The 114457-nt window shown below is 39.2% G+C and overlaps 4 protein-coding genes and 1 non-coding gene across 5 annotated transcripts; 2 read left to right on the forward strand and 3 right to left on the reverse strand.

Annotated features, from left to right (window-relative positions):
* Window positions 1-816: 816 nt before the first annotated feature.
* LOC127442391 (protein crumbs homolog 1-like) lies at window positions 817-42104 on the reverse strand. Its single transcript, XM_051700377.1, has 8 exons — window positions 41972-42104; window positions 26730-27677; window positions 23907-24457; window positions 20868-21033; window positions 4853-5759; window positions 4665-4706; window positions 4154-4276; window positions 817-2910 (listed from the first exon to the last, which is right to left on the reverse strand). The coding sequence occupies exons 1-8, from the start codon at window positions 42030-42032 to the stop codon at window positions 2658-2660; spliced, it is 3051 nt and encodes a 1016-aa protein (XP_051556337.1). The 5' UTR covers window positions 42033-42104; the 3' UTR covers window positions 817-2657.
* Window positions 42105-43798: 1694 nt separating this feature from the next.
* Window positions 43799-67229, forward strand: LOC127442197 (zinc finger and BTB domain-containing protein 41-like). The gene is made up of 11 exons (XM_051700047.1): window positions 43799-43926; window positions 47051-48261; window positions 53605-53812; window positions 55139-55208; window positions 55914-56061; window positions 56277-56406; window positions 64164-64259; window positions 64668-64774; window positions 64943-65048; window positions 65240-65328; window positions 65936-67229. Exons 2-11 carry the CDS (start codon window positions 47088-47090, stop codon window positions 66547-66549), a joined length of 2742 nt encoding a protein of 913 aa, XP_051556007.1. The 5' UTR covers window positions 43799-43926; window positions 47051-47087; the 3' UTR covers window positions 66550-67229.
* An 8176-nt stretch (window positions 67230-75405) lies between these two features.
* Window positions 75406-77763, forward strand: LOC127442490 (NLR family CARD domain-containing protein 3-like). Its single transcript, XM_051700562.1, has 2 exons — window positions 75406-75473; window positions 75759-77763. Exon 2 carries the CDS (start codon window positions 76906-76908, stop codon window positions 77662-77664), a length of 759 nt encoding a protein of 252 aa, XP_051556522.1. The 5' UTR covers window positions 75406-75473; window positions 75759-76905; the 3' UTR covers window positions 77665-77763.
* Window positions 77764-80023: 2260 nt separating this feature from the next.
* LOC127442472 (segment polarity protein dishevelled homolog DVL-3-like) lies at window positions 80024-106167 on the reverse strand. The gene is made up of 15 exons (XM_051700533.1): window positions 105375-106167; window positions 99819-99888; window positions 98773-98891; window positions 98503-98621; window positions 94846-94987; window positions 93217-93310; window positions 93060-93129; window positions 91423-91562; window positions 91236-91312; window positions 91059-91126; window positions 89631-89780; window positions 89354-89485; window positions 88993-89160; window positions 85681-85884; window positions 80024-82165 (listed from the first exon to the last, which is right to left on the reverse strand). Exons 1-15 carry the CDS (start codon window positions 105533-105535, stop codon window positions 81837-81839), a joined length of 2043 nt encoding a protein of 680 aa, XP_051556493.1. The 5' UTR covers window positions 105536-106167; the 3' UTR covers window positions 80024-81836.
* Window positions 106168-111736: 5569 nt separating this feature from the next.
* Window positions 111737-111869, reverse strand: LOC127443236 (small nucleolar RNA SNORA13). Its single transcript, XR_007897628.1, has one exon. It is a non-coding gene; the product is annotated as a small nucleolar RNA SNORA13 (small nucleolar RNA).
* Between the last annotated feature and the right edge of the window lie 2588 nt (window positions 111870-114457).

Here is a 114457-nt window from a genome sequence, read left to right on the forward strand (position 1 = left end):
TTTGTATGTAAGTAGAATGCATAGCTTTTAAGGCTGTCAGTTGTCTCGTGTTAGACAGGACATCCTGTAATTTGGCCCTCTACACCGGTAAAACGCTGAATCGATCGAGGGGAAATCGACCACACCCGGTGAACAATCCCAGATTTCCCAACACAGGATGTGTATTGAAGTGTTGAGACGAGACAGGGAAAACTGAGGGCAGACCATCCCTTATAACTCTCCCTACAGCTGGTTACAGATTTATTAACCCTTCACATTTGCAGTGTGTGTTAGGCTAGACTATTTTCGCTGTTTATATAGCATTATTTTATTATCACCAAATCTTGTATGCCTAATAATACAAGTATTGGGGAGCAATGGTGTGCAATGTTTTCGATTGTTATTTTAATCTAACAACTGTTGTAATTTGATTGTGTACTTCACATAAATTGGGACATACACAATGATTGCCTGGACTGAGTGCTTTTTGGTGATTTTGTCAGTCGCTTGCTTATTTTCATACTTTCTTTCTTGAAAAAACAAAAACAAAAAAAAAAACATTATCAACAGTAAAAGTGAAAAAAAAAAAAAAAGGAAAAAAAAGTGAAAAAATATGCATGACATGACCCTTTAATAATTCAACAAATCAGAACACCAGTTATGAAAAAAAGCATTTAATGATGGGCAAATAAAATAATAATACACTTTTTTTTATTTATTGATTTTTTTTTTACTATTACAGCAGTTTGGTAACAGTGGAGACACACAGTTGTCATACTGCATACTATGATTAACCAAAAATGTTGTTTATACTTTGAGAATTTAGGAGTGAACATTTTGAGAACATTTTCTAAAATAGCTATTTATTAGAAAACCAAGGCACAAAACAGGCCATTGTTAGACACTACAGATGTGTACAGACCTGTGTTGTTTTATAGAAGGTTTATTAAACCAATGGTTCTCAACTGGTTTTTCTTTGAGACCCAAATTTTACATTGCACATCACATGACGACCCAACACAGTGCCAAAATTGTTATTGTACAAAAATAAATAAAAATGTCCTCAAATTCAAACAATGACATTTATTAATATTACCATGAACTGCATATAGACCCCAAAATATGCGAAATTATTAACACTGTGATAGGCCTGTCTTTAAATTTGAGTGTTTTGTTTTCTAAATATCTCTTAATTTTTTATGATTTCATGCTGTTGGCAGCCAATAATTCACCACACAAAACACAATTTGGTTGCACAAACAGTGTTTATCTTCGCTGTAAGTGAAACCATATTTTGTTCATGGTTTTTGAAGAAAAGGGAATATCATGCAACCAGAGTTGCATTAAGGTACCATGGGGCCTGCAAATGGGGGGTCTCCTGGGAGTCTGGGGCACTAGGCTAAAGTCCAGATTAAAGGAATAGTTCACCCAAAAATGAAAATTTGCTGATAATACTCACCCTCAGGCCATCCAAGAGTTTCTTTCTTTATCAAAAGAAAGATTTTTAGGATTTCATTTCAGGCCTCCTCCTCTATACAATGCAAGTGAATGTACTCCATTTTTTGACAGTCCAAAATGCATATTTAGGGTGCATCAAAATAATCCACACGACTCCAGTCGATAAATACATTTCTTCTGAATGCCGTTGTGTTATCTACTTGTGCTTTTTCTTTAGCAGAAATGTATAGGCTATATGACTGTCAGGAATTCAAGCCACACAAGTTATAGTTAGTGAAACCAAGTGCGAGAGCATTTACTGAGATTCACAGGATTTACACAGTGAGATTAATGGTACAGAAGAGAAGCTTCACAAACTGAAGAAGAGGTAACAGGCGAAACAACAGGGTAAACACTAAACAGATATCGACAAAGATCAAGAGTAAATACAGACAGGTAAATAAACAAATCTACAGCAAAGACAATTAAACTTTTGTACAGCGCTCCTCTTGTAAACAATGACGCGCTTCCTGCCTCCTCCTCCATGTGACGCCTGACCTTACCAACGAGCTTACGTCATCCCTCTCATGAGCGTGCGTCACAAAGATGTATGGAAGTGAACATTTGTAGTTAAAAAGTATATAAGTATTGTTTTGTTTCTAAAAATAATCAATCGTTTGGGTCCTTAAAAATCTTAAATTCTGTTTTGATGAAGAAAGAAACTGGGTGAGTAAATTATCAGCAAATTTTCATTTTTGGGTGAACTACTCCTTTAATGTTTCCCCAATCTGTCTATATCTAAATTAGGCATAATTTGGTGATCTTAAACAAAGTGACTAAAATACAAAAAGTCTGCAAACAGTTTTATTAGACACCCAGCTTTTGACATCAACAACAAAGGATTAAAAAAAGCATTTGGAAGAATTTTAACCTCCCTTTTAAAAGTTGATATGCCTATTTATTTTGTGATCCTACACCAATGTACACTTATGTGGTTGGTGGCATTTAATTATTTTCATTTAGCATTGTTCTTTTTCCCTGCTGTCCTAGACCTTATCAGAACATACCTGTGACTCAAATTTGGGTTGCGAACCACCAGTTTTCCAGAACGCTCTAGAATAACACACAATTATGATCACCCATAATGACCTCTAATAAATGTTAAAGGCCTTTGTGTTTTGTGTCCATTGATCATTAACCCACATCTTACAGTGTCCAAGAAAAAGTTCTGTTTTTTAGTCCTAGTCATCATTGGCAGCATTCCATTCAATCTCTGGGTCATCATCTAAACGCAGGATGAGATATGACAACAGCTGGAAGATGTTCTGCCACAGCAGCAGGAACACATAGATGTAGAAATCACTGACGTCTATCTGACAGTGATCCCCTGCAAAGCTCATCTCACACACACAATGGAACCTGTTGATCAGGTTACGGCAGAAGCCTCCATTAAGGCAGGGGTCAGATGCACATTCGTCCACCTCCATCTCACACCTTAGAAAGAAAATCAGAAATGTATTATGCAAAGGAACATCGTCTTGTTTTTACTGTATTACATGTGTGTACTGTACAGTGTTGACTGTCTGGCTGCTAATGCACAAGCCATCCATCCATATATCCTTCCATCCGTCCATCCATCCAACAATCCAACCATCAATCGATCCATCCAACTGTCCATCCAATATATATCTTTCCATCCATCAAAAATCCATCCATACATCCATCAGTTCATCCATCCATCGATCCTTTCAACAAAAATCAAACTATCCATCCATCTATACATCCATCAATCTATTCATCTATAAATCCATCCATCTATCCTTCCATCCATCCATCTGTCCATCCGGCCATCCATCCATCCATCCATCCATCTATTGAGATTGACACAAGGAGAGGCAACACTATGAAGCTAAGGCAGGGTTGCTGGAGTTGTTTTAATAAAATGTAAGACCTTTTAAGACTTATTTTCAGTAATACTGAATGTCCATACCAGAAAAAACCCACACAATCTCAAAATAAATCATGGAAGAATTATATTTAATCATATAACATATTTAAATTGGTTTATGTACTAATATGTCAATACATCAGAGTTAGAGGTCAACCGATATTGGATTTTGCTGATACGATAATAATCTGTTGAAAGAAAGATGATAACCAATTATCGTATGCCTATATTTTCTAAAATTGATTTACTGTATATTAATAAATATTGTTAAAAAAATATTTTAGTATTTTTTTCCAGTGACAGGGCAGCCCAGACGAGGCTACAAGAGTCCACATTGAATGACATCCCATATCCAGTTTATTGTGCAACCAAAATGTGCTCAAAGAATATGCAGCAGTGTAACTTGAAGTGAATGTGCAACTTTGAAGTGAAGACACTAGTCCTCATGGGCTGCTGGTGTACCCATCAGGATTAACAAGCAAGACTTCCTTGGTCAACCAACATAACCTGCTTAACTATGCTGGTTGATCAGCATTTTTGATGGTGAACAGCATAGCTATACTGATCCACCAGCTAGACCAGCACAAAACCAGCAGTAACCAGCATAAAACAGCATGGGAATTCATGCTTGCCTAAGCTGGTCTTTCTTTTAGCAGGGTCACACAACTATGAGCTGGTATCTCACAACAGAACCTGGATGTAAATTTATCAGTTTACTAAGAAAAATAAACAGCTTTGGGATTTGAAAGGTATGTGGTGAGAAGTTCCTCTGTGGTTTAATATTCTTACCATTGTCCAGTAAATCCAGGTAGACAGTCACAATTATCCTGCACAGAAGAGCAATTCCCACCATTAAAGCAACTATATTTCCATTTCTCATTCCCACAGACTGACACAGGAAGTTTTGGGTATCTGGAAAAACAACATGATAAATGGATAAGGCTCAGTACAGATTCATTCTATTAAGACCAATTCACACTTGTAAAGCTATGATACATTAAGTAACAATTTTGAACAAAATACCTCACTGGGAACTTAGATACCATAAATAAGAAGGAAACAAATTGCAAAGAGCATATTTTAAAAGTGCTGTACGTTTTTTTTTTTTAATGCCACACAAGAAATGTCCCTATCACTGTAATCAGTGATGGGTGGTCAGAGTAGGGACTTGAACTTGCATCTCAGTGTTGACTGGTAAAATGTTATGATTATTCCACTGGGTCTTTCTTACAATCCCCTAACAGATATCACTGAAATAGGTGTATTGAGCACCATTGATATTGCAGAAAGTTCAACTCACAGAAACCTGTTGATATACCATGGAAGTTCTGGGACTCTCTCTCTGAAACAGAAATGGATTATTATACACAAATATCAAAATAACAATATTTTCTAAGAATATTTATACTGTTTCAGGATATTAAAAGATTTAAGATTTAAATATAAAGATACTTCAGTTTCATGAGTAAGCATTTGAAACAGATTCACCTGCAGTAAGGTCCTGTTGTGTCCCTTGGACAGAGGCACGCATAGCGTTTCAAACCTCTGAGACATGTTCCACCATTACTGCACTTGTGGTGGGCGCATACGTCAACCTCCAATTCACAGCGTTGGCCAGTGTAGCCCACATCACATGAGCACTCGTATCCTCCTGAGACAACTCTGCAGGTTCCATGAACACAAGGGTTAGAGGTGCAATAGTTGACACTGAACTCACACCTTTGACCATCCCAATCAGATGGGCAATGGCACTTGAAAAGTTTTAACAAATCTTCACATATCCCTCCGTTCTGGCAGGGGTCAGGCTCACAGACATTGGATCCCCAACAGCCAAGGTGGGGAGTGCCAGATGTTCGTAGAAACTGTTCTTCCTGTGGTCTGGGCAGGTTCATCTCTGTGTCACTGTAATATGGCAATGTAAGACCTCCAACTTCCACCAAACCCAGACAGCCAGCTAAGTTATCCCCAAAATCTGATCCTAAGACCCCCAAGAAGATGTCCACATCTTCTCGCAGGAAGTCCAGATCTCCTGAGTCCGAAAAGGAGATGGTGGGCTTGTCCCAGTGTTCATCCAAAACCATTCTCCATTGGGATGCCTCTAGAGCTGGGCTGTCCATGCTGAAGTCTGCTCTGTGCCACTGGCCATCACTAACCAGGTCTAGGCCTTGTACACTTGTGAAGGAGGTTGTTTTTTCCCCCTGCAGCTCTAAAAGCAGGTGTCCATTCTGGATTGAAATGGTAATGAACTTTGAATCCTGCTTTGCGTACAGCAGAGTAGCATTCTGCTGCCTGGTTTGGAAATTTATTGAAATTCTGCTGAGGTATCGCCGTATTTTTCCATTGCCACGATAGGTGATTAAGGGGCTGTCTCCTCCAAGGCTCACATTGGCCACACCTGCAAAACAGACAGGAAAGAGACATCAATGCTCAAGTATCTTTACTCTTTGCCCTAAGCAGAGTACATACTGTACTATTTTGGCCCCGATTTTGGTGTTTAAGAAAAAACTGGACCGTCAATTACTTCTCTTGTCATAGGGTAAAATCTGTAGTCTTTGATTGTTTATTGTGATATGTTTATTGATGGCCGATTAATTGCCTTTGCATTGAATCTTAAAGGGATAGTTCACCCAAAAATGAAAATTCTCTCATCATTTACTCACACTCATGCCATCCCATATGACTTCCTTTCTTCAACAGAACACATTTGAAGGGTCCCATGTGACGGCATGGGAAGGGCAGACATGTGAGCTAATTTTTTTAATTATTTTCATGATATAATCCGGTGAAATTCGATACACCCAGTTACACATTTGCTGTTTGAGGTAAACATGGCAAAGAAGTCAAAATCATCTGGCTCTGGAGACATTAAAAGACACTTACAGGTTCAAGATGAAAGCCCAGACAGGCTTGTGGACCGGAGACTCGATTTGGATGGCGTGGCGGGAGAAGAAATCCAGCGTCAACTGTCCAACATGTCGGTGATGTTGACGAAGGTACTTGCGGACTTGGAGGATCTCGCTGTAATACGTCGATCGATTACGGCAATGGAAAAAAATTCTCTGAATTAGTCACAAGAGTGACAGATGTTGAGAGACGAATCGATTATTTGGAGTCAGAGAGGGAATTATTGTGTTGGTCGGACCAATCAGACTCTATGCTACAAGACTGTTTTGATCACGTGGACTGGGAGATGTTCCGGTCCACCTCTGATGATGACATCGAGGTGTACGCTGATAGCGTAACATGTTTCATCATAAGGTGCATAGAGGATGTTGTTCCGTCCAAAACAATAAGGCAATAATACCTCCGCTTTTAATTCCGGGAGCGCAGACGAGCATAAACAAGCCAGTTATGCCCTCCGAAAAACTATCAGAGCAGCAAAACGCCAGTACAGGAACAAGATTGAAGGACAGTTTAACACCACCAACTCTAGAAGCATGTGGCAGGGAATTAATATCATCACAGACTTTAAAGGGAATAAAAACTCCGCCATGAACACCGCTGCCTCTCTACCGGATGAGCAAAATAATTTTTATGCACGGTTCGAGAGAAATAACACAGCCCTCGCAGAGAGAGCTCTCGCGGCCGAACCTACAGAGGTTAGTTCACTCTCCGTCTCTGCAGCGGATGTAACCCGATCCTTCTGACGGGTGAATATCCGTAAAGCCACGGGTCCAGATGGCATTCCGGGCCGCATCATCAGAGCGTGCGCGAACCAACTGGCTGGTGTTTTTACGGACATTTTCAACCTTTCCCTCTCTTTGTCTGTAGTCCCCACATGCTTTAAAACGTCCACCATTGTGCCTGTACCAAAGCAATCCAAAATCACTTGCTTAAATGACTGGCTCCCTGTTGCTCTGACCCCCATCATCAGCAAATGCTTTGAGAGACTAATCAGAGATTACATCTGCTCTGTGCTGCCTCCATCACTGGACCCATTGCAGTTTGCTTACCGCAACAACCGCTCCACTGATGTTGCCATTGCATCTACAATACACACTGCTCTCTCCCACATGGAAAAAAGAAACACTTATGTGAGAATGCTGTTTGTAGACTACAGTTAAGCATTCAACACCATAGTGCCCTCCAAGCTTGATGAGAAACTCCGGGCTCTGGGCTTAAACAGCTCGCTGTGCAGCTAGATCCTGGTCTTTCTGTCAAGCAGACGCCAGGTGGTTAGAATGGGCAGTAACATCACCTCATCACTGACCCTCAACACTGGAGCCCACTCTTAGCCCACTTCTGTATTCCCTGTACATGCATGACTGTGTGGCAACACATAGCTCCAATGCCATCATTAAGTTTGCTGATGATACGATGGTGGTAGGTCTGATCACTGACAATGATGAAACAGCCTACAGAGAGGAGGTGCACACTCTGACACGCTGGTGTCAGGAGCACAACCTCTCCCTCAATGTCAGTAAGACAAAGGAGCTTGTGGTGGACTTCAGGAGAAGAGAAAGAGAACACAGCCCCATCACCATCAATGGAGCACCAGTGGAGAGAGTCAGCAGCTTCAAGTTCCTGGGAGTCCACATCACTGAGGAACTCACATGGTCCGTCCACATTGAGGCCGTTGTGAAGAAGGCTCATCAGCACCTCTTCTTCCTGAGATGACTGAGGAAGTTTGGAATGAACCGCCACATCCTCACACGGTTCTACACCAGCACTGTAGAGAGCATTCTGACTGGCTGCATCTCCGCCTGGTATGGCAATAGCACTGCCCACAACCGCAAAGCCTTGCAAAGGGTGGGGCGAACTGCCAGACACATCATCGGAGGTGAGCTTCCCTCTCTCCAGGACATATACACCAGGCGGTGTGTGAAAAAATCTCGGAGGATCATCAGAGACTCCAGCCACCCGAGCCATGGGCTTCTCTCACTGCTACCATCAGGCAGGCGGTATCACAGCATCAGGACCCGCACCAGCCGACTTCATGACAGCTACTTCCCCCAAGCAATCAGACTTTTGAACTCTTGATCTCTCACGATCAATATACATCAGCACTGCACTTTATTAATCTTATTATCTCACACTGGACTGTCATAAATTATATTCTCTTAACAACACACTAGCAACTGACTATCAACCGACAGCCTGAATTTCAATACAGTACAATACAATTTACTGTACATTTTATATATGCTATATATACTATTCTTTATTGTATAATGTGTATTCTATATTGTGTGTATTGTATAATGTACATTGTATGTTATTATTTGTATATTGTGTTGTGTGTAATTATGTGTATATTAGATTTTAAATTGTGATGTGTAAATCTGTTTATTGTAAATTGGTATATGTCTCATCACTGTCACGACTGCTATGTTGCTCGGAACTGCACCCAAGAATTTCACACACTATTGCACTTGTGTATATTGTTGTGTGATAATAAAAGTGATTTGATTTGATTTGAATTAGCCGCTAATCCGCCCTCGACCAAAGTTGATTTGGAATGGGTTCTTGAAAAGCTTGAAGATTTTGAGAATAGAAGCTGCAGGAATAACATTCGAATTGTGGGAATTCCTGAGCATGAGGAGGGCAGAGATATGGTGAAATTCCTAGACAAGCTTTTCCCGAGTCTGCCCGACATAACAGGCCATAAACTTGAGGTCGAGCGAGCTCACAGAGTCCTGGCTCACAGATCCGCTGAGCAAGAAAGGCCCAGATCGATTCTGGCCAGATTTTTGAGATCATCCGATAAAGATCTCATGTTGCGCCAGGCGAGGAGCAAAGGAAAGCTTTCTTGGAAGAATCACAATATTTTCTTGTTTCCGGACTTTGCGAACTCGACAAGAGTGAAACGCGATCGGTTCAAGGAATGCAAGAAACTCTTACATCAGCGGAAGATAACTTTTGCTCTGATGTTCCCTGCCAAGCTGAGAATAAACACCAAGGATGTCCCAATCAGGCAATGTCTTTTATAGAAACAATGGTTGAGTAGGTTTCTCTTGTGAGTGGACATTGTACATACTCTGGCTTTCGGAGGAAGCTGGGCACCATTTTTGTTTCTTTTTGTGTTGGCTCCGCCGAGTGGCTGGAGTTTGTTTTGTTTTGTGGATTAACACTTTTCCTTAAAGAACTTTTGCATTGACGGAAGATCACTTTTACAAAGAAGTTCCCGGCCAGATTGAGAATAGACACTACGGATGACTGCAAAATATCTACATGCCCACACAAATGATATCTTTTATAAAGTTGACGGACTGTGTAAGTCGTGGGATATACTTTTATGCGGCCTCTGAGTGAATTGACTCTTGACCATCCGAGGAACCGGGATGCGTGTTTCGTTTCCTTTTGTGCTGGTTCTTACTAATTTGTGAGGCAAAATTGAGCAATCCAATGGCAAAGTTGTCGCTGGGGCTCTCATAGGCATACATGGACTCTTTGAGTTTAGAGGGATTGGCGCCGGTTGGCACTTTTGTGCACGTTTTTCTTTTTTCTGTTTGTTTTGTTCGGGGGGAAGTTCTGGGTTTTATTGTTGCATTCATGTTGAAATGTGGTCTTCATCATTTTGTTTTTGGCACACAATTTATTTTTTCTATTATATCAAAATGCCAAATGTTAAAATGAGTGTACTATCTCTCTCCACATGGAATGTGAATGGGTTGGGGCACCCCATAAAAAGAAGGAAGGTTATTTCTTTTCTTAAACGTAAGAAATATGATATAGTGTTTCTTCAAGAAACGCATCTTTCCCCGCAGGAAGCTGAAAAATTTGGGAAGATATGGGGTGGACATATTTTCTTTAGTGCGGGCTCAAGTAAGAGCAAGGGAGTCATTATATTGGTAAATAAACATTTACAATTCAAATGTCTCAAACAGATTAAAGATAAATTAGGGAGAGTCATTATTGTTTTAGCAGAAATTCAGGGGCAAAGTCTGATTTTGGCTAATATTTATGCACCTAACGCTGATGATCAGGGCTTTTTTATAGATCTTGAAGGGATGTTGCAAACCACTGGCACCCCTCAAGATATAATATTGGGAGGAGACTTTAATCTTTTGATGGACTCAGTCCTTGATCATAGTGAAGCAAAAATGTGTAAGCCCCCTACAGCTACATTGACGCTTCACAGAATGTGTAAAAATCTTGGTCTTACAGATATTTGGAGACTTTTGAACCCATCTGGTAGGGACTAAACATTTTTTTCATCAGTCCATAAGATTTATTCTAGAATAGATTTTTTTTATATCCAAATCCCTCATTTCATCTGTTGCTGAATGCTCAATTGGAAACATTTTAGTCTCGGATCATACCCTGGTGAGTTTAGAGGTGTTGCCACATATAGAGAAAAATAAATCATATAGTTGGCGCCTTAATGTATCTCTTTTGCAAAATCCTGATTTCCAACAAATGTTAAAGACTGAAATCAGTGTTTATATGGAGACCAACTGGTCCTCAGTATCCTCTGTGGGCGTGGCTTGGGAGGCACTTAAGGTGGTTCTTAGGGGCCAGATCATACAGTATGCCTCATTCATCAAAAAATCCAAAGCACGAGAACTCATGGAGTTGGAAGGAAATATTAAAAGTGCAGAGGCAGATCTGAAGCACCGTATGTCATCTGATGGCCTCAGAGAATTGACCCGATTGAAATATAGATATAATACTATTTTGTCACGGAAAGTGGAGTTTTGGTTATTCAGAGCAAGACAGTCATACTTTGAGTCGGGGGACAAAGCAGGGAAGCTTTTGGCTAGATATATAAAGCAGAGAGAGTCTCTTTCTACCATTCCCTCAGTGAAATTTGCTGGTGGTGAAATTTTTACCTCAGCCATTGATATTAATAATGCCTTTAAAGAGTTCTATCTTGATCTTTATAGTTCCATATCTTCATCTACTGATGAAGATATTAGAAACTTTGTGGAACCATTAGATCTTCCTAAACTGACGACTGAGTAAAAAAACTCTCTTGATTCTGAGATAACCTTGGAGGAGCTTGACGAGGTAATTAAGTCCCTACCTACTGGCAAGGCTCCAGGGCCAGATGGATTTGCCGCAGAATTTTTTAGATCTTATGCTACAGAACTGGCTCCACTTTTGTTAGAAGTTTATACTGAATCATTAAAGAATGGAAAGCTTCCTCCAACCATGACACAAGCCCGGATCAGTCTGATTTTTAAAAAGGACGAAGTTCCAAGCGAGTGTATAAGTTACCGTCCAATCTCCCTGATCCAACTAGATGTACAAATTTTGTCAAAACATTTTGACTAATCGATTAAGTAAGGTTATGACATCTCTTATTCATATAGATCAGGTGGGGTTTATTCGGGGCCACAGCTCTTCTGATAACATTAGGCGTCTCATCAATATCATGTGGTCAGTAGCGAATGATCAGTCTCCGGTCGCTGCCATCTCACTTGACGCCGAAAAGGCATTTGATATGGTAGAATGGGATTATCTTTTTGAGATTTTGGAAATGTATGGGTCTGGGAGTACATTTATTGGTTGGATTAAGTTACTTTATAGACACCCTGTAGCAGCGGTACAAACAAATAGATTAATTTCAGATTATTTTACTCTGAACAGGGGCACTCGGCAGGGTTGCCCTCTTTCCCCATTATTGTTCTTTCTTACCCTGGAACCATTAACAGCCACGATAAGAAAGGAGGAGGATTTTCCAGGGGTGGTGGCGGGAGGTGTGGCGCATAAGCTTCTGCTTTATGCAGATTATATTTTATTATTTGTTTCTGAACCTACTAGATCTATGCCTTGCCTCCACAGAATTATTAATTCCTTTTCCAAGTTCTCAGGATATAAAGTCAATTGGTCTAAATCCGAAGCTTTGGCTTTCCAGCCAGGCACCTTCCAGTGGCCCAAACAGGGCATTAAATATTTGGGGATTTTATTCCCAGCAAATTTGTCTGATTTAGTTAGTGTTAATTTTGACCCTTTAATAAAAAGGTTTTTGAGCAATGTGGACAGGTGGGCTTCATTACATTTATTGATGATTGGGAAGGTTAATGTTATTAAAATGAATTGTATTCCAAAATTCAACTACCTGCTACAGTCTCTCCCTGTAGATGTCCCCCTCTCTTATTTCAAGCAATTTGATAGCATAGCAAAGTCCTTCATTTGGAATGGTAAATGTCCCAGATTGCATTTTAATAAGTTACATAGGCTGATTGACAAAGATGGGCTAGGCCTACCCAAGATTTTGTTTTATTATTATGTGTTCGGTCTCAGACATTTGGCTCATTGGTCACTTCCACCTGAGAGAGCCCCTCCCTGGTTTGTTATTGAACAGGCAGTTCTTTCCCCTATTTCACCATTACAAAGCCTCTCTATCAAACTAATTGGAAAAGTTAAGTTACACCCTGTTATTTCTAATTTACACTCGGTATGGACTGAAGTGTCCAGATTGTTCAAATCATTTAAATGTTGCCTCGAGCATACGGCAGAACCCAAGATTGTGTATTGGCAATCTCCAGCATCCGAAAGGGGACGTTTCTGCTGGCCGGAATGGATTGTGAGGGGGGTTGCTACGCTTGGTGACCTATATGAGAGTGGAGTGTTGAGATCGTTTGAAAACTTGGTCCAACATTTTGGGATCCACAGACCTCAGTTTTATAGGTATTTACAACTGTGCCACCTGCTTTGTACTATTTTTGGGAGTAGCACACACCCCCCTAAGGAGGCAGATGCTTTGGGAGAGGTGATTGCGGCTTTTGGAAAAGGTCATGAGGCATCAGTGTACTACTCCCTGTTAATTCAGAGTCTGGGGGATGGAGCCTTAACTCCTCTCAAGAGAGTATGGGAGAAAGATTTCAACTTGGCATTGGAGGAAGGAGTGTGGGTAAGATTCTTTAAAACGTTAAGTCTGCATCTAGAGATAGAAGGGTACATCTTATACAATTCAAACATTTTTATAGAGTTTATTGGACCCCCTCTAGACTGTATAGGCTTGGTCTTAAAGACACACCCACCTGCTGGAGATGCCAATCGGAGAATGGAGACATGGCCCATGTTTTTTGGTGGTGTGTCGAGATCCAGAAATTCTGGTCGAAGGTTCAGAATTTTGTGTGGGACATGGTGGGCACTCGGGTTTCGTTTTACCCCAGACTTTGTGTTCTGGGTGATGGGGCGGTCATCGATTTGGGGGATGGCCATATAAAGAACTGGGGTCTGACCTGTGTGATGATCGCCAGGCAGGTTATTTTGAGGGGTTGGAGGTCAGCTGGTGTGCCCCCATATCCGGAGTGGTGTACGGAGGTGGGGAGGGTGGCAGCTTATGAAGAGGTGTCATCGGGAAGACGGGGTGGCTTGGATATGTTTATACGGAAATGGGGCAGGTATTTGGAGTTTTTGGAGGGCTCTCGGGTGGGGTGTGGAGAGTGAAATATATTTAGTATGATTATTATGTGTGTGTATGTATGTATGTATATATTTATGTGTATGTGTATATATGTGTTTGTATGTATGTTTGTATATGTATGTATATATATATATATATATATATATATATTTTTATTATATATATATATATATATATATATATATATATATATATATATATATATATATATATATATATATATATATGTATATATGTGTGTCTGTTTGATTTTTATTTCTATATATTTACTTATGTTTGACCACAGGGTTGTTTTTTAGGGGGGGTTGTGGGGTTTAAATGTTGATTTTTTATATATATATATTTGTTTTGCATTTCATTGTTATTGTATGATTTAATAAAAAATGTAAAAAAACACATTTGAAGAAAATTAGAGAAATATCTCAGCTCAGCAGGTCCTTATAATGCATGTGGATGGTAACACGATTTGCGATGCTCCAAAAAGCACAGACAATCAGCATAAACATCATCCATTTGACTCCAGTGGTTAAATGAATGCCTTATAAAGCGATATGATCACTTTTGGTGCGAAAAAGATCAATATTTAAGTACTTTTTAACTATAAATCATCGCGTCCGGTAAGCAGTAGTATGTGGGTTCACTAGAGGGCTGAGGTCAAGAGGTCTTTCCAGCGATGGCATAGCAAAGTTCCATTCGTTGCAGCAGATGCTCTCTACCTCTGTTGGCATTGCCTACATTTGCACCACCATGTCTCCTGAGCTTTCTGTCTCTCTGAGGCTTGTTGGTCCAGCCTCTTCCATCTGTCTGTGCTCACCTCAGCCCTCTCATGAATGCACATACCGCTGTTTAACAGAAGCAATTATTTATAGTTAAAAAATATTTATATATTGATATTGTTTGCACCAAAAGGGATCATATCACTTATAAGACATTCATTTAACCACTTGAGTCATATGGATGACGTTAATGCTGATTCTCTGTGCTTTTTAGAGCATCAAAAATCGTGTTACCATCCACATCCATTATAAGGACCTACTGAGCTGACATATTTTTCTATTTTTCTTCAAATGTGTTCTGCTGAAGAAATGAAGTCATATACATCTGAGATGGTGAGTAAATTATGAGAATTTTCATTTTTGGGTGAATTATACTTTTAAGCTCCGGCAAAGTTCTGGCAGTGTCAGAAATGTTGCATTGCAGTCACATCGTGCAGTGTGACTGCTCCTATTAAAAAAGCCAGATGACGTACAGACACCCAGTCAGTGCTGTCGGGGTGATTAGGGCCTACAGTGTCTATCGCACAGTCTGACATAATGTCGCACAGTGTGCCATGGCTTTTACTCAAGATCCTACTGGGATCATATCATACAGTCTGACAAGCAACAATCGTAAAGAACTGTAAAAAAGGGCCTGGGTAGCCAGGGTTGGGAGGGTTACTTTTGAAATGTATTCCACTACAGATTACAGAATACATGCTGTAAAATGTAATTTGTAATGTATTCCATTAGATTACTCAAGGTCAGTAACTTATTCTAAATACTTTAGATTACTTCAGCACTGGTAGATTTTTTCACTTGTTTTGACTATAAAAACTCTGCCAGTACAGTAAGACAAAATACACATGTTAAAACTACACTCTCTGAAAACCTAAATATCTTATGCAGTGTTGTTTCTAAAACAAAATAAATAAAATTGGTTTTGTTTTAAGGATTTTTTTGATATTTTTACAGGAAAAAAATAAAAAAAATTATTATCAAGAATACCATTTTTTGCCCTAATATCAAAGGTCTTACTAGAAAAAAAGAAAATATGATCCAACTTGAATTTTCTTGATAAAAAATATGATCGTGCCTGGTAATGTGCATGTAAAATGGCTAGAAATAGCATTTTAGCTTAATGTAAAGCTGACAGTTTACACAAGGTTTATTTCTATTTCTTGTGCTCCAAACTTACTTTAAACTTACTTCTCTGTCTGCTCGTATGAATGTAACACATCATAAGAAAGTGTTTCACCGCTGTTCAAATGCACTTTGGATTGTATCATTTATATGTATAAATGTTTACCATCTGAATGGACTAAATATTTAATTAAACAAATGACAATAAAATGCAAAGTAATCTGTTCAGTAATCAAAATACTTTTTGAATGTAACTGTATCTAAATACCAATGATTTAAATTGTAACTGTAGTGGAATACAGTTACTTATATTTTATATTTTAAATTTTTTTGTACAGTAACGAAATACTGTTACACGTATTTCGTTACTCCCCAACCCTGTGGGTAGCTCAGCAAGCAAAGACACTGACGTGATTGCTATAAGGTGGTTCTTGCTCTGGTGGGGCGCGTGGTGAGTTGTGCGTGGATGCCGCGGTGAACAGCGTGAGCCTCCACACGCGCAAGGTCTCTGCTGTAACGTGCTCAAGCCACGTGATAAGCCCCCCCCCCCCCAAAAAAAAGAAGCGTAAAAATCATATAGTGTGCATCCGACTTTAATTTCTTAAGAAAGCAGTTAACAGTTGCTGAAATGTACTTTTCATGTAATTTTCAATATTTCTGCTTCTATTTGCAACTATTTAACTTTTTTGACCTGCAAAAATATTCAAAATGTTTAATTATAGATAAAAGTTAACTTGTTTTGAATTTTATTTATTTATGTATTTATTTATTGCCATGGGTAGATCTAAACCAGGAGTCTTAGACAAGTTTTTTTTTTTTTTTTTTTTTTGGAGAAAAGTGATATAGGACAGGCCTACATAATAATGAACAATATATGCTGTATACATACACAGGACCACAAAAATAGTAAATGTGGCTAAATGTAAGACAAAAAAATACTTAGGCTGTTTCTCAATGTGTGTTCTTCTATGTTCTTATGTTCTGAAGGACTCATTCAATGTCATCATCCACTGCCGACATTAAAATCCAAATTCTCTAGGTATGATGGGGAGTGCCAGGGATTCCTCACACAATGCTCCTTGACCTTCAAGCTGCAGCCTACCACTTTCCAACAGACAGATCTAAGATTGTTTACCTCATCACCCTGCTGACTTTATCCTGGGCTATGTCAATCTGGCTACAGCAGACTCCACCATGCTTCAGCTACCAGCTCTTTACTGATGAGATGTGAAAGGTGTTCGAACTTAATCAGTGGAGGCAAAGCTGCCAAGCAACTCTTACAACTCCACTAAGGGAGCCTGAGCGTAGCTGAGTATGCCATAACCTTCCGTACTCTAGCTGCAGAGAGTAACTGGAACACGGAAGCACTGACAGCGACCTTTCAGCATGGTCTCTCCAACACTATCAAAGATGAACTAGCATCTTGAGAAAATTTGACAGATCTAGAGACACTCACTGACCTTTCTATCTGGATAGATCAGTGGTCCCCAACCCTATTCCTGGAGGCCCCCCAACACTGCACATTTTATATATCTCCCTTATCTGACATGCCCAATTCAGAGTGTAGAGTCTCTACTAATGAGCTAATGAGTTGAATCAGGCATGTTTGATTAGGTAGATATCCAAAATGTGTAGTGTTGGGGCCTCCAGGAACAGGGTTAGGAACCACTGGGACAGATAATCAGCTAAGGGAGAGAAGGAGGGAACATCACTCCACCACTTACCCATCCTCTGAAGTTCTGGTCCTGCTGTGATCCACTGATTTCTCCTCAAGCTTCTCTTCAGCCCATGCAGTTGGAGTGAACCCGACTCTCTCAGTCAGAGCGTGATGGAAGAATGAGGGAGTGATGCTGTCTCTATTACGGGAAACCGGGGCACTTCAGACCACCTTGCCCAGAGCTGGCGGGAATAGACAAGTCTCGTCCAGAGAAGGGAGGGCTGTGATGAGTCAGGCAGCAACTCCTGAGTCGAAGGCAATCAGAGTCCTTTTCACCATCTCACTTTATTGGGGAGTTAGAGGACATCCTTTGAAGGTTTTCATTCACTGGTAACTTCTTCAATGCCAATCTAGCCTCCCAACTCTAGATCCTGTTGGCCACTATCAATCCTCCTGTGACTATCACTGCCCTTGATGGACAACCCCTTGGTTCCAGCTAGATCCTTCATCTCACTGCTCCTTTACATCTGTGTGTGGGGGAACATCAGGAGACTCTTCAGTTTCATGTTATTTCCTCTCCAGAATTCCCATTGGTACTAGCATACCCCTGGTTGACTCAACATAACCCACATATTGACTGGACTTTTGGTTCGGTCATTGAATGGGGAACCACATATCGAGCTATCTTACTTTTTGCTAGACCCTCTACCTCTCTCGAGTCTCCAGTCTCCCCTAAACTATCATGAGTCCCTCAAGAATACTTGGATCTCAAGGAGGTTTTCTGTAAGACATGTGCTGCTCTGCTTCCCCCTCATTGACCCAATGATTGTGGCATTGAATTGTTGCCTGGGACCTGTCTCACTCATGGCCAGATTTATTCTCTCTCTGCCCCTGAAACAGCTGCCATGGAGGAGTATATCCGTGATGCATTGGCCTCTGATTTCATCGCCCCTCTTCCTTAACTGCAGACGCAGGTTTCTTTTTGTTGAGAAGAAGGATGGCAGGCTCCGTTCTGGCATAGATTATTGTGGACTGATTAAGATCACAGTAAAGAACCGCTACCCATTCCCTTTAGTGTCGTCTGCCTTTGAGTTACTTCAGAGTGCAACAGTATTCACTAAGTTGGACTTTCGAAACGTCTACAACCTTGTCCGCATTTGTGATGGTGATAAATGAAAAACCGCATTTAACACTCCTTGTGGTCATTATGAATATTTGGTCATGCCCTTTGGATTAATTAATGCCTCTGCTGTTTTCCAGGCTTTCATTGATGATGTCCTTAGAGATATGCTTAGCCAATCTGTTTTTGTTTACTTAGATGACATCTTCTCCAAGACCCTCCATGAACATGTACTGTACAACATGTCAAACAAGTCCCACATCGCCTCCTGAAGAACATTCTGTTTTTCAAGGTGGAAGTGAAGTGTGGGCTTCCCCTGTCCACAGTCTCATTGCTGGGATTTATCGTCTCTAATGGTCACATTCTGATGGACCCCTGCAAGGCAGTTACTGACTGGCCATGGCCCACCTCAGTTAAGGAGCTGCAGTGCTTTGCAAACATTTACAGATGCTTTATTAGGAATTTCAGCTCCATAACTGCACCTCTCACTGTTCTGATCAGGGGGCTCTCCAAGAAGTTATCCTGAACTCCAGAGGCAGACAAGGCATTAAAGGAATTGAAGAAGCATTTCACCACAGCTCCAGTGCTGACCCTGCCTGACCTGAACTCCCTTTTATCATTGAAGATAATGCCTCTAATGTGGGGGTGGGGATTTTAAAAGTAAAGTAATTAATGATGTGATTACTTTTTCAATGAAGTAATTAGTAAAGTAATCAATTTTAGATAAATCATTTGTAGTGGATTACTATTTTTAAGTAACTTACCCAACACTGGTTGCCTGTGCATTGATTCTCCCCACTATATTTTGAGGATTCTTGTGAACTTTTTCCACTCAGTTTATTAACCTAATTTAGTTCACCTGTGCCTAGTTTTGTCATCTGTATTTAAACCCAGTCTTTTCCGGTGTTACTTGCTAAGTCTTAAAGTTGATCTATGTAAGTCAGTCTTTGTTGCCGATGCCTTGATTCTCCCCTCTGTATTTTAAAATTTCTTGTGCTTTTGGATTTTGGATACTCTCCTGTTTTTCCTTACATTGTGGATTTTTCTATGCCTTTTTGGAGCCTGAAATTTGACTGCATTGCCTAAAACTTTTTATGTCTCACTGATATTTCCTTTTGGATGACCTTTTTTGTGTTCCTTAAAGGCTGACTATTTTTTGAACAACAAACTGCTTCCTGCCTCTTGTCTGCATTTAGGTCCAAACAATATTTTTCACACTAGAGACTATGTTTCAAGTCCAACCTGGCACCCCTTGTAACAGTTTCCTGCTACAAGCTTTGTTTTGTTGGGCATATTTTTAATAAAGTAATAAACACATGCAGGAAACAAGTGTTAACAGACTTTTTTTTTCTTTAAAAGTGTTTCACTAGTCCAGCAAAACCTCACTGGTGTGATGATTATAATGCTGTCACTGCTGTGTGATGATGCCAGTAGTTCTCTCAGCTGGTGTGTTGTAAATATGTATGTTGCTAATGAGTTGCTAGATAAGGACTACAGATATTAAAAGCATGTGAATGAACATGCCTGATGAAATGGAAAACTGTAGTAATTCTTATCCAAAGGTGGAACCCATGTCCCAAAAATCTTAATTCTCTTCCTGGTTTTTAGACTACAACCTGAAAAATTCACCAGTGATGATGATCATCTGCCTTCAATTCAGTCTAACAGACTCAACATAGTATATCAGCACATAAAGTTCTGGAAAATCCTTTATGCTCCCTAGATAAATTTGTGAAGGGAAATTTTCCACTGAGGTAAATGTCATAATAAGATGCAAGTCGCAACAAATGGGTTTATGTCATTTGATTTTATGTATAATTTAGGTTTTTGACAAACTAATAAAATAATAAACTAATATATATTTAGAAAGTTTAGAAATTTCTTTCAATGGCAAAAACTGCAATGTCTCATTTATAAAAGTATTTTAACTCTCCATTCAGTACTTTGTAGGAGTATTTTAGCACAATTCCTGTTGGTCCCAAAATTCTTCCATTACAGGATTGTACATTATATTAACAAACGAATACAGGATGTTGTTGTAAAAATTGCTGTAAAACAACTGCAATTTGTAATCAGGTATCAACTGCTATCTCAAAATAAATTGGATTTATTGGATTTAAAATCTGCATAGTTGAATCCCAAAAGCTGCCTACCATTCAGTATTTTTGTGTCAGAACACATTAATTACCAAACCACTTTCACACTTCAAAAATGCAACTAATGCTCTGAGAACCATATTAACCATTTCAAAGAGCCCTGCAACATATGTTTATGTCATTAGCAAGCTCCAATACACTGCCTCAGGGCAAAAACACATGTGGTGTGTGCTAAATCCAACAAAGGATAATCTTTCAAGGCTTTCATAAATCCCCTGCAGTAGTATAGCTACACATCACAATTATCAATTACACAACTTAACTGAACTGCTGTTCAAAAACACCAACCCCATTCATCCTCTGAAAAACGGTCATAGTTCAGACAAGGACAACTGCTCACTTAGTTTTACTTACATTCAAAACCCTGACTGTGTGCTTGACATATGGCAGTGGAGGGACATGGAGACAGCGCACACCACTTGACTTCCTCACATCGTTGTCCTGCTGTATTGGGTGGGCAGCTGCAGGTGAAATCATCCCACATGGAGTAGCACACACCGCCATTCAAACATGGATTGTTCTAGAAGAGATACTCACAATCATTATTACAGAATACAGTTGTCATTTAATTTTTTTTATTCATTTGTGAATTGTGAAATCTAGAAGTGGACACTGCTGCCCTTTAATTTCACATAATGTTTTTGGCATTTTAATCAGTTATAGCAGTGTTTCTCAAAACCTATTTTAAAAAGCCAAGGGGTCTGTGGAAAAGTCTGGAATTGTGAACATTGTGAATGATCAAATCAGTGACAATGACACAATCTAAAACTACTGACTATAAGGTCATGTCCACACTAATACGCTTTCATTTGAAAACGCATCTTTTTCTCTATATTTTGGCCTTCCATCCACACTCAGTGTTGAGAAGTAATGGAAAACATGTAACGGGATTACGTATTTAAAATACAAAATATAAGTAACTGTATACCACTACAGTTACAATTTAAATCATTGGTATTTAGAATACAGTTACATTCAAAAAGTATTTTGATTACTGAAGAGATTACTTTGCATTTTATTGTCATTTGTTTCATTTAATATTTAGTCCTTTCAGATGGAAAACATTTATACATATAAATGATGCGATCCAAAGTGCATTTGAACAGCAGTAAAACACTTTCTTATGATGTGTTGCATTCATACGAGCAGACAGAGAAGTAAGTTTGAAGTAAGTTTGGAGCAGAAGAAATAGAAATAAACCTTGTGTAAATTGTCAGCTTTACATTAAGCTAAAATGCTATTTCTAGCCATTTTACATGCACATGTTACCAGGCACGATCATATTTTTTATCAAGAAAATTCACGTTGGATCATAATTTATTTTTTCTTGTAAGACCTTTGATATTAGGGCAAAAATCATATTCTTGATAATAATTTTTGTATTGTTTTCCTGTAAAAATATCTAAAAATCCATAAAACAAGATCAGTTTGATTGATCTTGTTTTAGAAACAACACTGCATAAGATATTTAGGTTTTTCAGAGAATGTATTTTTAACATGTGTATTTTGTCTTACTGTTCTGGCAGAGTTTTTATAGTCAAAACAAGTGAAAAAATCTACCAGTGCTGAAGAAGTAATCCAAAGTATTTAGAATACATTACTGACCTTGAGAAATCTAACGAAATAAGTTACAAATGACATTTTACAGCATGTATTCTCTAATCTGTAGTGGAATACACTTCAAAAGTAACCCTCCCAACCAGGGGCGTTTCTAGGACTTAAGGAGGTTCAGGGCTTACCGGGGGGGGGGGCTCATGTAGCAATATTATTGCGTAGCCTGCATTTAAAATTACATTCAGGGCTACAGTCAAAACATTTGGGGCTGAAGCCCCAGAAAAATGACCTGGCAACGCCGATGCTCCCAACCCTGTCCACACTGAGATTTGTGTTGTAGTGTGCACAGGGAAAACAGAGATATCTAAAAATGATGATGTATTTGTTGTCATGTGATGCAGTCATGTGATCTATTCAACCAAAAACAATCAAGTTGGCAGCCCATGTAGTAGTGGCATTTTTTGTGCCTGACATTCACTTTGATAGCTTTGTTAAAGATAAATGTTACTTTGTACAACCTTCACATTGCATTCCTTTAAAGGCGATGGGAAGTTTACTCGAAATTGCTGTCCGGCGACAGAAAACGAGGACAATTTCGTTTCAGACCGTACATGGAATGCCAGTTTTTCGCATGTACAGTAATGGGAGTTAAGAGTTTTCATACGTTTCAGTGGGGATGGGAGAATTTTGAAAAAACGCTTGAAAACGGTAGTGTAGACGGAGCGTGTTTTGAAAATGCTGTTTACAAATGTATCCAGATTAATGTGGAAACAAGTATATAAGGCACATTCTTTCAGTATCAAAATACAATAAATGTGAAGTAACAAAATATTCAAATATCTACAAAAAATCTTCTTGATAATGCAACTGCAAAGTTCAGTGAGGGTGTGGGGAGGCCAGCAGCTTCTCTGATTAGTGAATCTTGCTCTGTGGTACTTTGCTAAGAATTCAACAATTAAACAAAACTTTTTCTCCACAGATACTGACACATATCATGACAACAATTCATTTGAGATGGTAAAATCGTAAAATGTCATACAACTTGGCTCCTGCGAAAAAGAGTGTGCTTTGTTTATTTTTCTCTATGGGAGTAAAAGTTGTATGTTTTTGTACGAGCCAACATGATTTCTTTCAATTTCACATCTCCAATTATTACTATGTCTTGTTTTTTTCTCACCGGTCTATTTTTCTTGTTCAAGCATTTCAGATAAACAGGACATCTTAAAACAAACTGTGGTTGGTCTCTTTACGTATTGGTCGAACAATCTTTTCCCTGTCTAAGTGGATGATTCTTGGCACAAATAAACAGTAAACTGGACCTGAGGCCTGTTGCAAAAAGCCAGTTTCAGTGGCTACTCAGGTCATTTTGAGATTAGTTTGAACAAATTCAGTTTTTTCACTCTAAAAAAGGCGGGTCAGTTTTACTGATGTTTTAATCACCAAAGCAACTTATGCTACATGGCTAACCTGCTCCGGAGCAGGTTTTATTCTGGGTTACATTTTGCATACTGATGCTCAACCAATCAGCTGTGAGTAAAGTGACATTTCAGACACTATAATGTCACTCCCCCTATATCCCACATTTCAGGGTTAAGCATGAACTCAGGATCAAACTCAAAGTTGACAGTGAACATTTATAGCAGTCATCTTGATATCACTGAACCCAATCTAAACAGGTATGGCTCTATCTGGTTTTTCAACCTGAAACTTACTCTGAAACTCTGAGTTTGTTTAACTAGCTTTGTGCAACAGGCCTTGGGCTTTATGCCATTAGTAAAAAGTCTGGCTACGCAAGACTATTGAATCTCATGCAATACAAATGTTGGCACTTTGTCTTACACTGCAGTAGTTGTCACCAGTACACCCGCGTGTGACATTTACTAAGCTCTCGAGCCTGTAGGAGCTCACTGGGACACTGATGGGGTAGAACTGCAGGCATCTGGAGTTTAAACGCAGGTCTTGGATGCAGCCCTTGAAGTAGCCCCCGAAGGCCAGTGATGCACGCCGGTCCGGTAAACCCCCAACATATACTGCATCTCCAGCCTGGACCAGGACACTGCGGGTGGAGATGCGACCTTGGCTCTTAGCAGACTGAAACAGGGTTAGGGATTCTGTTTCCACAAGCACAGTTATGAGATGAAAGTGACCATCGCTGACTGTTTCCTTTCCAAGCAGACTTTCAAAGTTGTTTATTTGAACTTTAACCTTTCCAGCATCTAGCCATACACGAAGATATTGACTGGTACTGTTGGAGAGGACCAGCAGAAGCCCCTGGGTTCGGCGTGTACGCACAAACATGGACACTGTAATACTGTCACCTGGGGTCTCTTCCACTGAGAACATAGCGTAGCTCTTCAAATCTTCATTTCCAAACCTTGCAGTGACATACTCTAAGATATGCAAAAATAACCCACAGTGTTAGAGAAAGGTGCAACAGAAAAGAACATTAGTATGAACAATTGTTGAAGGTACAAATGTAACAAATTGTGTTAAATGTAAAGCAGCTTAAAGCATTTACCCATATTTCCATATGTTTCCCTTCTACAAAGGGATGTAGAAAAGTATAAATATTACCAAAAAATACCAGTTAAACTGATTATCGGTCAATCTCCATTTAGTAGAGACCAGAGTTCAATAAACTTGTGAACACAGAGGTGAATTGTTTAGAAATCTTCTATGCACCTTTTCCTCACACTCAAATATTTTGCTTGCTCATGACACTGAGAGTAATATAAGACTCAAATCGATAATTAGTGCCTACTTTCTTGCCAGAGCCTGTCTTATTTAAAGTTAGAATGGATTAAATAGACCTCTTAACACCACGTTTCTTTAATCCACAGTGCAGGTGTGATTACTTTGAGTTTGCATTTGTGTGTGTGTGTGTGTGTGTGTGTGTGTGTGTGTGTGTGTGTATGTATGTGTGTGTGTGTGTGTGTATGTTTATGTCTGGGTGTGGTTTTGGTAACACTTTATTCTGATGGTCCCAAATAGTATTTAACTGACTATAAGTCACTTATCAACTGGCTTGCTATAGCTAGTAAACAGTGTTTCAACAAACATTCAGTAGACTTTCAGTAGCCTGTATATAGATCTCTATTAATAACTTACATTATTTTTGAAAACATCAGTTCATTAAAAGGTCATTAATAGAGATCTATATACAGGCTACTTAAAGTCTACTGAATGTTTGTTGAAACACTGTTTACTAGCTATAGCAAGCCAGTTGATAATCTGTTATTTTGCTGCTGTTATACAGGATATTGATAGTCTACTGAATGTTTGTTGAAACACTGTTTACTAGCTATAGCAAGCCAGTTGATAAGTCACTTATAGTCAGTTAAATATCTATTTGGGACCATCAAAATAGAGTGTTACTGTGTTTTTTTTTAGCAATGTAATCCCATTTTACATCTCTGCACTAAATTCGACCCTCTCAGTGGTGCTAAATTTAGATGCTTTGCCTAAGCAGTGTTATCAATGACGTTGTTTTAAAGATAAATGGTAACCAGGAAGATGAACGCACATTCTTAATGTTTACGGTTTATCTTGTTTTATCTAGGAGCACTTTAAATATGAATTTAAATAGCACAACCTACAGTGGCCCCACTTAAGCCTCACTTAAAAATGTGAGAACTTCAATGCAATAGATAACAAAATATCAAACCAAACAGCATGTATTTTAAATAAAGATACTGGAAGCACATATCTCAAGCAAAACATTTCATAAAAAAGTTTAATTGATAAAACAAAAGATATAGAGGATTTAATTTAGTATTCACTGGGATAGCTCACCCAAAAATTAAAAATCCTGTGATCATTTACTCCAAAGTGTCCTGCAACGCTGTTGCAGCGTCACTCTGCCATTACTGATTCTTCAGCGGCACACAAAGAAATGATATTTTACCCGAATTGTGAGCTTGCAGTCTGAAATGAATGTGATAAAAAGAGCGTGTACTTTCTATATAGTTGTGTTCGTTGGCTGCACTACAAACAAATTACTCTGATGATGACTTATTAGCCCTGCATTCCAAACGGCATAAATTATGTCTTTAGAGGGTACTTCGGAGGGATAACAATCATGATCATTCTGACAAATCCTTCACTAAATGAACGACTGAATCAGTCTGGGTTGCGTTTCCCAAAAGCATTGCAAGCTAAAGTTGATCGTAGAGACCACTGGCACCAGTGGTGTCTAGGACCTACTTAAGCTTACGATGCTTTTGGGAAACCCTGCCCAGGGCAGTTCCTGAATAATAATGTGATTTGCTTACAGAACCACAAGTCTTAACTTTCAGTCATGTCCAACTCCAAATGAGACAAAAAATTCACCTGCTGTTCATATCACAATGTAAATTTAAAGATAAATATTTGCAAAATGCTTTTATAATAACTTAAAATATTTATAATAAACTAAATAAAATATTAAAACATTACAATGTGTTACCAATATATAAAATAAATACCAATTTTATAAACTTTTGTTTTGATATATTGCCATTATAGTCAATGAATAAATTCAATTCTTAGAGTGGCTTTAGTCTCAAAATACTTTTTGGGGCCACACTGTATATGGTCCTGTTCATTCTAAATGCAATCTACCTCAGAACTCATTTAGGTATAGTACAGAAAAACTGAAGTATTGAAGTGAATAAATTATCATACCATCTAGACAGTGTTCACCCTCATAAGGCTGATGACATTCACAGCTGAAACTCCTCCATCCTGTCTTGACACATCTGCCTCTGTTCTGACATGGGTTTTCCTTGCAGCTGTCCCCTTCACTGCAGCCCTGTTTCACATTTAACTGCTTAATTGGAGCCCAGGGCCCTGAACCCGGCAATACCACATGTGAATCCAGCCACACGTCTCGCATACATCCCAGGAAGTGTGAAGCGTTCTCATGTTCTCCTGTTCCACCAATGTAGATATTCTGGATCACAGTCAACTCAGACAGACCTGAACCTAATTCTGGTTCTACTTTCTCTACCTGTACTTCCATGTCACATGTGTTCCCAGGGCAAGATGGGTCTTTAAGACTCAGTTGAAGCATGCTGTTGTACAGTGAGGCCTTCGCTGTGTGCCACTGGCCATCAGAAACCATCAATGGGAGCTTTAGTAGAATCACTTTAGTGTCCTGAACTCTCTGTAATGTATGCCATAGTTGCCCATCCACTAATTCCAGCACGAGAAGCTGATCTTCAACGTGGCATTGGAGCAATGTAGCTGCTGCCTGCAATGTGCGAAAACTCAGAGTTATATTCAAAGGTTCGAAAACATTTCTGAGGTTGGTCTGGATCTGCATAAACCCACTCTTCTCAAATGAGAAGGTGGTGGACATCTGGCACTTTGTTCCGATGAAACCCACAGGACAGATACAGCTGTATCTATGTCTTCCTTTACTCAAGTATGGATAACAAGTGCCACCATTCTGGCACCAGTGGAGTTCACAACCCATCAGCACTACCGTGCAGTTTGGCCCTCCATAGAGGGGACCTTTTTGGCTATCTCGGGAACAGTGGCATTTGTAATTTCCATTCTGGTCCTCACACACTCCACCATTCACGCATGGGTTCATATCACAGCCATTAATATTCTCCTCACTGCAAACTCCTAAAACAGAAACGAAACAAGATGTAATAGCTGCTTGGAAATTCAAGACTTGTTGACAGTCTTAGATTATACTATGGGTTTTCAAACTGGGGTCCTGTGAACACCAAGGGGACCGCAAGGGCCACTAAGCAGTCTGCAAAACAGTTTGGGCTGTTAGTTATTGGTGAGGTTAATTAAATATATATTTTTAACATACATACCCAACACATACAGAATACATATTTAGTTTTTTTCCCTTAATGGAATACTACAAAATCATCAAATTAATAACATTGTCTTTATAATATCAAAATTATTTTTCTTACACAGTACAAATGGTCTTTGTATATGAAACAATATAGCTGCCTTCACTGAAAAAAAGGGAAAACAGCTATACTGAAAATGACAAACTGGAACAGATCAACTTAATTCAATTATGTTTGACATGAGAACATAATTATATTGCATAAAGTCCAACAGATATTCAACACAGTCATCAAAAAATGATCTTCACCCAACATAATTTTTACAGCTTGCTCAATTAACTTATTTGGTCTCAACTTGATTTAATTGTTTACAATCCATTTTTTAATTTTTTTATTGATTTACATATTGAACACAGAAAAACAAAACATATATATACAGAATCAACATATAACCCCCACTATCACCCCTCCCCAACCCCACCCTGGCCCCCAACAACATCCCAGTGGTCATACATGATTATAGACACACATACAAAAAAATAAAAAATAAAAAAAATAATAACTCACATATCCAGCAACATCAGATATCCGCCCCATTTCTCCATAAACAAATTCAGTTTCCCTAGTCTTCTAAATGACCCTTCTTCAAAGGCCGCCACCCTCCCCATCTCCGAGCACCACTCCTGAAATGAGGGTGCTCCAGCCGACCTCCAACCACTTAAAAGAATCTGTTTGGCGATCATGACGCTGGTTAGGATCCAACTATTTATGTGTCTATTCTCAACATCGATGACGCCCCATCACCCAGAATACAGAGTCTGGGGCAAAATGAAACCTGAGTGCCCATTGCATCACAAACAAGACTCTGAACCTTCAACCAAAACTCCTGGATCTTAACACACCCCCAAAAGACATGGGTTATGACTCCATCCTCTGATTGGCATTGCCAGCAGGTGGATGTGTCTTTAAGACCAAGCCTATACAATCTAGAGGGGGCCCAATAGAATCTATGTAAAATCGTGAATTGCATAAGGTGCACCCTTGCACCTCTAGATGCAGACTTGACATTTTTTAGAATCCTAGCCCACTCTCCCTTCTCCAATACCAAGTTTAAATCTTTCTCCCATAATCAGAATCAGAATCAGCTTTATTGCCAAGTATGCTTACACATACAAGGAATTTGTCTTGGTGACAGGAGCTTCCAGTGTACAACAATACAAAAACAGCAGCAAGACATAGATATTAATAAAAAATAAAAAACTAATTATACACATATGTACAGACACACACATACATACATACATACACACATACACATGGGTAGTGCAAATCTAATATAATCTGTTATGTACAGTGCAAATACAAATCTGTTATATACAGTGCAAATGTTTTTTTGTTTTTTTAGAGGAATGAAATGGCAGAAGAGGTTGGATGTGTTGGATAAATATAAGAAAGACTAAACTGTGTATTGCACATAGTTATTGCTCAATGGGGCAATTTAACTGTTCATGAGATGGATAACCTGAGGGAAAAAACTTTTCCTGTGCCTGACGGTTCTGGTGCTCAGAGCTCTGAAGCGTCGGCCAGAAGGCAACAGTTCAATAAGGTAGTGGGCATGGTGAGTGGGGTCCAGAGTGATTTTTCCAGCCTTTATCCTCACTCTGGAAGTGTATAGTTCTTGAAGGGGGGGCAGGGGGCAACCAATAATCCTCTCAGCAGTCCGAACTGTCCTTTGTAGTCTTCTGATGTCTGATTTCTTAGCTGAACCAAACCAGACAGTTATTGAAGTGCAGAGGACAGACTCAGTGACTGCTGAGTAAAACTGTATCAGCAGCGCCTGTGGCAGGTTGAATTTCCTCAGCTGGCGAAGGAAGTACAACCTCAGCTGGGCCTTTTTCACAGTGGAGTCAATGTGGGTCTCCCACTTCAGGTCCTGTGAGATGGTAGTGCCCAGGAACCTGAATGTCTCCACTGCTGCCATAGTGCTGTTTAGAATGGTGAGGGGGGGTCAGTCTTGGGGTGTTTCTCCTAAAGTCCACAATGATCTCCACCGTTTTGAGCGTGTTCAGCTCAAGGTTGTTTTGACTGCACCAGACAGCCAGCTGTTCAACCTCCCTTCTGTATGCAGACTCATCGTCATCTCGGATGAGGCCAATGACGGTGGTGTTGTCTGCAAATTTTAGGAGCTTGACAGAGGGGTCCTTGGCGATGCAGTCATTGGTGTAGAGGGAGAAGAGTAGTGGGGAGACCACACATCCCTGGGGGGCACCAGTGCTGATTGTACAGGTGCTAGAAGTGAGTTTCCCCTGTCTCACAAGCTGCTGCCTCTCCGTCAGAAAGCTGGTAATCCACTGACAGATAGACATGGGAACAGAGAGTTGGTGTAATTTATTCTGGAGTATAGATGGGATGATGGTGTTGAAAGCTGAACTGAAGTCCACAAAAAGAATCCTTGCATATGTACCTGGTCTGTCCAGATGTTGCAGGATATGATGCAATCCTATGTTGACTGCATCATCTACAGACCTGTTTGATCAATAAGCAAATTGAAAGGGATGATTGATTGCATGACCACAGACGTCAGGGCGACAGGTCTGTGGTCATTAAGTCCTGTGATTTTTGGTTTCTTTGGGACAGGAATAATAATTGAGTATTTGAAGCAGCATGGGACTTCACACTGCTCCAGTGATCTATTGAAGATCTGTGTGAAGATGGGGGCCAGCTGGTTAGCACAGGATCGAAGACACGCTGGTGAGACGCCATCTGGGCCTGAAGCCTTCTTCGTCTTTTGTTTCTGAAAGACGTGGCTCACATCATCTTCACAGATCTTACTGCAAGTTGAGTAGCAGGAGGGGGGAGGAGGGGGGTTGCAGGAGATGTTGGTGTTTGTGTGAAGTGAAGGTCAGAGTGGGTGTGGGGTGTGAGATTGGGCCTTTCAAATCTGCAGTAGAATACATTCAGGTCGTCAGCCAGTTGTTGGTTCCCTACAGGGTTGGGGGTAGGAGTCCTGTAATTTGTAAGTTGTTTCATGCCACTCCACACTGATGCAGGGTCATTAGCTGAAAACTTGTTTTTCAGCTTCTCAGAGTATCTTCTTTTAACCACTCTGATTTCCCTGTTCAATGTGTTCCTGGCCTGATTGTACAAGACTTTATCTCCACCCCTTTAAGCATCCTCTTTGGCCTGACGAATCTCTTGAGAGAAGTTGAAGCTCCGTCCCCCAGACTCTGAATTAGCAGGGTGTAATACACTGATGCCTCATGACCTTTTTCAAAAGTAGTAATCACCACTCCCAAAGTATCTGCCGCTTTAGGGGGGTGTATTCTACTCCCAAAAATAGTACAGAGCAGGTGGCGCAGCTGTAAATATCTGAAGAACTGAGATCTGGGAATCTCAAAATGTTGAACCCAATTTTCAAAGGATCTCAACACTCCGCTCTCATATAGGTCACCGAGTGTATTAACCTCCCTCACAATTCACTCTGACCAGCAGAAAAGGGACTTATTAATACATAATTTGGGGTTCAGCCATAAGCTCGAGTCAACATTTAAATAAATGTCAGAATTAAACACTCTGGACACTTTTGTCCATACCGAGTGTAAATACGAGATAACAGGGTGTAATTTAACTTCTCCGGTTAGTTTGATAGAAAGGCTTTGCAATGGTGAAATAGGGGCAAGAACTTCCTGTTCAATACAAAACCAGGGAGGGGCTGTCTCAGGTGGAAGTGACCAATGAGCCAAATGTCTGAGACCGAACACATAATAATAAAACAAAATCTTGGGTAGGCCTAGCCCACCTTTGTCAATCGGCCTATGCAGCTTACTGAAATGTAATCTGGGATGTTTCCCATTCCAAATGAAGGACTTCACTATGCTATGAAATTGCTTGAAATAAGAGAGGGGGACATCTATAGGGAGTAGCTGTAGCAGGTAGTTGAATTTTGGAATACAATTTATTTTAATAACAATAACCTTCCCAATCATCGATAAATGTAATGAAGCCCACCTGCCCACATCGCTCAAAAACCTTTTTATTAAAGGGTCAAAATTAACTCTAACTAAATCACACAGATTTTCTGGGAATACAATACCCAAATACTTAATGCCCTGTTTGGGCCACTGAAAGGCACCCAGCTGAAAAGCCGTTATCGGGCAGTACGCTGTCAGAGACAAAGCTTCGGTTTTTGACCAATTAACTCTGTAACCTGAGAATTTAGAAAAGGAATTAATAATTCTGTGGAGGCAAGGCATAGATCTAGAAGGGTCAGAGACGAATAATAAAATATCATCTGCATAAAGCAGAAGCTTATGCGCCACACCTCCCGCCATCACCCTTGGAAAATCATCCTCCTTTCTTATCGTGGCTGCTAATGGTTCCAGGGCAAGACAGAACAATTATGGGGAAAGAGGGCAACCCTGCCGGGTGCCCATATCCAGAGTAAAATAATCTGAAATTAATAAATTTGTTTCTACTGCCACTACCAGGTGTCTATTAAATAACTTAATCCATCCAACAAAAGTATTCCCGAACCCATATATTTCCAAAATCTTAAAAAAATAATCTCATTCTACCATATCAAATGCCTTTTCGGCATCAAGTGAGATGGCCGCGACCGGAGTCTGATTATTCGGCACTGACCACATAATATTGATGAAACGCGTAATGTTATCAGAAGAGCTGTGGCCCCAAATAAACCCCACCTGATCTGTATGTATAAGAGATGTCATAACTTTACTTAATCGGTTATCCAAAATTTGACAATATAAAAAAGCCCTGATCATCAACGTTAGGTGCGTAAATATTAGCCAAAATCAACCTTTGCCCCTGAATTTCTGCTAAAACAATAATGACTCTTCCTAATTTATCATTAATCTGTTTGAGACATTTGAATTGTAGATGTTTACTTATCAATGTAATGACTCCACTGCTCTTACTTGAGCCAGCACTAAAGAAAACATGTCCACAACATATCTTCCCAAATTTTTCAGCTTCCTGTGGGGAAAGATGCGTTTCTTGAAGAAACATAATATCATATTTCTTACGTTTTTTATGGGGTGCCCCAACCCATTCACATTCCACATGGAGAGAGACAATCCACTCATATTAACATGTGACATTTTGACATATTAGAAAAAATAGATTGTGTGTCAAAAACAAGATTATAAAGACCACATTCCAACATTAGTGCAGCAATCAAACCCCAAACTTCCCCCCGAACAAACAAACAGAGAAAAGAAAATATGCGCATTAACCCGGCGCACGACAACACCAACCGGCGTCCATCCCTCTAAACTCAAACAGTCCATGTATGCCTACAAGAGTCCCTGCGACAACTTTGCCATCGGATTACTCAAGTCTGGTGCTTCTGTACAAATTTTGTGAGACAGAATTGCACAACATGTGTTTGATTGGACTCAAGATGGCACCGAGTATGGCTGCTGCGTTGCGAGCTCCGACACAACATAGTAATGTTTTGTTTGTTTTGTTCACAATTCTTATGTTTTTTGTCTTGGATGTTGTCTGCCTTATTGTCTACGACAGACAAACACTTTTGGACATTGGTTCAGCAATCTCACACCGTAAACCGGACTTCACATTCCTCAATGCCGACCCGCTGTTTACAAACACGCAAGCGGAGCCCTTTGTCTGGGCAGCACGGCCGCGGAAACGCAGGAGGAAAAGGGGAAACAGAGCCGGCGTTCTCATCAGAGTAAGACGCCACGCAAATCGACCCCCGCTACCCACTATTCTACTGGCAAATATTCAGTCTCTGGATAACAAGCTCTGCGAGCTGAAAGCGTGGATCTCTTTCCAACGAGATACAAGGGACTGCTGCATTATCTGCCTAACAGAAACTTGGATGTCTGCGGAGATTCCAGACTCAGCCATTGAACCCGCGGGGTTCTCCGTGCACCGAGCGGACAGAGCGAAAGACCTCTCAGGTAAAAGCAGAGGTGGTGGTGTATGTTTTATGATCAACAAATCCTGGTGTGATCAGAGGAACGTACATTCTATCAAGTCTTTCTGCTCTCCTGATCTGGAATTTCTTATGCTTCTGTGTCGACCATTCTGGCTACCGAGGGAATTCACAGCGGTCATTATCACTGCTGTGTACATCCCGCCACAAGCCGACACAGACCGGGCACTCAAGGAACTGTATGGGATTATAAGTGAGCAGGAAACCGCGCACCCTGAGGCTGCGTTCATTGTGACCGGGGACTTTAATAAAGCCAGTTTCAAATCAGTCGCACCAAAATATCACCAGCACATTAGTTTCAACACACGAGGGGACCGGGTTTTGGACCATTGCTACTTTCCGTTCCGGGATGGCTACAAATCCCTCCCCCGCCCACCATTTGGCAAATCGGACCACTCTTCCATTCTACTTCTGCCCGCTTACAGGCAGAAGTTGAAACAGGAAGCACCCACCCTCAGAATGATCCAGTGCTGGTCGGACCAATCAGATTCTACGCTACAAGACTGTTTTGATCACACGGACTGGGAGATGTTCCGGTCCGCCTCTGATGACGACATCGAGCTTTACACTGATAGCGTAATGTGTTTCATCAGAACATGCGTAGAGGATGTTGTTCCGACCAGAACTGTACGAATCTATCCGAATCAGAAACCATGGATCAATAGCGATGTTCGCGCGGCACTTAATCTTTGGACCTCCGCTTTCAATTCCGGGAACATGGAGGAGCATCAACAAGCCATCAGAACCGCAAAATGCCAGTACAGGAGTAAGTTTGAAGGACAGTTTAACACCACCAACTCTAGAAGCATGTGGCAGGGAATTAACATCATCACGGACTTTAAAGAGAATAAAAACTCCGCCATGAACACCACTGCCTCTCTACCGGATGAGCTAAATACTTTTTATGCTCGTTTCGAGGGAAATAGCACCGCCCTCGCGGAGAGAGCTCTCGCGGCTGAAGCTACAGAGGTTAGTTCACTCTCCGTCTCTGTAGCAGATGTAACCCGATCCTTCCGACGGGTGAATATCCGCAAAGCCGCGGGCCCAGATGGCATTCCGGGCCGCGTCATCAGAGCGTGTGCGAACCAGCTGGCTAGACATTTTGCCTGTTCCAAAACAATCAAAAATAACTTGTTTAAATGACTGGCGTCCTGTTGCTCTGACCCCCATCATCAGCAAATGTTTTGAGAGACTAATCAGAGATTACATCTGCTCTGTATTGCCACTCTCTCTTGACCCGCTGCAGTTTGCTTACCGCAACAACCGCTCCACTGATGATGCCATTGCATCTACAATACACACTGCTCTCTCCCACCTGGAAAAAAGGAACACTTATGTGAGAATGCTGTTTGTAGACTACAGCTCAGCATTCAACACCATAGTGCCCTCCAAGCTAGATGAGAAACTCCAGGTTCTGGGCTTAAACAGCTCGCTGTGCAGCTGGATCCTGGACTTCCTGTCAAGCAGACGCCAGGTGGTTAGAATAGGCAGCAACATCCCCTCATCACTGACCCTCAACACTGGAGCCCCGCAGGGCTGTGTTCTCAGCCCACTACTGTATTCCTTGTACACACATGGCTGTGTGGCAACACATACACTATATTGCCAAAAGTATTCGCTCACCCATCCAAATAATTGAATTCAGGTGTTCCAATCACTTCCATGGTCACAGGTGTATAAAATGAAGCACCTAGGCATGCAGACTGCTTCTACAAACATTTGTGAAAGAATGGGCCGCTCTCAGGAGCTCAGTGAATTCCAGCATGGTACTGTGATAGGATGCCACCTGTGCAACAAGTCCAGTCGTGAAATTTCCTCGCTACTAAATATTCCACAGTCAACTGTCAGTGGTATTATAACAAAGTGGAAGCGATTGGGAATGACAGCAACTCAGCCATGAAGTGGTAGGCCACGTAAAATGACAGAGCGGGGTCAGCGGATGCTGAGGCGCATAGTGCGCAGAGGTCGCCAACTTTCTGCAGAGTCAATCGCAACAGACCTCCAGAGTTCATGTGGCCTTCAGATTAGCTCAAGAACAGTGCGTAGAGAGCTTCATGGAATGGGTTTCCATGGCCGAGCAGCTGCATCCAAGCCATACATCACCAAGTGCAATGCAAAGCGTCGGATTCAGTGATGTAAAGCACACTGCCACTGGACTCTAGAGCAGTGGAGACGCATTCTCTTGAGTGACGAATCACACTTCTCCATCTGGCAATCTGATGGACGAGTCTGGGTTTGGCGGTTGCCAGGAGAACGGTACTTGTCTGACTGCATTGTGCCAACTGTGAAGTTTGGTGGAGGGGGAATTATGGTGTGGGGTTGTTTTTCAGGAGCTGGGCTTGGCCCCTTAGTTTCAGTGAAAGGAACTCTGAATGCTTCAGCATACCAAGAGATTTTGGACAATTCCATGCTCCCAACTTTGTGGGAACAGTTTGGGGATGGCCCCTTCCTGTTCCAACATGACTGCGCACCAGTGCACAAAGCAAGGTCCATAAAGACATGGATGAGCGAGTTTGGTGTGGAAGAACTTGACTGGCCTGCACAGAGTCCTGACCTCAACCCGATAGAGCACCTTTGGGATGAATTAGAGCGAAGACTGCGAGCCAGGCCTTCTCGTCCAACATCAGTGTCTGACCTCACAAATGCGCTTCTGGAAGAATGGTCACAAATTCCCATAAACACACTCCTAAACCTTGTGGAAAGCCTTCCCGGAAGAGTTGAAGCTGTTATAGCTGCAAAGGGTGGGCAGACGTCATATTAAACCCTATGGATTAAGAATGGGATGTCACTTAAGTTCATATGTGACTAAAGACAGATGAGCGAATACTTTTGGCAATATAGTGTAGCTCCAATGCCATCATTAAGTTTGCTGATGACACGATGGTGGTAGGTCTGATCACTGACAATGATGAAACAGCCTACAGAGAGGAGGTGCACACTCTGACACACTGGTGTCAGGAGCACAACCTCTCCCTCAATGTCAGTAAGACAAAGGAGCTTGTGATGGACTTCAGAAGAAAAGACAGAGAACACAGTCCCATCACCAGTGGAGAAAGTCAGCAGCTTCAAGTTCCTGGGTGTCCACATCACTGAGGAACTCACATGGTCCATCCACACTGAAGTCATTGTGAAGAAGGCTCATCAGCACCTCTTCTTCCTGAGACGGCTGAGGAAGTTTGGAATGAACCACCACATCTTCACACGGTTCTACACCTGCACTGTAGAGAGCATCCTGACTGGCTGCATCTCTGCCCGGTACGGCAATAGCACCACCCACAACCGCAAAGCACCTCAAAGGGTGGTGCGAACTGCCAGACACATCATCGGAGGTGAGCTTCCCTCCCTCCAGGACATATATACCAGACAGTGTGTGAAAAAAGCTCGGAGGATCATCAGAGACTCCAGCCACCCAGGCCATGGGCTGTTCTCACTGCTACCCTCAGGCAGGCGATATCGCAGCATCAGGACCCACACCAGCTGACTTCATGATAGCTTCTTCCCCCAAGCAATCAGACTTTTGAACTCTTGATCTCCCACGATCAAAATACATTAGCACTGCACTTTATTACTCTTACTCTTATATCTCACACCGGACTGTCATAAATTATAATACTATTATATTATATTCTCTCTTAACAACTTACTATCAACCGACAGCCTGAATGTCAATACAGTACAATACAACCTACTGTACATTCTATATATACTATATATACTTTGTTTTGTATTATTGAATAATGTGTATCTATATTGTGTGTATTGTATACTGTACAGTGTATATTATTATTTGTATATTGTGTTGTGTGTAATTATGTGTATATTAGACTTTAAATTGTGTTGTGTTAATCTGATGTTTATTGTAAATTAGTATATGTCTCATCACTGTCACGACTGCTATGTTGCTTGGAACTGCACCCAAGAATTTTTACACACCATTGCACTTGTGTATATGGCTGTGTGACAATAAAAGTGATTTGATTTGATTTGATTTGATTTGATGCTAGACAGTTGACGCTGAATCTCTCTCGCCGCATTGTCCAAACCGAGTCCCTGGTCTGCGGCTCTGTCTGCAGTATCAGCTTGAGCACCTAAGTGTCTTTTAATGTCTTCAGAGCCTGAGGATTCTGAATTTTTTTTACATGTTGTCTTCATAGAACATGGATCAGGGTGTATAGAACCTCACCGATTTATGACATTAAAAGTATTAAAAAATAGCAAAGTGCGCAGAGCTCACCGTTCACACGTCCAACCCTCGCATAGCGCCACGCGACTCCCTACAATCCATCTTTATTCACTTAATCCAATTGTGTTAGGAATATGTGAATAATATTTGTTGCATCAATGTATTGCTATAACCGGGCAGGGGATTTCCAGTTCCCAGCATGCTTTGCATGGGACTGGATTGGGAGTGTACATTTTAAAATTAAGTGTTATTTTTATGTATTTCTATGCATAAACAAGTAGGAGACTTGTTAGTGTTTAATGTTCTGTTATGCTGGGGTTTAGATGAGTTTCTATCATGTTGAATGTTTTTGTAGGTTGCCATTGTGGAGAAGAGTGGAGTTAATGGTTAGGTCGAGGTTGTGTACATTACTTCTGAAAAATCTGTGTGTATTGCTTTTCTCGTGAAGCAAATAGCCATCACTACAATGACTGATTGGAGATCTGTAAACTTACAGCAGCACCATACTTGTTAAGTTTTTGTCATGTGTTGTAGCTGAGATGAGACAGGAGGCGATGGATCTAATTGCAGTCTTTTAATAAAGATGATGATGGTGACACAAATAAACATGAGGATATACACAGAACAATCAACCATAAACTACAAACTAACACATGGTTTAAATGGACTAGAACTGACAAAGAGTGAACAAAACATGAGGGTATATATACAAACAAGTGTTGATGAGGGAATGGAGAACAGGTGAGGAAGATGGGGAACAGATGGCTGTGATGAGGGCAGTACATCGTGGGAAATGTAGTTCATGGTAAATTGATGACAAGACAAAATCTATATCAAAATAAGAGTCCTTGAGAACATAACGGTGACACACTGTGACAGTTATACAGTACAAAATGATATATAGAATATGCTAAAGTGTTTGTTGCTAGGTAGTAGCAACAAACTACCTAGCAACTACCCCCCCCCCCACCACCCAAAGGGCGAGTCCTGGCACCCACAGATGGAAGAGGAGGGCAGGAAGATGCAGATGATGAGGAAGGATCCAGGGGATGATTATGAGGTTCAGGAGGAATTGGTGGATGATCAGGTGGGCAGAAAGGAGTCTGGGGATGATCAGGAGGCCTGAGAGGCAGCCACAGAGCAGGGACAGGGTTGGGAGACCTGGGAGACGGCCTCAGGGACAGGGTCGGGAGGCTTGGGAGGCGGCCATGGAGCAGGGACAGGGTAAGGCAGCCTGGCCGCAGGAGGTGGAAACTTAGAGGGCGGATCCAGAGGCAGAGCAGCAGGAGTAGGGACTTGAGATCCTAATGGTGGAGCTGGAGATGGGTCCGGAGATGGAGCAGGCGGAGCTGTGGGAGGTGGAGGTCTCTGGTGGAGCCGAAGGATCGTAGAGCCGAGGCGTAGCCAGAGGATCAGAGAGCCAAGGTGGAGCCAGGTGACCGAGGGACCAAGGCGGAGCTAGGGGACGAGGGACCCTGGTGACACCGATAGGCTGGAGGACCACGGTGGAGACGAGGGGATGTAGAGCCAAGGTATTGATATTTATATTTGAGGGATCAGAGGGCCAAGATGGAGTCGGAGGGTCGACAGATCCCCTTGTCTGGGAAGTCACCAGGGGCGATGGTCTAGCCGGTGACTTGGGTAGAAACGGCTGATCAGAAGGAGGAGGGGGAGGAGCTAATGTCCTGTGTGGAGGCAATGGAGGAGAAGGGGCCATCGTACTAGATGGAACCAGCAGTGGAGGAAGGGCTTGGGTGCTGGACAGAACCAGCGAGTCCATGATACTGGACAGAACCAGCGGAGGAGGAAGGGCTAGGGTGCTGGATGGAACCAGCAAGTCTATAATGCTGGACGGAACCAATGGAGGAGGAAGGATACACAGGGTGGGCACATGGGCAGGAATTATCTCCAGGTCTATTAGCTTAGCGAGAGCTGGCTCTGGGATGGACGAGGCCTGCAACGCTGGCTCTGGGATGGTCGAGGCTACAGGCGTTGGCTCTGGGACGGTCGAGGCTAAAGGCGTTGGCTTTCGCTCGTTAACTGTGGCAGGCGTGGGCTCTGGCTCGTTGGCCGTGGCAGGCGTGGTGGGCACTGGCTCGTTGGCCATGGCAGGCTTGGACGAAGGAGCTGTGGAAGGCTTGGATAAAGGAGCCATGGAAGGCTTGGTCCAAGTGGCCATGGAAGGCTTGGACCAAGGGGCCATGGAAGACTTGGACTAAGGGGCCATGGAAGACTTGGACCAAGGGGCCTTGGAAGGCTTGGAGCAAGGGGCTATTGAAGGCTGAGGGGCATTTACTGTGGGAGGTGATTCAGTGTCCTCATCCGACTTACCCACAGTGAAAGGGGAGTTACAAAGTTTCAGAGCCACCACCACGTAGTAGCACAACATCCATTGAGGATCCGCCAGAGGAATCCATGCCCTTAGTGCACTATGAAGACCTGGAAGAAAACCACCAGAGAGTGGTCATTATAGTGCACCAAGTTAGCCAGTTCTAGAAACTCACGGACGTGATCCTCAACTGGACGGTCCCCTTACGTAAGGAGGAGAATTCTTACAGCTGCTAGATCCATATTGGGTCAGTTCTTCTGTCACGTGTTGTAGCTGAGATGAAACGGGAGGCAATGGATCTAATCGCAGGCTTTTAATAAAGATGATGATGGTGGTGACACAAATAAACATGAGGATATGCACAGAACACTCAACCATAAACTACAAACTAACACATGGTTTAAACAGACTAGAACTGACAAAGAGTGAACAAAACATGAGGGTATATATACAAACAGGTGTTGATGACGGAATGGAGAACAGGTGAGGAAGATGGGGAACAGATGGCTGTGATGAGGGCAGTGCATTTTGGGAAATGTAGTTCATGGTAAACTGATGACAGAAGACAAAAACTATATCAAAATAAGAGTCCTTGAGAACATAACAGTGACACACTGTGACAGTTATACAGTACAAAATGATATATAGAATATGCTAAAGAGTTTGTTGCTAGGTAGTAACAAGCTGCAAGGTTCAATAGAGTTATTAGAACAGATCAAGTTTAAGTTAGGTAACTCAATTAATTTAGGTTTTCCCTACACAATTAATTTAGGTTTTTGCTACACAAAGTATTTGAGTAGAGCCTACAGTTTAATTTAATATCATAGAAACTCATTTTCATTGTGTGGAACCAATGTCCACAGTTGAATTAAGTTAAACCAACAGGTTTTTTCCCCAGTTTTTTTATTACATTGCATGTGCTTTTGAATACAAAAAAGTTTGAAACCCCCGGATTATAAGACTATAATAACAATATAATTATAATAATAAAACTTGTTTTATTATTATTATTAATCTTTTAATTTAAACTGGTAAATGATTTTTTTTTTTTTTATAATTTTGGTAAAACAAAGGAATCTTCTGACATAAAGAAGAAATATTCAAGATTCTTTACTATATCTAGGTTTAAAATGTAAAGGTTGCTGAGCTTTTTGCAGAGTTCTACAATTTCTGTGTGGGCCTGTCCATATGGCATGTTCAATGTACAAGTATTATATTTGAATTATATTTTATATTTCAGAGTTTGTTCAAAACATTGCTGTATTGGTCAATCCATGTTGCCAATTTTATTTTTAAATTGTTCTTTGAAGAATACATAAAGACTCTCCAGGACTGGTAAATCACTTGTGTGAGGATTTATGGAATAGTAACACTGTATCTTGTTGAATAATTATGCTTAGGCTCAGCACTGTTACCACCATAGACATTTAACCCCATATTATTAGTGGTCAATCAATATGGGTTTGTCCTCTTGAACTTTTGAACTTTTAGTTACATCGTTGCTTAAATTACAATTATAGTTTCCATGAAAATCCTTAATGTTATTGATTCTAACAATAACATCTTACACACTACAAGCAAGTTTCTGCCATAAGATCTTGATGAAATCAATCTTACCTGCACATAGCAACAGTGTGATCCAGAGAGATATGCTCGATCTTGACATGATTTTAGTCATATGAGGCTATCAGGCAGGAGATATAGAACTGGCTTTGCAGTGGACTGGCTATTACCACCTGCAACTTCCTTGCTGCTTCCTCATTCATGTGTGTTTAAGGCTGACTGCCTTCACACTGGGTTCACTGCAAGCCTTGGGATTATGATAATGCACTTACAAGGTTCCTACAGCTAATCTGAGAAACCTCACGCATCCTCGCCTTATGGATTTATAATGCACCTCTGATATTACATAAAACAGATAAGATTCTTTTGTAATCTGAATGAAGCTACTATTAGAACTATATTATAAACGCATACTTCACTGTTTGGTTCTTGTTTTGTGTAAGATAACTGATTTAACAAATCATACATTCTTATTCTCATTCATTTTTATTACATATGTGTATATTTCTATACATTAATAAAACATATGCAGTGGGGTCCAAAAGCCTGAGATCACATAAAAAAATAAAATAAAATAAAAAAACAGATGTTTTTATTTAAACTGGGAAATAAACAAAGTTTTAGAACAAAGTTAAAAATTAAAAGAAAGAAATGTTCTGACAAAATGAATATTTTAATAGTATAAAATGGAGAATATTTTCACTTTTATTTAAAGGGATTTTTCACCCAAAAAAGAAAAATCTCTCATCACTGCCATCCCAGATGTGTATGACTTTCTTTCTTCTGCTGAACACAAATGAAGATTTTTAGAAGAATATCTCAGCTCTGTAGGTCCATACAATACAAGTGAATGATGGCCAGAACTTTGAAGCTCCAAAAAGCACATAAAGACAGCATAAAAGTAACCCATAAGACTCCAGTGGTTTAATCCATGTCTTCAAGCGATCCAGTCGGTTTTGGGTGAGATAAATCTTGACATCAGCTGTCTCTTTTGTGATCATGATTTCAAGCTCGATTACACTTCCTACAGCACCAAAATATAGCCTATACAAAAATATTACAGCACCATCTAGTACTCTGTGCATGCGTCAATCACTAGAAAGCGTAATCAAGCTTAAAATCATGATGGTGCCTAGAGATTGCAAATGACAAGATGAAAAAAGGAAAAACGTGTTATATTTTTTTCTGTTCTCACCCAAATCCAACTCGACTACTTCAGAAGACATTGATTAAACGACTGGAGTCTTATGGATTACTTTTATGCTGCCTTTATGTGTTTTTAAGAGCTTGAAAGTTTTGGTCACCATTAACTTGCATTGAATGGATCAACAGAGCTGAAATATTCTTCTAAAAATCTTAATTTGTGTTCAGCAGAAGAAAGAAAGTCATACACATCTGGGATGACATGAAGGGGAGGGAATGATGAGAGAATTTCATGATTTTTGGGTGAACTATTCCTTTAAATAATATTTTATTTAAATATATTACATAATTTATACACAATTATTGAATAATCAATTAAAAACATCATCATTAATAAATAAATGTAGTAATATTTTGAAAACAGTCATGTGCTGAAATGATTCACTGTTTATTTTTTCAACGATGCCAAATGGGCGACTACATTACCCATAACGCCACATTTCTACTGGCACTGACACAAATGTCTATTTTCGACACGTATTCCACTTTTATGTGTCCTAGCACGTTTATCATCGTTATTATTTGTACACTACCGACAATATTTATATTACTAACGTCCACTAAAGTTCAGGTTATAGACAGGTTATTTTAGGAGGACAAATAGACCACACATCATCTCTACCAATGGGAGAGGAAGGAGTTTCGCCTTCAGCCAATGACAAAACAGTTTATTGAGACGTATGAAGCCTCAACGATGGAAAAAGGGACATAATGCGTCTCATAATCGGGAAAAACACACATTTTGTTGTTTGTATTGTAAGGAAAAATAGGTAACCTCGTCAAACCACCACAGCACCTCTTTAAAGGTAAGACTGGGCGCGAGGAGAAAGTCGCTCATTGCAGATTCCAAAGGGACATTTTAGGGTCGTTTGTCAGCGCACTCCTGTTGTGGAGGGGGCCTGTGGGCGCTTCACATGACGGGGGCCCGTAAAGGGGTAGTGCAGTCAGATTTGCATTGTCCTCACATGCAGCACACGACAACAAGAGTCGTGTGTTACAATGTAACGAACGTTAAACATGAACGAATTGTTTCACTCGCCTCCGCCCAGAACGAGACTGAAAGCAGACCTCATAATACATCAGTTTATTTTTCTCTAAAGTCACAAACTGCACACAAACTCCTCATTTAAGTTCATTCCTGCGACATGTTTAAATTATTATGATTAAAGAAATTCAGTGCTGTAATAAATGCATAATCCGTATTAATTGTTTGATCTTATTTTGCAATTATTTGTTGCCTTCGTTTAGAAAACGTACTTTTTTCGCCTTGCAATTATTCAGAGATGATCACTGAAATGTTGTCACTAATGTTTCATTTTGCTGTATTTGCTCATTGTCAAAATTATATATAAACTGGCGACCAAAAGAATAATGTACAGATTTTGCTCTTATGGAAAGAAATTGGTACTTTTATTCACCAAAGTGGCATTCAGCTGATCACAATGTATAGTCAGGACATTAATAATGTGAAAAATTACTATTACAATATGAAAAAAAATGTTCAGAACTTCTTAAACTACTTCAAAGAGTTCTCATCAAAAAAATCCTCCATGTGCAGCAATGACAGCTTTGCAGATCCTTGGCATTCTAGCTGTCAGTTTGTCCAGATACTCAGGTGACATTTCACCCCACGCTTCCTGTAGCACTTGCCATAGATGTGGCTGTCTTGTCGGGCACTTCTCCTGCACCTTACAGTCTAGCTGATCCCACAAAAGCTCAATGGGGTTAAGATCCATAACACTCTTTTCCAATTATCTGTTGTCCAATGTCTGTGTTTCTTTGACCACTCTAACCTTTTCTTTTTGTTTTTCTGTTTCAAAAGTGGCTTTTTCCTTTGCAGTTCTTCCCATAAGGCCTGCACCCCTGAGTCTTCTCTTTACTGTTGTACATGAAACTGGTGTTGAGCGGGTAGAATTCAATGAAGCTGTCAGCTGAGGACATGTGAGGTGTCTATTTCTCAAACTAGAGACTCTGATGTACTTATCCTCTTGTTTAGTTGTACATCTGGCCTTCCACATCTCTTTCTGTCCTTGTTAGAGCCAGTTGTCCTTTGTCTTTGAAGACTGTAGTGTACACCTTTTGTATGAAATCTTTTTTCAAGCATTGTGTTGCCTTCATTCCTCAAAACAATGATTGACTGATGTGTTTCTAGAGAAAGCTGTTTCTTTTTTGCCATTTTTGACCTAATATTGACCTTAAGATATGCCAGTCTATTGCATACTGTGGCAACTCAAAGTAGTTAAGCTTCATTTAATGAACCAAATAGCTTTCAACTGTGTTTGATATAATGGCAAGTGATTTTCTAGTACCAAATTAGCAATTTATCTTGATTACTCAAGGATAAGGTGTTGGAGTGATGGCTGCTGGAAATGGGGCCTGTCTAGATTTGATCAAAAATGACTTTTTTCAAATAGTAATGGTGCTGTTTTTTTACATCAGTAATGTCCTGACTATACTTTGTGATCAGTTGAATGCCACTTTGGTGAATTAAAGTACTGATTTCCTTCCGAAACAGCAAAATCCTATAAAATTATTCCAAACTTTTATCCGCCAGTGTATATACAACAAAACTAGCATTAAAACCACTTGTCTTCAGAACATATCTCAATACTTCTTGTAGTTTATTTATTTTTTTAAGTCAAGCAAAACAGAAGTACAAAGAAACTTATTCACAGGTTTAAAAAAAAAAGAAAAATCTTTTTTATTTATTTATTTTTTTTTATTTTAAAATTAAGCTCATTTTAAACATAGACCTTTTGTCAACACTGTCAGAAATGTATGAAAATATTTATAAAATCAGGTTATATCAAAGTCAGCCCTCATCCTGAAGACTTTTTTTTGTTTGTTTTTTTCATATTTCACCTGCTATGAGTTCAACAAAACCACACATTTTAGGTAATATCACAACCATGATATCTCTGTCACACAAAGAGTATATAAATTGTTTATGATTTTTAGATAATTTCCCTCATTTTAAGAAGTTGCCTCAATGAAATATTCCAGGTTCAATACAAGTTAAGCTCAATCAACAGCATTTGTGGCATAATGTTGATTACTACTAAAAGACATTTTGACTCCTCCCTCCTTTTCTTTAAAAAAAGCACAAATCTGGGTTTCAATGAAGCACTTACAACGGTAGTGTATGGGGGGCAATTTTTGAATGTTAAAATACTCACTGTTTCAAAAGTATATCCACAAGATGTAAACAATATGTGTGTTAACATGATTTTAGTGTGATAAAATCACTTACAAACCTTTTCTGTGTAAAGTTATAGCCAATTTTACAAATTCATTGCCATGTAATGTAAACAAACCCTAAAACTACTGCTCAAATAATACACAAGTTTTAACAGAAGAATTAATGTAAGTGCTATAATTATAAGCATACTTTTCAGTGTTTAAACCTTCCAAAAATTGGCCATGTTCACTTTTATCGGCCCCATTCACTTCACTTGAATTCTGCTTTTTTTAAAGAAAAGGAGGAACGAGTCGAAATAAATTTTTGTGGTAATCAACATTATGCTGTTACAAATGCTGTCAATTTAGCTTAACTTGTATTGATGCCGGAACATTCCTTTAAGCAGTTTGTAACAATAGCTTGTAACTTTTCAACAAAAACAAAATCAGATTTTCTTCAATAGATTGAGCTGACAGTAAGTTTGAAACCATTCGGTATTCTCAGTTCATTATTAATCCAGAATGCTAGATTTGTCAATAGTTATAATAAACATTTGACATGACAAAGTCCACATTATTTTTTAAAACCGACAGTGTTGACCCATATTGAGTGATTTTGTAGCCTGCATTGTTCCAGTACTCAGGTTTGTGTAAGTGTAGTTTGTATAAAGGCTGGTCTTTAACAGTCAGAGAACCTGTATAAATGTAAATAACAGTATTTAGTAATAACATCTTTCATTGACCTCATTTCAGTTCTGAAAGTGGAAAGTTTTGGTTATAAACACTAAACATGAAGAAGAAAGTAAATCAACCCCTACAATCCAAAGTGAAGGATGTCAGTAGCACAGAAACACTAAAGACATCCAATCCAGCAGAGTTTGATGCAAGGAGCGATGCTGACCTGGCCATTAAAGATTCTTCTCAAGACAAGAGACATCTCAGAATATCACAAAGTGACAGCTGCTTCTTGAAGTTCTTGAATGAAGACCGGCAGAAAGTGCCATCATTTTGTGACATTACGGTCACGGTCTGTGGGAAGATGTATCATGCCCACAAGGTGGTTTTGGCATTTGGCAGTAACTTTTTTTATTCCAGATTCAGCGAAAATCCTGAATCACACCATGTGACCATTGATAACATAGAAAGCTCCACATTTGGACACTTGCTCAACTTTTTATACTCTTCTGAATTTGACGTTTTGGAAAACCAGATCCCTGGTTTGGCTGAGGCGGCCTGTTTTCTGGATATGATGGAAGCTGTAAATCTTTTAGCAAAGTGGGTGACACCGGCTCAAGCTGATGAAGAAAGTGATGTCCACCATATTCCTCAGAACATTGACACTGATGTCCAGTACGTTCAAACTTCAGTAGGAGTCCAGTGCTCATTTTGCAGTCGTACTTTCTGCTACAAAAAGTCTCTGGAGAATCACTTGGCCAAGACACACAGTTCTGGTTGCCACATTGAGGAAGATCAAAATATGGCGAGCACATCTGCTGTCACTACCCGAAGATCTGCCCGTCAAAGGAGGACTCCAGCTAAATTTGAGAACCAGGAAAGTGAAAATGGCCACATCTTGTCTGAAACACCCAGTCAGAAGACTCCAAAGGATGTCACAAATTATTTTGAAGATGAAGAAGATGATGACGAAAGTGAGGAACGGGAACAGAATGAGCATGGAGAAGAAAGTAGTAAGGAAGGACGAGAAGAAACATCAGCCACTTTTGAGGTTGAAGAGGCTGAGAAACAAGATGAGGAACATGTGTCTGAATGCACTAAGGTTGTAGACCAAGTTGAGGCCCAGAAGGAGATAGAACCGAGATCCAGCACTCATGTTGAGGAGCACAGTCAAGCGACAGAGGGCACCAGTCATGTCTTTCCAGAGGGGCTCGCTCCTGTCGTGATCCAGAGCACCAACAAAAAGACTCTTAAATGTCCCAAGTGTGACAAGATCTTTGATCGCATAGGTGAGAATTGAAATGGAAATCTCTTATCAATCATGATATGAATAATTTTAAATCAGAATCAAGGTATCTTTGCTGGAAATTCAACAAAAAATGGTTTACATAACCATAGACAGAATATTGTTTTTTGGTGTCTGCAATGTTGCTCCCAAAAGCTGCTAAAATTACTATGGAAACAATGAAAATGCTTTACAAAAAATTTTAACTAAGCTCAAAAATGTTTTTGCAACAAAATAGGCAAATTATACAATTATGAAATCTGAAATAAATGTGTTACATCAGATTGCAAATAACTGCATGTGTAATATGTCCGAACTGGTGAAAACTCAGCCTAACAAACAGATGTGTTTTACATTTCATACGCTTTCAATAATGTACATCACCTTTTCAATTACTGGCCAATTATTGGTTTATTGCGAAGTCCCGCCCATTTAAGATCAATCAACATCGATCTTTTGCACTGTAAATTTGAATAGTACAGATATCTGTCGTAGACTCCCATTGAAGCACTACTTAAGTAGTGCTGAATGGGCCGTGCGTCCAATGTCTTCTATGGACATATTCATGCAGAAATGTTTTGTTGTTTTATTTGAACAAGCAACCGCAAGCAGTAGTTTTCTCCTCTGCATTTTACATGGATTATTGCATCGATCTCAAACCACTGCTGATCAGCAACCACCACAACAACAAACAATTGCATGAGGGATGCACATCGATCTCAAACCCCCGCTGCTCCAGAACCACCACCACAACAACAACAAACAATTGCGGTAAGTCATGGCATCAGCACACGTTATTGCTACTTGCACTGCATGCCAAATGTTTATGATAGCTTCATCCGTCAGCAGTGAGGGATTTACATGTGATAAATGTAAGGAATTAGTTAGGTCGACAGAGAAGATTAATGGGTTAGAGACACACATCCGAATGCTAGTGGAGGTCAGTGAGAAAGAGAAGCCAGTAGATATTGTTTTGTATGTGGTAGTACAGCGGGCAATCACACACTTTGGTTCCAGCAGTAGAGCCCCCGCAGCAGGGCGTTTGGGTGATGTCTCGGCAGCATACTCTTAGGGTAAAGCGATACCACTCTCCCGTTCCTGTTTGGATTTCCAATAGATTCTCCCCACTCAGTGATGCATCCACTGAGAAGCCTGTTGGAAGCACCCTGGTTATAGAGCGCAGCAGTGCCCTCCTCAGCCGTCTGGTTTCCGGAGGTATTTCCCCCATTAATTTCTTCCATAGACTTTTTATAAAATCCTTCATAAAAGAGTTGTAAGCCATGAACCAAACCAACCATCTCCGAGGAGAATCACAACATTATGGACATAAAGACAAAGGTACAAGGCTGTGTACTTACGATCTTTCATGAGTGCACAGATCCCACAATCCCATGAAGCATTGTGAATGATGTCATTGAATACAAAACGATGGGAATATATGAAACTATTAATATTAGGTTGTTGATTATAAGTATAGAAACAATATATTTTACATTTATTGTAAAATATTCAGAGATGTACAAATATATAAGTAGTTTAAGGATGAAGGAAGACCGACTCGATTACGTCATTAACAGTGCGTCATGGGAATGCGCAGTCGCTCAGAGGCACGTTTCGCGGGTTTCTTTGTCCGTGGTTCTCTGATTGGTGGATCTTTCTCTGCTGTACCATGGGTAATGGAGTTGTTTACCATGAATTCTACTATCAAACAAAATTTTTAAACAGTGAAGTTGAAATAATGCAGACGGATGGCTTCAACAGAACCATATACCATCGATGAACAACCTCGTAGCTCACGGTAGGTCTGTCTTTAAAGGTTTATAAGTTATCGTTGAAAATCAATTAGTCTATGGGATAAATGAATGGGATTTTTACTTCCAAAACGAGACTGTTGCGCTCTATAGGCCCTAGGTGATTCTTTTTTAAGGAATGTGAATATAGAGACCAGTACTGTGGATAAATTGGTATGGAATAAAGCTTCGACTGAACCAGATATTCCATCACAGCACAGTAGTTATGAATTTATTTACTGATAAAATTGAAATCATCAGAAACAAAATTGGAATTATGCAACTGTCTGCCATTGCACCTCAGAAGACAATGCCTCATATTATTCCCTAAGAGCAACTTCAGTCCTTCGCTGTCATAGGTCAGGAAGAGCTAACAAAACATCAAAAGCAACAACATGAATGTTAGATCCAGTAATGACCAAGCTCTTAAAAGAGGTGTTTTCTGTAATCTCAGAACCTGTTCTTAATATTATTAACTCCTCATTATTTTAAGCTGGCAGTTATCAAACCGCTTATCAAGAAACCACAGCTTGATCCTGAAGGGTTGGCTTATTATAGACTGATCTCAAATCTCCCATTTATGTCGAAAATACTAGAAAAGGTAGTGTTCTCCCCACTATGTTAATTTATTAGAGAAATGGTATATATGAAGAATTTTAGTCAGGATTTAGGTCCCATCACAGTACAGAGACTGCATTTATCAGAGTTACAAATTACTTGCTCTTATCTGATCACAGCTGCATTTGTCTTCTAGTGCTTTTAGATCTTATTGCTGCCTTCGACACCATAGATCACGACATTCTCTTGGATAGGCTTGAGAATTATGTTGGCATTTGTGGATAGGCGTTAGCTTTGTTTAGGTCCTATTTATCTGACCGATACCACTTTATATGGAGTGTCACAGGGATCAGTCTTATGGCCTCTGCTTTTTTCTTATATATTCTTCCCCTGGGCGAAAATAACTTTTCCAGTATTTGTAGAACAGCATTCTTCTGTCTCAGAAATATTGCTAAGTTATGACATGCTCTCTGTTTCTGATGCCAGAAAACTAATTAATGCGTTCATGACTTCAAGACTAGATTATTGTAATGCATTACTGGGAGGATGTCTTGCAGGTTCAGTGAATAAACTTCAGCTGGTTCAAAATGCAGCAGCATTTTAGAACTAAGAAATATGACCATATTAGCCCAATTTTATGGTTTCCACAATGACTACCTGTTAAATTTCATATTAATTTTAAAATTATGTTATCTACATACAAAACTTTGAATGGTCTATGTTCTCAGTACCTAAGCGACCTTCTGTCATGTTGTATTCCAACACGTTCACTACAATCACAAAATTCTGGCCTGTTAATAATACCTAGAAATTTTAAAATCCACAAAAGGAGGTAGATCCTTTACCTGAACTTCCTAAACTATGGAATAATCTTTCTAGCATGGTTCGGGACACAGACACACTATCTTAGTTTAAGTCTAGACTAAATGCATCTAGTTTATCTATCAACTCATAGTTATGCCACATTAGTCGAGTCTGCCGGAACCGGAAACACTTCTTATATTCTATAATCATGTTTTAAAGTGAATGGCATCTATGCTAATATTATTCTATTTTTTTCCCCGTCTTAACCTCGGGATACATATCCTGAGGTTACCAGAGCCTTCCAGATCCAGCTCCGGTCCTGCCTGATGTCAGGCTCCCAGTACTATGTGTTGCTGAGTGAGGGTGACTAACTGCAACCTGTGCCAGTCATTCACAGAGGATGAACTGATACAATCTCCAACCGTAAGACATGGGATACTTCACTGGCCACTGCCTGAAATTTGGACTTAAGATGGACTTCACCAGAAATGAACTGCCAAAAGCTTCCAGTCGAGCTGCAATGCACGTCACTGACCTCTGCCTACATCACCTTGGTCAAAAGATGGACTACACTCTTTTAAAATGGAATACATAGATAATAAATTAATTACCAACTAATACTTTCGTCAGCCATTTAACAAAGGACAATGTGTCTGTTCTGCAGTTAATTCAGGATGTACTTCAAAGACTTTAGTCATTAATCTCACAGTTCACACAAAATGTTTTTGTTTAAACTTGGCCCCTAACACTTTACTTTTACTACACATAAAAAACTAATATTGGCATTATATTCATGTTGTTTAGCCAGAGGGGAACTGGCCCCCACAGTAAGCCTGGTTTCCCCCAAGGTTATTTTTCTCCATTAACCAACATCTTATGAAATTTTGTGTTCCTTGTCACAGTTGCCTTTAGTTTGCTCACTGGGAGTCTAAATACAAATATTATTTATTTAATTATTTATTTTAAGGCACAATTTACAATCATGTTTTTTATTAAACCACACTGTCTCTAAGACATTACGGATATTACAGCTTCTTTTTCTTTTAAAGCATCATTTTCTGTAAAGCTGTTTTGAAATGATATGTGTTGTGAAAAGCGCTACACAAATAAAAATTACTTGACTTGATGTGTGACATTTTACAATTTTATTTTCTAAAATATTGAAATCAATATATTGTAATAACAAAGAGTAATATGTCATTTGTATTGATTATTTTGCACATACACTACTGGTCAAAAGTTTTGAAACACTTATTCTTTATTATAATTTTTCTTCACATTTTAGAATAATAGTAAAGTCATCAAAACTATGGAATAACATAAATGGAACTATGGGAATTATGTTGTGACTAAACAAAATTCAAAATAAATCAAAACTGTGTTATATTTTAGCATCTTCAAAGTAGTCATCCTTGACTCTTGACATTTTCTCAACCAGCTTCTTGAGGTATCACCCTGGGATGCTTTTTAAACAGTATTGAAGGAGTTCCTATCTATGTTGGGCACTCATTGGCTGATTTTCTTTATTATTTGGTCCAAGTCATCAATTTCAAAACCTTTTTTTTTTTTTATTAAATTTTAGATTTATAATGAAATAAATTAATATGGTGGCACAAATATATTTTTGTCTACAAAACTAATTTCAAACATTTTAACATACGCCTTCAGATCAAAAGATTTTTAAGATCATGAGAAACTTTTCAGTCAAGTGTTTCAAAATGTTTGACCGATAGTGTATATTAAAGTTGTCATTGCCTCATTTCTTATGAAACTTTAGTCTTCCCTTGTTGTCTTAAAGCAGTCGCTATACTACCATGTGGTAAAACTTGTTTTTGGATAATCCAGTGAATTAAATACTTTACAAATCAAAGGTATTTTATTTAATTTTGTTATTTGTGGAACTTGATGGACACAAACAAAAAGATAAGATAACAAATAACCAAAAATGATACATCTGGCATCAGTGCAAAAACAGCTTCACATTAACACTGTGTAACACTAAAAATAACAACTGAAACAGTAATTATAAAAATGATAATTCAGACTCTTAATTCTGATTGTGGAGCGACATTGATTTGAATCTATTTGCTCGTCTTTTTACTGTGATTGCATCTGTCTAGGTTATAATTATTACAGCTATCTCTGTCTATATATCTCTGTCTGAGTCACTGCTTTGATCTTTCTCCATTTTGTAGGTAAATATCAAAGTCACACCAGAGTACACACCGGAGAAAAACCTTTCCAGTGTGACATCTGTCTTCAGTGCTACTCCACCAAATCAAACCTCACTGTCCATAAAAAGAAACATGAGAGTGACACGCCCATCCAGAAGAAAGAGCACAAATGTCCCTTCTGTAACAAGCTTCATGCCAGCAAGAAGACTCTCGGCAGACATGTGAAGAGGTGATGCAATATTTACAGTTTAGAAAATGATTGGTTCATAGTGTCTTTGTGGTTGGCTGTTCAGTAAAATGGTGAGCTGTTGTTAAAAGATGTTTTTTGGCACTCTAAGGCCTACTGACACTAAGAATGAAGCAAAAAAGCAAAACGAATCGCCAACAAAAGGTCTATTCTGAACGAGAATGACACAATAAAGCACTCATGTCATTCATACGCTCTAATGCAAGATACAGATTTCACCTATCTGTCAATAAAAATCAAAACTCATCTGGCAGAAACAGTTTCATTTGCTTTAAAGCAAAACAGCTAAAACTTGCTAGACAATGAAGATTTCACTAACTTCCATTTAAAATACAGGCTAAATGATTAAACACATATGATAATACATTTCACTTGCTTTAATACAATTATTTAGTGATTGCATGATCAATGTTAATCTCATCAACGAAATTACTGATGAAAATCGATGAAGGGTTTTTGATTTTTGTCAATGATAATGAAGACAAAACGAAAAAGATGCATCATGATGATAATCAAACAGTTATAATTAAAATGTACTATATTAATATTTGTATTATTCTTCTCAATTTAAGAGGAAAACTTGTGATATTGCTAATATTGGTTCAATTGAAGACACTTATTTGTATATTACAATCTACAGTCTCAGATGAATATGCAATTGAACCGTAATACTACAATTGTATTTATAAATGGTCTACGCTGTTTAAACGGACTATTTGGTAAATGCAAAATGACAACTTTTACATTTATGTGACTGTGGTAAAAGAACTAGGAAAACAGTGGCAGACACACAGACACTTAGAGACGAATACTCAGGGAGTCTCAAAACTGCAGCAATGTTATAAAATACCAATAGCGTTCAATTCATCAAAGCTTGACAACCAGTGTAAGCTTCAACAACCCCACCAGAAAAAATATCCAAGCATTATAGCAGGTAAACAACTTCGCCAAACAATCGAGTTAGTTAAACATCCATTTGGAGAATGATGTCCTGCCTTTGCTACTGCAGTAGCTTTTCCATAGCCGACACTCACGCGACACAGTCCTTCTTTCTGAGCTTACAGATATGACGTAAACACACAAGGAAGAATGAAGTAAGCATGCGATTTCGTGCCAAATCCAGATCTAAATACAAATCAGTGTTGGCTTACGTAGTGAATCAGGGTAAGACAAGGACAGGATTTTGAACATGGATTTTTTATGAACTCACTCAATAATGAACTTTTGTTAATTGTGACCAAAAAAATCGTACATAGTGCATCTTAAACTAATTATGCGATAAAAGTGTAACATGTTGTCTGCTAATAGATTTCATCCTGACCATCTCCAAGAGTTTCTCGCTCAGAAGAAGAAGAAGATTGAAGGTTGGAAGTGTGATGTGAGTTATTTACTTTTGTATTCCTCATAAACACATCAACTGATGCATTGCTTGCGTATTCCCCTAAAATGCACCAAAAGAAAAAATCATCTGGATTTAGCCAGAACATTTATATTGCAAGGCCTAATGCATAGATCAAATCCAATTTTTTGGTCTGTTTTTATTCACTTATTAATACTTTATATTAATACTTTCACAGACATCACAGCGCTATGCAGTATTCCATGCAAATATTAGTGCTGTGCAGTGCAGTTTCATCCCTCTTTTGAGCGTTTGGATTCCCATTTACAGCTCATAACGAAATAAAACAAGCTGCATGACTATGAGGAAGGACTATTTATTAGGTAATATGAGATGCAGATGTGAGGGACAACTAAATAAATGATAAAATATTCATTGCTCTCGTCAGTCTACTCCCTCTACGACGCACACTTCCCCACGCATTCAGTAATTTCACCGGAGTTTATTTGTTGTGTAAGAATGACAAAAAAAAAACAAAAAAAAAAACAGAATAAAGAGGAGAATCGGATATAGATGTTTAGATGTAAATCAGATAACCAGATATGTTTCAGATTTAGAAGGGCCTTAGTTATTAACTGCAAAAAATGTTTGTTGCAATTTGATGAAATGCACAGACATTCTGAATTTATCTAAAGTGGACTCTGGCTTTTTTTATGTTGGACTGTCATATCATTTGTTTTGTAGATCTGCCACAAGTCTTTCACTCGGCGCCCCCATCTGGAGGAACACATGATCTTACATTCACAGGACAAGCCCTTCAAGTGCGCCTACTGTGACGAACACTTCAAATCACGATTTGCCCGCTTGAAACACCAAGAAAAGTTCCATTTGGGTAAAACTAGACATGATGTTTTGGAAACGATTAAAGGGACAGTTAGCAATTTATGGAACAATTGTCAGGAATTTGCACATTTAAAACATGCTTCATTTTCAGAGTAAAACAATAAATTAATATGAGAAATGTTGCTTTATAAAGTAATCCATTCTACATCCAATAGTGTATAAATTAAATGGCTTAATGTTGACAAAATGTCAATTTGTTTCCAGGACCCTTCCCTTGTGACATTTGTGGTCGTCAGTTTAATGACACAGGCAACCGTAAACGGCACATTGAGTGTACACATGGGGGGAAGAGGAAATGGACGTGCTTTCTGTGTGGAAAATCAGTTCGAGAAAGGTAAGAAGCTTTATCTATATATCACTTTTTTTAGCTGTTTATCTCTGATCGGTTGACTCTTTGTATGGTATTCATTATAGAATTGTCTGCATTACTAACTGCACATGGGTCATTGACAAATAAGGCTGTCCGAGATAATAAAATTGAGAAATCTTTTAAAGATTTAGTTTAAATCACATGTGGCAAGTTTGATAGAAATGTAATCTTTGTGTCCGTTAGGGCAGGGCAAAAAAATAGATTTTTCGATTCATTGTTTTTTATTTTAATTGGCTGAATCGATATCAATTCTGAAAAGCAGTGGATCGATCTTTGTGTACTGGGTCTGATTAACGTGAATCCTGCAGTTTAGGGGTCCAAACTCCCAGGCGTTTGCGAGTGGAGCGCATCTAACATGTACAGCGGGAGAAGCGGATGTAAAAACGGAGATGGTGTGCAAATATTCCTCGATTCTGTAGCCAGCAGTTATGTGTGTGTGTGTGTGTGTGTGTGTGTGTGTGTGTGTGTGTGTGTGTTCCAGTAGTGCTCGCGATGTGGATTCACGCAAGAATGCTCAAAAACGCTTAAAAAGTCTGTCAAAATACCCACCTGGTGACTTATCAAGGTATGAATGTAAACACAGAGAATCAAAATATTTAAATTATAAATGTGTAATTCCAGCTCTGTCGCTATCTAGCATGTCATTTATAATAATAAAACAACAATAACAATAAAACGAGAATATGTATATATATGTATATATACATATATACAAAATTTGAGGGGGTGGTCTACAGGTCTCCCCCTGCTGCTCAAAATCCTGTAGGAAACACTGAACTCTTATTTATTTTTAAATTGGTGTTCCATGTACAGCTTTAGAAACATCTCTCCAATTAGTAGTACTGAATTTTCAAGAATCGAATCGAATCGAGATCTTGTGAATCGAAATTGAATCGAATCGGGGCATCTGTGCCGATACCCAGCCCTAGTGTCCGTGTTGGTTTCATAATAAATAAAAAAATAAAAAATGTATAGCATTTTCAAAAAAAAAAAAAAAAATGATTTAATGATTTTTCAAGGTAAAAAATATTTTTTACAAGTATGATTTTCTGAGTTAGGAATATCAAGACGTTTTCTTAGGGTTACTCAATTTAACCTTTTCCTAAAAATGTTAAAGTATCTGAATTTGTTTTTAAACTTCACAGTCATGAGAGTCTATAGGATTTATCTCTGTTTAAGTTTTTTTTTGGTCACTTTTTTGACTCATGACTTGATTGGTTTCAGATATTTTCAAATATTTAAAAAGATTGTGAATTATTAATTATTAATAATATTTTAAAACAAAATTGTTTCACTACTTATTAAAATAATAATAGATTATTCTAATCTACTTGGACCAACAAGAATTTCAGCTTTTGATGAGTATATTATTTTAGAGCTGTCAGAGTTAACGCGTTAACACATGCGATTAATTAAAAAAGTTTAACGCGTACATTTTTCTTAATCGTGATTAATGCATTGACTGTTAACACAACATAAACACTGGTGTGAAGGGCGGAACCTTTGTAATGTGTCCGCCCGGAGTCATTACTCTGATGCACACGCCATAGTGCCAGAGCTCCTCTACGAAGTAGAGCCTACAAGCTCAGCATAAAACAGGATAACGCAGCGGTCCCATAGACATTCTATGGGCTGTACTGTCATAATACCAGTCTTTCTAGCGAGTCAGTCAACTATCGGCCATATTTGGAATGCTCCCGGGAGGCTATTTCCAGTCAAGACAGTGCAGCTCCTATCTACTTGAATGGAGGAACACCGAAATCTCAAAAATGGTTGGTCAAGATTACGATCAAAGAAAATATTTCAAATCAGCAGTAAAATCTGACAACGCTGGTATCATAAATTGTGCTTCTTTACCTCAGATTCCGCTAAAAAAATGCAATTTTCCAGGCTTGTGTAGCTAATGTGCATGTGCATTCTCGATATGATTGACAGGAGATGTCTGTATCTAAAAGGTGATTGGCTCTTTTACCTGTAAGGTTGGACATCCTTTCTACATCCATTGTCCATTAGGCGCTAGAGCTTCTTGGTTGGGCATTCTAATTTCTCCCATTCATTTGAAAAGAAGTGGCCCATCTCTGCTAAATAGTCGCTGGTATATCTCTCCTATGGTGGAGCCGCAGAGGTTGTTATCTCAGTAAATAAAAGAATCTCTGACAGCTCTTCCCTGTCAGTGATAAAATGATGGAGAAAGGAGCTCTTAGTGCTGTATGATGTACAAAACAAGCCCAGATGGGACTTGTAAGGTGCATTTTAATTACCACAGAAGCAAGTCAAGTCTTAACTATTTCCAAAATGCAGAATGAGTAGTTTTTGTCTGGAAGTGCTTTTCATGGTGAGTTCAAAGCAGCGCTTGATGCCCTGATGCAAATCATGAATGCAACTTCACGATTGCTGTAACAAAGCGGATAGCAGGCTTGAGGAGTAACAGAATACTTGTAACAGCGTTATGTAATCAGGATACAAAAACTGTGTAACTGTAATCAGTTACATTTACATAAAAACTCAACGTATTCAGATTAAAGTTACATTTGGTAAAAATTGGGATTACTAGCAGGATTACAATTTTCAATATATTAAAAATAAACAAAAGATCCTCCTGACATAAAATGATAAAGACCGCTGCTTACTTTATAGTGGATTATTGTATAGATATGATCAGATGCGCTTGAGATCTCTTCTGGTTCTCTCACGTGACTGACGTGAATCTGTTGCCACTTACTGTCACATGTGTAAATAACATCAGTCTCACATCAGCACTGTGCTCTCGAGGCAAACGAGGTCAAACCATTAAAAGGGCTGTTTCATCGCAATGGCCACTAGAGAAATATGATTATTTTTGTGGAAATTCCAACATTCTTGTCACTTCAATGGAGAAAAGGGAAACAACATTACAGTTTAGTGCAATTTATACATTCCAGCTGTGATGCAGTGTTTTTCTAATGACCCGATACATCATTCAAAGAAGTGTTTAAAGGTAAGACCCATACAAAAATCATGTTAGCAAGGATAGTTCAAATTAGTCATAAGTGTTCACTAATTTCGCCGTCCGACCGTCTGTTGATCGTTTTCGCAGGAGCAGGAATAGATGCGGAGAAATGACCACTCCTCCCGGCAAACGGCCAGTATTTCGATACACCGGACGCCTACTGTCGAAACTTTAGTGTGACTTCTCATTTCCATCTTAACTTCAATTGAAACTCTAAAATTGTTCTCTGAAATACGTTCATGTTGTAATGACAATTGGGACAGCATTTCTTTTTTCTTTGTTGAAAAAAATCCAAATTGTACACATGAATATTAAATGAACTGAAAATGATATTAAGTTCTTAGGGGAAAGTGCAATGGATAATTTATCGATCCTGACACTTTTTACAAATGTATTGTTAAGAACAGTTCAAAAGTATGTGTGAGGGAGAAATACTGGCAAATGTAATATTTGAAAACTCATAGAAAGTAGAAATAAGTCAATCAAGACATGCTAAAAAGGTTTAAATCTATTTGTATCTATCATTTAAAACAATATTTTTTAATATTTTATTTTTATTTTGTCATTTAAATCCTCCTTAAACATAAACATAGAATCACCCATAAACGTTAGCAGGTGATGTTTGACTGTGGATCATGAGCAAGCAGAGGACAGACACTGGAGGCATTAATAATAATGATGATGATGATGATGATAATGATGATGATAGCCTGTGATCTTCCTATTGCAATCGGAAGTTAATGAATGGTCAGTGCCAATTTGTCTACATGCTAAGTGCAATACATGGCAGAATTCAACTTTGTAGTGTAGTGTAGAGGCATATCCTGTCAGATTTTGTTTAATGTTAACCAAGACATAATTCAGTTCATCTGATCTAACTGTATTTGCTTGATGAGAAAATAAACTATTTTCTGTAACAGATCACCTGATTTGTTTAAAAATGCGGAGTTGTTCTACATTTGAACATATTCTGTTTTCTTATTGAGGCAGTGTCCCTGTTTTTCATGTTTTTTTCTTATGTATAATAATATATTATTCAGACACGGTTTGTTTGCATTCAGAAGGTATGATTAAAAGTCTTCAAGAACATATTGCTTTTCTCTTTTTTAAATTTTTTTTTTTTATGTTCTCCCCAATTTGGAATGCCCAATTCCCAATGCGCTCAAAGTCCTCGTGGTGGTGTAGTGACTCACCTCAATCCGGGTGGCGGAGGACGAATCTCAGTTGCCTCCGCGTCTGAGACCGTCAATCCACGCATCTTATCATGTGGCTTGTTGAGCGCGTTACTGTGGAGATGTAGCACGTGTGGAGGCCCACGCTATTCTCTGCAGCATCCACACACACACAGCATCTCACCACGCACCCCACCAAGAGCAAGAACCACATTATAGCGACCACGAGGAGGTTACCCCATGAGACTCTACCCTCCCTAGCAACCGGGCCAATTTGGTTGCTTAGGAGACCTGACTAGAGTCACTCAGCATGCCCTGGATTCGAAACTCGTGACTCCAGGTCTGGTAGTCAGTGTCTTTACTTACTGAGCTACCCAGGCCCCCTGTTGCTTTTGTCTTGAGGCAATCATGAGGCAATCAAAAATTAACTAAAAGTAATCTGATTACATTATTTTCTTATTGAGGTAACGGAATTAATTTACTGATTAAATTTTTACTAAGTAATTAGAATTTGAGAGGGCCAGACTGCTTCTGACAAAGTCTACAGTAACTCAGATAACCCCTCTGTACAATTGTGGTGAGAAGGATATAATCTCAGAATGCTATTCTGAGATGTGGGTTGGCTCTGTTTTGATGGCACGATGGGGACCTACACAATATTAGGCAGGTGGTTTTAATGTTGTGGCTGAGCAGGTTATATACAATATATATATATATATAATACAAATAATTATTGAATACATAATTAAATCTCATAATAATCTCATTATAACAATGAATAAAATTAGGTGGAGGTGCCTTTAATAGTGCACGCTACAGCAGATAGCATCTGATTCTCGAGTGGCCTGCCACAGACAGAAGGTAAAAATCCACTTTGTAATGCTAAGTTTAAAAATAAATAAATTAAAATAAACCTTGATTTCTGCCTCATTTCCAATTGGATATCACACACTTGCAGTGAAGACAGCTTTGGTAGTTATTATGGTACCTGTATAGAAATTAAATTCAGTGTTTGTCTGTGTCTAGAATGCTGACATAAACTGGAGCTGTCTGATGCAGCAAAATGTTCCTTTTTTGTTTAAACTATTAAGCCATTTGGCAAATCACTTACAAAAAAAATGACAATGGTATTTCCATGGTCATGTACACTGAAAAAAGTGCTAACCTAAATTTTTGCTTTAAGGAGATATTTCTACCTGATCTAACCCTTAAAATATGTTTTGTTGGTGTAACCTAATGTTTACAGGTTAATTCAGTGATTAAATAATGTTTTTTGACTTTTTTACTTATATTTTGACTGGTTTTTAATAAAACCAGTTAATTTAGATGTTAATAATAATAATAGAATAATAATAACATAGTAATAAGAAAAAATTAATGAAAAGTGAAAGTAGTCTTAAAGGGTCATGACATGACCTTTTTAAAATAATTTTAATATGTTCCTTGAAATTCACTAATAATATTAACAAAATTTTATGTCATATACAGTGGCAAGAAAAAGTATGTGAACACTTTGGAATTAGCTGGGTTTCTGCATTAATTGGTCATAAAATGTGATCTCATCTTCATCAAAGTCACAAGTATAGACAAGCATAATGTGCTTAAGCTAACAACACACAAACAATTATAATCTATCATGTCTTTACTGAACACATCCCATTAAACATTCACAGTCCTGTGGAAAAAGTATGTAAACCCCTAAGCTACTGACGTCAACAAAAGCTAATTAGAATCAGGAGTTGGCAAACCTGGCATCCAATTAATGAAACAAGATTTGAGGTGTGGGTTAGAGCTACTTTGACATATAAAAAGCACTTAAACATTCAGAGTTTGCTAATCACAAGAAGCATCTGCAGATGTGGATCATGCTTTGCAAAAAAGAGATTTCAGAAGAACTATGATCAACAATTGTTGCTTTGCATAAAGCTGGAAAGGGTTACAAAGTTATCTCAAAGAGCTTATTTATTCATCTGTCCACAGTTAGATACATTTTCTATAAATGGAGATGATATAGTACTGTGGCTACTCTCCACAGAAGTGGCTGTCCAGCCAAGATGACTCAAAGTGCCCACCGCAGAATGCTCAGAGGTAAAAAAGAACCCTAGAGTGATAGCTCTTAAGGAAGGAATCATTGAAACTGGTTAACATCTCTGTCATGAGTCTACTACAAGGAAAACATTAAACAGGCATGGTGTCCATGGCGGGACACCACAAAGGAAGCCGCTGCTTTCCAACAAAATCATTGCTGTGGGCCTGAAGTTTGCCAAAGACTACCTTGACACTCCACAAAACTACTGGGAAAATATTTTGTGGACTGATGAAACTAAGGTTAAATTGTTTGGGAAGAACACGCAGCACTAAGTATGGTATAAAAAGGGCACCGCATACACACATGAAAACATCATCCCAGCAGTGAAGTATGGCAGAGGGAGCATCATGATTTGGGGCTGCTTTGCTGCTTCGGGGTCTGGACAGCTTGCCATCATCAAGGGAAAAATGAATTCCCAAGTTTATCAAGATATCCTGCAGGATAATGTCAGGGTGGCTGTGCACTAGCTAAAGCTCAGTAGAAGTTGGGTGATCCAGCAGGACAATGACCTTAAACATCGAAGTGAATCCACTACAGAATGGCTTCAAAAAAAAAAATCCATCTTTTGGAGTGGCCCAGTCAGAGCCCAGACCTTGACCCAATAGAGATATTGTGGAATGACCTTGAGAGAGCCGTTCACAACAGATATCCTAAGAATATGGCTGAGCTGAAACAGTTGTTTGAGGAAGAATGGTCCAGTATTCCTTCTGAACATTGTGCAGGTCTAATCTGCAGCTACCGGAAATGCTTGGTTGAGGTTACTGCTGCCAAAGGAGGATCAACCAGTTATTAAATCCAAGGGTTCACTTACTTTTATCCACAGCACTGTGAATGTTTAGTGGGATGTGTTCAATAAATACATGATAGATTATAATTGTTTGTGTGTTGTTAGCTTAAGCACATTGTGTTTTTCTATACTTGTGACTTTGATGAAGATGAAATCATATTTTATGACCAAATAATGCAGAATACCAGCTAACTCCAAGTTCACATACTTTTTCTTGCCACTATTTGTAAAACATGATCACTTTCCACCCTCATTCTGACTCTCAGTCAGAAACGTTTGGTTTTGGTGCTGTTTCTCCTTTAAGAATTGACAGTAAACGCCCACTGTTATGATTGGCTCTCTGCTCTTGACTGATCTGCTCGCTCTACTTGCCATCTCACATTTCTCACCGCTACTCTGAGGTCAGAGTGGAAGCAGCAGAGATGGTAGAGAAAGTACAAGGGGTGATAAGAAAAGATAATAGCCCTAACAAAAAGTACTGTGGTGTAATAATAGTAATACTATGGTACTGGATGATTAGCATATTCATATAGCATGTTTTTATGGTACTCCAAGGTACTCAACAAAAAACATTGTATTATTATTAACCATGTTTAAAAAACATTGTAAATACTGTAAAAGCATAGGTTGGAGGTTGGATTTAAATTCAAGCTGTCCTCATCTAATCTATGAACGAATTTTCAGGACAACCCTTAGGGAACATCTGAGGATCCATAGTGGAGAAAAGCCTTACTTGTGCAGCATCTGTGGACAAAGCTTCCGTCATGGCAGCTCTTACAGGTCTGTGAAGGTTTTAACTACTGTATGTAAGATGAAACACTGTTACCATCAGCAAACCAATTTCTGAGAGAATAAACAATGTGACAAAATCTTTAAGTTGGGTCTGTCACTAAATGCATGGTGGATCGTTACTAAGTTTACGTTCTCCCTGAACACAACAGGAATTAATCAGGAATCATTTAATTTACTGTGATTATAACATTAAGCTTTAACCTGATGATATTGATAATCTTCACTAACATTGTTTTTTCTGATGAATTGCCTTAAATATATTTATGTGAGATAGCAATTGACATGCACAAAGCAAAAGTTATGAGACAGAACATTTCATCAACATTACATGATTGGAAGTAACATTTTACAGCGTTAAACATTCAGAAAGAGAGTTATGAGCTCTCTCTTTTTCAGGCTCCATCTTCGTGTTCACCATGACGACAAGCGCTATGAATGTGAGGAATGTGGCAAAACTTTCATTCGCCATGACCATCTAAAGAAACACAAAAAAATTCACACAGGTACTTTTTAGTATAAGAATAGATTCCATTTTTTTGACTAAAGACCAAAATTCATCTTTTTTTTTTTTTACTGGTCCCCTCTTAAACTTAATTCTCGATTCCAAGTAAATTGCTCCATTTTTGAGTGATCAAGTGCATGTATGATGCTAGAGTCGTGTATTATTGTAGGGGAGAGAGCACATCAGTGTGAAGAGTGTGGAAAATGCTTCAGACGTGCCGATCACCTGACTGTCCATTATAAAAGTATTCACCTGGGAGAAAAGATCTGGCGAAGGCATGTAAACATTCACTCAGTTCGACTTTACAATCACACTGTTGTTGTAAAGACAAAGACACACTTTGCGTTTTTGTGATTGTACATGCAGTCTCTGTAAATGTGGTATAAAATGCAGTGCCTGCGGTTCATTCTGAGCCTGTGAGATGAACTTACAGGATGATTTGATGATCATGTACTGTATTTGACAGGTACAAAGCAATAGTGCATCAGTGTCAAGTGTGCAAGAAAGAGTTCAGGGGGAAGACCAACCTCATGTTGCATTTCAGAACGCATTCAGGTGAAGTACATTAAATCTTTAAACTAAAGGTGATGTCATTTTTTCAATGTTTAAATATTTTCCTATATCCCAGCTTAATATGCAGAAACAACTATAAATAAACCATTTGTAGAATGATTTCTCAGAGAAGTGTAAACACTAGGGCTCTGTCAAAACATTTCAGTTTGTTTGAGTATCCCGATCAACCCAACACAGTAACATAATCAGAGCTACACCTCTTTCCATGTGCCACTACGTCTCATGCACAGTCGAGGACTCAGCATTTCAACTTATAATCTTTTAACCATGATGCCATACAGATGTGGTCCATGCATGCACGCTATGACTGCTTTGAGATACTCTTTTAGCACAGTCAACGGCAGGTGCATGTGCCAACAACACACAAAGACGAGTATTCGGTGTGCCGAAAAAGCCTGATATACATAATTCCTTTAGTGAACCAGCACGTGTAAATAAGCAATGCTTTTACCAACCACAATTCATTCTTAATGAATTCCCCCCTTAACCTTTAACATGCAACGCTAATCATAAAATCTCACCGCCCTTCCTCACCCAATATCACACACACAAATTTTTTTTATTCATTAACATTTCTGGCTCTCTGCAGGTGAGAAACCCCACCGGTGTTTGATCTGTAACCAGACCTTCTGCATCAAGAAGACTTTGACCAAACACATGGTCATCCACTCAGACGTTCGTCCTTTCAACTGCCCGCACTGTAGTGCTACCTTCAAGCGCAAAGACAAGCTCAAGTATCATGTTGACCACGTGCACAGTGCCCGGATGCTAGACCAGCAGCAGCAAAATCTTCCTCCAGACCCTGAAAACAAGTTACCTGAGCCCCTGCCTTCAAACGAAACTCCAAAACCGTACCACAACACACCTAAAACTGTGCTGCAAAGTGTATCGGCTGATGTTTGTGTTCCTGTAACACTTGTTCCTGTTCAGATGAGTGAAGAACCCGACCTCGCAGTGCATGGGGCGTCACATGGTGTTCTTCCAGCTGTGGGTCAACAACAGCAGACAGGTGGCTATCAGTCAACCAGTGACCTGGTGTTTTTAGAGAAGTACACTCTTACACCTCAGCCAACTAACATAGTGCACCCAGTGCGGCCAGACCAGATGCTGGACCCACGAGAGCAGTCTTACTTAGGAACACTACTGGGGCTGGAGTCTGCTACATCTGTGCAAAATATGACTAATGATCAACAGACGCATTAATACACACAATGTCTGCGTATTTTATTAATTTACTAAACATACTTTTTAATTTTTTATGTTCTTCAAATGTAACACTTCAAAACATGATTTTCCTTTGGTCTTCAGTCTCCTCGTGCTGTTCTTAAAGAAATAGTTCATCCAAAAATGAAAACACAAGGAAAGTTTATAGTGACTACGGCTTTCGAGCTCCAAAAAGGACAAAAACATGGGGAAAAAAAAAACATCATAAATGTAGTCCTTATGACTTGATCGCTGTATGTCAAGTCTTTTAAAGCCATACAATAGCTTTGTGTGAGAAACAGACCGAACTGTAAGTCGTCATTGACAGAAAATCTTCTCCTTCACAGATGCTGTGAAATTTCATTTACGTTCATGTTCAGATTAAAAAATGACGCATTACGCCAGGTTTGACACTGATGGAGAAATCATTTCAAATATGGCATTGAATAAAAAATAAAAGCATACAAGTTTGGAACAATATGGTTATTTGGAACAACATGAGAAAATGGTGACAATTTTCATTTTCGGGTGAACTGTTTATTTAAAATCTAAAATAAACTCTGCTGAAGTAATTATCAAAATAATGATGCTATCATCAACAATGAACTTTTACAATGAACTTTGGTTGTAAATGTTAACGGAAACTGTGTGCAAATGATAAAAATTACTCTTTATAAACATTTCTTGTTTATATGTGTAATGATGTTGTGTTCAAATGTTTTCAAATAATTCACAACTCGTTTTCTTGTAAATGAAGTGGTCCGGAACACTGAGTTTAGGAAGTTATTTCCTACTGCTTGTTCTGGTATTCTGTACCTTCTTCTTGGCTGGCTGTTCAGATAAAACATGTTTTTGACACTCTTAAGGAACAACTTTGATCAGTTTCTTTGGGAAACCAATTGTATTTTGAGTCTGATGATTTGAGTTAATATATCAGATTTAGAAATGTTCATTCTGTTAAGTTCAAGTTTAAATAGCATTTTAAATCCTTAGGTTTAGGGAAATATCTGTTTTGTTCTGCTAATTTCTCTTACTAAGGGCTCGCCCTGCATTCCACAGACCACCTTGCAGTGTACACCATACTTTTAGCACCAAGTGATTCCCTGGGGTTAACTAGCAGCCCCACCCTGCATTCCACCCAACCAACCAACCTTGCAGGGCACACACTACTCAAGTCTAAAGTGATTGGGGATAGGGGACTGGTTTCCCAAGTCTAGTGCACCAGAGCAAGAAACTAATCCAAAACAACTGCAAGCACCTTAGTACAACAGAATAAAAATAATTTTCTGCATTCACTTTACATCATCACTTGACATGATAATCAATATAGTCCCCCACCCAAACTTACCCTGTAAAGCACACACCTTCCCACTCCTTTCCTTGCAGCACTTCACCCAAGAGTGTTAACAAGCTAGGCTACCCACATTTATTCTCACCTGAAGACAAGAAATCTGTAAAATGCACTTTTTAAAAACAAAGTCTCCTCAAGTAATTTAAACATTGGCCTTATTAAAATCATAAATCTAAAACTGCCATTTAAAAACCCATAGGAAATTCCTTAGGGATGAAAATGCTAATTGTCTTGAAGGGAGGACCCCTTATGTCGTTCATTATGTAGGGCCAGTACTGGAAAGGTGGTAACGATTCAAGGGGCCCATAACAATTTCTAAATTGTATTTCTAAAAAGGATTGGGAGCACAGAGCAATATAATCTCACTGAGCATTTTATTAGGATGACTATTGTTCTAATAAAGTTCCTGACGTGGTCTTCTGCTGTTGTAGCCCATCCGTCTCAAGGTTCGAAATGTTGTGCATTCTGAGATGCTATTCTGCTAACTACAATTGTACAGAGTTGTTATCTGAGTTACCGTAGCCTTTCTGTCAGCTCAAACCAGTCTGGCCATTCTCCGTTGACCTCTCTCATCAACAAGGCATTTCCATCTGCAGAACTGCTGCTCCACAACAAACGCTTGAGACTGTTGTGCTTAAAAATCCCAGGAGATCAGCAGTTAAAGAAATCCTCAAACCAGCCCATCTGGCACTGAAAATCATGCCATGGTCGAAACAACTGAGATCACATTTTTTTTCCACATTCTGATGGTTGATGTGAACATTAACTGAAGCTCCTGACCCATATCTGTATGATTTTATGCACTGCACTGTACTGCTGCCACACGATTGGCTGATTAGATAATCACATAAATAAGTAGGTGTACAGATGTTCCTAATAAAGTGCTCCATGAGAGCACAGTCAAGAGACCCAGAATTTCTTGACACATCCCTGTTTATCTATAAGATTATTAGTTATTCGGTAGGGCTGGTTTGTAACTTTTCATCACGTGAATATTGGACACTTGAGCATTTTGAGCTCTGAAATACAGGACGGCATTTTGAGCTCCTCAAACCAGCCCATCTGGCACCGAAAATCATGCCAAGGTCGAAATCACTGAGATCACATTTCTGACGGGGTGTTCTTTGTCTATCCAGGGGGCGCCCTCTGAGCATTTTGAGGCTTCACTCCAGGACACGGTGCCTTTAATACAGGACGTTTTGAGCGCTTAAATATGGGACGGTGCCAAGACGGGATGTCGGAATTTTGGCAAAAATACCCCTAATAGCACACAGACATATATCACCCTGTCGTCTACTTCATGTGTGTGAGGAAGGTTTTTTTTTTTTGCTCATCTGCAATACGTCTATAAGACGTTTCCATGATGTTAGTAGGAGACTCATCAGATGTCTTTAAATTGTTGCCCCTGGCGCTGCATTGTGCTTCCACTCAAAGTTTGAACATTTTCTTTTTTTTTTCCTTTCTTTTTTTTTTCACCCAATTTGGAATGCCCAATTCCCAGTGCGCTTTTAAGTCCTCGTGGTGGTGTAGTGACTCGCCTCAATCCGGGTGGTGGAGGATGAGTCCCAGTTGCCTCCGCGTCTGAGACCATCAACCCGCTCATCACGTGGCTTGTTGAGCGCGTTGCCACGGAGACATAGCACGTGTGGAGGCTTCACGCCATCCACCGTGGCATCCGCGCTCAACAAGCCACATGCCCCACCGAGAATGAACCACATTATAGCGACCACAAGGAGGTTACCCCATGTGACTCTACCCTCCCTAGCAACCGGGCCAATTTGGTTGCTTAGGAGACCTGGCTGGAATCACTCAGCACGCCCTGGGATTCGAACTAGCGAACTGCAGGGGTGGTAGAAAGTTTGAACATTTTCAACTTCTCCGCTAACTTTTCCAAGCATCAGGCAATGATTACCAGACTATTCAGATAAAATATCATTAGGCGGGCAGTGTCAGTGCTAAAGTCAAAACAAAATGTTCTCTGCAGTGTTCAGCAGAGTGTTGACACCCCAACACAAATCATTAATATCAGTGCAGACTAAATATAAGGTGGGAGACCGCCAAGTAGATTCTCTTTAAAACATTTGCTCTGTAGCAGTAGCTCACTGTGGGAACACCTCAGGCATGATTGAATGAATGAACGTTACATTTATATAGCGCTTTTCTGACACTACACTCAAAGCGCTTTACACAGTGAACAGGGGATTCTCCTCAACCACCACCAGTGTGCAGCATCCACCTGGATGATGCGACGGCAGCCATAGTGCGCCAGTACACTCACCACAAACCAGCTATTGGTGGAGAAGAGAGTAGAGTGATAGAGCCTATTAATGGATGGGGATTATTAGGAAGCCATGATTGATAAGGACCAATTTGGCCAGGACACCAGGGCACTCTTTTCGAGAAATGTCCTGGGATTTTTAATGACAGTCAGGACCTCAGTTTAACATCTCATCCAAAGGACTGTGCCTTTTTTTTACAGTATAGTGTCCCCATCACTATACTGGGGCATTAGGACCTACACAGTCTGCAGGGTGAGCACCCCCTGCTGGACTCCCTAATACTTCTTCCAGCAGCAACCTTAGTTTTCCCAAGAGGTCTCCCATCCAAGCTCAGCCCTGCTTAGCTTCAGTAGGCAACCAGTCTTGAGCTACAGTGTGATATGGCTGATTGACAAGGGAAGCACCAGTTACAACCTGTCTGTCCCAAGGGCAAACCAATCACAGCTTATAATATGGAGCCCACCCCTTTCCTATATAAACTGCTGTGATGTCCTTAAAAAAGGCAGCAAGTCGGTGGGTGATGACAAGGAGGATGATGAGATGCTAGCTCGCCTCCTCCGGGATGAGCCGGACGATGACAAGGATGGCGCTATTTTGTCTTAGGCCCAAGTGTCCAGGCCGGTGAGCATTCAAAGCAGCGATTTGGCGTCGACAGTGGTGGATTGTGATGGTGGAGGTGTGTAAATGTGCCGCAGCTAAGCTTTACATCGCTTGGCCAACGACTCTTGTTGACCCGGTATTTAAATAAGATATTTATGATTGGAAAAGGCTCCCTTCTGGCTTTCCTCCAGCTAAACAGATGCTTCCTGCTTTGCCAGCATGTGTAGCTGAAATGAAACATTCGTGGGGCAAGCCCTTCTCTCATCGCGTGCCCGTCAATGGTTATTCATCGCTTGATGTCAGCGATATGGAAAAGCTTGGGCTCTCTAAACCACCCACGGTAGAACAGTCAGTGGCTCACCACCTGCATCAGAACAGGCAGACCACTCTCTCCTCTGCCAGCCTTTCCTTCCCGGTAAAATGGAACGCTTCGCTTCCATTTACCCAAAAATATACATCATTGGCGCTGTCTATAAAGGAGCTAAACGCAACTTAACTGTTGATGGCCTATCATGCCGAATTATTGGAGGAGCGGGGCACTCATCTGGACTCTGTTTGAATGCTCAAAGTTCGGCCACACAAAGCTTGTGGTCTGAAAAAAGAAAGCACAAGTTCCCAAGTGCATTTTCACAAAGCACTTCAGCCCCTGTATTCAAGGCAAATAAAAACACTCTGTCATATCCAGGCTTGAAGTCGAGGGCGCAGAGACAAATAAAACACAAAATAGCAATAAACCAAGAGAGAAAAGTTCTCTGAGCACACAGATCTCGGCCACCAGATGGTGCCAGAGCTCCATCTTTGGAACAGGTTCAGCTGAACCCTCTTGCTCTTTATCAGGAGCCTTGGAGAAAGTGTTCTGGGCATCCTTGGGTTCTTCTCATGACTGTAATCAAGGGTTACAGCTTCAGTTTGCAATTAAACCCCCTTCTTTCAATAGGGTCATAGCATCTGTAGCAAAAGGGGAATCAGCTCAAGTGCTGGAGGCAGAAATATCCTCCCTCTTATAAAAAAAGAGCTATACATAGAGTTCCTATGGAGGAAATTGGGATTTTTACTCCAATTATTTTCTGATTCCCAAGAAAGATGGGGGGATGTGTCTGATATTGGATCTGCGTGCTCTAAACAAGCACTTAAGAAAGTATAAATTCAGAATGCTCATGCTAAAAACGCTCATTCGCTCTAATCGTCCGGGCGACTTGTTCACAGCAGTCGATCTCAAGGATGCTTACTTTCATGTAAGCGTTTATCCTGCACACAGGAAATATCTAAGGTTTGCTTATCGGAGCGAAGTGTACGAATTGGTTACTCTTCCGTTCGGAATCAGCCTTGCACATCGCGTATTCAGCAGTTGCATGGAAGCGGCCTTATCTCCGCTGAGACACAAGGGTCTCAGGATATCTGCTTATTTGTACGATTATCTGCTTTGCACTCACTCACGAGAGTGTGCGGAACGGGACATGGAGATGCTGACAACTCATCTCTTAAATTTGGGATTCAGAATCAATTATGCCAAGAGCCAGTTTATTCCATCTCAGGAAATAAAGTATTTAGGTCTACAGATAGACTCTATTACGTATCGCGCTATGCTCTTGGAAAGGAGGGCGGCAGTGTTTCATCAGTGTCTCTCTCAGTTCCTAAGGGGGAGTATGGTGTCATTCAGGACCTGTCTCCACCTTATGGGCATGATGGCTTCTTCATTGGCAGTGGTGCCGCTGGGTTGTGTCCCCACCGACACCTCGCCCGCAGGGTGAGTATATCATCGGAATGCACGGAGGCTCTTCATCAGTGGAGAGACCCCAGCATTTTCTTGACAGGCACTTCATTGGGGGGGCGTGTCTTTGGGAAAGGAAGTAACAACGTACGCATCCCTGTCAGGCCTCTGGACACCCCAGCTTTGCAATCTTCATATGAATTTCATGTTCTGGGGGTACTAAATGTAGGAGCAGACCTCCTCTCAAGAGGCAATCTGTTGTACAGATAATGGACACTTCACCCACAAGTGTGTAGTGATGTAGATTTCTTCGGCTAGAAAAGAAATGCAGAGTGTCCGCTGTTTTTCTTACTCAAGGACGAAAATGCACCTTTGGGTGTGGATGAACTAGCACACCAGTGGCCGGACGTGCTGCTATATGTGTTCCCATTTCTAAATCTAATTTCTCCCACTCTAAGCAGGGTAAGAGAAGGCAGATTGTCCCCGTTGGCTGGGGAGGTTATGGATGGCGGAGATTGTTCAGCTTCTACAGGGGAAGCACTGGCCCCTCCCATCATGCAGAGATCTTCTTTCACAAGCAAACGGACAGATATTTCATCCCCACCTGGAACAGGTAAATCTTCAGGTTTGGCCCGCAAATGGTTAAATTTGAAAGCGCTTGGACTTACACAAGAAGTTATAAACACTATCCAAAGCACTAGAGCTCTGTCTTCACGCTCCCTACATGGTATTAAGTGGAATGTGTTCAAGAATTGGTGCACACGAAGAGGAGTTATTCCTTTTCAGTGTGCGGTGAGTGATATACTTTGTTTTTTACTCTGATGGATGGTTGTAAAGCATTATCCACTATTAAGGTCTACCTGGCCCCTATTTCATCTTGCCATGTGGGCTTAGAGGGAACTTCGGTTGGGCGGCACCCTCTGATATGCTGCTTAATGAAAGGAGTGAGGCGTTTGAAACCAGTGTAAAAACAAAAACTTGTGGGCGTTGTTCAAGGGGATATCTGTTGAAGATATTTGTACGGCGGGCATCTCCGCATATCCTGTATTTATCAGAGTTTGCCTGCTGAATGTCTCTGCACCATCGATGGCTCATGCAGTTATGAAGGTCGATTCTTTGGAGAAATGAGAGGTTGTCTTTCATTATTTCCGGGTCTGTTCGGTGGCTTCGGAAAGCATGCAATACGGGAGTTGGTCACATCTTTCCCATAGTGAGTTAACGAGCAAATGTTTAAAAGAAAACGTTAGGTTACTCACATAACCCCAGTTCTCTGACAACAGAATGAGGTATCTCACCAAGCTTCCCTTCTTGAATTACCAAGGAGAAGGGCGTGCTTCTGAATTCCATTTTAGGGCATCACAGCAGTTTATATAGGAAGGGGTTGGGCTCCTTATTATAAGCTGTGATTGGTCTGCCCTTTGGACAGATGGGGTGTAATTGGTGCTTCCCTTGTCTATCACGCCTGAGGCTTTCCCATAGTGAGATACCTCACTCTGTTTTCTGAAAACTGGGGTTATTGAGTAACCTAACGATTTTGCTTAGGCCCCCATATGCTCAGAAACGGCCCTGCCGTAAAACTCTTTAAGGAAGATCTTCTGCTGTCATATCTGTAGCCTTGTGAGCAAGTGTGCTGACATATGGTGCAATAGCATCCGGGCTGACCTGAGTTCAAGTCCTTACTCAAGGTCCTTTTCCGATCCTGAATCCCATCTTCTCCCTATTCTTTTCCCCTCTCTCTCCACTGACTTATCCAATAAACATAAAATGCTAAATAAATAATAACTAGAGAGGTGAGTACTGAGCTGCTGAGATCAAATTTCACAGGGCAACATTAATTAGTCTTTAAACTCTTCACTGATTTAAAACAACTAACCTGTTTTTAACACTTTACACAGATAAACCACAGCAGCACAAACCAAAACTGAGACTTTTGCTGCTTTTATCTGAAGAGGTGTATGTGTGTGTTCAGTTCCTTTGCAGTTATAAAATCAACATTGTAAATGATGCCATCATGGACTACCAAAAGAGTCTCTGTGGAGAAAGTGAAACAAAAACAACAAAGAAGTGAGAAAAGTTTAAGAGGGGAGACCGGGGTGAGTTGTCACAAAGGTTATATCTCAGTAACTATAAGGTTTTGAGTCAAAAGTTCAGTTACACAAAAGTGCCCATTATGTTGATGAAACAAAAGGGCAATATCCCCTGGGGAATAACAATGGAAAGAGCAAAGCTTTTGTGGCTGTACAGAAATGTACTTCCAAAAACAAATTTACCTTGAGAAATATTCACTGGATTAAAAAGTATGACAACTGGCCCTAGTTTCTCCTTTTTTAGCTGAAGTAAATGCATATCAATGTGCTTTCTAATTCAAAGTCAACGTAATATAAATATCTGCTGTTTATATTATTGTGGTTATGTTATGGAATTATTTAAATCCCCAGGTCAGAATAATATCTTAATATTGTCAACATAATCTATTTTTGTTTTTCTGTTATACCTCTGAACTGTAGAAAGAGAGACTCGTCAATGGGAAGAAGAGATTAAAGGGTGATATTGGGGAAAAAAGAGTTTCTAGTTTTTGAGTGTTTAATTGCTGTTGTGTTTTAATTTGATTCATGGAGAATCTCCAGAACCCAGCTGTGTTTCCATGAAGAGTGATTGATCAATGGATCATCAACCTGTCTTCAGTTCTGGAGACTATTGGACTGATGTGAGCTGAGGACACTAAATCAGTTCATCTGTCTGTATTCAGTCTGTGAACAGTGATGTGCACATACTGTATTCACCTGTACACTCAGTGCACTGTAGTTTACACTACTGACAAATACACACTGTGTGTGAGATTGATTGTTGTGTATTAAATGCTTGAATAGATACGGTATTTAAGAAAATCTGACAATACATTTCTGACCAACCACAGTAACAAACAGGAAGAAAGTCTGAATCAAACTCAACTGGACAGAAGCAGTTTGACAACATTTTTAAGGTAGGCAGAAAGTTACACACCTGTAGGCAAATAATACACATGTGTTACACCATCATGTTCATTTCTGTATATTTTCTATCAGTCCCTTCAGTATCTGTACATGCTGCTGTCTGGTGCTTCACTGCAGTTTGTGTTTAATATCAGCAGAACGTGTGATATAATCCAGTGATATTTATTCGTTTTCAGGCAGTAATGCAGAAATAAAATCAGTGTTGACTCTTGTCCTCTGATCCTACAGTTCAGTCTCTCTGTTACTGAATGGATCTTCATTGTTTGAATCTTCAGTGATTTCAGAAGCTTGAGCACAAAATCATCTCTCTGATGAAGAAAGAGCTGAAGAGCTTCAAGAGACTACTGAGCCCAGATTCCCCAGCATGCTCTGAGAGAGAGGAGGAGGATGATGAAGGTCAGAGAAGAGTCAGAGAGGGGCTTCTGAAGATCACACTGGACGTCCTGAGGAAGATGAAGCAGACAGATCTTGCTAACACACTACACACCAGTAAGAGTCATGTGACTATTACATCACTTAAGGTTCAGAGGAAACAAACAGTGGGCATTATTCATCATGAAACACAATCAGAACAAATTTCTAAATTATGACATTTGTTGCGTTCAATTCAATGCAGCAATTTATGTACTAAAGGAAACATAAATAATATTCAACAACATTTAATCATGAAGCCTTTTTTGTTCATCTCATGTTAATGTTCAGGGAGTTATCTTCCTTTATTTATTTGAGTTGTCTCATGGAATTTATGATTTTACATGGTGATCTGTAATTTGTATATGTATAAATACTGAGTCCATAAATACTTGCCCCTTTATGTCTGAAAAAACACAACTCCAGACTAAATGATCAATTTAAGAGAATTAATGTAGGAATCTCAGATCATGGAAGCTCAACACTTGTGAATGAGATCTTCACAGATCTGTACATCACAGAGGAAGGGAGTGGAGAGGTCAATATTCAACATGAGGTGAGACAGATTGAGACAACATCCAGTAGACCAGAGACACAGGAAACACCAATCAAATGTAATGACATCTTTAAAGCCTTACCTGGACAAGACAAACCCATCCGAACTGTGCTGACTAAAGGAGTTGCTGGCATTGGAAAAACAGTCTCTGTGCAATAGTTCATTCTGGAATGGGCTCAAGGAAATCAAGGGGAATCTGCTTCCTTCTGCTCTGCTCTGGGTAACCTCTCGACCAGCAGCAGCCAATCAGATTCCTCCTGAGTGTGTTGACCAGACCACAGATGTACAAGGGTTCAATGACCCTCAGAAGAACGAGTATTTCAGGAAGAGAATAAATGATGAGAGTCTGGCCAATAGAATCATTACACACATGAAATCATCAAGAAGCCTGTACATCATGTGTCACATACCAGTCTTCTGTTGGATTTCAGCCACTGTCCTTAAGAGACTGTTGAATGAAGCAGAGCATGCAGAGATCCCCAAGACTGCTCACACACTTACTGATCTTTCAGACCAAACTGAAGACACACAAGTATGATGGGAAATGTGAGGTGGACCTTCAGCAGGCTAGAAAGAGTATTCTATCACTGGGAAAGCTGGAAAAAGGGAACCTGATCTTCTATGAGGAGGACCTGAGAGAGTGTGGCACTGATGTCAGAGAAGCGTCAGTGTACTCAGGAGTTTGTACCCAGATCTTCAGAGAGGAGTTTGGACTGTATCTGGGGAAGGTGTTCAGCTTTGTGCAACTGAGCATTCAGGAGTTTCACGCTGCTTTATTCAAGTTTCTGAGAAACAAGTCAAGAATGAGTGATTTCCTGAAGAGTGAAGTGGACAAGGCCTTACAGAGTGAGAACGGACACCTGGACCTTTTCCTCCAATTCCTTCTGGGTCTCTCACCGGAGTCCAATCAGACAATCTTACGAGATCTTCTGGCACAGACAGGAAGCAGCTCTGACAGCAAACAGGAAATAGTTAAGTACATTACGATGAAGATCAGGGAGAATCTCTCTCCAGAAAAATCCATCAATCTGTTTCACTGTCTGAATGAACTCAATTATCATTCTCTAATGCAGGAAGTCCAAACATACCTAAGCAGCACAGGTGAATCTGAAGCCAAATTGTCTCCCTCTTATTTGTCAGCTTTGGCTTTTGTATTTCTGAACTCAGAAGAGGAGCTGGATGTGTTTAAACTGAGTAACTATAACACTATGTAACACAATTTTTGTTCCTGGGTAGTAAGTGTTATTTCCTATTTGCTTATGCCTCAAAAGTATAGAAAATGGCTATTATTCCCCACAAACTTTGCTTTTGTGACCAGGACAGTGATATTTAGAAATTTACCTATTTCCAATGAGAAAACAGGTGAATTTGTGTATTTTCATTCACATAAAGTCTGAAAAAACAACAACATATGAATCCAGAATCCAAAAAGAAGACACCGGCTTTGACCTTTGCCTCAGATAGCTTAGCGAAGAAGTCTTGAAGGTACTTGAAGGCTGCTGACTCCTTATCTAGAGCTCTGACAAATTGTTTCATAAGGCCCAATTTGATGTGCAGTGGTGGCATCAGCACATTCCGGGGGTCCACCAGTGGTTCCCATTTGACGTTGTTCCTCCCCACAGAGAACTCGGTCCGCTGTGGCTAGTCCCACCTGTGGTAGTGCGCCTTGGTGTCCCTGCTGTCCCAAAGGCAAAGATAGCAGGGAAACTTGGTAAAACTGCCTTGGAAACCCATCAGGAATGCCACCATTTGTAAGTCTCCTAGGACCTCCCAGCCGTACTCATCATACTTCAAGGTGTCCAGCAAGGTTTTGATGCTGTTGTAATCCTCTTTGAGGTGCACTGAGTGAGCCAGGGGAAGAGACGGGTACTTGTTACCATTATGGACCAGCACAGCTATGAATATTACTTAAGTATAAATACATGTTAATTTGGATTCATATGTTGTTTTTTTCTGACTTTATGTGAACGAAAAGACACAAATTCACCCGTTTTCTCATTGGAAATAGGTACATTTCAAAATATCACTGTCCTGGTCTGAAAGAAACAAGTAAGGGACATCACAATGCACAATCTGGAATGGGAGCAAGCAGATACTGGTATTTTGGAACTTTTATTGACAACGAGCTGCAATTTGACATAAATACAAAGGCAGTGTGCAAAAAAGGCCAGCAGTACTTCTATTGTCTATGGAGGATTGGCTGTTGGCTCCTTTAAAATCAGTTGGTCCCTTATGACAATGTTTTACACATCTTATATTGAGTCTGTACTTTGCTTCTCTACTTGCTGCTGGTATAGTAATCTAAGCCAAAAATGTATTAAAGGGCATTGTAAATCAAGGTGAAAAAATCACAGACACAAAACAGAATAGCTTGGCAAATGTTTTTGAGAAATATAGCTTGCAGAAAGCCAGACTCATCCTTGTTGACTAAAACCACTTGCTGTTTAGTGGGTTTATTGTCCTTCCCTCTGGCATCTGCTACAGTATTCCCAGACTAAAGAGCAACTGGGAAATATTTCTTAGTTCCCACTGCACTTATTTATTAAAGTTACAAGTTGTTTCTTTTACTGAATGTATGTGGATGACGTCTTTTGTGGTCATTTAAGCAGTTATTGTTTTCAGTGTATTGTATGTTTTTACTGCATGTCCTTTTGTCACAGTCCAATGTTGCCTTTGGTCTTATAATAAAGATTAAACTGAACAATAACGACTATACAGTAGATTCAGATTGAATCGTTATACTCAGTTATAGGTTATAATGAATAAAAAGAGATTTAAAATTGTATTCATAGAATTGAATTAAATAATAATTTAATTTGTATAGCACCTATCATACGGTACAGTTCAACATGCTTCACAGACCAGAGTGTAAAAAACATTTAAAGAATAATGTTTAGTAATAAAATAAAAACAATAAAAAACTAAAACAAATACTGTAGAAAAAAAAAAAAAAAACAATAATGATAAAACAATTCATTAGAATAAGAGTAAGAGGAAAAAACATAAATTGAACCCAATGACAAAAAATTCTTAAAGGGACAGTTCACCCAAAAATGAAAATTCTCTCATCATTTACTCACCCTCATGTAATCCCAGATGTGAATGAATTTCTTTCTTCTGCTGAACACAAAGATTTTTAGAAGAATATTTCAGCTCTGTAGGTCCATACAATGCAAGTGAATGGTGGCCAGAAATCTGGAGGTCCAAAAATCACATAAAGGCAGCAAAAAAGTAATCCATACAACTCCAGTGTTTAAATCCATGTCTTCAGAAGTAATATGATAGGTGTGGGTGAGAAACAGATCATTGCCTCTTGTAGACGGCTGTGGCTTCAAGCCATCAACAGAGCTGACTGGACTGTGTGGATATTTTATGACATCCCTAACATTTACTCACTATAAAGGTGCAGTCATGATTTGGTGCAGTCATGGTTTAAAGCTCATGTACAGCGCTCTGTAACCTCAAAACCTAAAAAACAACCAACAACTAACCTTTAAATGAAATGCTAATTATTATTTATTTATTTATTTTTACAGTTTTTTCAAAGAAGCTGTACAGAAGGTCATGCCTAAATGTCCGTAAGCTTTGTTTAGATCCCAAAGTCTAAAAAGTTTAGTCCAAAGTTTAGATTTGAGTAATAGTGATGCTTGCCTTACCAAACACCACTAAAAATGACTTATTGCACCTGGAAATAAACACAAACACATAACAGTAGTGTATTGTGATTTCAGTGAAGTGTTTTTTGTGTGTGTAACACACACACACACATTGACATTTTAGTTGTGCTGGGTTTTCAAATCCTACACCATAAATTATCTGTGAATAGTTACTCCAAATCATTTAAACTCGTCCTTCCGATCTTTATAACTCTCCATTTCTCGCTCTCTATTAGCTGCCCCTCACTCCGTTACCTCGGCGCACCAGCTATAAAGAAATTTCACCGTTACAGTATGTGATGATTTATAGAATAATCCACATGGATTGTTGGTTTATTGTTTTCTATTGTTTATATGTTGGTCAACATTGTTTTCACCAATAAATATTGTAATATTGATACAAATCATGTGAAAGCCCCATTACAGTTCTTCTAGGTGAAGCTCCTTAGTTGATTATCTTTGTTTCAATGGAATGAATTGTCCACTTGATATTCTAGGGAATATGCTAAAAAAAATCTATGTTCAATCCTTAACCTTAATATAAACCTGTAACTTAATGTTATTCTACAACATTCTACAGGCAATATTAGCATGCAGTGGCTACTCCGTTTCTTCCCAAAACAATACTTGGCAGATTGCCATTTTAAGCTCAAGAAATTATATTTAGAAAGGTTGGTGAATGTCAATATTGGCCAACAAACAATGGAAGAAGATGTGGACAAACCCAGAAACATCTGGATTCCAGATTGATTGAGAACTTTCACATTCCTTCACACATTCTTAATCCTGGAACCTTATTTGAACAGATTTACCAAAAACACACAAACGCAAGGATACTCCAAGCTTGTCACAATAAAACTATATTTATAAAAAGAAAAAAAAAGAACATCTCCTAACATGGTACTTCAAAAATTCTCCCAATACAATATTGCTGACAAACACTGAAAAATATATTCTCAGTAAATACAATTTCCATGAATAATGAAATGTCTGCATGAGAAATTTACTGAGTAAAAATTTAAAAACGGGCAAAAAAAAAAAAAAAAAAAAAAAGAAGTTACGACCCTCCTAATATGCATTAAAATGGCAGAGTACAACACAAATTTCTCTTCAAAATGTAACATTTATGCCCTTGGTTGGACTACATTCACCTTGAATCCTCACTCCCATATACTGTAGTATTTTTAACTAAATCCTATTGAATTATTGCTATTTACCCACAAAACGTCTCCTTTTTTTGTCAATAAAAGGATATCTTTCCATTTTCTCCAACGATACATTGCTATTTTGAAGTGATTTCGTAAAAAAGGGACAGTTCATCCAAAATAAATTATTTATCCACCCTCATGTTGTTTCAAACTCGTATGGCTTACTTTCTTCTGTTACAGCAGAATGACAGCCTCAGTCACCATTCACTTTCAGTGAAAAAAAGATGCAATGAAAGTGAATGGTGACATTTTCTTTTGTGTTCCACAGAAGAAAGTCATGCGGAAGAACATGAGGGTGAGTAAATAATGACATCATCTTCAGAGACAGAATGCAAGAACTGATGTTGCTTATGCTTTTAGTATACTAATTTCTAAGACCTAAATAATGTTGGGGCTCACAAGCTACTGATCTCTCGATCAGCTCTAATCCTAATTCTAATTGCTTGCACTAGTAGGTCAGTTTATTGTAATCCATAAGGCAAAAAATATTTGGGCACTTCTGCTCTAAACAGTCACACACAGTCACATGATGTCGACAAAGAATTCCCCATTGGCTGTGTTGCAAGAGCGGCGCGAACCGGTGAGTTCGGGGGGAATGTTGGCAAGATGGCGGCCGGATGGGGACCCCGGAGCCCCTCGTGTTGATCCCTGTTTCAGGCTGTAGCTGTGAGATCGTGAGCTCCGCACGCTGCCCTCGCTGGGGGGCGCCACCGAGCGCTCACTAGGAGCTCTGTCTTTGCGGAAGTCAAATTCAAGTGCGTCGCCCATCTCGCTGCCCCCTCCCAACCTGAAGTCTCCAGTTGCTGTTTTCCCCTCAGTCCGGCTCCAACTGCAGTTTGAACCACTGCTCTCTACAGATGACAACAAGCAAGGTGTTACTTATAAACAGTAGTGGTATGAGATTGTATCATAGGGTCCTATATATCAAGACCATGCCATGCTAGCTGTGCTGGCTCACTCTAATATGTAATGTCAACTTTTTATGATCCAATCAATTTGCGATGGATAAGATAAAGTCCTGTCCATTTTTTTTTTTTTATTGTTTTTTATATCCTGTTTCACTCCTCGAGCTACATTGAATACATATGTCCATAACACTTTATTATGGCTATTTAGAGAAATTATGCATCATGTATAACATCATACTAACACATGATGCATAGGCCTATGCAGACTATGCCCTCTGTTGTTCAAATTTTTGTTGGTCAGAATTGAGATGTTTAAATCTAACTCTATCTTATATCGCAATAAAAAAAATTTAAACCCACGATGCAAACCGTTGCACTTTTGTATTTCATGTGCTGCACGCTTTAAGGTTAATAAGTGCTCTGCTCTCTGTCATCTGCTACACACAGAGCACATGTGATGCTCATGATCACAGTCGGTTTAGCCTTGAAAGGGACTTGATGCACAATCATTTTAAAGTGCGCAGCAGATGCACACTTAAGCTTTTAAGCTTTATTGACAGCATTTGTGGCATAAACATTAAATTGTCCAGTCACAAACCTGGTTTAGCTGAACTGTCGGAGTCATATCAGAGACATGAAGATGAATTCTCATTTTCTGCTGTGTATTTTAGCAAAAGATGCCGGTATTCATCAATATTGCCGCTTTCTGTATGTCTCCGCTATGGTCTACTGTCATTAAAATAACCGCGTCTGCAGCTCTACTATGCGGCACCTCATGTCTACTCACATTAAAGGAATAGTTCACCCAAAAATGATAATTCTCTCATGATTTACTCACCTGTAAACTATCCCAGATAAATATGTCTTTCCTTCTTCAGCAGAACCGAAATGAAGATTTTTATAAACACATTTCAGCTCTGTTTATCCATACAATGAAAGCAAATGGGTGCCGTGAAGCTACTGGCAGTTTGACGATCCAAAAGGCATATTTAGGCAGCATAAAGTAATCCACATGACTCCAGTCGATCAATTCATGTCTTCTGTAGCAAATCGATAGGTTTGTGTAAGAAACAAATCGATAATTAAAACGCTTTTATCTTTAAACAGTTGCTTCCGGCCAGTGCTGGATTGCTGTTTGAAATGACCTAACTCTAGCATGACGTTCGTTCCTCTGTTTTACACAAAAGCACGCGCTTCCGACTTCTCACGTAAACCCACCATTGCGCTTATGTCACGAGACAGCTCCGTGATGGGTCGGCTGGTAGCAGGAAGCGTTTTTTAAAAGTTAATAAAGTTTTAATTATCGATTTATTTTTTATACAAACCTATCGATTTGTTTCAGAAGACATTAACTGATCGACTGGAGTCATGTGGATTACTTTATGCTGCCTAAATATGCCTTTTGGACCATCAAACTGCCAACAGCGTCATGGCACCCATTTACTTTCATTGTATGGACAAACAGAGCTGAAATGTGCTGATAAAAAAATCTTCATTTCAGTTCTGCTGAAGAAGGAAAGACATACACATCTGGGATGGCTTAAAGGTGAGTAAATCATGAGAGAATTATCATTTTTGGGTGAACTAGCACTTTAAAGAGTGGCAATGTGCGCAGAGCGGGGAAGGGTATAAATACTATCTTTTTGCTTGTTCATATGATTCTGTTGCAGACATTTAACACGCTAGTTTAAGGGGCCATTCACACCAAATGTATAAATATATGATTACACGATCACTTAGCCAGGTGTCAGATAACTAGCACAAAGATTTAGATCTTGATCTGGATTTAATTGTCCTTCGGTCCGAATCCAGTTATTACCTTTATTAGAGAACTGCTTAGTGTAAAATAAACCTCAATTATCTAGTGATACAGAATGTCAAGGTAAAGGAAAGATTAGAATTGTTTTTGATGATCAAATTTAGCATGTCCATGAATACTGTATTTGGTGAACTTTTTATGTTTCCAAGCAACCAAAGTCATGGTTTACACAAAATCCACAACAATCTCTGTGCCAAGCTACTAAACGAATGAAGACGTATGCCATTTCATTGAGATGGAGGGAGATGGGTCCCCCTTACTATAGAAAATAAAAATACATGTTGCTTTCCGGTTGCGTTTGTAAACATAGCTGAAAACTGTCCGTTACTAACATACGTTGACTACACACATCATTTTAAAAAGTTTGAGGGAAACTTGTATGAGTTTTCTGTAAATTCCACTGATACTATCCAGGGGGGCGCCACACTACGGCATTGTTTTAATTGTCTTAGGTCCGTTTTTATTTCAATGGATATTAACGTTTTTCAGTATAATTAATCAGGTGTAAATTATTGTTTAAAGGTCCGGACAGCTACCGAAGCAGCGCATAAAAAAAGACAGTGGTCTAAACAATTAATAATGTCTTACCTGTCCAACAAAAAAGAAGCAAAATTGGCATCACTACTCAGGTTTTTCTCCATCATCAAAATTTTCCACCTTGTGAATGCCGTACTGATGTTTACTCTAGTTTTTTTCCTTTGCCGGTCTTTCTGTCTTCTTGATTCAGACCTTTTTTGCTCCTTCGGCAGTACAGCTACTGAATCTCCCATTGTCTCTGCTGCTAAATCACGATAAATAAGTATCGCCTAACCAAACAACAAAACTGTGTGCTAAATAAGCATAGCCAAGCGTATCTACATAGGCGGCAGCCAATGAGCGCAAGGATTGTCTTCTTCGACGTTTAGTGAAACACCGCGGGTCATGTGATTTCAACATGGTGAATCACACTGAAGGGGGTGACCCGCACCATGTATAATAAAACACTTTTTATAGAAAACTATTATGAGTACAGTCTTCATCTCATCTGAGTGTACACCATTCAGATCACTCTTCACAAAAACACAATTCAGTCGTAAATGTGTAAAACATTTTAAATTAGCCCCAAATTACTGAATGCACCTTTAAGAATTGACAGTAAACATCCACTGTTCTGATTGGCTCTCTGCTCTTGACTGATCTGCTCTCTCTACTTGCCATCTCACTGCTCACTGATACTGGGCGGAGCTACGGAAGTGATAAGGTCAAGTAGGCGTTGATGTGTTGTTGTGGAGGCAGTCAGATGCAAATGCCTACCACAGTGTGACATCACAATGTCGAGGAAGTAGAGAACAAGTCGTTTTGGCAGCTTGGTTTCAACAATTGCTCTTTTTGCACTGAGGATTAGGTTTTGAGGTGTAACACTTACAGTATGTTTTTATAGTACAATGACCTCTGATATGTCAAAAGATCAAGGAAAATTTTACTCATGACCCCTTTAAGTCAGATTGCTTAGAAAAGTAATTGCACTCTTCTCAATAAACCACAAGATTTGAGATATCATTCACATCCCTAGCACAAATGATGCAGCACAAGTTTCACACTGAAGTTTAATGTTTATGATTAGGGGTTTTGAGAAATGAGCAATAAAAATGTGTCTCACCTTCACTGTGCTGGCTGCCTGCACTGCCTCCACCTGCTTCAGAGTAGCTGTGAGCTGGCTCCGGGTGGGAATGTGTTGTGGGGTACTGGTAAGGGAACGCTGTAGGCCAGGGAGCTTCAGTTGGGTGCAGTAATGGCGCTAGAGTGTCCTGATCAGATGCCCCGCTCGACCCATCGTGGTCATGCAGAGAGAGGTGGGCCATATCTACAAAAAAACACCATCAGGTTGATAGAGTGCCAACACAACAGAAAATAACTTATTTTGTGATATAAATGACAGTGGTTGTTGCATAGTGATTCATCTGTGGCACTGCACAAATGAAATTGTATTTTTGTTAAAACAAAGTTGTGATTCTGAATTAAATGTGCAGATATAAAAAAAGAATGGGTACCACAATATAATATGAATACAATAAATATATAACACTCTTTCTATTGCGTTGTCTTACTGGCTGCAAAGAAAAACAAACATACAACGCAACTGTTAGAAATTGTAAGAAATTCACAAATGAATGAAGTCAGCTCTTTTAATGAATAAGTCAAAAAATACGTTATGAGTTTGAATCAGTTCAATGAATTACTGCTGAATTTGTTAGAACAGTTACTGCACTAAAATGTAACTCACAGGATGTTTATATGACATAACTCACGTTCACAACAGGGTTTTTGTTATAATAAATGGCATTTTTATTTAAAAAACATTCAAATTAGGGCCGTCAATCGCTTAAGATTACATGATATGCCAATTAATTAATCGAATTGACAACAATTAATCACATTTATCAATATTTGCTGAAAAATGCCCCCAAAAAGAGATAATTAATTATATGATAATTTAATTATAAATTATAATTATAATATAATAATTAATATGTATTATTTATTATAATAATTATTATAATAATTAGTAATTATAATATATAGAATTGTTATATATATTATGCAGTATACACCGATCAGCCACAACATTAAAACCACCTGTCTAATATCGTGTAGGTCCCCTTCGTGCCGCCAAAACAGCTCTGACCCACCAAGGCATGGACTCCACAAGACCTCTGAAGGTGTCCTGTGGTATCTGGCACCAAGACGTTAGCAGCAGATCCTTTAAGTCCTGTAAGTTGTGAGGTGAGGCCTACATGGATCGGACTTGTTGGTCCAGCACATCCCATAGATGCTCAATTGGATTGAGATCTGGGGAATTTGGAGGCCATGTCAACACCTTGAACTCTTTGTTATGTTCCTCAAACCATTCCTGAACAATGTGTGCAGTGTGGCAGGACGCATTATCCTGCTGAAAGAGGCCACTGCCATCAGGGAATACCTTTGCCGTGAAGTGGTGTACGTGGTCTGTAACAATCTTTAGGTAGGTGGTACGTGTCAAAGTAACATCCACATGAATGCTGGGACCCAAGATTTCCCAGCAGAACATTGCCCAGAGCATCACACTCCCTCCACTGGCCTGCCATCTTCCCATAGTGCATCCTGCTGCCATCTCTTCCCCAGGTAAATGCACATGCACCCGGCTGTCCACATGATCTAAAAGAAAATGTGATTCATCAGACCAGTCCACCTTCTCCCATTGCTCCATGGTCCAGTTCTGACGCTCACGTGCCCATTGTAGGTGCTTTCGGCTGTGGACAGGGGTCAGCTTTGGAACTCTGACTGGTCTGCGGCAATGCAGCTCCATACGTAGCAAGCTGCAATGCACTGTGTGTTCTAACACCTTTCTATTATGGCCAGCATTAAGTTTTTCAGCAATTTGTGCTATAGTAGCTCTTCTGTGGGATCAGAGCAGACGGGCTAGCCTTCGCTCCCCACATGCATCAATGAGCCTTGGGCACCCATGACCCTGTCGCTAGTTCACCGGTTGTCCTTCCTTGTACCACTTTTGGTAGGTACTAACCACTGCATACCGGGAACACCCCACAAGACCTGCCGTTTTGGAGATGCTCTGACCCAGTCGTGTAGTCATCACAATTTGGCCCTTGTCAAAATCACTCAGATCCTTACGCTTGCCCATTTTCCTGCTTCCAACACATGAAATTCAAGAACTGACTGTTCACTTGCTGCGTAATATATCCCAATATATCAATGTTATTCACTTCACCTGTCAGTGGTTTTAATGTTGTGGCTGATCAGTGTATATACAGTATATATACTGTATATTGATAATTAATAATTATAAATATAATACTTCAGAATATTTAGATTCAGATTAAAGCATTGATTAGACAATACAAAAAGTGTCTTTTGAAGTCAGTATATTACAAAAAATCAGAATTGCGTTCATTTTTAACATAAATTCTTTATATAATTAATCGCACTGTATTAACACATTAAATTGACATCATTAAATATGTTGCAAAAAATAGTACTGTTTTGTTTACAATGTAATGTAATATCTATTTATGTAATACAGTATTTAGGAGACAGGTTCTGCAAAAACAGAATTCTGTAGAAAACACTGCTATGCCATTCTGTGCAAATGACAAACAGTGACAGCAATAGAGATGAAAAGTACAATTTCATTTGGCAGAGAAGTATAAAGTATTGGACTATGACAGTTGGCTACGCTCTGGTGAGCTAGAAACACGATTTTCCCATTTTCAGACATGACCAAACTAAACACAGCAATTTAATATTTACACAGCTACATAATCAAAGAGAAAATGACCTTTCTGGGAGTGCATGTTAATGCTTCTGCCTCCCAAGAATATTTCAAGAACCAGTTGGTGATCATAAATTCAACAACTGGAATATGATCACTCAAATCTAAATAGCGGTTTAAATAAATATCCATATTGTTTACAATGAAAGAATGCATTTGTTTCATTTGAAACACAATGGTCAAGTACCAAGTGAAGACTGTATTATTCCATTGTGAGAGTTAACCCCCAAATTACCATTCCTGTTCTTCTGTTCAACCCTATTTCAGTTTTGAAGAATCACAGAGCTACTTTTTTTCCATAAAGTGAAAGTGAAGTGACTAGATGCTGTCAAGCTCCAGAAAAGTCAATGAAATCAAACTTGGTGTGACATGACTTGTCACAATAAGATTGAAAATGCAAAATTGGAATATAGTGTACAATTTCAATTATGGATCACTTTTATAATACTTTTATGGTGCTTTTTTGTGTGGTTTTGGAGTTTGACAGTCCATAGTCACTATATGCTTTTATTGTGTGGAATAGAGCAGATTTTATACTGTATATCTTAATTTGTATTCCAGTGAAGAAAAAAAGTCCTACGGGTTTAGAAAAACATAATGGTGAGTAATTGATGACAACTGAATCAACTGAAGACAAGCACTTACTGCCAGAAAGGTCTCCAAATATGTAGTAGCACTGTTCAGAGAAGGTGATTTTGTTGACAGTGTGGCGGATGAAGCCGGCCTTCAGCAGGTTGCTGGCGTACTTGCGCGCTTCACGGCGATCTGCAAACCCTTCCACATGATGAAACAGCCAGTCGACCACATCTGAACCTATATCCCAACAAACGCATACATGTACTTTTAATTAAAGGGCACTGTCCTAAATGATGCACTTATTCCTAAATACATTCTCAAACACACATACATTAAAATGGCACATAGCAAATCTACTTACTAATAAAGAAAATTAATGTTTCAGAACAACTAATGTAAAATATGCATGCAAATGAAAGGCAGTTTTGACCTATGAAAGCATTGGCTATAGTGATCTTCAACCACATCCTGTCTCGAACTTCTAGTCCTGAGTCTGGGCAGGCCATCGCTTTTGCAACTGTTGCCATGTCGCTGTGGACGGACAGGTGGTAGTCATCAAATCCTGCCATGAGGAGAAAAGAACACAAAGTTTTCAAAGGAGGTTACATTTATTGCCGTCTGGTGGTGAGAAACTGGGACTGAGCATTCATATGCTGTAGGTAACGGTTATACTAGGTTGTCTGCAGGAGATATGAGAGGAGTCTTACTCTCAGTCTCTGGGATGGAGCTGGAGATGGAGGAGCTGGTGGAGGTGACGGTGCTCATGGAAGGGCTCATGCCATAGGGGGGGTAAACGCCCGTCATGGCTGCTGTATGGGACACCCATGCTGCAGGGTCAATGGGCCGGATGGGCTCACCTTAGAAACAGGGCAACCAGTAAATCAACAAAGCTTTGAATTTTTCAAAAATTATTTGTTGTCTAAACAACCATAACGTATGAAAATAAATAGCTTCTACTCAGAAACTTACATATTTCTAACATTTTAAGCTTTACTTAATTTGCATTAATGTGTACAACACAAAATATCAATTAGAAGGTGATAAAGTAAAAGAATAATTGTGAGTTCCTTGAACCTCTTTGGCTTAAAATTAAGACTGTAAGTACTACTAACTCAAACGATCAAGTACAGAACTGAGGTTGTGGGGAATACCCATAATCCCTTGCGCTTGAATAATTGAAGCATGTTTGTTTGGTCAAATGGAACTTATTGGGGTATTTAATTAGTTGTTATTAAGAATTCATAGAGATTTTAGCTCTTTTAAGTATTATTGATGTTGTTTAACTGTAATTAGTTGTTTCGTGTAAAGTCACTATTAGGGTGATTAGTGTTCCCTTTGGTGAAGTTGGATTCTGTTCAATCCATTTCATTTTTCCTTGTGCATGTGAAGCTGTAGTGTATCTTTATCTGCACTTATTTGGGGAATCAACTGTTTAATTACTGACCTCAGTCTTTATTTTCTTATGAGCCAATTAAATGTAGTAGAAACAACGTTAATTTGAAACAATGTGTTATTAGTTGTTAAATCTTATTTGTGTGACACAGTTTCAAGTAAATAAAGTTGACTGATATATTTGTGCATATCTAACAAAGGTTTTCTAGTTATGCTGACATAAAATGACCATAAGTTGAATTTACTTAAAATATATGTGTAGGATTTTTGCATCACCCTTTTTAAGTAAATCCAACACATATATTTTTTTCAGTGTAGAAACCTTTAAGCAGAGACACATTCAAATCAAAACATTGTAACAACTGCAATCAAGGTTTCCATTTTTTGTAGTGTAATAATTTGCATTATTATTTTAATTGTAAAATGTGTTACCCTTGTTTAAAATTGTTTGTATTGGGTATTTTGAGGTTAGTTAAGACCTATTTACACCAGGAACTAAATGAAAAAAACTACAAAAAAAAACTACTCAAATTGCAGACAAAAATCAGCAACAATTTTTCACACCAAAACTTTATCACACCGTTTGCAACAAGAATTTATCTGATGCATTTTTCATCTTTTTCATCAGTTTAATTGGTCAGTGCTTTTCGCTGACAAAGCGGAAAGAGCGGGAATTTTATGGATCCATAATTCAATGTTTCTGTGTGTAAATGAGTGTGTGAGGGGAAAAGGCGAGCACACACTCCTGGGTAAGGCGAAGCAGCTGTTCGGGTTTGGGTCCCAGCACTTGGCTACAGTGAGCGAGACAGGTCTGCAAAAGAAAACAGTGGTGAAGTTAACACACTTTTTTAAAGTTGATCATCCAAACATATCCCATATGAAGAACAGACTGTACAGCTAGATTTCTTAGAGTTACCCACCCAGGCTTGTGCACAATCTCCCTCAGCACGCGTACAGCATCATCATTGCACATGTTCTCAAAGTTGATGTCATTCACCTGTGAGAGGAAACAGAAAATCTGAACTGATGCAATTGGATCATGCTTTCAAGTCAGTTTCTCAGAGAGATTCCTTTGTTAAACTGAACATGTCCTCCTCCAGTCCTCACCTGAAGCAGCATGTCACCAGGCTCGATGCGTCCGTCAGCTGCTACCGCTCCACCCTTCATTATGGATCCGATGTAGATGCCTCCATCACCCCGTTCATTACTCTGACCCACAATACTGATGCCCAGAAAGTTATACTTCTCTAGATGAAAACAAGAGAACGAGTTCAACATACAATGATGAGCCAAAACATTATGACCACCTGCCTAATATGCTGTTGGTCCTCTGCGTGTCGCCGAAACAGTGCCAAGCCACCAAGGCATGGACTCTACAAGACCCCTGAAGGTGTCCTGTGGTATCTGGCACCAAGATTTTAGCAGCAGATCCTTCAAGTCCTGTAAGTTGCGAAAGTGGAGCCGCAGTGGATCGGACTTGTTGGTTCAGCACATCCCACAGATGCTCAATCGGATTGAGATCTGGGGCATTTGGAGGCCAGGGCAACACCTTGAACTCTTCATTATGTTCCTCAAACCATTCCTGAACAATGTGTGCAGTGTGGCAGGGCGCATTATCCTGCTGAAAGAGGCCACTGCCATCATTCATTCAAATTGACGCCCACATGAATGGCTGGACCCAGGGTTTCCCAGCAGAACATTGCCCAGAGCATCACACTCCCTCCACTGTGTAGTCGTCTTCCCACAGTGCATCCTGATGCCATCACTTCCCCAGGTAAACGGCACACACATACACGGCCGTCCACGTGATGTAAAAGAAAATGGGACTCATCAGACCAGGCAAACTTCTTCCACTGCTCCAAGGTGCAGTTCCAACGTTCGCGTGCCCATTGTAGGTGCTTTCGACGGTGGACAGGGTGGGCACTCTAACCGGTCTGTGGCTACGCAGCCCCATACGTAGCAGGGTGCGATGCGCTGTGTGTTGTGACACATTCCTCCCGTAAACATCATTAACATTTTCTGTGACTTGTGCCACAGTTGACCTTCTGTCGGTTCGGACCAGACGGGATAGCCTTAGTTGCCCTCGCGCATCGATGAACCTTGGGCGTCCAACACCCTGTCACCGGTTTGTGGTTTGTCCCTCCTCGGACCACTGTTGATAGGTACTCTCCACTGCTGACCGGGAGCACCACACAAGCCTTGCCATTTCAGAGATGCTCTGACCCAGTCGTCTGAACATAACAATTTGGCCCTTGTCAAAGTCGCTCAGATCTTTACTCTTGCCCATTTCTCCTGCATTCAACACGTTGACTACGAGAACTGATTGTTCGCTTACCATCTAATCTACCCAGACCTTGACATGTGGTCTTGTTAGGAGATGATCAACGTTATTCACTTCACCTGTGAGAGGTCATAATGTTTTGGCTCATCGCTGTAAGCTGTCATGCTGGTGTCCATGCTGTATGACATTTTCTATTGATACAGACTATAAAATTCATAGTTCCAGTCCTGGATGTTTAATGGTAAATAATACAGAGTTCTAGTCATTCTAAAATACACAATATAGTAACAGCTGTATAGCACCCATAGTGGCCAACTATTAACCTTAGTTTACATGTCAGGGACTATATCTTCTAGCGGCAGGATGGCACTTAATGAATTTGCTCAATAAAAAAAAGTTTTACATTTAAAAAAAATAATAATAAAAAAATAACAACATTTAAAACCATATAATGCATACTCACCCATATTTAAAGTGACAGTGATGATATTCAGTGACATGGTGGAGTCAGTGATGCTACTGAAAGATGAAGACTGAACAAGAGAGAAAGGCAATGTCAGTTCCAAACACCTTGACTGTTTTATTATTTGACTTTTCAGAGTTTCCGTGCATTGTCTCACCCTCTCCATTTGTTGGGCTTTAGGTTTGCGTCTCCGGCGCCGATGCCGTCTCATTAGCCGAGATGAGCCACTTTGCTCTGTAACACTGCTAAAACTGAAAAAACGGATATGAGATCTCAATTGACTAAATATTAGGGCTCTCAATCGATTAATATTTTTTAATTGAATTCATTACATGAATTAATTAATCACAATTAATCGCATACCAGTATATACCAAACAAGGACCCCAAAGAAAGGTAATTGAGTAATTAAATAATTATAAATATAATACATAGGCCTAATAAAGATTATAATTCAGATAATTTAAAGTCATTACATCATATTGTGGCAACGGACAAGTAAAGCATTCAGACAATACAAAAAGTGGCTTTAAAAGTGAAAATACTGTTTGTTTTATTTTCATATCATTGAACATATCCCTATTATTGACCTACTTCCCTCTGCTCTATTTTTAATTGTTGGTCCATGTACTCATGTGTCAGATGGACATTTTTGGAGCGTTTCACTAGTTTTCAGCGTCTCTAATTATAAGCACGAAACTTTGAAAATCGCATCCTGAAACCCTGCATTCTGCTGGACTCGGTTCAGCTCTCCTTAAGCACAAAAGCTGTGACAAATGAGTGTGGAAGGCTGTGCTGCCTGCTCGATGGTTTGACGAGACTTTTCACGAGGAGCACTGACTGCTCTCTACTGCATCATGGTGGTACATCAAGCTTGAATTGCTCCGATGGTAGGAACATTCCTTATAAAAAAAACAATTCTGTCATTATTATCTCAACCTCATGTCATTTCAAACCTGTCGAATACTGTAAATTTTTCCGTCAAACACAAAAAGACGACATTTTTAAGATCTTTACACAGCTTTTTCTCCATACAATGACTGTTCATGACTGTCACACCTCAAAAAAAAAAAAAAAAAAAAAAAGACATTCATGCACTTGAGTGCTATAATCCATATATTTTGAATCTGATATATGCTTTGTATGAGCAGTAGACCAAAACTTAAGTCATTATTCTTTGAAAATCCCTCCCCATTTCATTTGCGATCCCCTTCAGATTAAAAATGACACCTCAAAGTGTCTGGCCAGGTTTGACGTCATTGGTTCTTTTATACATTGTAAACTAATGTGATGCGCCAGTTCGAATATGCAGGATGGAGACTGAAATTTGAGAGCAACAGCAGAAGGAACATTTTCGTGCATTTTTATTTTTGGTTTGTTCCCCACACAAAGCCATCGTATGGCTTTGGAAGATTTGGACAATAGCACACAAGTAGTATGGACTACTTTAATGGTGCTTTTCGGAGCTTCAAGAAGATTCTTAAAATAAAATAATCCCCTTTTTGTTCCGTTTAAAAATAACAGCATACGGGTTCAGAACAACATGAGGGTGAGTGAACAAATAAGGACAGAATTTTAACTTCAGGGTGAACTATCCCTTTAACCTAAAGTGACATTCACCTATCATCAAATCTCCACAAACCATTTTTATTGTTGCACACATTTGCTTATCAAATTGCTGCAGTCTGTTGAAAAACCTCACTAAACTGTTGGGGCTCACTCTAGTCTTAATCATTATTTGTGTACTAGTGTGGGGACAGTTTGTGGATGAATGCTGTGAGCCTCACCGGCTGGTGGAGACGTCATCCGAGTCAAAACAGCTGCTTGATTCCAGTTCACTGCTCATGAGAGAAGAACGGCTGTCACAGATGTCAAAACCTCCCAGATCCATTCCTTTGCCTCCACGAGAGTAGCCATTCGATCGTGCTCCTACAGCAAACAGTATGAATCATCAATGCTAGTGTTCATTTGTGTTTAATTGTATTCTTTGTGGTGTTATTACAATCACTTCCTCACACCTTACATCAAGAGACAAGTTTGAATCAAATTGTTGCCAACAATAAGCAACCCAGGCAAATTTAAGCATTTAAGTCATTTCCGATCCCTCAAAGCGAGAATTTGTACTCGATTTGTACATTTTCTGAAGAAAATTTGAGAGGTGCATGCTTGCTCTCTTGTGCAAAACCTGCAGCCACAATGCTAGCGTGTTGTGGGTGGTTGCCAAGGCCTCACAGTACCTAAGGTGTTTTGAGTGTTTTTAGCATGTGGCTATTCGGTTGCTTGGGTGTTCTGGGTGATTGCTGACAGGCCCAAATCAAAAGAGCCAACCCCACCCCCCTAAAGTGGCAGATACTCTAGAAGTGATGATTACTGCTTTTGGAAAAGGTCATGAGGCATCAATGTATTACTCCCTGTTAATTCAGAGTCTGGGGGACGGAGCTTCAACTTCTCTCAAGAGATTACGGGAGAAAGATTTAAACTTGGTATTGGAGGAGGGAGTGTGGGCTAGGATTCTAAAAAACGTCAAGTCTACATCTAGGGATTCAAGGGTGTGTCTGATGCAATTTAAGATTTTGCATCAATTTTATTGGACACCCACTAGATTGTTTAGGCTTGGTCTTAAAGACACATCCACCTGCTGGCGATGCCAATCAGAAGACAGGGACACAACCCATGTTTTTTGGGGATGTGTTAAGATCCAAGAATTTTGGTTGAGGGGTCAGAGCTTTATATGTGACGTACTGGACACTCAATTTTCATTTTGCCCCAGACTCTGCATCTTAGGTGATGGGGCGGTCATTAATATTGGGGATAGTCACTTAAAAAGTTGGGTGCCAGCCAGAGTTATGGTTGGCAGACAAATTATCCTTAGGGGGTGGAAGATGGCTGGGGCACCCTTGTTTCGGGAGTAGTGCGGGAAGATGGGCGGCAGCGTTTGAGGAGGTGATTTTTAGAAGGCTGGGAAAATGGGATTGGTTTGATAGGAAGTGGGGTAGATATTTGGCTTTTTTGGAGGGTTCTTGGGGAGGGGCAGTGGAGAGGGATTTTTAGTTTGATGTGTATGTGCGTTCTTGTTTTTTGAAAGTATATATATATTTTTCTTTATGTTTTTTTTTATTTTTTATGCTCTAATAAGTGACCACTGTAGTGCGTCTTTGTGTTGGATGGAGAGGAATGTTCGGGGGAGGGGTTTAATGTATAAAATTGATTCCGTATTTTATGATGTGTTTGTCTGTCTTGTGGATGGAATCAATAAAAACTGTTAATAACAAAAAAGAGCCAACCCACAAGTCTCTATGATATTCTGGTCCCTATATGTGGCCCATTTTATTGTCCGCCAAGCAAAAAAGTATGATCTTAACAAACTATCCTTAACAAGCTGCTTTATTTGAGATACTCATGTCAAGCCAGCATCTCACTAGCTGATTTTTCCAATGATTTTCAGGTGTTAGCTTCACTAACATAATCACCGGCTAGGCAGAGGGATTCGATGTGCGCACCAGCACCTCTCAGCGGTAGTTGTTAATCACCTGACCGTTGGAACTCCCTGCTGATTTACTGGCTTCAAGCACTCAAAAAACACATCCGTTTTGTTTAAAAAAAAAATTATTCTGTCACTGAAGCAGGGTCTTGTGTTCTCCTCAAGTGACCAATGCACTTCTTACTGAAGAACTGACAAGATGTCAAGCGGATCTGAACTTTTTTTAGCACACTCAGCTGCATTTCATCACAAACGCTGATTGAAATCCATAGTGATTCTGTCACCAAGTGGTTTTCCTGCCTTTTTTTCCACACTAAAATGACATCAGAAATCAGTCACAACAGTCTGTTTTTATTGAACGAAATGTATTTTTACATACTGAAAGCTGCATATGGAAATAGGCGCCTCGATGTGATAAATACACAATCACGCACTTTCACAAGGTCTTCACTATTGTGTCTCTCTTTTGGATAGCAGCCGAACAGACAGGAAGGACGGCTTCAGCTACTTTTTGACAGATAAAAACGTGGCTTCACTCTTTCTGTGTGTATGTGTGTGCAAGTGTGCAACGAGAGAGCTCTGTATTGTTTTGCGAGCATCTGCTCTGTATTTCCATTATTTTCCTCTGTATACACGTGCTGGACAGTTGACTTTGACTGCTGCATCGCACTTTGCTGTTTCTTCAGCTTCTCAAGCAGAACTGCCGCATTTTTTTAGACACCTTGTTAAGTTAAAAAGTTTCAAAAAATGCATGACGAGACAACTGCGTTCAGTTAAATTTGTTGTTTTCTAGCTTGTTTTTAGCACCAGTGTCACAAAGATTCTGGGTGTGCGGGGTATCCAGCACATGAGGTAGGATGGTTCGTCTGGGAACTAGTAAGCATAACAGCACATATTCCTAGTATTTTACGACTTTATCGTACTTCATAGCTCGACAGTAATGAGCTAACTTGTGTGGCAATATCTTAAATGGAGCTTTACCTGTCGAGAAGAAACTTGGCAAGTTTTGCGTCTCCATTGAACCCCGAAAATTCCCTCAAATTCCTCACCTTGTAAATGCAACGCCAATGTTCACTATGGTTTCACTAAGGTTTTACTCCTTTCACTGTCTCTGTGTCTGTGTCTCTTAGCAAGTCTTCAAACTGGATGTTGGATGTTCACATTCCCCCGGCTGAAAAAGTAGCCATGCCCCAAACTCACGCTATAGGTTGAGCTAGAAAGGGATGGCTGTAGCTGAGCGGGCCGCTCAAAATATAAACATCATTGTTTTTGTAGTGCCTGGGAGGCTCAGTGTTTATGCTTTAGAGGAAGGTTAACCCACGAATGACCCTTAGTTGTCAATGAACAATAAACTGGGATAGTAGAACATATTTTGACATCAAAAAAGTTACATCACCTTTAATGTGACTTACACTGTTACACATGATTCCAGATTTTTCTGCACCAAGAAAAGTCTCAGCACTTGATAAAAGTGTTTTTTTTTTTTTTCTTTTCTTTTCCTGCTCTAGTGTACTGAGGGGCCGCCGTGCCTTGTTAAAACCATGTATGTTTACTGTTATAATGCTGTTACGAATGTTGCCTATTATGCTTACAGAAAATTCAGCCTATTGCAACAATACTTGCTTGGAGACTAAATTATAAAGAGAGTGAGCGATTTCTGGTTTGGGCTTAAAATCTGACAGTACTGTAGGGTCGGGTCACACGGTCTCGGGTGCGGGTCGGGTTTTATTTTAAGGCATGTGCAGACCTCTACCATGTCTTTAGCACAAATGGTGGGGGGCGTTACATGCCAAAGTTTAAAATTTAGGATTAGGAGTTTGTTCAGATCCCTAACCATAAATATGAGCGATAATAATAGTAATGCTTGCAAAACACCACTAAATATTAACCTTTTACTGACATAAAATATGGCAGAGCTCAAAAAGCAGAAGACATGCAGAAAGAAATGAGTGGTGAGACATACCCGAGTGATCATGTGAGTGTTTCCTGCGTGATCTGTCTGATCTCTCCCTCCTGTGTGACACCACTGAATCAGTCTCTGTGTCATCATCCACTCCATGCTGGCTGCCTACAGCTTTTGGACTGTGACAGAGAGAATGTTAAAAAATGACCGAAACAGAAAGACTGAGAATATTGTCCCTATTTTGCATTTTAGTGCAAATTAAGAAGTGAGAAATAAGGAAACACAATATGGGAACAGTAAAACAAGTGCTGTGTTGCTAATGAAACATACTGGAAGGACGGGGGTCTGGAATCTCCAATGCCTTGGCTTCTCTCGTGAGACGGTGGCCGCTCGGATTGACTCTCAGCCACTGAACATCCATCTGAGTGGGAGCCATCTGATGACACCAGCTATCAACACACACACAAAAGAAAACGGAGTATAACAGAGGCAAGACTACCTACAACAAATCTCCTCAATTAAAACTTCTTAAAAAAAAAAAAAATATCCAAAAGGAAAAATGGTTTTAGACCACAAGAGCACTTTTACTAAGATGGGACATGAGATGAACTAAACCTTAATAAAGATCAATTGAAGTACAATGGAAAAAATGATAAAAGCTTATACTCCATGAACTTCAAATGATCCAAAATGATGAGTCTGGGCATTTATGATAGCATGGATCTCATTTACATATAACCATATAGCAGATGTTTTTATCCAAAGTGCCTTACAAATGCAGAAAAACAAGAAATGTCTCATAAAGGAGCCAACAATACTAGTGTCACAATACCATATTTCAATAGTAAATCTCACTGTCTCATGGAGTTATGATCCCATTCCTGAACATTCCCTGGATTATTGGCTGCTCACTGAATGTCATGTGGATTTTAAAGTGTCAAACATGTATCAGCAATCTCCAATTCTTGTTAATCTAATCTGCTGTTCTGCTGGAGGGAAGAGGAAGGCCATTTGTAACTACCCCAAAACAGAGTCGCTTAAATGGATGTGTTAATTTGAGTGCATTTGTACGCTGCTCTAAGGAATGAAAAGATGTTCAATCCTTATGTATAGCATTTAAATATAAATAAGCCACTCATACAACAAAGCTTTTGCAGCGTATGCCCAAAGACTTTGATGAGATACGCCAAACTGAAAAACCTTAAGTAGGAATGAGTGGCAGCCCCTTTGAAAAACACAAATACAGCAGTGCCAGCACTCAAAGATTCGGGAATGAGGTGAATTAAAAGGCTGATTTACTATGCAAGGAGCACCAGGGAACTGGGATGCAGGGCTGGATGGGATGTGTGTGTGTGTGTGTGTATCTGTGTTCTCACCCAGCAAATCACACGCCCGTTATAACAGGGAAGCTTTGCATTGTCGTCGGTGATTTCCTCCTTGACCACCCTACGAAAAAAACAAAAGACCAGAATATGGAAGGCAAAAAAATCAGAACTTATTTCACAACCATAGCCTGTGTGTGAACTTTAAGAAAGGAAAATCGGCTTTTGCCTGGAGTGTCTGGGAATAAATTAGAATACATAAATGAGACAATGCCATTAGATGAAAGAAAGCAAGGGTTGGGTCAGAATTGCATAAAAGCATGCAATCGCATGTGCTTACTGAACACACAAAAGATCGAATATAGCGAGCATTTGATTGAGACTTCATAAGATAAGATAATGGAAAGTGTATATCTTAGGTCCTGTAACTATGTTTTTCGCATTTTAAACACCTTTTTGCCAACCATTCATTTTAAATTGTGCTGTGGTGTGAGTCAAATACACATGTAGTCTCAGTTAACATATGGTCATAAAAGCATTTGTGCATCATAATTATAAAAGAATTAGCAAAATGTGGTTTTAAATACTGTAGTTTTAGGTGGAGTACAGCACATCATAGGACATAGTATTTCATGTTAACTATCCTTTTATAAACTGTGGGACGTGTTTAAATTATTTTCTGTGGTAATCAAAACCACAGATGCAATCCATAGAGCTTAAATTAAATTTAACTCAGAATTTTCCTTCAAAAACATAAAAGGCCCATTTTGATATACATCTAATCCAATCTTGGTCTTGAAAAATGTTTGAGAAAAAATATTTTTGTTGTGTTGACAGAGATCGATTTAACTGAGCTATCATTTTGCAGAAGTGTGAGCCAGCCATTCAGTGACTTACATCTTTAATCTTTTAATTAACTTTTTCTGTGGGAGTTTAGGGAGGGGAATAGGACGATCAAACTACGACATATTTCACTGGGGAAGGTTGTAAAGCTGCCAGTGCTGAAGCGATCAGGGCATTCCACAGTGACTGCCTGCAGTTGTTCCAAGGCAACATTCTTTCGCCTAATGTAACAGACAGACAGGACAAGAACACTGGCCAGCACTCTAGATGTTACTTATTTACAAGCTAAGGCTTAGGCTGAAATAAAGGTACAGATAAAACTTTAGAATAACTTTTGTTGATAAGTCATTCACAAACATAATTCTTAACAGATAAGTAGTTTATGTGCATTCAAATCTGAATAGGAAATTATGAAACAATGTTTAAATGTAAATGTTATTTGAATGTACATTAACTAATCATCAGTTAAGAATTATATGTTGCATATTTTCAACAGACCCAGGGACCCCCATCCTATGGCGCCTTGATCTCGCCACGTAGGAAAAATATAAAAAAGGTAATTCTGACTTTATATAATCACAATTGCGACTTCATACTATCTCACAATTTCAACTTTGTCTCACGATTTGTGACTTTATTTCTCTCAGTTTCGACTTTATTTCTCCCAATTGCGACTTCCTGTCTCTCAATTTCAACTTTAGTTCTTGCAATTTCTAAATATAAAGTCGAAACTGCGAAATATAAAGTCAAAACTACCGGTATAAATTGCATATTATATCTCTCAATTGCGACTTTATTTACAATTTCAACTTTATATCTCTCAATTTCGGCTTTATACCTCTCAATTTCAAATTCATATCTCTCAATTTCTAAATATAAAGTCAAAATTGCAAAATATTAAGTCAAAACTACCGGTATAACTTGCATATTATATCTCTCAGTTGCGACTTTATTTCTCTCAATTTAAAATGTATATCTCGCAATTTCTACTTTATTTCTCCCAATTGCAAGATATAAATTCACAACCATATCTCGCACATTATATCTTGCAATGGCAACTTTATTTCCTCCAATTAAAAAAAAATCGTTGTGAGATATAATGTTGCAAATTCAAAATCTAAAGTCGCATCTAGCCCATGTCTCGCACATTATATTTCGCAATTGTGACTTTATATCTCTCAATTTCGACTTCCTATCTCTCAATTGCAACTATATCTCTCAGTTTCGACTTTATTTCTCTCAATTTTGACTTTATTTCTCTCATCTCAATTGCGACTTTATATCTCTCAATTTCGACTTCCTATCTCTCAATTGCAACTATATCTCTCAGTTTCGACTTTATTTCTCTCAAATATAGGGAGTGGTGGTGGTGTAGTGGACTAAAGCACTGAACTGGTAAGCAAAAGGTTGTTGGTTCAATCCCCACAGCCACCACCATTGTGTCCTTGGGCAAGGTACTTAACTCCATGTTGCTCCAGGGGGATTGTCCCTGTAATCAGGGCACTGTAAGTCGCTTTGGATAAAAGTGTCTGCCAAATGCATAGATGTAAATTTCAACTTTATTTCTCTCATCTCAATTGCGACTATATCTCTCAGTTTCGACTTTATTTCTCTCAATTTCGACTTTATTTCTCTCATCTCAACTGCGACTTTATATCTCTCAATTTCGACTTCCTATCTCTCAATTACAACTTTATTTCTCTCAATTTCGACTTTATATCTCTCAATTGCGACTTTAGTTCTCTCAATTTCGACTTTATTTCTCGCATCTCAATTGCGACTTTAGTTCTCTCAATTTCGACTTTATTTCTCTCATCTCAATTGCGACTTTAGTTCTCTCAATTGCGACTTTATATCTCTCGATTTCAACTTCCTATCTCTCAGTTGTGACTATCTCTAAATTTCGACTTCATATCTCTCAATTTTGACTTTATATCTCTCAATTGCGACTTTATATCTTGCAATTTCTATATATCAAGTCAAAATTGCGAAATATAAAGTCAAAACTACCGGTAGAACTTGCATATTATATCTCTCAATTTCAACTATATTTCTCTCAATTGCAACTTCATATCTCTCAATTGCGACTTTATCTTGTAATATACAGTTGGAACTAGATCTCACACATTATATCTCATAATTTCTACTTTATGTCTCACAATTGCAAGCTTATATCTACTTTTACATGCAAGATGTAAATCCGAAATTGTGAGAAATAAAGTCGAAATTGCGAAATATAAAGTCGCAACTATATCTCGCACATTATATCTCGCAATTGCAACTTTATTTCTCACAATTTGAATTTATATCTTGCAAAATTGACTTTATTTCTCACAATTGGTAGATAAGAAGAAACTGAAAAATATAAAGATGGAACTTGATCTTACACATTATATCTCACAATTTCTACATTATTTCTCATAATTGCAAGGTTATGAGAAATAATGTCACAATTGCAAGATATAAACACACAATTACGAGTATTAGAGCTGCAATTGCAAGAAATAAAGACACAATTGTCAGATTTAAAGTCAGAATTACCTTTTATATTTTTTTATTCCATGGCAGGATATGGCTTCCATACCATCTAGATTCTAAGTCAACCCAGGGGCCTTAAAAAAAGGTTTATGTATTCAATTATTTTATGTATAAAATTCTTTTTACATGATGAAACTGCTGCCTGAAAACCCTGGATATATTCTACAAATGTTTGATAATGCAATTAACTGAAGTCGTGCAGTGTGGTACAAACTGAGTTCTGGATGTGACAGACAAATGTGAAAATGTCCAAAGTTTACAGACTAGGGGCCCAAAAATGTGCTCAATATATGTTTATGGTGACTGTGTTAATGAAGACCTAGACCAGAAAATGACAAATAAGAGAGATAATGATAGTTCAGCTGGGTGGTCTAGTGGTAACTAATTAGCCCCTTTATAAAAGGCCCTTGGTTCTAATCCACTCAGATGCAACTTTTATAATAAACAAAGATTGCATCCCCACCTCAGTGAAGTATATCTTACGTGGGGACACATTTGTTTGCTTCTTTTTTTTCTTTTTTTTCTTTTTTACTGCAGCTAGTTCCTTCTAGTTCATAAATTACTATTAATGTCTAAGATTTGAAGTAACATGTGCTTTAATAGCATGAACTTCTGTCAAAATATTACTGTATCCTAGAAACATGGGATGCTAAGAAGACAACCGGATTTCTTAATAATAATAAGGCAGAGGCTATTTGCACTAAGTGTAAATAGCAACATATTTGCACTAAGTGCAAATAGTGTTAAACAGATACTATTTGCACCCCTAATTAAATACTAACAGGGCATCACTGCAGTGTGTTTATTTAGAGTCAAACAGACACCCTACACTAACCTCTACCTAATAAAACCTCTAAACCTAATCCTAACCTTCTCTTACAAAAATTAACCATGGTTTTAACAGTAACCATAGTATCACCATGGTATTTTATAGTAACCACTAAAACATGGTTACTATGTTAACACCATATTACTGTAGTAACAAATATGGTTAACTGCATTAAAACTATGGCTTACGCCAAAAAACATAGTTACTATAGTAAAACCATAGTTAATTTTACCCGGATCAAACCTTTCTCTCAACTCTCCGACCTTCATCGTGACCAAATCACTGCGAGGAAATCAACCTTTATATTCATTTTATTTATTATTATAAGTAGTATTAAAGAAAAACATTAAGAGTTGAGACATGAAATAGGATGGGGAAAACTGAGTCAAACGGTGGATTAGAACCCAGGTCATCCGCATGGAAAAATCACATCCACACTGTTTTACACACTCAAGGAGCAGTTTGTCTTTAATTTCTGTTTCCACCAGACTATTTCAGTGTGGTAGGTATTTACACCTAGTGTAAATAGTCACTCCGTGATGATAACATTTTTATATTATTGATATTACTATGCTCTCCATCACTAATATGCGAGAGTAAAAATCACAGGCGATAGCGTCATAACAGAATGCGCACGCGCGAGAACTTGACCAGAGAGGGACTCCTTCTAGTCACGACAGTCAAAAAGTCCTTTGAGGACGAACGTTCGGTTTTGGGATTTATGGCAGTTGACCTACGCATGCGCAGAACAGAGTCGCGCACGATCGATTCTCTACTGTACTTCTCTGACGTGTGCTTGGATTAAAGGGCGGAAAATTCCTCAAAGTACAAGTTTAATGCTTTCGTTTCGGTGATACTCGCTCTACTACATACTGACACCATGGAGGTTTTAAACTCTGTGAAGTTGTAAAAGAAACTTTAGGGAGCGGATATAACCATTAAAAGCGTAAAGAAACCCTCAAACCTCAAGAGTGCTTTTTGTGTCGTCATGGTTATTTAGAATGACGCGGTGCAGCAAATTTACGAAGGACGGACACTGACCGAGTCCAGCTATGACACTTTGACTCTGTTCTCCCCCCATTCACATAACTCTCTAACCACCCCAAGCTAGTGCCTTCAGGCCAAAAGCCATTTTTAAGTGTAATCCAATCTTAAAATGGATGCCGATGTCGATAATTTAACAGGACTCCACACACACACACACACACACTTCACTTTTCACTCGTTTCACACACTGTGCGTCCAACACACACAGGGATATTATATCAGCCTCTGGAAGACCATAGCAGTTGATCCACGATCCCAAACAAGGGAAGAAAACGCGTGAATGACTGGAATTTCGCGTTAAACCCGACAATACATGCAGAACTGTGAGGAAAACTGTTGAACAGAGTGCTCACCCAAAGTCATCGTCCATAGATTTAAAGAAAAACTTGTAGTTGGGCTTCTTGAGAGCATTTTTCAGGTCCAAAAGGGTGACCCTTTCGGCAGGGATGGGCAGTTTAACCAGGTATGGAGTTTCCTGGTCGTCGAGATGGTAGATAACTTTAGTCTCCCCCATTGCGGACCGCCGGGGAGAAGCGAGCAGCGGTCATCCAGCGCAGGGGGTCCCCAGATGCCCCTCCAGAACGGGGTTCTCGCCTCTTTCACCCGCCAGCTGAATTTTTTTGTTTATCCCTTTCTTTCTTTCCTTGCCTTCCTTCGGAGTTCCCAAGAATCTTCTATATCAACGCAAATATTCCATGAAGTGATGGGTTTCAAATGCGATTATCGATCCATGCTCTCATGTCACTGTATTCCGCTTTATGAGAACAGAGAATAAAGGGTGAAATGTGTGATAAAGAAGAATATTTTGGTCAGGAATACCGTCTGCCTGCTCTCCTTACAGAGGGTTTTGTGTTGCTTTCATTGAAGCCGACTGCCCAGGGAAACGCGCTCCCTCTAGCGGAGAGGGGTGGAAGGTGTGAAAAAAAGTTACATTTTCTCCGCCCCAGGCGTGAAGCGACCTCCGATACGACCCGATGCTATCTTGTTTGTTCACTCACCTCAGTGACCTCATCTCACAAATTGTCCCCAGATGTTTAAATTACTCACACTCATTCACTTGGTTACACTGAACACTTCTTTTGACAGAAGCTGATTGTATGAATCTTTCTAGACTGTATCCAGGGCCGTAGCTAGTGGGGAGAAAAGTGGTAACGATTCTAGGGGCCCCACAACAAATTCTAAATTGTATTTTTTAATAGGAAAGGAGCCCAGATCAATATACAGTCAGGGGACCCAGATTATCTTGCTACGGCCCTGACTGTATCCTTATATCACTGGCACCTCCCTTTGGTATACACGGTCATTTTTGACCGGAAGGGTCAGATGTGTAACCCTCTTCTTTTTTTTTTCTTTTTTTTTTTTTTTGATGATGATGATGATGATACAATTTCTTCTACCCTGAAGTAAGAACTATAAAATTATGCATTTCATTTGTGGATTTTATGCTATTTTGATCTTATTTACATGTACATTTCTAAATTTTACCATTAATATACAAATAAGCAGATCTTTGAAGAATTATTTTAAAAAATGAGTTGAAACATGAAGAAAATGCCACCCGGTGAGCAAAACATGACTTGAAAACCATGTCATTCCAGTAACTGCCAGTAGATGGCTGTAGCCACCTACTGTGTTGTCTGTTGGCTTGTTGTAACTTATTTGTATATTTTATCACAAGATATGCATTTGGACATATATTAAGACATTATAAATCTATTATTTGTCAAAGTTTAGCAGAAGTGTCAGTTTTTGCAGTTGATGTCGTTATGCTTGTCATCAAACCTGACCATGGTGTTACAAATAGAAGACACAGAATACACATTTTCTACCAATAATTTATTTAAAACACAAAAATGTAATAACTCAAAGTAAATGCATAATAATGTCAAGAAAATGAACATCATGAAACAGAAATTAACAGCAAAATTATGAAAATTCAATTAGAGTATAAAACAGAAGAATCAGAGTAAACATTTTGCCATTTCAAACTTTTTATAGTAAAAATATATTTTGCAAATGTGTGTGTGTGTGTCAGACTGCTGTCATCAGCTGAAAAACAGGAGATGACTTGTAATGCCAACAATGACCAAAAGGTGGCTGTAGAGCTCCAATTATTGATGCCCTGGTTCTCTGTGCATGTGTGTGTTCTGCATTGCGTGTTTTCGTCTCACCTTCATTTCTGTGTGTGTGTGTTTAGCATTATAACTGATTTGGTTTTTTTGATAAGTGTAAAAAAAAAAAAAAAAAAGCTCTGTGTTTTAATCTTACCAGTTCATTTTTGTGTGTGTTAGTGGGTGTGTATGTTTTGCATTGTGGATGTTTTAGAGTCTCATCCTGTAATTTCTGTTTGTTCTGGTCTTTCCCATTCATTTTCAATGGTTGGTCAAATGTTAAATGTGAAAACCAAAGGTGTCGCTTTTTTATGACCACTTAGACTTAATCAAGCCCAGTTATTATTATTATTATTATTTTATTTTTTTGTATGTTCAGATGGCAAATGGAGTAAAAGTCACCAAGTCTTGTACTGCTCAGATAAAGGAAACAATTTTTATTAAATGAGGAAAATTTATTTCGGTCAAAAATGACCGAATACCATAGGAGGGTTATTGTGTAGGATTGGCTAACTATGGGCAACAAAAGATTTCACTAGCTCAATTTTACAGTTGAATTTACAATAATTCGCAAAAATGGTTGGCAAAGAAAAACTCCATATTTGTATACCTTGGAACTTATGAACAATGACAAATATTTTTAACAGCAATTGAATGGGATGCCCTTCCTCAAAGGATTGTAGTTGTCTTGCCACAATAATTTGTGTTCTTGGAATCTCTGCCCTTCCCCTTCTCTGTCTTTTTCCTTACAAATATGACAAATTTCAGATAATTCTCCTGATTTATATATATATATATATATATATACAGGTGCATCTCAATAAATTAGAATGTCGTGGAAAAGTTCATTTATTTCAGTAATTCAACTCAAATTGTGAAACTCGTGTATTAAATAAATTCAATGCACACAGACTGAAGTAGTTTAAGTCTTTGGTTCTTTTAATTGTGATGATTTTGGCTCACATTTAACAAAAACCCACCAATTCACTATCTCAAAAAATTAGAATATGGTGACATGCCAATCAGCTAATCAACTCAAAACACCTGCAAAGTTTTCCTGAGCCTTCAAAATGGTCTCTCAGTTTGGTTCACTAGGCTACACAATCATGGGGAAGACTGCTGATCTGACAGTTGTCCAGAAGACAATCATTGACACCCTTCACAAGGAGGGTAAGCCACAAACATTCATTGCCAAAGAAGCTGGCTGTTCACAGAGTGCTGTAACCAAGCATGTTAACAGAAAGTTGAGTGGAAGGAAAAAGTGTGGAAGAAAAAGATGCACAACCAACCAAGAGAACCGCAGCCTTATGAGGATTGTCAAGCAAAATTGATTCAAGAATTTCGGTGAACTTCACAAGGAATGGACTGAGGCTGGGGTCAAGGCATCAAGAGCCACCACACACAGACATGTCAAGGAATTTGGCTACAGTTGTCGTATTCCTCTTGTTATGCCACTCCTGAACCACAGACAACGTCAGAGGCGTCTTACCTGGGCTAAGGAAAAGAAGAACTGGACTGTTGCCCAGTGGTCCAAAGTCCTCTTTTCAGATGAGAGCAAGTTTTGTATTTCATTTGGAAACCAAGGTCCTAGAGTCTGGAGGAAGGGTGGAGAAGCTCATAGCCCAAGTTGCTTGAAGTCCAGTGTTAAGTTTCCACAGTCTGTGATGATTTGGGGTGCAATGTCATCTGCTGGTGTTGGTCCATTGTGTTTTTTGAAAACCAAAGTCACTGCACCCGTTTACCAAGACATTTTGGAGCACTTCATGCTTCCTTCTGCTGACCAGCTTTTTAAAGATGCTGATTTCATTTTCCAGCAGGATTTGACACCTGCCCACACTGCCAAAAGCACCAAAAGTTGGTTAAATGACCATGGTGTTGGTGTGCTTGACTGGCCAGCAAACTCACCAGACCTGAACCCCATAGAGAATCTATGGGGTATTGTCAAGAGGAAAATGAGAAACAAGACACCAAAAAATGCAGATGAGCTGAAGGCCACTGTCAAAGAAACCTGGGCTTCCATACCACCTCAGCAGTACCACAAACTGATCACCTCCATGCCACGCCGAATTGAGGCAGTAATTAAAGCAAAAGGAGCCCCTACCAAGTATTGAGTACATATACAGTAAATGAACATACTTTCCAGAAGGCCAACAATTCACTAAAAATGTTTTTTTTATTGATCTTATGATGTATTCTAATTTTTTGAGATAGTGAATTGGTGGGTTTTTGTTAAATGTGAGCCAAAATCATCACAATTAAAAGAACCAAAGACTTAAACTACTTCAGTCTGTGTGCATTGAATTTATTTAATACACGAGTTTCACAATTTGAGTTGAATTACTGAAATAAATGAACTTTTCCACGACATTCTAATTTATTGAGATGCACCTGTATATATATATATATATATATATATATATTGTCTTTACTTAACAGTTTCCTTATATTTAACCTTTAGATGTTAAATCTAACATCATTTAGAAGTACACAACTGTGGATGACCTTAAAGCTAGTAGACATGGACTAAAACCAGCAAAACTTTCATTTTGATTTCATTCTTATACCACATTCCATCCCATCTGCCTCATCCATTTTTGGCAATATACTCCCACATCTTTAGTTTTCCAAAAACTTTCTGTAACTAGTAGTGTAATATGTCAAAATTGGAAAGGAAATAAAATTTCCAATTGCTTAAACATGTATAAGTACAGTAAGATGCTAATGACCTGAGAAGTAATAGTAGTAATATATTTGCACTTAATATATTTTTATTGTACTGTATTTATGTAAGTTCATTATCACAGCATATCTTGTGGGTTACTTATTACCTTATTATTCTTAGGTTCTATAAGGTTATATAGGTTGCGTAAAATTGATACAAATTAGTAGGGGAGAGCAGGAATAATTTGAACGTTTTGTTTTTTGCTTTTATTCAAAAAATATTAAGCCTATAAATGCCTAAATATGTCTGACATATCAGCAGTTAATACCGGAGTCAATTAAACTAAAACCCAACTGAGTTAGAAACAAGCTAAAAGAAGGCTACATGATGTTAAATTAATTACTCCTAAGCATGCCTAATCATAACAATGCAACAGTGGTATGCAATAAATATTACAGTAAATGAAAAAGCTTTATAATGTGAATTTATGTTTTCTGTCTACATATTAAAGGAATTTTCCAGGTTCAATACAAGTTAAGCTCAATCAACAGCATTTGTGGCATAATATTGATTAACACAAGTTAACCTTGACTCATCCGTCCTTTTCTTAAAAAAAATAAAATACATTTAAAAATTTTTAAAAAAAAATCTGTGTTCCAGCAAGGCACTTACAATTGAAGTAAATGGGGACAACCCGTAAATGTTAAAATACTCGCTGTTTAAAAAGTACAGCCACAAGACATAAACAATATACCATATGTTAATTTTAGTTTGATAAAAATCATTAACTTTTTCTGTTGTTATAAAAAAAAAAACTTTACAACTTCATTATTACGATGTCAACAAACTCTTAAACAACTGTAAAAAATGATTTGAACAAGCTCAAATAATACAGGAGTTTTAACAGAAGAATTAATGTAAGTGCTTTTATGAAATAAGCTTCACATTTCTGCCTTTAAACCCTCTAAAAATTGGCCCCATTCACTTCCAATAGTTATTTTATACAATAATAGGACGGTTACTGAGATTAAGCTAGTATTCCACTGGTCATGTGATTCTAACATGGCAGCCCTCATGTGTTGACCCTCTCCATGTAGAATAAAACAGCTTTTAAGGTTGCTGATATGACTGAAGCCTTCATCTCATTTGAGTGGTCATGATTTTATAAATACATCTCAATTACAATTAACAAATCTTACAAAACCTTTTTATATATAAAAAAGTTTCCATCTTTATCACAAAGACACATTGATGTAAAGCATAAACATCCCCCTAATTGTGTATGGAAAATAAAATGCTTATGGTGGTGTAGTGAACTAAAGCACTGAACTGATAAGCAAAAGGTTGTTGGTTCAATCCCCACAGCCACCACCATTGTGTTCTTGAGCAAGGCACTTAACTCCAGGTTGCTTCAGGGGGATTGTCCCTGTAATCAGGGCACTGTAAGTTGTTTTGGATAAGTGTCTGCCAAATGCATAAATGTAAATGTTATAAATTCACACACAAAATCACAAATGTGAAGGTTTTATTAATAAAAGTGTCAAGTATTCCACAGCCTCTGGAAGAGAACAGAAGAAAACCATTAAGCCAGCAATCACCATTAATATCATATGAATGCTGAAAATTGTGTTTAGCAACGCATTCATTTTTATAAAACACCGGCCAAGTCTTATTGGTCAAAATATTAACAGATCAAAAGTCAAGCACATCATTTTGAGCCAGTTTTAATAAACTCACCTGCCACCCAGCAGAACACAGCACCGATCCTTTAATGCTGGGTAACTAGAAAGTATCACCCTGATGCTTTTGGAGGCTTTACATCCTTTATAACAGACAGGAATTTGTTATTAGAAAGATTAACCTTTGCATTATGGATACAGAGCATTATGGACTACGTCTCACACAAACTGCATAATAATGCACCATTAGTAGTCTACCTTATTAATGTCCATAACATAGAACTTTTGAAAGACATTGGAGTAAACACCTTTCAGCAGCCACCTCATGTATTCATGTATGCCTTAGTTGACACCACATTCATCTAACCAGTAATGAACAGGTAACACTTTAAGGCAAGATTATTTTCAACAAGGCCGGGTCTAATGGGGGCAATGTTTTGCCCCGAGCCCCAAAAGGTTTCAAATATCCATAGGTGCATACCAACTGTCATTTAACAACCCCATCCATGTTGCTGTAGCCAGCTTCTTAAAGGTATAGCCCAACCAAAAATGAAAATTCTCTCATCATTTACTCACCCTCATAATCGCCAAAGGACTTAAATATTGATCTGTTTATCAGCCGCACCCATCATATCGCTTCTGAAGACATTGATTTAACCACTGGAGTCACATGGATTACTTTTATTCTGCCTTTATGTGATTTTTGGAGCTTCGAAGTTCCGGCCACCATTCACTTGCATTGTATGGACCTACAGAGCTGAGATGAAGCATTTACATGTTTCCATTGATCATGGTAAAATTATTTATTTGTTGCTCATGGTCCTTGTGGTGTCAGTCAGCATGTTGTCACACGCTACATTTCCCACTGGTTTTAAAGTAATGCTGCAAAAAAAAAAGGCAGGACAATTAATAAGCTTGTCAGACGCAAGCGCTCTTTATGAATGTGACAACAGAAATATCTCCGCGGACACAACATTCATGTAACTAAAATAAACGGGTATTACATGATGTACGAGCTGTGACTGCAAAATATTTAACAAACTATTACACATACGGGAAATTCACTTGTAATAATCATACTAATATATGTAAACATGTAAAATCAAACAAACCCATGCACACACAAACTTTTAGTTATACACTTACCCATTTATTACACCACCAAAAAAAGTGTGCTTGCCTTGCATTGGTCTACACCACTTAACGAATTTTGTATTTTTTGTATTTATTTATTTATTATTATTATTTAGAAGAAGAAAGACGACAGTTATATTGCATTAGAAGGATTGGGTCAAGTGCTTGTGAAAGAGATTCGTCTTTAGATGTTTCTTGAAGGTAGCTAGAAAATCAGCTGCTCGGGTGGGGTTTGGCAGGTCATTCTACCAGCAAGGAACAGTTGAAGTGAATGTCCGGGAGAGTGATTTTGAGAGTGATCAATGCCTTAAACTTGATGCGAGCAACAGCTGGCAACCAATGCAGATCGATGCGTAACTTGTGCTCTTTTGGGCTCTTTGAAGACCAATCGTGCTGCCGCATTCTGGATCAATTGCAGAGGTTTGACTACATGCAGGAAGTCCTGCCAAAAGAGCCTTGCAGTAGTCCAGACTAGATATAACATACAGGAATTAAAGGATACAGTGGAAAATGATACAGTGCAATCAGTAAGTGTAGCACAGTGCTCAGTCGGTAAATGCACAGCTAAACAGATGTGTTTTCAGTCTGGATTTAAATGTGGCTTCTGTTGGAGCACATCCGACCTCTTCTGGAAGCTGGTTCCAATTGTGGGTGGCACCCTTGGTATTTCTAACTGACTTGATCCTAATGATCTGAGAGGTCCGTTAGGTTTATATTCAAAAAAGCATATCTGCAATGTATTTAGGTCGTAGGCCATTGAGTGATATATAAACGAGTAATAGTACTTTAAAATCCATTCTAAATGTGACTGGAAGCCAGTGTAAGACCTGATGACTGGAGTAATATGTTCAGAATTTTTGGTTCGGGTCAGAACCCATGCAGCAGCATTCTGTATTCTGTACACTTAATTCTCTCTATATTTTTGTGATGATAATAGGCTGATTTAGTTATTGTTTTGATAAGATCTGACTGCAAAATGAAACCATGATTTCTGACTTTTTTTTTTTTTTTTTTTTTTGTCTTTAGACCCCTGGAGTCAAGGTATGTGTTATCCTTGAGAATTTTGTCTTTTTTGCCAAATATAATAACCTCTGTCTTGTCGTTGTTTAACTGAAGGAAGTTTCGGTACATCCAACTGTTAATTTAATCAATGCACTGGCACAGAGAGTCTATGGGGCGATAAGTCATTTGGGGAAAGGGCTAGGTAAATCTGGGTGTCGTCTGCTTAGCTATGGTACGCAATTTGTTTCTTTTTCATAATTTGGCCTAGTGGGAGCATGTACAGGTTGAACAGGAGCGGTGCAAGAATTGAGCCTTGTGAGACTTCACTCGTCATGAATGTCTACTCAGATTCATAGTAGCCTATGTTCACATAGTAACCCCGCCCTTTTAGACATGACCTGTACCAGCTGAGGACCGTCCCAGAGAGCCCTACCCAGTTTTCCTGTCTGTCAAAGAGTATGTTGTGGTGGTCGACAGTGTCAAAGGCAGCACTGAGGTCTAGTAATACCAGCAATGATGTTTTGCCTGAATCAGCATTCAAGCAAATATCACTAAGTATCTTTATGAGCAGCGTCTGACAATGTTTGTATGACAATGTTTATTGTAAATTGGTATATGTCTCAGCACTGTCATGACTGCTATGTTGCTTGGAACTGCACCCAAGAATTTCACACACTACTGCACTTGTGTATATGGTTGTGTGACAATAAAAAGTTATTTGATTTGATTTGAAAGGAAGATTTGAGATTGGTCTGTAGTTGTTTAATACGGTATTATACAAAAAAAAAAAAAAAAAAAAAATGTTTAGGAGGGATTTAACACCTGCAGTTTTCAGGGACTTTCAGTGT

This window comes from Myxocyprinus asiaticus, chromosome 6 (assembly GCF_019703515.2).
Source record: "Myxocyprinus asiaticus isolate MX2 ecotype Aquarium Trade chromosome 6, UBuf_Myxa_2, whole genome shotgun sequence".
Taxonomy (NCBI): domain Eukaryota; kingdom Metazoa; phylum Chordata; class Actinopteri; order Cypriniformes; family Catostomidae; genus Myxocyprinus; species Myxocyprinus asiaticus.

Bases quoted from the DNA above. Each gene is read 5' to 3' on its own strand.
- LOC127442197 (XM_051700047.1), top strand. From the start codon at position 47,088: ATGAAGAAGAAAGTAAATCAACCCCTACAATCCAAAGTGAAGGATGTC. The intron at 56,407-64,163 runs GTAAGAAGCTTT...ACGAATTTTCAG, and splicing joins GGAAAATCAGTTCGAGAAAG to GACAACCCTTAGGGAACATC. The intron at 65,049-65,239 runs GCATGTAAACAT...TGTATTTGACAG, and splicing joins GGAGAAAAGATCTGGCGAAG to GTACAAAGCAATAGTGCATC.
- LOC127442391 (XM_051700377.1), bottom strand. From the start codon at position 42,032: ATGACTAAAATCATGTCAAGATCGAGCATATCTCTCTGGATCACACTG. The intron at 24,458-26,729 runs GTATGATAATTT...TGCATATCTTAG, and splicing joins GGGTGAACACTGTCTAGATG to AGTATGTCACTGCAAGGTTT. The intron at 21,034-23,906 runs GTAAGACAAAGT...TATCTCTTCTAG, and splicing joins CTGGTGACAACTACTGCAGT to AACAATCCATGTTTGAATGG.
- LOC127442472 (XM_051700533.1), bottom strand. From the start codon at position 105,535: ATGGGGGAGACTAAAGTTATCTACCATCTCGACGACCAGGAAACTCCA. The intron at 98,622-98,772 runs GTATGTTTCATT...TCTCTGTCACAG, and splicing joins TCCAGACCCCCGTCCTTCCA to TCCAAAAGCTGTAGGCAGCC. The intron at 85,885-88,992 runs GTAAGTGCTTGT...GTTTTTTTGTAG, and splicing joins ATTTGGAGACCTTTCTGGCA to ATATGGCCCACCTCTCTCTG.
- LOC127442490 (XM_051700562.1), top strand. From the start codon at position 76,906: ATGAAGCAGAGCATGCAGAGATCCCCAAGACTGCTCACACACTTACTG.